The following is a 144,179-nucleotide window of genomic DNA, read 5'->3' as shown; positions in this document are numbered from 1 at the left end:
AGGTTGGTGAAAACGTGTAATGGAACAAGAACAGAAAAACAATGTGTACAGGGGTACTTCCTCTATAACAAACACTTCCTGTGTGGCAAAGTGGATGGCAATGATGCAACTTCTGTCCATCTACATACTATACAACATACATCTACAGGGATGCAGTGTACAACAGATACATGGTAACTTATCTGGTCAGTGCAGTTAGCTTTGGACATCATCCAGCTGCATCCTGGCCGAATTGTCTTACAATTAACTTCAAGCAAGAAGGACTTTCTCTTCGTGCTTGAAGTTCATTTGCAGCTCGATCACAGAATGAGAAACCCATTTGCACTTTTATCAGTCTCTCTCAGGGTACAAACTGGGTCTGGAGCAGAGCTACTCTTAGGGGGATATTCAATTGTTTGAAAAGTCAATTGGGTGTCCGTTTTGACCTATCTAATAGACAGGAAAAAACAGACACCCAACCGACTTTTCAAACATTTGAATTCCCCCTTAGAGTAGTCAGTATGTGACAAGCTGCAAACAAGAAAAATGGAGTAAAAGACTTAGCCGGCGCTGTCAGAATGTAGATCTCATCTGGATGCAATCATCAAACTTCCATTTGTATGACCTACAAATGGAAGTTTGATGATTGCATCCAGATGAGATCTACATTCTGACAGCGCCGGCTAAGTCTTTTACTCTATTTTTCTTGTTTGCACTATATTACTTTGGTGAGGGGTTGAGGATACCTCATAAGAGTTTATGCAAGCTGGCAGCAGTCGTTTGCGCATAGAGCCTTTGATTACCTACCACTTTGTGATACAGTATGTGACAAGCTGGCTGGGACTCTTAGATCTGCAGAATACAGTCTCAGTTTACTAGTTAGCTGGGAAGTATTGTACGATAAGCAGGCTCTTCTTACTCTCTCTCCCTGCAGTACAGGGATTCTTCCACACACTTTCTGCAACTATTCAATGGTAGATGATTACCAACACTGCAACTTGACACGAACACTGAAAGCACTCCGGAAATCATTTACTTGCTCTGGTAGCAGGCCCGTCCATGACCACACACACCGGTAAGCATGAACCCTGCAGGAGTCAGTCATTATAATGGCATATACAAAAATATATCTAAATTGAGAGCCAGCTCCCCTGGAGTCATCCCTAGATCCTCCAAATGGCACTACAGGAACCAGCATACCCTTCAAATGCTAGTCCCATCTGTGCCTCTCTGAACTTCAATAGAGAATGGTAGCTGGTCAATCAACCTAGTAATACCCCTTAGGTTAGTCTAGATCAGGGTTTTGTTTCCTTCTATCTTCCCTCAATCTCTCTCTCTCTCTCTCTCTCCTGCAGCCTTGTCCCATCACTCTCACTCCACCCTACCCGCCATCTCTCACTATCCCCCTCCCTCTAATCTCTGTCTCACCCCTCTATCCTTTCTCACCCATTCTTTTCCTTGTCTATTTATCTCCCTATCTGTCTTCCTCTCACTCTCTACAGATCTTTTCTGATTCCCAATGTCTTCTTGTGTCTTTGTAATTACTGTAATACTTTTTAATTACTTATTTCATTATTTAAGTAAATATTTTGTTTGGCTCATGTTGTGATGACTAAATGAGTCAGGTGGAAGCGTAACCCTATACAATAGTCCAGTTATGTTCCCTGCTGAAGCTACATAAACAGAATTATCAATTGGAGTCCGGATCAAATGAGTAAGGGGAGTAAGGGGGAGGCAAGTAACTTCAAACACAGTCCATGTTAAAATATGTTGGTGGAGAACAGAGGTTTTCCCTACTGTGTCGCTGCATTGGGCTGCATTTGAAAAGTGACCAAGTAAATACACCTAAAAGTTCATTTGCAGGCCACCATTCTAGTAATTAAAAGAAATACACTTGTGCACTGATAATGGCCAAGCTGTTTAATGGTTGTTACTCAAGGTTAGATGCCAAGTAGTTATTAAATTGCCATTATGTATGTTGTATGCAGTTGTTTCGCATTTAATGGTATGGTCTTTGTTTATTGGATTTGATTACTCCTGCCAACTATTTCCTCCCACTCCTACCTCCAAGATTTTGGTCGTGGTGCTCCCTGCTTTTAGAATTCTCTACCTCTCCCTATCAGACTCTCCACCTCTCTACAAAACTTTTTTTTTGTATAATCTGTTTTTATTTAGGAAAATATAAATATTACATCTCATTAGACAAAAAAGCTTCAAGACACATAATTAAAGTCAATTGCAGTCTAGCCATAAGGAGCGTGATAGCTTAACACTCTAGACACTGGAAGTAGATGCGAATGCAGACAATGATAGGGTGTTCTATGGAATCATCGCAATATCTACTCGCTATTTGTCTAAACAGAGAATGTGATCATAATAACATAAGTAACACAGTAGAGAAACTATAGAAAAGAGCAAGATGTGATATGGAGGAAAGGATAGAAGAAAAACATAGTGTGACCAAGCCTGGGGGGCCTTCGGACTGAGGGGAAGGGTAATGCAATCTCTTTAATCGATCAACTGCGAAACTCAAATCATTTAGTGGCACAAATGTAGTCTTTGTATTCTTTGGAGGACGGATATTCTTTCCAAGGTAACCAAGTGGCCATGAATTCTGGGAGATTATCTCTGGAGACCAGGAGGATGTTCTCCATGTTCATGTAATAGTTGATTCTAGTTAACCATATTTTCCTTGTGGGTGGAGATGGAGACCTCCATAGAGTGGGAATAACTGCCCGTGCTGCATTAGACAGGTGGCGGAGTAATGATGTTTTATGCTGAGCCAGTGATATAGAAGAGTGGGAAAGCAACCAAAAGGCCGGGTCAGAAGGGACAGGGGTATGAAGTATGTCTTGGGAAATAGAGATGACATCAACCCAGTATAACCGGAGTAGGGGGCAATTCCACCAGATGTGCAGTAGGGAACCAGTGGCATTAAGACATCTCCAGCACCTATCAGTCACTCCGGGGTACATGAAGTGAAGGAGGGAGAGGTGTCTGTACCATCTCATTAAGAGTTTATATTGGGTTTCCCTAACTTGTATACAGACTGAACTATTGTGGGATTTGAGAAATATCATCCGCCAGTCTTTGTCTGATAGTTGAATCCCGAGATCTCTCTCCCAAGCTAACTGGCAGGGTGGGGGTGCCTGAGCACCGGGGCTCTGTAATAATTTGTAAAGTGTGGAAACAGTGTGCTGGGGGTTGCACGTAGAGACACACAATCTCTCAAACTGTGTTAGTTCCCTAGAGGCTAGAAGATATCTGTGTTTGGAATGCAGAAAATGTCTAAGCTGTAAATATTTCCAGAAGTCGTGTTGTGGAATTTCCCATTTAGATTGCACTTCCGAGAACTGTCTAACTCCTGAGGATATCGCCAGCTGGCCTACCCTGAAGAGCCCCTCAAGGGCCCAGTCGCGAAAGTGGGAGAGTGTTAAGCCGGGTAGGAAGTCGGGTTTGGCTAGAAAAGAGGTCAACGGGCCGAAATCGGAAGAGAGGAAGGGCCAGCGGCGCGCTTTTTTCCAAAAGGAGAGGGTCGCGGTAACAGTTGGGTGAGGGGAGGGAGGCTTGGGGAGGGAAGGGAGCCAGGGGAAGATCTCGGGGAATTGTTGCATATAGAGCCCCTCCAGAGCCACCCACTGCTTTGTGTCTCGACTCCTCGTCCAATCCAAGACCCTATTGAGCAGAATTGCCCAATAATAGCCTCTGATATCAGGCAGCTGGAAACCACCGCATCGGGTAGAGCGAATCATAGTGGACCGGCTAATTCTAGGCCGTTTCCAGGACCAGATAAATTGTTGTATCAAGAGTTGGATGGACTTGAACCAGGAGTCTGGGATCCGTATGTTATAACATCTATCTCAAGATTACAATCATCAAAGAAAGGAAACAGCAGTAAACTAAGTGAAAATAAGTAACCAGACAATGGACTCAGCTGTTGCAGCTTTGTAGCAATTAAGTGAAACACTGGGACTCATTGAAACTATTGTATCTTTTTCTGCACTAAGAGGGCTAGCTAAACCAATTTGTGGAGCAGAGCATTTTCTTATATATTATTAATTGATGTCAATGTGGTTTTAGTCTTTTTTTTATATGTAAATTTGTTGTCAAGGCAAGGGAAAGATTTTTTATTAATTTATATCCTTGGTACTATAATAGTACTAGTGGAGAATTATCATCGAGATAAAAGATAATTAATAAATTTATTGTAATAAGAAATCTGCAAGCGCTGTCTGTATTTTTTTGTTTTAGTTTTCTTGTCCGTATGGGAAGAGCCTGAAGTTTATAGAGTAGCTTAGGGAGAGTATTCATCTTCACAACATTCACCCTCCCCAGCCAGGAAAGTGGTTTGAGGTACCATCTACTGTAGTCAGCCCTGAGAGTTCGGAGAAGGGGCATAAAGTTCAATGAAACCAAACGGGAAAGATCACTCGGTAATTGTATTCCCAAGTAGGACAGGTGGGAGGTATTCCAAGTAAAGGGGAAGGATTGTTTAAGTTTAGCCACTGTGTCGGGAGGGGTGGAGATGTTCAAGGTGCAGGATTTGGACATATTAATCTTGAAATTGGAAAGTGACCTGAAATTGGACAACTCCTTCATAAGATGGGGGAGGGAGGAAACCGGGTGCGTTATTGTAGCTAATAAATCATCTGCAAACAGGGAAAGTTTGTGCTCTGTATCACCGACTCTCAGACCAGTAATGCAATCATTGGCCCTGATAGCTCTAGCAAGAGCTTCGATACAAAGGACAAAGAGTAAGGGGGACAGTGGGCAACCCTGTCGCATCCCGTTACCTATGGAAAAGGGATCGGATAAGGATCCGTTAACTCGAACCCAAGCTGTGGGTGATCTATAAAGTCCCATAATCCTACCAAGTGCTAGTGGACCCAATCCGATGTGCCCCAGTACAGACCTCATAAAACCCCAACTGACTCTATCAAAGGCCTTTTCGGCATCAGTGGATAGCAGCACAGTGGGGGGGAGTTACCTTGGGATGCTATGTGGATTAGGCTCAATATCTTGGTGGTATTATCCTTAGCCTCGTAGTTCTGGACAGAGCCCACCTGGTCGTTATGAATTAGAGAAGGCAGGAATACATTCAGTCTGTTCACCATTAGTTTTGCGAAAAGTTTGACATCGACATTTAGAAGTGATATGGGCCTATAACTGGGGCACACCGAGGGGTCTTTACCGGGTTTAGGAAGAACGGAAATGTGGGCTTCTAAGGATTGACCTGAAAAATGGGTATTTGCGGAGATAGAGTTAAAGGCCTGGAGGAGATAAGAGGAAAGGAGACCCTTAACTTGTTTATAGTAAGTAAGCGTGAAGCCGTCCGGCCCTGGACTCTTACCAGAGGGTGTCGAGGTCATAGCGATTTCCAGCTCTTGCAGGGTAAAAGGTAATTCCAGAGCTTCCCTATCTGAAGGAGATAGGACGGGGTAAGATACCTTTTCTAAATACGCCTTCGCCTTTAGAAAGTCAAAAAGAGGGGTAGCGCCATCGGATCGGTTCTCTAGATTATATAAAAGGGAATAATACTGTTTGAAGCATGCAGCTATTTCAGGGGTTTTAAACGGAGAGCGCCCCCAGGATCCTTCACGCTATTTATAAACAAAGATGAGCGTTGGGCCTTAAGTGCCTGGGCCAGGAGGCGACTAGGTTTATTACCCCACTGGTAGTACTTGGAGTTGCATTTACGGACTGAAAGCTGGATACTATCAGTGAGGGTTTTCTTTAGTTGAGCCCTCGTGTCAAGTAATTCTAGGTAATCAGTCTCCGACAGGGATGTTTTGTGCGAGGACTCAAGAAGGTGGAGTCGTTGTAATAGTTTGGTGATTAGTGCTAACCTCTGTTTTTTCATAAATGTACCCAACTGTATAAGTTTACCTCTTATGGTGCATTTATGCGCTTCCCACAGGATAATCTTAGAAACATCGTCGGTATCATTTATGGAGAAAAATTCAGTCAAGGCCTTCTCTATTTCTCCCCTGCAATATTGGTCCTGTAATAATGATTCATTGAGACGCCAGGTCCATTGACCTGGGGTAGCTTGGGGGGTTGAAAGAGTCATAGACACCGGGGCGTGGTCAGACCAGGTTATCAAGCCAATGGAGGAATCTATCAGTAAGGGGAGATGTCTGTGACTAAGGAATAGGTAATCGAGACGAGAGTAAGCTTTGTGCAGGGGTGAATAGAAGGAGTAGTCTCTATCGGAGGGGTGAAGGACCCTCCAGGAGTCTGCCAGCTGGAGATCGTGGAACATTCTTCTAACTTGTCGGTATTGACGTTGGGAGGTCCGGAGGGCATTAGAGGATGAGTCTAAGGATGGATCCATTATCCAATTCAGATCACCCCCCAGAACAACAACGCCTGAAAGGAGAGATTCCGTTTGGGAGAGGGCGGAGCGAAAAAATGGAACCTGGTCCCTATTTGGGGCATAAAGTGCAACAAATGTGTATGGGCACATGCATATTTTACACCGCACTATCAGGAGACGACCCGGGATCAGCTTATGAACTGATATGTCAGACAGCTGAAGGGTCCTAGAGAATAATATCGCTACACCTTTTGATTTAGAGTCTGAGTTGTTATTATAAAAGGCCTGAGGGAAACGATAGTTAGTCAAGGAGGGGCTACTAGCTGAGATTTTAAAATGCGTCTCTTGGACCAGTGCAACATCTACTCTATCGGCCCAGAGAGACCGTAGAAGGGAGGCTCTTTTCTCCGGTACATTAAGGCCCTTTGCGTTGATCGATGTTATTTTGACTTTACCAGGGGATGTCATGGGAGGCATAAGTCATAGTTGAAGGCGGTGGGCCCGGAGTGGTCAACAAGAGGGAAGAGGAAGGAACAGGGAGGAAAGAGAAAGAAACAGAGCAAGTAGAAAAAACAACAATGACAGTCAAAAAACCCGCAATGGGGTAGCTGATCCATCTAAGGATCAGAAACCCAAGAGGCCAAACAGCCAGGAGCGGGTAAGGGGCGAGTGAGGGAGCCACCGCCAGAGGCATATTGAAAGATGTGAAAAAGTAATGCAATAATCAGAACACGTACTTAGTTTTAATTAACTGTAAACTGTAAACCTTGTTAACATGAAGAAATCTTCAAATGGTAGGATGGAAGAAATCTCATAGTCAGGAAATAGGAGCCGACAATCAACGGCCCAATATATAATGGGAGGGGCATAGCCCCAGTGACAGCAAAATATTGGATGAAGGCTAATCAGTGGTGAGAAATGGTATTACGCTGTAACCTAGAGAGATAGTTTAAGGAGAACAAGAACAAACAAAAGATCACGGGTTATCAATCAGGTAGCATTTGAGTCATTGTCAGAGGGGGATTCATTGGTACTTTTCCTCCCTGCCCTCCGTACCTCCTGCCAGGGGATTCCTGTGCTCGGGGATTGGAGAGATGGCAATGCTGGAGTAGGGAAGTCCCAGTCGCGTAAGTCAAGTTTCGGTAGGCCAAGACCTTTACAGAACATAGGGAGATCAGAGTAGGAGTTGAGGATGTGGGTTTTCCTCGAGGAGGAGACTTGGAGACTGAAGGGGAAGCCCCAACCGTATTTCAGTTGGCGTTTACGGAGCTCGTCCGTTAGGGGCTTGAGGGCTTTCTGTTGTTGGAGGGTGTGCCAGGACAAGTCTTGATAGATATGGATCATTGAGCCGTTGAAATCAACTCCATCGAGTTGGCGTACCTTGCGCATGATGTCGTCCTTCTGAGAAAAAGAATGCAATCTGCAGATGACATCACGTGGTCTGTCTGCGGAGAGACCTCTTGGTTTCAGAGCACGATGGGCCCTATCGAAGGTGATCGTATCGTTGGGATCGTTACCTAATATCTCGTTAAAGATTTTCGTAAGAGCATCAATCAGGCCTGTTTGAGGAACGTCTTCCGGCAATCCCCGCACACAGATGTTGTTTCTCCTCCCTCTGTTATCCAAATCTGTTAACCGTGTTTAAAGAGAGCGAATCTCTGTCGACTAAGCTTCAATGACATTCGTCAATGACTTCAGGGACGTGTCGGAAGAGACATAGAAACATAGAATTTGTCGGCAGATAAGAACCACTTGGCCCATCTAGTCTGCCCCTTTCTTTTTTTTTTAATATCTACCTTAATTGATCCTTATTTCTTTGTAAGGATATCCTTATGTTTATCCCATGCATGTTTAAATTGCTCTACTGTCTTAGCCTCTACCACCTCCGATGGGAGGCTATTCCACTTGTCCACTACCCTTTCTGTGAAGTAATTTTTCCGCAAATTTCCCCTGAACCTCCCCCCCTCCAGTTTCAGTGCATGTCCTCGTATCCTATTGCTTCTCTTCATTTGGAGAATGTTTCCCTCCTGGACTTTGTTAAAACCCTTGATATATTTGAAAGTTTCCATCATGTCCCCCCTTTCCCTTCTCTGCTCCAAACTATACATATTGAGATTTCTTAGTCTTTCTGGGTATGTTTTGTGATGTAGGCCATGCACCATTTTAGTTGCCCTTCTTTGTACAGTTTCTAATGTATTAATATCCTTTTGAAGATATGGCCTCCAGAATTGAACACAGTATTCTAGATGAGGCCGTACCAATGACCTATACAGTGGCACTATTACTTCTTTCTTTCTGCTGCTGATTCCTCTCCCAATGCAGCCAAGCATCTGACTAGCCTTCCTCATTGCTTTGTTACATTGCTTACCTGCCTTTGACCTGGTGATCCTCCAAACTCGACACCCGGTCAGAGATGTGGGAAATGCCCTGTCTCATGGTAGCCAGTTCACGTCTCACTGTATCTTGTAGATCCTGTTTTAGTGGGTAGATTTTTCATATAGGCTAAGTGTCACAATCCTGACTGTAGGTTTCATATTTGGTGACTTACCCCTGCCATCTGTCCCGGATCCTGTGTCTTTTACTCACTGAGTTAAACAGCTTGTCAGCACTATGAGTTTTCCTGAGTTCCCTGAAAGGTAATAGTTAATTAGCTCCACCTGTGGTGATCTCCTGTGTGAGGCTGAATTCAGTAATCTGAAGTTCAGGCTTGAGTGTTCTCTCGGCCTACTAGGCCTCATTCTACATCACAGCCTAGTCTAGAGTAGTCACATGACAGTGACTGTTCACCTGAACCAGAGTTGTCCAATCCTCTGCCAGTCTGAGACTCTCTGCATCACCTAATCCTGCTCTCCAATCACCAAGGACCAGAAAGTAAAAGTTGGGAGACTGAGTTAGAAACTGGGCCAGTTCCTTGTGTCACACACAGCTATGTGTGAGCCTTAAAGCTGAGCTCCCTAAAGTTGTGATCTCCAGAGCTCCCGTATCCCTGTGATCCCCGTGCCTCTGCACCCCCGTGCCTCTGCACCTCCATGCCTCAGCATTCCCGTGCCTCTGCATCCCCGTGCCTCTGCACCTCAGTGCCTCAGCATTCCCGTGCCTCTGCACCTCGTGCCTCCAACACCTCGTGCCTCCAGCATCTCCGTGCCTCCAGCACCTCGTGCCTCAGCACCTCGTGCTTCCAGCACCTCGTGCTTCCAGCATCTCCGTGACTCAGCACCTCGTGCCTCCAGTACCTCTGTGCCTCAGCACCTCCGTGCTTCCAGCATCTCCGTGACTCAGCACCTCATGCCTCCAGTACCTCCGTGCTTTCAGCACCCTGTGCCTCAGCACCTCCGTGCTTCCAGCATCTCCGTGACTCAGCACCTCGTGCCTCCAGTACCTCCGTGCTTTCAGCACCCCGTGCCTCAGCACCTCCGTGCTTCCAGCATATCTGTGCCTCCAGCATCTCCGTGCTTCCAGCATCTCGTGCCTCCAGTACCTCCGTGCCTCAGCACCTCCGTGCTTCCAGCACCTCGTGCCTCAGCACCTCGTGCCTCCAGCATCTCCGTGCCTCAGCACCTCCGTGCTTCCAGCATCTCCGTGCTTCAAGCATCTCTGTGCTTCCAGCATCCCAGTGTCTCTACGCACCCCAGTGTCTCTACGCACCCCAGTGTCTCTACGCACCCCAGTGTCTCCAAGCACTTCCAGAGAAGAATATTCAAGCCATTTAGAGTCACAGAGGAGTCCGTGTCTTTAGCGCAAGGAGGGGCATCCGTGTCTTCAGCCCAAGGAGGGGCGTCCGTGTCTTCAGCCCAAAGAGGGGCGTCCGTGTCTTCAGCCCAAAGAGGGGCGTCCGTGTCTTCAGCCCAAAGAGGGGCGTCCGTGTCTTCAGCCCAAAGAGGGGCGTCCGTGTCTTCAGCCCAAGGAGGGTCGTCCGTGTCTTCAGCCCAAGGAGGGGCGTCCGTGTCTTCAGCCCAAGGAGGGGCGTCCGTGTCTTCAGCCCCAGTGAGGGGTTCAGAGAGTCTTCAGAGCGCTGCCCAGCCAGAGAGACTACAGAGCGCTGCCCAGCCAGAGAGACTTCAGAGCGCTGCCCAGCCAGAGAGTCTACAGAGTGCTGCCCAGCCAGAGAGTCTACAGAGTGCTGCCCAGCCAGAGAGTCTACAGAGTGCTGCCCAGCCAGAGAGTCTACAGAGTGCTGCCCAGCCAGAGAGTCTACAGAGTGCTGCCCAGCCAGAGAGTCTACAGAGTGCTGCCCAGCCAGAGAGTCTACAGAGTGCTGCCCAGCCAGAGAGTCTACAGAGTGCAGCCCAGCCCCGTGAAGTGGGGGCTCTTGTTTCAGCCCAGCCCCGTGAAGTGGGGGCTCTTGTTTCAGCCCAGCCCCGTGAAGTGGGGGCTCTTGCCTCAGCCCAGCCCCGTGAAGTGGGGGTTCTTGCCTCAGCCCAGCCCCGTGAAGTGGGGGCTCTTGCCTCAGCCCAGTCCCGTGAAGAGGGGGCTCTTGCCTCAGCCCAGCCCCGTGAAGAGGGGGTTCTTGCCTCAGCCCAGCCCAGTGAAGAGGGGGCTCCTGCCGGTCCAGCAATAGTCCAGGCTCCACCTGGTCAGTCCGTCCCGGTTCCAGCCGGTCCAGCGATACCCCAGGTCCTGCCTGGTCAGTCCGTCCCGGTTCCATCCGGTCCAGCGATACTCCAGGACCAGCCTGGTCAGTCTCCTTGGCTCCAGCCAATTCAAGTATCCTCGGATCCAATCCAGTACTACTCGTCCAGCCAAAGATTTCTCCAGTTCCAGCCTCTAAGTTTTCGTCTGATGGTTTACCACCTATTTACTTTGATGGAGATTTATTGCAATATGCCGCTCTGGTTGAACAGTTTCTCTCTCTGATGGAGTCTGATCCTTCAGGTGCAGTAACTCCTTCCAACGTTACTCGATATCTGTTCCTGGCATTCAGAGGAAGAGCTTTGGAGTGGGCCAACATGCTTTTTGAGAGGAATGATCCTGTGTTCCATGATTTACAGACTTTTAGTAATGCAGTCTTTAAAGAATTTACTCCAAAGTCCTCGGAATCTGACTCAGTTAAAAGATCATGCTCCAAAAAGAATCTCAGTTCGTCTTCATTCAAACTACAACAGTCTGATACAAAAGTAAGTTTGTGCAGTCCTGCCAAAGATAATCCAAGTATCTCCTTCCGTAAGAATCCGACCATTCAGGTTGGTCATGTAGGAGTCTCTCCTAGCTCAATACTAAGTTCTCCGCCAAAGAATTCAAAGTTACAGTGCACTTCTTGGTCATTTTCAAACTGTGTATCTAAAGGAGATTCGTATTTTCCGTTAGACTTGGACTCAGACTCTGAATTTGATCCAGTTTATGATGCTACTCCTTTCCTGGGAGGTGCTGTTCCTTCCTGTTATGCTTCCACGCATGAAGAGGTTCCAGAATCACCAAAAAGCTCTACAGGTCTCTGTATGAAAAGTCCTCGTTATAGAACAAGATTTAATTTAAGCCTCAGTGGAGTGCTAGCTTCGAAAGCACAATCTTCTCGCACTACAAAACGAGGAGAGGAAACTTCTACAGTTTATTCCTCAGTCCTTTCTGATTAAGGAAATTCCAGTCTTGTCTATGATGGATGGTCTACCTGTTCTGAAGATGAAGATCAGGAAGACTTCTAAAGAATCCAGCTTAAAGTTTTGTTTCTGGACCCTCTGGTTTCCACTTTTTAGAAGCTTACAAGTTATTCATCATGTTCCCCTAGGATTCAAGATGGGTGTCCGGAGTCCACCCTTGAAGAGGGGGATACTGTCACAATCCTGACTGTAGGTTTCATATTTGGTGACTTACCCCTGCCATCTGTCCCGGATCCTGTGTCTTTTACTCACTGAGTTAAACAGCTTGTCAGCACTATGAGTTTTCCTGAGTTCCCTGAAAGGTAATAGTTAATTAGCTCCACCTGTGGTGATCTCCTGTGTGAGGCTGAATTCAGTAATCTGAAGTTCAGGCTTGAGTGTTCTCTCGGCCTACTAGGCCTCATTCTACATCACAGCCTAGTCTAGAGTAGTCACATGACAGTGACTGTTCACCTGAACCAGAGTTGTCCAATCCTCTGCCAGTCTGAGACTCTCTGCATCACCTAATCCTGCTCTCCAATCACCAAGGACCAGGAAGTATAAGTTGGGAGACTGAGTTAGAAACTGGGCCAGTTCCTTGTGTCACACACAGCTATGTGTGAGCCTTAAAGCTGAGCTCCCTAAAGTTGTGATCTCCAGAGCTCCCGTATCCCTGTGATCCCCGTGCCTCTGCACCCCCGTGCCTCTGCACCTCCGTGCCTCAGCATTCCCGTGCCTCTGCACCTCCGTGCCTCTGCCCCCCTGTGCCTCTGCACCTCCGTGTCTCAGCATTCCCGTGCCTCTGCACCTCCGTGCCTCAGCACCTCGTGCCTCCAACACCTCGTGCCTCCAGCATCTCCGTGCCTCCAGCACCTCGTGCCTCCAGTACCTCTGTGCCTCAGCACCTCCGTGCTTCCAGCATCTCTGTGACTCAGCACCTCGTGCCTCCAGTACCTCCGTGCTTTCAGTACCCTGTGCCTCAGCACCTCCGTGCTTCCAGCATTTCCGTGACTCAGCACCTCGTGCCTCCAGTACCTCCGTGCTTTCAGCACCCCGTGCCTCAGCACCTCCGTGCTTCCAGCATATCCGTGCCTCCAGCATCTTCATGCTTCCAGCATCTCGTGCCTCCAGTACCTCCGTGCCTCAGCACCTCCGTGCTTACAGCACCTCGTGCCTCAGGACCCCAGTGCCTCAGCACCTCGTGCCTCCAGCATCTCCGTGCCTCAGCACCTCCGTGCTTCCAGCATCTCCGTGCTTCAAGCATCTCCGTGCTTCCAGCATCCCAGTGTCTATGCGCACCCCAGTGTCTCTACGCACCCCAGTGTCTCTACGCACCCCAGTGTCTCCAAGCACTTCCGTGCCTCCTAGCACCTCAGTGTCTCCGAGCATCCAGTGCACTTTAGCGCAGTTGTACCTGGTATTCTTCACTGATTCATCAGCGCCTTTCCAGTTCTGTCTTTCAGGAGACCTTCAGCGTTCACACGTGCCTCCTGTCTGCCGACCTAATCCTGCATGAGGAGAACCTAGATTCGGCCATCTCTGCTGCGGTTCCTCTTCCCAGTCACCGGAAGAAACCCCGAGTCCACAACACTCCCAAACCAGGCCAGTGGTAGTATTCATATAATTCTCCAGTCGCCCGCACAGACTTCACTAACACCGGGTTCACAAAACCTCAGTCATGACACTAAGATATCTTGTAGATCCCTACCTCCTGGAGGGCAGGCATGCGGTACGTCCGCACTTTGAGGGGACGGGTGAGGGGCAGGCGGGGAGAGGAGGGAGTTTGAAGCAGAAGGGTTTTCTGTTGATGCGGGCGATGTGGATTGTAAGAATGATCTCATAGCGGACTGCGATATGTTCCCCCGCGGAGTTGATGTGCTGGTCTTTTGAGAACATTTCTTGTTCCTGGGCATCACTCAATCAGCATCGAGAAGCTTAGATTCATTAAGGTCAAGATAACGAGGTGTAATAAGGTTGCATAACTCACATAAGAATGCCTTCAGCGGTGTAGCTCCCTGTGGGTTGGCATCAGTAGTTCATTACGGTATCAATGGCAATGGCAGCCTAGCATAGCACACATCTATAGCACTAGACTGCTGGGGCGTCTCAGCGGGTTGGAAAAGCATTCAATCGGTTTCTTATATTTGAACAGAGATGCACATCTCAGGTGGATATTCCTAGGGTAGCCACTAGAGGGAGTTTTCTGTAGAAGCTACAGCTCAGGGTCTGTAATAGGGTCTGTCCTGCTTAATGGGTGCTGGGAGACAGCAGGAGTGCGACCTACTGTATCAGGCAAAGGTGTACAAGGTGCAGGCTGTGTCAACACCACTCCATAGAATCCCCCCTTAGGGCTATAGCCAGAAGGCAGTCCACAGTGAAAAGGGAGTCAAGCGAGATGGCCGTCGCGGCGGGGAGCCGGGGCACCTGGAGGGTATGTACTTGTAGTTTCCTGTGTGTACGGACAGCGGGAGGAGAGACTGGCTGGCGGCAGGGCCGGTGCTGCGAATGGTCCCCCGGCGATTGCAGGCAGTGGATCACAGCGGAGGGGTCGCACGGGGGGTCCAGGGCATTGTGACTGTGCCCCAATATGATGAGGGAGAGCGGCAGGGAATCCAGGGTGCTGCAGTATGGAGCGCAGCACATTTACAGTCCCCCAGCTTCGGGATGTATAGCCAGCCCCTGTCCCGTCTTAACAGTAAGTCACCGCAAGGGCTCCGACAACTGGAGGCCGCGAGGGAGAGGGCACCGGCTTTGGGCGTTGCGAGCCGCTGGCAGGCGCTCCGGGCCGCTCCTCTGAGGCCTCAGGGAAAGCCGCGGCAAGATGGCGGCCGCACTCTTCGTGGAACCCCGCTGCTCGGGGCTCCGGGGGTCGGCGTCCCGGGCCGCCGGGTGTGCTAAAGGGCAGCCTGAAGGTGGTGAGGGCCTCACTAACCCTGCGCAGGGCTCCGAAAGCTTTAACAAGCGGATCCGAGTGTCGGCGCGGCTCCGGGAGTTCAGACCGGGATCCGTAGTCACTCTAGGCCCCGGCTTCAATCTGGGGAGAGGGCCGCAACCCGCAGGAGCGCTGAAAAGCACTCCCCGATTCCGCGGCGCCTCCCCAGGGTGATCCAAGCCAGCTGAATAGCAGTAGGGGAGATAATAAGATGTGGGTGGGTAACCCCGAGTGTCTTATAAGGGGTTGTTTGTAGGGTATTGTATAGAGATGAGCGGGTTCGGTTTCTCTGAATCCGAACCCGCACGAACTTCATGTTTTTTTTCACGGGTCCGAGCGACTCGGATCTTCCCGCCTTGCTCGGTTAACCCGAGCGCGCCCGAACGTCATCATGACGCTGTCGGATTCTCGCGAGGCTCGGATTCTATCGCGAGACTCGGATTCTATATAAGGAGCCGCGCGTCGCCGCCATTTTCACACGTGCATTGAGATTGATAGGGAGAGGACGTGGCTGGCGTCCTCTCCATTTAGATTAGGGTTGAGAGAGAGAGAGAGAGATTGACCTGAGGCTGTGATACTGTAGAAGAGAGTGCAGAGTTTAGTGACTGACGACCACAGTGACCACCAGACAGTGCAGTTGTTTGTTTTATTTAATATATCCGTTCTCTGCCTGAAAAAAACGATACACACAGTGACTCAGTCACATACCATATCTGTGTGCACTGCTCAGCCCAGTGTGCTGCATCAATGTATATATATATCTGACTGTGCTCAGCTCACACAGCTTATAATTGTGGGGGAGACTGGGGAGCACTGCAGTGCCAGTTATAGGTTATAGCAGGAGCCAGGAGTACATAATATTATATTAAAATTAAACAGTGCACACTTTTGCTGCAGGAGTGCCACTGCCAGTGTGACTAGTGACCAGTGACCTGACCACCAGTATATATAATATTAGTAGTATACTATCTCTTTATCAACCAGTCTATATTAGCAGCAGACACAGTACAGTGCGGTAGTTCACGGCTGTGGCTACCTCTGTGTCGGCACTCGGCAGCCCGTCCATAATTGTATATACCACCTAACCGTGGTTTTTTTTTCTTTCTTTATAGTCATACTAGTTACGAGTATACTATCTCTTTATCAACCAGTCTATATTAGCAGCAGACACAGTACAGTGCGGTAGTTCACGGCTGTGGCTACCTCTGTGTCGGCACTCGGCAGCCCGTCCATAATTGTATATACCACCTAACCGTGGTTTTTTTTTCTTTCTTTATACATACATACTAGTTACGAGTATACTATCTCTTTATCAACCAGTCTATATATTAGCAGCAGACACAGTACAGTGCGGTAGTTCACGGCTGTGGCTACCTCTGTGTCGGCACTCGGCAGCCCGTCCATAATTGTATATACCACCTAACTGTGGTTTTTTTTTCTTTCTTTATACATACATACTAGTTACGAGTATACTATCTCTTTATCAACCAGTCTATATATTAGCAGCAGACACAGTACAGTGCGGTAGTTCACGGCTGTGGCTACCTCTGTGTCGGCACTCGGCAGCCCGTCCATAATTGTATATACCACCTAACCGTGGTTTTTTTTTTCTTTCTTTATATATACATACATACTAGTTACGAGTATACTATCTCTTTATCAACCAGTCTATATTAGCAGCAGACACAGTACAGTGCGGTAGTTCACGGCTGTGGCTACCTCTGTGTCGGCACTCGGCAGCCCGTCCATAATTGTATATACCACCTAACCGTGGTTTTTTTTTTCTTTCTTTATACATACATACTAGTTACGAGTATACTATCTCTTTATCAACCAGTCTATATATTAGCAGCAGACACAGTACAGTGCGGTAGTTCACGGCTGTGGCTACCTCTGTGTCGGCACTCGGCAGCCCGTCCATAATTGTATATACCACCTAACCGTGGTTTTTTTTTCTTTCTTTATACATACATTCTAGTTACGAGTATACTATCTCTTTATCAACCAGTCTATATATTAGCAGCAGACACAGTACAGTGCGGTAGTTCACGGCTGTGGCTACCTCTGTGTCGGCACTCGGCAGCCCATCCATAATTGTATACTAGTATCCAATCCATCCATCTCCATTGTTTACCTGAGGTGCCTTTTAGTTGTGCCTATTAAAATATGGAGAACAAAAATGTTGAGGTTCCAAAATTAGGGAAAGATCAAGATCCACTTCCACCTCGTGCTGAAGCTGCTGCCACTAGTCATGGCCGAGACGATGAAATGCCAGCAACGTCGTCTGCCAAGGCCGATGCCCAATGTCATAGTACAGAGCATGTCAAATCCAAAACACCAAATATCAGTAAAAAAAGGACTCCAAAACCTAAAATAAAATTGTCGGAGGAGAAGCGTAAACTTGCCAATATGCCATTTACCACACGGAGTGGCAAGGAACGGCTGAGGCCCTGGCCTATGTTCATGGCTAGTGGTTCAGCTTCACATGAGGATGGAAGCACTCAGCCTCTCGCTAGAAAACTGAAAAGACTCAAGCTGGCAAAAGCACCGCAAAGAACTGTGCGTTCTTTGAAATCCCAAATCCACAAGGAGAGTCCAATTGTGTCGGTTGCGATGCCTGACCTTCCCAACACTGGACGTGAAGAGCATGCGCCTTCCACCATTTGCACGCCCCCTGCAAGTGATGGAAGGAGCACCCGCAGTCCAGTTCCTGATAGTCAGATTGAAGATGTCAGTGTTAAAGTACACCAGGATGAGGAGGATATGGGTGTTGCTGGCGCTGGGGAGGAAATTGACCAGGAGGATTCTGATGGTGAGGTGGTTTGTTTAAGTCAGGCACCCGGGGAGACACCTGTTGTCCGTGGTAGGAATATGGCCGTTGACATGCCTGGTGAAAATACCAAAAAAATCAGCTCTTCGGTGTGGAAGTATTTCACCAGAAATGCGGACAACAGGTGTCAAGCCGTGTGTTCCCTTTGTCAAGCTGTAATAAGTAGGGGTAAGGACGTTAACCACCTCGGAACATCCTCCCTTATACGTCACCTGCAGCGCATTCATAATAAGTCAGTGACAAGTTCAAAAACTTTGGGTGACAGCGGAAGCAGTCCACTGACCAGTAAATCCCTTCCTCTTGTAACCAAGCTCACGCAAACCACCCCACCAACTCCCTCAGTGTCAATTTCCTCCTTCCCCAGGAATGCCAATAGTCCTGCAGGCAATGTCACTGGCAATTCTGACGAGTCCTCTCCTGCCTGGGATTTCTCCGATGCATCCTTGCGTGTAACGCCTACTGCTGCTGGCGCTGCTGTTGTTGCTGCTGGGAGTCGATGGTCATCCCAGAGGGGAAGTCGTAAGCCCACTTGTACTACTTCCAGTAAGCAATTGACTGTTCAACAGTCCTTTGCGAGGAAGATGAAATATCACAGCAGTCATCCTGCTGCAAAGCGGATAACTGAGGCCTTGACAACTATGTTGGTGTTAGACGTGCGTCCGGTATCCGCCGTTAGTTCACAGGGAACTAGACAATTTATTGAGGCAGTGTGCCCCCGTTACCAAATACCATCTAGGTTCCACTTCTCTAGGCAGGCGATACCGAGAATGTACACGGACGTCAGAAAAAGACTCACCAGTGTCCTAAAAAATGCAGTTGTACCCAATGTCCACTTAACCACGGACATGTGGACAAGTGGAGCAGGGCAGGGTCAGGACTATATGACTGTGACAGCCCACTGGGTAGATGTATGGACTCCCGCCGCAAGAACAGCAGCGGCGGCACCAGTAGCAGCATCTCGCAAACGCCAACTCTTTCCTAGGCAGGCTACGCTTTGTATCACCGGTTTCCAGAATACGCACACAGCTGAAAACCTCTTACGGCAACTGAGGAAGATCATCGCGGAATGGCTTACCCCAATTGGACTCTCCTGTGGATTTGTGGCATCGGACAACGCCAGCAATATTGTGTGTGCATTAAATATGGGCAAATTCCAGCACGTCCCATGTTTTGCACATACCTTGAATTTGGTGGTGCAGAATTTTTAAAAAAACGACAGGGGCGTGCAAGAGATGCTGTCGGTGGCCAGAAGAATTGCGGGACACTTTCGGCGTACAGGCACCACGTACAGAAGACTGGAGCACCACCAAAAACTACTGAACCTGCCCTGCCATCATCTGAAGCAAGAAGTGGTAACGAGGTGGAATTCAACCCTCTATATGCTTCAGAGGTTGGAGGAGCAGCAAAAGGCCATTCAAGCCTATACAATTGAGCACGATATAGTAGGTGGAATGCACCTGTCTCAAGCGCAGTGGAGAATGATTTCAACGTTTTGCAAGGTTCTGATGCCCTTTGAACTTGCCACACGTGAAGTCAGTTCAGACACTGCCAGCCTGAGTCAGGTCATTCCCCTCATCAGGCTTTTGCAGAAGAAGCTGGAGACATTGAAGGAGGAGCTAACACGGAGCGATTCCGCTAGGCATGTGGGACTTGTGGATGGAGCCCTTAATTCGCTTAACAAGGATTCACGGGTGGTCAATCTGTTGAAATCAGAGCACTACATTTTGGCCACCGTGCTCGATCCTAGATTTAAAGCCTACCTTGGATCTCTCTTTCCGGCAGACACAAGTCTGCTGGGGTTGAAAGACCTGCTGGTGACAAAATTGTCAAGTCAAGCGGAACGCGACCTGTCAACATCTCCTCCTTCACATTCTCCCGCAACTGGGGGTGCGAGGAAAAGGCTCAGAATTCCGAGCCCACCCGCTGGCGGTGATGCAGGGCAGTCTGGATCGACTGCTGATGCTGACATCTGGTCCGGACTGAAGGACCTGACAACGATTACGGACATGTCGTCTACTGTCACTGCATATGATTCTCTCAACATTGATAGAATGGTGGAGGATTATATGAGTGACCGCATCCAAGTAGGCACGTCACACAGTCCGTACTTATACTGGCAGGAAAAAGAGGCAATTTGGAGGCCCTTGCACAAACTGGCTTTATTCTACCTAAGTTGCCCTCCCACAAGTGTGTACTCCGAAAGAGTGTTTAGTGCCGCCGCTCACCTTGTCAGCAATCAGCGTACGAGGTTACATCCAGAAAATGTGGAGAAGATGATGTTCATTAAAATGAATTATAATCAATTCCTCCGCGGAGACATTGACCAGCAGCAATTGCCTCCACAAAGTACACAGGGAGCTGAGATGGTGGATTCCAGTGGGGACGAATTGATAATCTGTGAGGAGGGGGATGTACACGGTGATATATCGGAGGGTGATGATGAGGTGGACATCTTGCCTCTGTAGAGCCAGTTTGTGCAAGGAGAGATTAATTGCTTCTTTTTTGGGGGGGGTCCAAACCAACCCGTCATATCAGTCACAGTCGTGTGGCAGACCCTGTCACTGAAATGATGGGTTGGTTAAAGTGTGCATGTCCTGTTTTGTTTATACAACATAAGGGTGGGTGGGAGGGCCCAAGGACAATTCCATCTTGCACCTCTTTTTTCTTTTCTTTTTCTTTGCGTCATGTGCTGTTTGGGGAGGGTTTTTTGGAAGGGACATCCTGCGTGACACTGCAGTGCCACTCCTAGATGGGCCCGGTGTTTGTGTCGGCCACTAGGGTCGCTTATCTTACTCACACAGCTACCTCATTGCGCCTCTTTTTTTTCTTTGCGTCATGTGCTGTTTGGGGAGGGTTTTTTGGAAGGGACATCCTGCGTGACACTGCAGTGCCACTCCTAGATGGGCCCGGTGTTTGTGTCGGCCACTAGGGTCGCTAATCTTACTCACACAGCTACCTCATTGCGCCTCTTTTTTTCTTTGCGTCATGTGCTGTTTGGGGAGGGTTTTTTGGAAGGGACATCCTGCGTGACACTGCAGTGCCACTCCTAGATGGGCCCGGTGTTTGTGTCGGCCACTAGGGTCGCTAATCTTACTCACACAGCTACCTCATTGCGCCTCTTTTTTTCTTTGCGTCATGTGCTGTTTGGGGAGGGTTTTTTGGAAGGGCCATCCTGCGTGACACTGCAGTGCCACTCCTAGATGGGCCCGGTGTTTGTGTTGGCCACTAGGGTCGCTTATCTTACTCACACAGCGACCTCGGTGCAAATTTTAGGACTAAAAATAATATTGTGAGGTGTGAGGTATTCAGAATAGACTGAAAATGAGTGGAAATTATGGTTTTTGAGGTTAATAATACTTTGGGATCAAAATGACCGCCAAATTCTATGATTTAAGCTGTTTTTTAGGTTTTTTGGAAAAAAACACCCGAATCCAAAACACACCCGAATCCGACAAAAAAAATTCGGTGAGGTTTTGCCAAAACGCGGTCGAACCCAAAACACGGCCGCGGAACCGAACCCAAAACCAAAACACAAAACCCGAAATATTTCCGGCGCTCATCTCTAGTATTGTACAGGCTGCACGTCTGTCTCCTTCAGTAGCCAAGCCACGCCCCATCTCTACAAAACTTTTAACGGGTTCTCAAGACCCACTTCTTCACCAAACCCAGACTTCTCTCATTCTAACTCTTTGTTCCATGCTCACTGTCTACCCCATCTCTGTCACCCCTGTCTGTCTGCCCCTCCCCTTCAGATTATAAACTCTCAAGAGCAGGGACCCCTACCCTTGTGTGTTTCCTCTTTCTTAAGGTGCATACACACGGAGCGATATAACTGAGCGATTTTGACTATATAGTCAAAATCGCTCAGAAAGTTAGTGCAGATCGCTCCGTGTGTACACAGCCAGCGATAGCGATGCGCGTCCCCGCTAGGTCGCTATCGCTGGGAAAAATAGTCAGTGCAGGCAAGTCAATTTTGGCTATGTCGCTGCAAAAGTTAGTCAAAATCGCTAACACTTTAAGAGGCCAGCGATTTTTCCCAGCGATAGCGATGTGCAGGCGGCGGTGGTGCGGGCGGCGGCGGGTTGCGGTGGCGGTGTGGGCGACGGCGTGTTGCGGTGGCGGTGTGGGCGGCGGTGGGTTGCGGCGGCGGTGCGGGCGGCGGCGGGTTGCGGCAGAGGTGCGGGCGGGGGAAATTTTCCTTTCTATTGCAGAGTTTGGCAGCGGAGCGGTACCAGTTTCAAAAATGGCGCCTCAGCGTCATTTTTGAAATTCAAGATGGCCGCCGCGAGCCAATCACGGCTCGCCGCGTCATCACCCCGCCCCCTCCCGCTGACTTATATAAGTCAGCGCGAGGCAGCGGCTGTCAGTCCGACTGCGGAGGAGGAGCGGAGAAGAGCTCCTGAAGACGCCGTGGAAGTCCTGGATGGGCGGCGGCTATGCAAAAGAGCTTAGCAGCCGCCGCCCACCAGGTGAAGATGCTGGAAGTCCTGGGAAGGCGGCGGCCATGCAAAAGAGCTTAAAGGCCGCCGCCTCCCAGGTGAAGACGTCGTGGAAGTCCTGGATGGGCGGCGGCTATGCAAAAGAGCTTAGCAGCCGCCGCCCACCAGGTGAAGACGCCGGAGCAAGACCCCAGAAGCCCTGGGGAGGTGGCGCCCCCCCAGGTGAAGACGCCGGAAGCCCTGGGAAGGCGGCGGCCATGCAAAAGAGCTTAAAGGCCGCCGCCCCCAGGTGAAGACCCAGTTTAATAAAGGATTTTTAAAAGAATGTGTTGTGTTTTTTTTTTTTATATTTTCTTTACAGGTGGACTACAGGTGCCAGCGGGCCCTTTATGTCCGGGCATGCTGGCACTTGTGGTTCTCCAAGTGCCAACATGCTGGGGCAGGCTTGCTGGGACCTGTAGGCCTCCTGTAAAGAACAATATTACTATTGAAAGGCTATCAGCCTCCCATCCACCGGGCCACGGATGGGGGGGACAGCCTCGGGCTTCACCCCTGGCCCTTGGGTGGCTGGAGGGGGGGACTCCTTGATTTAAGGGGTCCTCACTCCTCCAGTGTACCCCGGCCAGGGGTGACTAGTTGGGGGGGTAATGGCACGGCCGCAGGGACCAATATAAAAGTGTCCCCCGGCTGTGGCATTATCTCCCTGGCTAGTGGAGCCCGGTGCTGGTTTGGAAAATACGGGGGACCCCTATGTCTTTTGTCCCCCGTATTTTTTAAACCAGGACCGGACGCAGAGCCCGGTGCTGGTTGTCTAAATATGGGGGAACCCTACTAATTTTTTCCTCTGTATTTTAACAACCAGGACTGGCTCAAAGAGCCCGAGGCTGGTTTTACATAGGAGGGGGGACCCCACGCAAATTTTTTTTTTTAACTTTCAGCTATTTAAATACCAGCCACCCTGTAAAATCGTCCTATATATGACACTCATCCCCTTATTTAAATGATAGTCAAAATCTCCCATAGCCAAAATCTCCCATAGCCAAAATCTCTTGCATAGTTAGACAAAATCTCTGGTAAAGTTAGTCAAAATCTCCTACTGCCAGTTCAAGGGAAAAGTTAGTCAAAATCTCTCATAGCCAAAATCTCTCCGTGTGTATGCACCTTTAGACTACTTTCTACTCCATACTGCCTACAACGGCACCTAAGCCTCAGTTTCTGCCACCCTGATTATTATTTCAGTATCCAGTTCCCTGATGCAGAAATGTACTTGTCTTAGATTGTCTTGTACTTTGTCATTGTTTTCTTGTCTTACCTATTTGTTTATGTACTTTTCTAGGTGCTGTGGAACCCTTATGGTGCCGGATAAATAATAATAATAATAATAATAATAAAAAGTAGTCATATGCCTAAGGTAGACATATAAGTGTTTAAAAAACAGTCCTGGGAGCATGGGGGGTATCCAATGAAAGCCAATCCATTTTCCGTGGGTGAAAATGGCCATATATCGAGATTAATGACCAGTGGTCATTATAATGGTATCCTATTACAGGCAATTTTCATTAATCCCTGATCCCATGTGTTATCATGGCTCCAGTAGCCCACTTATCGCAAATTAGGCACCTGAAGCATAATCCGCAATAAGTGCCTGCATTGGGGAGGGGGGAGCGAGACGCATCGGGGCTAATAGGATAGTCCCTGGTGATACAATTATCCACAGTCATTGACCGCGGGTAATTGGATGTCCCCCATAATGTGCAATCCCTACAACAAGAGTTTATAATCCTTCAATTGTTATGTGGACCTAAGTCAAAGGTCAGGTGTAGATGCACATGTATATTGTGAGGCTTAACGATGCCCCCAGGTAGGTGATGGGCCATCATCTGGTCCTCTTGTCAAAAGGTCAGTTGTCTGTAGCCCAAAATGCTATGTGCTCCCCTTGCTGCTTGAGCTGGAGTTGCTATAAAATGCAGATGTGATAGCCAAGGCCTCTGCACAGAGTAAAGCACTTTGCACGAAGCTCAGTCATTTTTAAGTCAGCCCCATTTTTCCACAGCTCTAACGTTTTGGCCTAGGAAAGGGCAATTTTTATATTCTCTGCCAAAAGGCTGGGGCCTTAAGGCAAAATGTATTTAATTTAGTATACACTTTCTTGCCCTTACTATTCATGTTTTGTATGTGTGTGTCTTCGGAAGCACCCTCCTTAAGCTTCAGGTGACACTGAGGACAAAGGGGCTCTTCTGATTCTAAATATGGAGATGGACCTGAAGACTTGCCCCCTAAGGGTCCTTATGGCTGCAGCAGATGGGGAAAATGGGGCTTTTCTATTTTGGAGGAGAACCAAAAGACCCACAGCTTAATAGTGTCTTATGTGGATGATACGCTAGGTTTACAGGGAGATGGCCTATTTCATGGATAATGTAATCACATTGTCAGGTTGTGGGTTTTTTATTAAGTATTGCACATCACAATCCTTTTTATTTAATTAAATGTCTTTATACGGTCATGTTTGATCAGGAGATCACGCTATTAATATGCCTGACCAACTGAATGGATGTTTGTTTCAGGTATCTAGATACTGTATGTCACTGTTTGAGTTTGCTTATTATTGTGTTTGTTATTGTTGATAGCATTGCTATGGCCACGCGGCTGGATGCCGCAATGTCTCTTCCGCATCAGGTGGGTGCACAAGGAGGTCCCGGGCCGGAAGTCAGGACAGCGTGGCAGCGGTGAACGCCAGTGGGGGGAATCAATTTGGGTGGAAGTAAGTCTATTTATTTGATTTTTTATACACTTGCACGGTGTCCTGAAGACAGGGAGGCGGTCCACGAAACGTTGACTGCACTAATACACTATGTGGTGTGATTTCAAGTCTATGGGGGAGAGTCAAATGTTTGAAAAGTCAAGTGGGAGTCTGGTTTTTCCTATCTAGCAGACAGGAAAAAACAGACACCCAACTGACTTTTCAAACATTTGAATCTCCCCCTATGAGTGCCGCCTCATCTTTTATATATATATATATATATATATATATATATATATATATATGCACGCACGCACGCACACACACACACACACACACACACACACACACACACACGCACACGCACACACACACATTAGGCTTATTAATATATTAACAAAGAAAATTCAATCCTTTACTCAATTCTGATGTTTTGGGACTTAACCCATCATCAGGGGAATACATGCAGTGTTCAAAAAAGTACAGATATGCGACTTCCTGTCCCAATGCGCTCCCCGCAGCAGCTGTTGACAGTGTTGTCCAGGTGAGTAGCATTGTGTGATTATTGGGGTAATACTTGTGGGTATAAATGTCTGTACTTTTTTTTAACACTGTATGTACAGATGGGTCCTCCGTTATCTTGGCTGTTTCTGCACCTAGACGGAGGTTAGTCACGCCTAGGCGATAGCTTAGGTTGCGGAGTTTAATCACAAACAGGTGTGTTGAGGCGCGACTAGATACTCAGCATGCAATACACATCACCACTGGGTGACTAATGCTCCACTAATCCAGTACTTTAGATCAAATAGTGGCAGATTGATCTAAAGTACAAGCTCTGGCAAATGGTCAGTGACGACTGTAATGTTAATATACAGTCCTGTACTGCATACTGTACACACAGATGGTGACCAATGGTCAGATGGAGAGAGTTAAATAAATAAATAGTTTATACACACACAAACGAACATGTTAAAACACTTGTGTATGCAGACGCAACTAATGTGTGAAAGGAATAATGTAGCTCATTGACTTTAAAGTATGTACAGTGTACTAAATACCATGCTTTTGTAATATGAGCGTCCGAGTCCCCTAGCGGCATAAACGAACACCAATGGGAAGGAATCGCTGCTTGCAGTACTTTTACACATGAACTTGTGAATCTTCCATGCAGCGACGTGGGCAAGCAATGAAGGCTCCCGCCTCCCATGCTGAGAGTCCCAGGTTCGATTCCCAAAGTGCCAATCTTTTTTTTTTTTTTGTTCCCCTGACATTCACTTTATAATTTTTTTTTCTTTGCTAATCCATTGTAATACATTCAATGGAATGGTGCACACAGGTTTCACATAAATCATGGTACATCTGTATGAACGTCTGATTCCGCTATCTCAAATACACAGTGGTAATGAGCACCTGTAAGTAAGCAGTGATCCCTTGCCATTGGTTTTAGATTATGCCCTAATAGCTAGGGGACTTGGCCGCTCACTTACTGTACTGTACTGTACTGTACTGTATCCCTGACTTCAGTAGACCGTACTGTTGCTTAAACACCTTGTTTTGCATCTGTATACACTATATTTATTAATTGATCATTCTATGGGACCTCATTGCCCCTATGTATTTAAGCTAGGGGATTGTGACGCTCCTTCACCATTGCCCTGTAGCTTGCAAAACCTATGCCATCGCTCACTCCATACCCGAGCGCTGCCACGAGGCGGGGGTGGGGGGAGTTGGGTGGCGGCCATTTTGTCAACTTGTGAGGCGATCGAGTCCGGTGTATTGTTATGTGCATAGAGCTCGCTTATCCCTATTGCCCGTTTTTTAGCTAGGGGATTGTGATGCTCCTTCAGCATTGGTACATAGCCTGCAAAACCTATGCCATTGCTCGCTCCATACCCGAGCGCTGCCACGAGGTGGAGGGGGAATTCGGTGGTGGCCATTTTGTCAACTTGCTAGGCCAGGGGTGGCCAATCAGTCAGAGTCACAGAGCCAGAAAAGATCCGTAGTAAAGGGCAAGAGCCACTATCATGTGCGCGCCGTAGGCACGCGTTCAAAAATGAGGGCGTGGCCTAGTTTTCACAAAGCCACACCCCATTTTTGTGCACGCACCTTTCGGTATGACATTTGTAGGAGTATGACCTTGTGTCATAACCCCGTTTTTAGTCATGTTGTATAGTGCCACATACATATAATGCCCCAGTACAGTGCCACATACATATAAAAATGCCAAACAATGGGTCCCTCCACAGTGCCAGATACATATACCCCACTCCACAGTGCCAAATACACATATGTCCACACAGTGCCAGATAAATATATGACCCCAGTGCCAGATACACATGCCCCCACAGTGCCAGCTATGCCCCCAGTGCCAGATACACATGCCACCACAGTGCCAGATATGCCCCCAGTGCAGATACACATGTCTCCACAGTGCCAGCTATGCATGTCCTTATAGTGCCAGCTATGCCCCCAGTGCCAGATACACATGTCCACACAGTGCCAAATATGCCCCCAGTGCCAGATACACATGTCCTTACAGTGCCAGATATGCCCCCAGTGCAGATACACATGCCCCCACAGTGCCAGATATGCCCCCAGTGCAGATACACATGTACTTACAGTGCCAGATATGCCCCCAGTGCCAGCTACACATGTCCTTACAGTGCCAGATATATCCCCAGTGCAGATACACATGCCCCCACAGTGCCAGATATGCCCCCAGTGCAGATCCACATGCCCCCACAGTGCCAGCTATGCCCACAGTGCAGATCCACATGCCCCCACAGTGCCAGCTATGCCCCCAGTGCAAATTCACATGCCCCCACAGTGCCAGCTATGCCCCCAGTCCCGATCCACATGCCCCCACAGTGCCAGCTATGCCCCCAGTGCAGATACACATGCCCCCAAAGTGCCAACTATGCCCCCAGTCCAGATAAGCATGCCCCCAGTGCCAGCTATGCCCCCAGTGCAGATCCACATGCCCCCCCAGTGCAGATCCACATGCCCCCACAGTGCCAGCTATGCCCCCAGTGCAGATCCACATGCCCCCACAGTGCCAGTTATGCCCCCGGTGCAGATCCACATGCCCCCACAGTGCCAGCTATGCCCCCAGTGCAGATCCACATGCCCCCACAGTGCTGCTGTGAGGGGAGGGGAGGAGAACACAGCGTGCGCCTCTCCTGTTCCTCTGACTCCGGTGGCGGTGTCTATCTTCAATTCAGCGCCAGCCCGTGAGCCAATCAGAGCTTAGCTGCCGGACCGCGAGCTCTGATTGGCTCATGGGCCGGCACCAAATTGAAGATAGACACCGCCGCAGGAGTCAGAGGGGCAGGAGAGGCGCAGGCTGCGCTCTCCTCCTCTCTCCTCACATGCCGGACAGACCTTAGATTAAGACACAGCAACTTCTAAGCCTAAATTTCTGTGTGTCGGGCAGCGGTGGCCGGGAGCGATCGAGCCGCATGCGGAGGATGAAAGAGTCGCATGCGGCTCGAGAGCCGCGGGTTGGCCACCGCTGTGCTAGGGGATCAAGTCAGGTGTATTGTTACGTGCATAGAGCTCACTTATCCCTATTGCCCCTGTGTATTTTACCTAGGGGACTCCTTCAGCATTGGCCCATAGCCTGCAAAACCTTTGCCATTGCTCGCTCCATGGGGGTGATTCCGAGTTGTTCGCTCGCTAGCTGCTTTTAGCAGCATTGCACACGCTAGGCCGCCGCCCTCTGGGAGTGTATCTTAGCTTAGCAGAATAGCGAACGAAAGATTAGCAGAATTGCGAAAATAAATTTCTTAGCAGTTTGAGTAGCTCGAGACCTACTCACAAATAGCGATCAGTTCAGTCAGTTTTGTTCCTGGTTGGACGTCACACACACGCCCAGCGTTCGGCCAGCCACTCCCCCGCTTCTCCAGACACTCCCGTGTTTTTCCCTGAAACGCCTGCGTTTTTCCGCACACTCCCAGAAAACGGCCAGTTTCCGCCCAGAATCACCCACTTCCTGTCAATCACACTCCGATCACTTCAACAATGAAAAATCTTTGTTCGGACGTGAGTAAATCTACTAAGTTTTGTGATAAAATATTAACCGCATGCGCACTGCGAACCATGCGCATGCGCATTTTTGCCTTAATCGCTCCGTTGCGAAAATCGGCAACGAGCGAACAACTCGGAATGACCCCCCAGACCCGAGTGCTGTCACAAGGCGGGATGGGGGGAGTCGGGTGGCGGCTATTTTGTCAGTTTGCTATGTGATCGAGTCCGGTGTATTGCCCATGTGTATTTTAGCTAGAGGATTCTGACGCTCCTTCAGCATTCCCCCGTAGCCTGCAAAACCTGTGCTGTCACTCGCTCCATAGCTGAGGGCCTCCACGGGGCAAGGAGTCACAGGTGGTAGCCATTTCAATCGAGTCTGCCCTGCTACAGAATTGTATGTGTACCATATGCAGCATAGAACCTTAACGGTAGATACGCTCCTGCAGCTTTGCCCTGCTTTATGTAAAACTTGTGTGCACACTTCTATTGAATGTGAAAGTATAGTACAGTATGATAGATACAAAATTAAAAAAAATAATAAAGTGTCTGGAAGAAACTAACATACATTTGTACTTTAAGAATCGAACCCGGGACTCTAAGCATGGGAAGCAGAACACTTCACTCGGACACTTCGCCGCCGACAGATGAATAAGCCCATTGGTTTTGATTATGCCGTAATGGCTACGGGATTAGGATGCTAACATACAATATCCCTAACATCAATAGGCAACAATGTACTTGTAACAAATCTGTTTGCGTCTGTGTACACAAGTGATTTTATGTTGATTTGTCTGCAGTACTTGGATGCTCACATATTCCTAAAGTACTGTAAATGGACTATACTGTGGCTTTATCACGTTCGTTTGCATCTGTATATGCTGTACTTTTTGTGTCTGTACTGTATATACTGTTATATACTGTATGACATACTGTAGCATATTGTAGCGTAATGAGAGGCACCAGTAAAGTAGTTCTTACTATGTATTTCAGTATTGTATTTTACTGGAGACCACACGCATGTGCAGTGGTGATTGTAAAAAGCGACATCTGGTGGATGATCGCAGGTGTTACACTTAAAGGTAACGACAAACGCTCTGTGCTCCTCCCTATGACTAGGCGCGCCTCCCTACGACTAGGCGCACCTCCCTGCGCCCAGGCACGCAGCGTATGCCCGAACGCAACTAACGCCTCAGCCAGCCAAGATAACGGAGGACCCATCTGGATATCCCTGATGATAGGTTAAGTAACAAAACATCAGAAATGAATAAAGGATTTAATTTTCTTATATATAATGTGTGTGTGTGTGTATGTGTGTGTGTGTGTGTGTGTGTGTGTGTGTGTAAAAATGGAAATTGATGGTAGACTTAGCATAGTTAAATCTCTTTCTGCGAGGTACACTGGGTTCCACAGGGAATACATCGGGGTGTACAGTTGGATCTTGATCCAGAGGCACCAGCAGGCTAGAACTGCCCAGTCACGGTGAAAAATCAGAACGGGCGGACGACAGGACAAACCTCCTAAGTCCGACACCCTCCTAGCAGAAGCAATAGCCAGCAGAAAAACAACCTTAAGCGTAAGATATTTAAGGTCCACAGACTCAAGAGGTTCAAATGGAGACTCTTGTAGAGCATTCAAGACAAGTTCACTACGATCTGCCGGCGGCCGGCCTCCCGGCGACCAGCATACCGGCGCCGGGAGGCCGGCCGCCGGCTTACCGACAGTGTGGCGAGCGCAAATGAGCCCCTTGCGGGCTCGCTGCGCTCACCACGCTACGGGCACGGTGGCACGCTACGTGCGCCACACTATTTTATTCTCCCTCCAGGGGGGTCGTGGACCCCCACGAGGGAGAATAAGTGTTGGTATGCCAACTGTCGGGCTCCCAGCGCCGGTATGCTGGTCGCCGGGAGCCCGACCGCCGGCATACTGAAGACCACCCTTCAAGACAACAGACAAATCCCATGGAGCCACAGGAGGGACATTGGGAAGCTGAATCCGTAAAACGCCTTGAATGAAAGTATGAACGTCAGGAATAGATGCAATCTTCCTCTGAAACGACACCGACAAAGCAGAAATATGAACCTTGAGGGAGGCCAGACGAAGGCCCAAATCCAGGCCTTGTTGCAGAAAAGCCAAAAGTCTGGAAGTTCTGAAATTGTATGCATCATAATTCTTAGCAGCACACCAGGTGAAGTAAGAATTCCAGATCCTGTAATAAATCCGTGCAGAAGCCGGTTTGTGGTTAGTTAGTTTGGATAACCGCCTCGGGGAATCCTTTGGCCCCCAGGAGTGAAGCTTCAAGAGCCACGCTATCAAAGCCAATCTGGTCAGGTCCGGTAAACACAAGGGCCATGAACGAGGTGGTCTGGGTGTTGAGGAAGTAGAAGAGGACACTCGATAGATAGACCCTGCAGGTCTGAGAACCAATGCCATCTGGGCCACGGTGGAGCGACTAGAAGTAGTATTCCTCCTTTTTGCTTGAACTTCCATAATACCCTGGGCAGGAGTGACACATACGGCAGCCAAAAGTTCCATGGAATTGCTAGTGCGACCACGAACGCTGCTTGAGGGTCCCTTGTCCTTGATCCGACGACTGGAACCTTGTGATTGTGTCAATATGCCATCAGGTCTATGTCTGGTAGGCCCCACTTGTCCACTAGGAGTTGAAAGACTTCCGGATGAAGACTCCACTCTCCGGCGTGCACATCCTGATGACTGAGGAAATCCACTTCCCAGTTAAGGACTCCGGGAATGAACACAGCCGATATTGCTGGCAGATAGCGTTCCGCCCAACAAAGGATTTATGATACTTCTGTCATTGCCATGCGGCTTCGAGTGCTACCCTGATGATTTATGTATGCCACCATGGTGGCAATGTCTGTACTTGAACAGGCCTGTTCTGTTTCAGAGGCAGGGCAAGCGTCAATGCTTTGAACACTGCCCGCAGTTCTAGAATGTTTATCGGGAGGAGAGATTCCTCTTTGGTCCACCGACCCTGGAGTGAGTGTTGCTCTAACAACGCGCCCCAACCCCGCAGACTGGTGTCCGTTGTCAGTAGGACCTAGTTGGAGATCCAGAAGGGACGGTACCTGCTCAACTGCTGTTCTTTAGCCACCAGTTCAGTGACAGACAAACCTCCGGAATCAAGGAGATCATTTGAGACCTGATCCAATGGGGCATGCCATCCCATTTGGCAAGAATTAACCTCTGCAAAGGGCGGAAATGAAATTGAGCATACTCTACCATGCTTAAAGCCGACACCATGAGGCCTAGTACTTGCATAGCCAAGTGTATCGACATTCTTGATCGAGAAAGGAAGTATCTGATCCTGTCCTAAAGTTTCAGGACTTTCTCTGGGGACAGAAGCAGTCTTTGGCTGTGTGTGCCCAGCAGTGCCCCCAGGTGCACCACCATGCCACGAGCAGGGACCAGCGAGAACTTCTTTCAGTTGATGAGCCACCTGTGGGCTTATAGGAATTGGACCGTCAGGTCCAGATGACTGAGGAAAACATCTCGGGAGTTCGCCAGGATCAGCAGGTCATCAAGATACGGTAGGATTCTGATTCCCTGATGGTGGAGAAGGGCCGTCATCGTGGCCATGACCTTGGTGAAGATCCGGGGGGTTGGGGCCAGTCCAACTGGCAGAGCCTGGAATTGATAATGTAGGTTGCCAATAGCAAACCGCAGATATTGCTGATTGCTATATGGCAATAGGTATATGCAGGTAAGCATCCTGTATATCCAGGGACACCATATAGTCTTCGGGTTCCATGGCCAGTACATTAGAGCGCAGCGTTTCCATACGGAATTTGGACACTCTCACAAATTTGTTCAATGATTTGAGGTTGAGTAAAGCCCGGAAGGACCCGTTGGGTTTCGGGACTAGAAACAGGGTCCAATAATATCCCCTTCCTCTCTGGGACAGAGGTACCGGCACTACCACTCCGGAGTCCAGGAGGGATCGCACAACCAGGAGTAGAGCTTGCGCTTTCAATGGATCCGAAGGAATAACCATCGTGCAGAACTGGTGAGGGGGACGTCTCTTGAAAAAGATGGTGTACCCATGAGTGACAACTTCCCGCACCCAGGCTGAAGTGGTCCTTAACCAGATCTAGGCGAATTGCAGAAGTTGGCTTCCCACCCTGGGATCCCCCAGGGGGAGCCCTGCCCATCATGCCGCAGGCTTGTCTTGTTTGGAAGCAGGCTGACGGGCAGCCCAGGATTGTTTAGGTTTGGGCTTAGTGGTTTTGGAAGTACGAGCCTGTCTCAGGTACGCCTGGCCCTTTGCTTTCCCTGGAGGTCAAAAGGAACGAAAAGTGGTACTCTTAGCCTTCGGTGCAGAAACATTAGTACTTGGGAGAAACGCAGTCTTAGCAGTCGCCAAGTCAGTCACAATCCTGTTCAGATTCTCCCCAAATAGGATGTCTCACTTAAAAGGGACTTTTTGGAGTCCAGGTTCACCTTCCAGGACCTCAATCACAGAATTCGGCGAGCCAGTATAGACGTAGTAGACGCCTTGGCCACCATTACACCTGCCTCAGAGGACGCCTCCTGAATATAGTGGGTTTCGGTGGTAATATGAAACAGATATTGTCTGGCAGTGTTAGAAAAGTCCTGAGGTAGCGCTTCCTCTAATAGAAGGTCAAAAGAAAACAAGAAGATTCCCTGTATTGGGCACACTCGGGCTATAATGCTTTCATCAAGTCAAATATCTGTCATGATAGATGACCACAAATTCTAAAATATAACTTTTATTAGGATCTTTTAAAACTTAAGCGAAATATGGTGCATGTGAATAAAGTTGTGAAAAATAATAATAAAGTGAATTAAAAAGCTTAGCCACTGTGATTATTGTGTTTCTTCACTGTCTCCAGTATCTATACAATGTTGCAATATCTGTAGCAATGCTAGCTGCCTTATGTCTGGTAATGATACCTTTGTATCTACAAGTAGATGGCTCCTGTTACGATTTCATTCCGCCACCATTATTTAAAGTTCTATTCCATGTCTGCAGTGTGCGCATCACTGACTAATCATGCATAAGTGGTGACCCATCCTTATGAGTGTCTACTTTTATTTACTAGGGACTTATTATTCTTAGGAGAATTATTATCCTTGTGCTGCTGCTCTCTATATATGAGACATGTAATGTTCAGGGTGCTCTGTTCCATATGGCAGTATACCTTATTTTATGGTTCATGTATCGACACCTGCTATACACACATGTGACGTATTCGCAGAGGCGTCACTAGGGTTGGTGTCACCCGGTATGGTAACTCATGGTGTCACCCCCATGGACCTCCTTCTGTATCACACCACACAGAACCCTTAGTAATGTTTTTGTACTAGTTTTACTTGTAAATCATAATTCCCGTGTATATATTCCGTGCTCTAACTGGCGCAACATTTATAACGTGCTCTACCTGGCGCAATGTGTATAACGTGCTCTACCTGGCGCAACATTTATAACGTGCTCTACCTGGCGCAATGTGTATAACGTGCTCTACCTGGCGCATTGTGTATAACGTGCTCTACCTGGCGCATTGTGTATAACGTGCTCTACCTGGCGCATTGTGTATAACGTGCTCTACCTGGTGCAATGTGTATAACATGCTCTACTTGGCTCAATGTGTTTAATGGGCTCTACCTGGCGCATTGTGTATAACGTGCTCTATCTGGCGCAATGTGTATAACGTGCTCTACCTGGTGCAATGTGTATAACATGCTCTACTTGGCTCAATGTGTTTAATGTGCTCTACCTGGCGCATTGTGTATAACGTGCTCTATCTGGCGCAATGTGTATAACGTGCTCTACCTGGTGCAATGTGTATAACATGCTCTACTTGGCTCAATGTGTTTAATGGGCTCTACCTGGCGCATTGTGTATAACGTGCTCTATCTGGCGCAATGTGTATAACGTGCTCTACCTGGTGCAATGTGTATAACATGCTCTACTTGGCTCAATGTGTTTAATGGGCTCTACCTGGCGCATTGTGTATAACGTGCTCTATCTGGCGCAATGTGTATAACGTGCTCTACCTGGTGCAATGTGTATAACATGCTCTACTTGGCTCAATGTGTTTAATGTGCTCTACCTGGCGCATTGTGTATAACGTGCTCTATCTGGCGCAATGTGTATAACGTGCTCTACCTGGTGCAATGTGTATAACATGCTCTACTTGGCTCAATGTGTTTAATGGGCTCTACCTGGCGCATTGTGTATAACGTGCTCTATCTGGCGCAATGTGTATAACGTGCTCTACCTGGTGCAATGTGTATAACATGCTCTACTTGGCTCAATGTGTTTAATGTGCTCTACCTGGCGCATTGTGTATAACGTGCTCTATCTGGCGCAATGTGTATAACGTGCTCTACCTGGTGCAATGTGTATAACATGCTCTACTTGGCTCAATGTGTTTAATGGGCTCTACCTGGCGCATTGTGTATAACGTGCTCTATCTGGCGCAATGTGTATAACGTGCTCTACCTGGTGCAATGTGTATAACATGCTCTACTTGGCTCAATGTGTTTAATGTGCTCTACCTGGCGCATTGTGTATAACGTGCTCTATCTGGCGCAATGTGTATAACGTGCTCTACCTGGTGCAATGTGTATAACATGCTCTACTTGGCTCAATGTGTTTAATGTGCTCTACCTGGCGCATTGTGTATAACGTGCTCTATCTGGCGCAATGTGTATAACGTGCTCTACCTGGTGCAATGTGTATAACATGCTCTACTTGGCTCAATGTGTTTAATGGGCTCTACCTGGCGCATTGTGTATAACGTGCTCTATCTGGCGCAATGTGTATAACGTGCTCTACCTGGTGCAATGTGTATAACATGCTCTACTTGGCTCAATGTGTATAACATGCTCTACTTAGCTCAATGTGTTTAATGTGCTCTACCTGGCGCATTGTGTATAACGTGCTCTATCTGGCGCAATGTGTATAACGTGCTCTACCTGGTGCAATGTGTATAACATGCTCTACTTGGCTCAATGTGTTTAATGGGCTCTACCTGGCGCATTGTGTATAACGTGCTCTATCTGGCGCAATGTGTATAACGTGCTCTACCTGGTGCAATGTGTATAACATGCTCTACTTGGCTCAATGTGTTTAATGTGCTCTACCTGGTGCATTGTGTATAACATGCTCTACCTGCTGCATTGTATATAATGTGCTCTACCTGGCGCATTGTGTATAACGTGCTCTACCTGGTGCAATGTGTATAATGTGCTCTACCTGGTGCAATGTGTATAATGTGCTCTACCTGGTGCAATGTGTATAACGTGCTCTATCTGGCGCAATGTGTATAACGTGCTCTACCTGGTGCAATGTGTATAATGTGCTCTACCTGGTGCATTGTGTATAACATGCTCTACCTGCTGCATTGTATATAATGTGCTCTATCTGGCGCAGTGTGTATAACGTGATCTACCTGTCGCATGTGTAAAAAATAATAATGTGTAATATTATATATATATATATATATATATATACATACACACACTTTAAAAAAAATAATAATACAGGATTATATTGAAATTAACCATTTGTTTGTACAAACAAATGGTACTAATTTCAATAAAATCCATGTTTACTTCAGGAAAAAAATTTAATTAATTGACTATATAATATTTTTTTTTACTGTAAATACTAACTTATTATTGAAGTTTCCACAAACGAATTGCAGCCAGCCAAGGAGTGACAGCAGGAGGTTGAGAATGAGCCTGAGGTGCGCAACCAACTTCAAGGCAGACCCTACGACCCTAGGCTCCCTGTAGTAAATGCAGCACTGAGATGAGCAGCACTAACCTCCTCCCACTTCTCCCTCCCAGCAGTGCAAGCGGGCGAGCGGCGGCGTGATGACGTCACGGGACTTGCATGATGAAGACGTGATCATGTGTATGGACCCGGCCACGGCGGAGTCTCCCAGCCGGGAGGAAGGTATGCAATCATAATTGTGCTGTAGTGGAGTCTTCTTGTTGCAGGCGGGGATGTAGGATTTTGAGTTGATGGGGGCGCGATCGTAACTGTTGTGCTTGGTGCCAGACGGCAAACAGAGCACTACAGTTACGATCGTACCCCCGTCGACTCAAAATCCTACACCCCCGCCTGCAACAAGAAGACTCCACTACGGCACAGTTTTAATCGCATACCATCCACCCCCTCCCGGCTGGAAGACTCCGCAGCGGCACAGTTACAATTGCTCCCCCAATGCCTCCCCCGCCCCGCTGACTGAAAGTCACACACCCCGCCTGGAAGACTCCGCCGGGTCCGTGCTGTGTGACAGTGTCATGAAGCAGGGGATGCAGCAGGTGTGAGTGTGCAGCTTAATTTGGTGTCACCCCATTGAAGGGTGACACCCGGGTGCGGGCCGCACCCCCCGCACCCGCCTCATGACGCCACTGCGTATTCGGAAGATGTATCACATTCCAAGTAAATTTTTCAGTGCACTTATTGACATTAGAGCAGTTGTTTTATTGTTAGAATTACAATGCTCTTATTCAATGTGGTTTTGATCCACATTTATTCATTTATATGTCCACACCAATCACATGCACATGTGTGAGATGTATTATGGGGTTTTATGACACATAAACCGACTGGTACACCCACGCTGTCACTAGAGCGTCCACAGCTATCGCCTGAGGGTCCCTTGACCTGGCGCAATATCTTTTTAGCTTTTTGTTGAGGCGGGACGCCATCATGTCCACCTGTGGCCTTTCCCAACGATTTACAATCAGCTGGAAGACTTCTGGATGAAGTCCCCACTCTCCCGGGTGAAGATCGTGTCTGCTGAGGAAGTCTGCTTCCCAGTTGTCCACTCCCGGAATGAACACTGCTGACAGTGCTATAACGTGATTTTCCGCCCATCGGAGAATCCTTGTGGCTTCTGCCATCGCCACCCTGCTTCTTGTGCCGCCCTGTCGGTTTACATGGGCGACCGCCGTGATGTTGTCTGACTGAATCAGCACCGGCTGGTTTTGAAGCAGGGGTTTTGCCTGACTTTGTAAATGACCCTTAGTTCCAGAATATTTATGTGTAGGGAAGCTTCCTGACTCGACCATTGTCCTTGGAAGTTTCTTCCCTGAGTGACTGCCCCCCAACCTCGGAGGCTTGCATCCGTGGTCACCAGGACTCAGTCCTGTATGCTGAATCTGCGGCCCTCGAGAAGATGAGCACTCTGCAGCCACCACAGCAGAGACACTCTGGCCCTCGGGGACAGGGTGATCAGCCGATGCATCTGAAGATGCGATCCGGACCACTTGTCTAACAGATCCCACTGAAAGATCCGTGCATGGAACCTGCCGAATGGAATTGCCTCGTAAGAAGCTACCATCTTTCCCAGGACTCGCGTGCAGTGATGCACCGACACCTGTTTTGGTTTTAGGAGGTCTCTGACCAGAGATGACAACTCCTTGGCCTTCTCCTCTGGGAGAAACACCTTCTTCTGTTCTGTGTCCAGAATCATACCCAGGAACAGCAGACGCGTCGTAGGAACCAGCTGCGACTTCGGGATATATTTAGAATCCAGCCGTGCTGTTGTAGCACTTCCTGAGATAGTGCTACTCCGACCAACAACTGCTCCCTGGACCTCACCTTTATAAGGAGATCGTCCAAGTACGGGATAATTATAACTCCCTTTTTTCGAAGGAGTATCATCATTTCGGCCATTACTTTGGTAAATACCTCGGTGCCGTGGACAGACCAAACGGCAAAGTCTGGAATTGGTAATGGCAGTCCTGTACCACAAAATGGAGGTACACCTGGTGAGGTGGGTAAATGGGGACATGTAGGTAAGCATCCTTGATGTCCAGTGATACCATGTAATCCCCCTCTTCCAGGCTTGCAATAACCGCCCTGAGCGATTCCATTTTGAACTTGAACTTCCTTATATAAGTGTTCAAGGATTTCAAATTTAGAATGGGTCTCACCGAACCGTCTGGTTTCGGTAATACAAACATTGTGGAATAGTAACCCCGTCCCTGTTGAAGGAGGGGAACTTTGATTATCACCTGCTGGAGGTACAGCTTGTGAATTGCCGCCAGTACTACCTCCTTGTCCTGGGGAGTAGCTGGCAAGGCTGATTTGAGGTAACGGCGAGGGGGAGACGTCTCGAACTCCAGCTTGTATCCCTGAGATACCACATGTAGAACCCAGAGATCCACCTGTGAGCGAACCCACTGGTCGCTGAAGTTCCGGAGACGGGCCCCCACCGCACCTGGCTCCACATGTGGAGCCCCAGTGTCATGCGGTGGACTTAGTGGAAGCAGGGGAGGATTTTTGTTCTTGGGAACTGGCTGTATGGTGCAGCTTTTTCCCTCTACCCCTGCCTCTGGGCAGAAAGGACGCGCCTCTAACCCGCTTGCCTTTCTGAGGCCGAAAGGACTGTACTTGATAATACGGTGCTTTCTTAGGCTGTGAGGGAACCTGAGGTAAAAAAGTCGACTTCCCAGCTGTTGCTGTGGATACGAGGTCCGAAAGACCGTCCCCAAACAATTCCTCACCCTTATAAGGCAAAATTTCCATGTGCCTTTTAGAATCAGCATCACCTGTCCACTGCCGAGTCCATAATACTCTCCTGGCAGAAATGGACATCGCATTAATTCTAGATGCCAGCCGGCAAATGTCCCTCTGTGCATCTCTCATATACGTCTTTAATATGCTCTATGGTTAGCAATATAGTGTCCCTGTCAAGGGAATCAATGTTATCAGACAGGGAATCAGACCACGCTGCTGCAGCACTACACATCCATGCTGAAGCAATAGCAGGTCTCAGTATAGTACCTGAGTGTGTATACACAGACTTCAGGATAGCCTCCTGCTTTCTATCTGCAGGTTCCTTTAAGGCGGCCGTATCCTGAGACGGCAGTGCCACCTTTTTTGATAAGCGTGTGAGCGCCTTGTCCACCTTAGGGGATGTCTCCCAGCGTAACCTATCCGTTGGCGGGAAAGGGTACGCCATTAGTAACCGCTTAGAAATCACTAGTTTCTTATCTGGGGAACACCACGCTTCTTCACACAATTAATTTAACTCATCAGATGGGGGAAAAGTCACTGGCTGCTTTTTCTCTCCAAACATAATACCCTTTTCTTTGTGGTAACCGGGTTAATGTCAGAAATGTGCAACACATTTTTCATTGCCGTAATCATGCATCGGATGGCCCTAGTGGATTGTATATTTGTCTCATCCTCGTCGACACTGGAGTCAGACTCCGTGTCGACATCTGTGTCTGCCATCTGAGGTAGCGGGCGTTTTTGAGCCCCTGACGGCCTCTGAGATGCCTGGGCAGGCGCGGGCTGAGATGCCGGCTGTCCCAAAGCTGCGTCATCGAACCTTTTATGCAAGGAGTTGACACTGTCAGTTAATACCTTCCACATATCCATCCACTCAGGTGTCGGCCCCGCAGGGGGCGACATCACACTTATCGGCACCTGCTCCGCCTCCACGTAAGCGTCCTCATCAAACATGTCGACACAGCCATACCGACACACCGCACGCACACACACACACACACACACACACACACACACACACACACACACACACACACAGGGAATGCTCTGACTGAGGACAGGACTCCACAAAGTCCTTTGGGGAGACAGAGAGAGAGTATGCCAGCACACACCAGAGCGCTATATAACAGAGGTATAGACACTATACACAAAGTGAATTTTCCCCCTATAGCTGCTTATATCACAATTTGCGCCTAAATTTATGTGCCCCCCTCTCTTTTTTACCCTTTCTGTAGTGTATACTGCAGGGGAGAGCCTGGGGAGCGTCCTTCCAGCGGAGCTGTGAAGAGAAAATGGCGCTGGCTGTGCTGAGGGAGATAGCCCCGCCCCTTCAACGGCGGGCTTCTCCCGCTTTTTATATCATTAATGGCGGGGGTTTCTGCACATATACAGTGTTAAACACTGTATTATGTGCTTTTTATTGCCAAAAGGTATATTAATTGCTGCCCAGGGCGCCCCCCCCCCCCCCCCCAGCGCCCTGCACCCAGAGCGTGTGGTGTGCTGTGGGAGCAATGGCGCACAGCTGCTGTGCTGTGCGCTACCTTATTGAAGACCGAAGTCTTCAGCCGCCGATTTCCTCCGGTTTCTTCCGTCTTCTGGCTCTGCAAGGGGGGCGGCGGCGCGGCTCCGGGAACGGACGATCGAGGTCGGGCCCTGTGTTCGATCCCTCTGGAGCTAATGGTGTCCAGTAGCCTAGAAGCACAAGCTAGCTGCGAGCAGGTAGGTTTGCTTCTCTCCCCTAAGTCCCACGTAGCAGTGAGTCTGTTGCCAGCAGATCTCACTGAAAATAAAAAACCTAACAAATACTTTTCTTTTTAGTGAACTCAGGAGAGCCCACTAAGTGCATCCAGCTCAGGCCGGGCACAGATTCTAACTGAGGTCTGGAGGAGGGGCATAGAGGGAGGAGCCAGTGCACACCAGATGTAGTACCTAATCTTTTCTTTAAAGAAGTGCCCAGTCTCCTGCGGAGCCCGTCTATTCCCCATGGTCCTTACGGAGTACCCAGCATCCGCTAGGACGTCAGAGAAACTACATATATATTTATATGTATATATAGATATAACAATGCACAATAGATACTGGATGTATATCTCAGAATACTTACACTAAATGGAGGTCATTCCGAGTCGTTCGCTCGGAAAATTTCTTCGCATCGCAGCGTTTTTCCGCTTAGTGCGCATGCGCAATGTCCGCACTGCGACTGCGCCAAGTAAATTTGCTATGAAGTTTGGATTTTTACTCACGGCTTTTTCTTCGCTCAGGCGATCGTAGTGTGATTGACAGGAAATGGGTGTTACTGGGCGGAAACAGGCCGTTTTATGGGCGTGTGGGAAAAACGCTACCGTTTCCGGAAAAAACGCGGGAGTGGCTGGAGAAACGGAGGAGTGTCTGGGCGAACGCTGGGTGTGTTTGTGACGTCAAACCAGGAACGATAAGCACTGAACTGATCGCAGATGCCGAGTAAGTCTGAAGCTACTCTGAAACTGCTACGAGATGTGTAATCGCAATATTGCGAATCTTTCGTTCGCAATTTTAAGAAGCTAAGATTCACTCCCAGTAGGCGGCGGCTTAGCGTGTGCAATACTGCTAAAATCGCCTTGCGAGCGAACAACTCGGAATGAGGGCCAATATTCAGCTAAAAGTACACTTGTTCTTAACTAACACTGTCTAAAATGACATATAGAATACTTAAGTGACTGTGTGTGAATGCACAGCGCTGATGAGGCAGGCGGATTTACAGAGGAGACATTGCCCTGCAGTCCCGGAGATCAGCCGCAGCTACTTGTGTAAAGATGGCACCCAAATCTCTGTCAGGGAGTGAGGGAGAGTGTGAAGCAGCTCCAGGGGGCGGGAACACCAGCAGTAGATAGCACCCGGAGCTGGGGGAGGGGCTACAGTCAAGTGCCATATCCCCTATGCTGGTCCTCACCACGGGGTACTGTGGAGCCTTGTTAAAAGGATTTTTGTGAAATCCGACCTGTGCTCCCTGTCCTGGTGGATATAGTGGGGTCCACGCCAGCGTCGCAGTCCGTCTCCTAAGGCCACGACCGGAACGCGATTTCAGTGGGTCCCACCTGGGGGACTCTCTTACCTCCTCCCAAAGAAGCATTCACGGGATCCTGAAGAGCGCCGGGTACTCAGCCAGCGAGAGTATGCGGCATTGCTGGGGAGGTGTTGGAGCCGCAGCACAGTATGTCACTTGTACATAAAAGTGCAGCCCCCCCTGTTAAGTGACCTGCTCTGCAGGCAACAACTTACAAAGTGAGCTCCAGTGTCTGGAGGCGGGGTTCTCGAGGAGGCCATGAAATGCATCCCGGGAACAGCTTTAGCCTGTTGGTGCCTCTGGATCAAGATCCAACTCTACACCCCGATGTATTCCCTGTGGAACACAGTGTACCCCGCTGCAGAAATATATATATATATATATATATATATATATATATATATGACACACATGGGGCCTAATTCAAACTGGATCGCTGCAACGGCAGTGATCGCAGTTTGAAGCCATTTGTGGATTGCGTTCGTGGAGCGGGCGCACCCCTGGAGCCCAGTGAGGTGCTAACAGCATCTCAGGGTTGCGATCACCTCTGACTGATTGACAGGCAGAGGTGGTTGCGAAGCGGGAGGGGGTGTGCCAAGGGCGTTAGAATGCCGTTGGCGGGGCGCAGTACGAACAATGCAGGCATGACATTACACGCATCCGCTGAGATCCGGGACGCAGCGGATAACCACCTGCCAGCGCACAGGAGATGCGCTGGCAGAGAGCTATTTAACGGGTGCAAAAGTGCAATGCTTTTGCACCCTTGCAGGGGGTGGAGGGCCTGACATGCAGGGGCGGACTAGTCCTGTGCTGGGCGTCCCCCCATATGTCAGAGAAACTGATCGTAGATGTGCTCAATTTAGCACATTTACGATCAGATCTGAATTACCCTCATAACACCCCACACTCACAACACACACACTGTACATACATATAAACAAACACACATATACCCCGGGCTGGGACAAGGAGACTGGTGGCCTGGGTCACTGTAGATTCGAATGTCAGCATTCATTATAGAGGGAGCTGTTGTCACTGAACATGCGCAACAGCTCCCATGCTCCTTTGGGTATATTCCGTGTAGAGAGCTCTGACGTCCAGAGCTCCCTGCTGCATCAGCTGTGATCGTGATTTTGATCGCGGTTTGTATTGAGATGGAGACAGAGCTGTCCCCGTTTCTGCAAACCAGAAATCGGGTGATCGGGTGGGGGGGGGGGGGGGGGGGGTTCTGGGCACACAGAAACCCCCCTGCGTGCCCCACTGCAGCAATGGGAAAAATTAACGGTGGTGCAAGATGGAATTGTCCTTGGGCCCTTCCCACCCACCTTATGTTTGATATAAAAAAGGACATGCAAAGTTTAACAAACCAAGCCCTTCATCGACAGGGAAACTGCATGAATCACAGGGTTAGATGCACGTGAAGAAATCGCACTAGGGTACAGCGCACCAAATAGTACACAAATAATAGAAATGAACAATATATTTTTTAATGTAACTTGCAGCTCCTTTCAAACTGTCTAAATTACAGGGTTAGGTGCATGTGAAGAAAGCACTTTAGGGTACAGCAAAACAAACAGTACAAGCAATAGAACTTTACTATATTTCTTTTATAACTTGCAGCTCCTTTCAAACTGCATGAATCACAGGGTTTATAGATGCACGTGAAGAAAGCGCAATAGAGTACAGCGCACCAAATAGTACAATAGAACTTTACTATAGTCTTATATTTTTTAGCTTGCAGTTCGCAGATCCACTGATGGAATCTCAGGGCTTACAGATACATACGTGAACACAGTGCAATAGGATAAAGCACTGCAGTGCAAACAGTACAAACAAATAAACAATAGCTATATATATATATATATATGTGCAATAGGTAAACTCCGGCACTCCAGTCCTCCACCTCAGGGTGTACCTTGCTCAGGTGCCTTCCCCCAGGGAACCAGTCCCTGACCAAAACATTTTTATGTAGGTGTTAGGATGGGGGTAAGGTGAACACATGTAGGAGAGTTTAGTTAAATGCTGCTCATATTTATTTCCACAGGTTTTAAGAATGTATTTATTGTATTGTAGTTTATTGTGTTTATGATATATTTTTAAGTGTGTGAAATAGATGTGGGCTTTGTAATATCATGGAACACGGAAATTCATGTGTGCACTTGTTTCTCCCCCCCCCCCAGCGTTGCCATGGTCACGCGGCCAGCAAGGTACCGTGACGTCACTTCCGGCCACGGGATGCACACAGAATGCCGGAAAGGAAGTGCGGCTGGCGTGGCTGCGGCCGGCGCTGGCGGGGAGACCGAAAGGAGGAGGGGGGTAAGTGTGTATTTAAGTTTCACTGTTGCACTGTGTGTTTGTCCTGAAGACGGGGAGGTGGTCCCCGAAACGTTGACCTCACGAATAGAAGTTTTTCACTGATTTCAAAGCCTCTGAGTGCCGCCTCTTATTTTTTCAAGTTGTACATGTCAGGGACTGGTTCCCTGGGGAAGGCACCTGAGAAAGGTACACCCTGAAGGGGAGGACTGGAGTGCCGGAGTTTACCTATTGCATACGTATAGTCCTTGCACGCCGTGCAGGCGTAAAGGACTACTCAAGGCACCCAGTACACATTTTTTTCAACAACAGACCACCCTGCTTCATCAGGTCTTTTTTTTCCTATTAGCACCAGCACTTTGTTTGCACGGTTTTGCACATCAATACTGCACAAGCACGGAGGCACTTTGATAACTGATAAAGATGGCTACGACTGCACAAGAAAGTGGAGATTTTACCTCATTCCTACTCCATTGCAATACATATGATACATTAAGTATGTGGAAGCAGAGAGAATCTTGCATAAAGAACCGGCATTCACAGAGTCCGTTACACCCTCTGGTGAGGACGTCCAGCGAGAGTTGTTCCGCCTGAAAAAACGCGAATTAGATTATCTATATCACAGCCGGACTTTATCTGATTATTACCGAGCGATACAGTTACAGAGAGGCTTCAGGGTCCACAATGTTCCTACGATTGGGCGACACAGTATAGAATTTTGCAGGAAATGGATCGCTGTTTTAAATAAATGTTCCATGGACTTGGTTTTACTAGTGGTGGAGGAATTCACTAAGGAGTTGGAGAAAACCAGGGATAATATACATAAATTTGAGATGGAACATGCATCGGTTCTAGCCCTGGAACAGTCTAAAACCTGGATGGTAAAGCTTGAGGAGCAGGTGGAGCAATATAAAAACAACCTCATAAAATTTAAGAAAGAAAAACTACGAAAGGTACAGATGGATTATACCCAACATCGAGTGTACTCCTGGTTGGGTAATACCAATATGGAAAACATCAGGAGGAAACCCACCCGCAATGTGAGGTTCAGAAGCAGGAGCAGAGAATATAACACCTCGGCAAGTAATTCAGAGGAAGCCAATACATCCTCAGCTACGTCCGTAAGTGAGAGAACCCCTTTAGGGGTAAACACCCGGGCGGTGGTGGCAGCTTGGGGAGGAAAAGGAGGCAAACGCGACGGGGAGGACAAAATCAAAGACAAAGGCAAGACCAAAACCACCAAGGGGAAGACACGCTAATCTTTAATTTGTCCTCGACCCCCCTCACCCCCGAAGAGGTGAGTGTACTCAATAAGGGGTTATCATATGTCCCTACTAATTTTGGTGATGAATTTGGATGGACTGTTGATACATTTAAATTACATCGTACCTTAAAAATTAAAGAACATTTCATCAAGATTCCACCTGTTAAAGATAAAATTGCATTACCACCGAGAATACAGAGGCTGGGGCCCAAGTCACGTTTTGATTCTATAACTCAAAATGCATCCCTGAAAACCTTTCATAGGATGCTGGAAACAGCAGGAAGGAAACAGGGTCTCGGAGATACCACAATTTACAGAGAGAAGAACGTGCGGCTTTGAAGGGACTTGGTAACCGTAAAGATATTGTTATTCGCAATGCGGATAAGGGAGGGGCGGTAGTGGTGCAGGATGTTGCAGAGTACAAGGCTGAGTGTCACAGACTCTTGAGTGACCAGGACACTTACTGTAGATTCAGTTCTGATCCATCACAAAAGTACAGAATGCAATTGGTGAATTTGTTACAGGAGGCGCAGGATGCGGGGGTTATAACAGCAGATATAGCTAAAAGGTTGTGCCCAGAATACCCGATTACACCTATTTTTTACACGATCCCCAAGATACACAAGGACGCACAGAGGCCTCCGGGTAGACCGATAATATCGGCTCGGGGTCTCTGTGCGAACTAGTGGCAGTGTACTTGGATACTTACCTGCAGCCGTGTATTCAGAGCACAGCCTCCCATCTTAAGGATTCCAGTATGTTACTTAGAAAGTTTTTGTCCATCAAGGAAGTACCAGGTGATGTAATACTGGCAACACTAGACGTCACAAGCCTGTATACTTGCATACCACTTGCACAGGGGTTACAGGCGGTGAGACGGTTGATTACAGGTAATGTGCATTACGGGGGACCAGATGTAGATTTTTCATGTCTCTGTTAGAATTTACCTTAACCCATAACTTTTTCATCTTTGACGGAGGTTATTACAGGCAGAAAACGGGGTGTGCCATGGGATCTTCGGTGGCACCCTCGTTTGCAAACTCCTATATGTGGGAGGTAGAGAGAGAGCTGTTTTTTGCGGAGAAGGAAGTGGCAGATTGTCTATTTATTTATTATCGTTATATAGACGATCTATTGCTGTTTTGGAAGGGTACAGAACAGGCATTGGATAGTTTGGTGAAGACACATAATGCCACAACCAGCCCTATTAAATTTACCAGTACATGCAGTAAAACAGAAATCTGTTTTTTGGATATCTGTATCAGAATCCAAGATCAGCAGATTGTTACGGGGCTGTACAAAAAACCTACAGACCGCAACACCATGCTGAGACACGATGGCTTTCATCCCCCAGCAACAGTTAAAGGCCTCCCTTATTCGCAGTTCCTACGCGTATGTAGAGTATATAGCGATAGGAACGAGATGTTAATACAATTGGATGAGATAGAACAGAGATTCCTCCAGAGAGGATATCCTCTGAGATTGTTGAGAGCAGCCAGATCGAAAGCTGTAGACAAAAACAGAGAGGATTTACTACAACCATCTACGGTAAAGGAGATGTCCAAAGTTATTCCATGGGTCAATGAGTTTTCAACAAAAAGTGAGGGCATTAAACAGAAGGTGAGAAAATTATGGCCGATGGTCACTTCTGACCCGGATTTAAAAATCTTTCAGGATAAAAGATTAATGCCTAGTTACAGGAGGGGCAGAAGTATTAGGGATATCGTGGTCAAAACAGACATGTCTAAATTAAAAATAACCCCGACAAATTTCCTGACACGTAAAAACGGATGCCACAAGTGCACTGGCTGTACTACATGTTCACAAATGTCACCTGGAGATAATATTGCCCATCCATACACAGGGAAGAAATTCCCAATCAGATGGCCGTTAACATGTAGTACGAAATTTGTTGTGTAGGCCATTATATGCCCATGCGGGTGCTATTATATTGGCAAAACTGAGTGCCAGTTCAAGACGAGGATGGCCCAACATAGGCAGGCAATCCGTAATGCATTAGCCACAGGCAGTGGAGATCAGCCAGTGGCCAGGCACTTTTTGGAAAATAGGCATGGGATGGCAACATTCAAGCACAGGATCATAGATCACGTGCCGGAACTACCTAGGGGTGGAAACAGAGGACAACAGTTACAACAGGTGGATTCACAGGTTAAGCACCATGAAACCGGGTGGTTTAAATGACTGCTTGGGACTTATCAATTTCTTGTAAGGAACAAGCAGCAACATGCACTTTAAAAGAGCCCCTACACTCACAGAATGCCATACATATAGTAAAAAATAGATGATATAAATGGAGTGGTTTGAGTGGGATGAGGAGAGGTAGTAAGGCAGTTCAATAGCCTGAGATAGATATGTATTATTGAGAGAAAGGGTATTCATCACAAGGAATTATATATAATGCACAGTTTTAGTATTCACAGCAGTTTAGATGTGGGTTAGTGCACAAATACACTACGTATCATACATCCTGGCATTAATTAATTAATGTGATGCACAGGTCTTAATTACAAAAACGTTTTTATGTAGGTGTTAGGATGGGGGTAAGGTGAACACATGTAGGAGAGTTTAGTTAAATGCTGCTCATAGTTATTTCCACAGGTTTTAAGGATGTATTTATTGTATTGTAGTTTATTGTGTTTATGATATATTTTTAAGTGTGTGAAATAGATGCGGGCTTTGTAATATCATGGAACACGGAATTTCATGTGTGCACTTGTTTCTCCCCCCCCCCAGCGCTGCCATGGTCACGCGGCCAGCAAGGTACCGTGACGTCACTTCCGGCCACGGGATGCACACAGAATGCCGGACAGGAAGTGCGGCTGGCGTGGCTGCGGCGGGCGCTGGCGGGGAGACCGAAAGGAGGAGGGGGGTAAGTGTGTATTTAAGTTTCACTGTTGCACTGTGTGTTTGTCCTGAAGACGGGGAGGTGGTCCCCGAAACGTTGACCTCACGAATAGAAGTTTTTCACTGATTTCAAAGCCTCTGAGTGCCGCCTCTTATTTTTTCAAGTTGTGTGTATGTGTATATATATATATATACACATATATATATATATAATTTTTTTATTTTTTCTATTTTCAACTTGCAGTTCGCAGATCACTGAGTGGACTCAGAGGGCTTCTAGATGCGCATGAACACAGCACACCAAATAGTTCAGATTACTATGAAATTGCAGCTCAATTGCAATTTCACAGTGATCACATCGCTGGGCGGGAGTTTGCATGCTGCGCTGCCTTGCCCTGCGATGGGCGGCCCCCAGCATGCGAGCAAAAGGATTGCGAGCAAAAGGATTGTAAATTCTGCTGTTTTGCTGAATTTACAATATGTACTGAGTAATGTCCCAAGTGCAGTATGACGTCATATTATTTACAAATAATATATTGATGGGAACAAAGTAGAACACTGTAACTAGATTATGCTGTGTATATTTTGAAAATAAGTATGTTTAATAGGAAAATTATAACTGAAGTTTCGAATGATTTTATTTTTTTTCAAACACAATGGACTATATTGTTTTATGAAGCAGTACCTTTTTTAAGCCGTCGATTCCCAGTGGGTTGGAGGTGAAAACTGAGAATGGTTCTCTCAGTCAGTCTGAAGCCCTGCATGCTGTATACTGACTTTGAGAGACGGTTTCAATTTTCCCCTCCAACCCTCCGGTAAGATCTCATTTACAAAATAACACCCGTTGTCTTCTATTCCACTATATGAATTCCTAATCCTGGAATCTAATGCTTTGTGCAGGTTTGGAGTGGTCATACACTAGAGACATCAATTTATCTGCCAGACTGCTCAAAAACAATTATGAAAAAGCAAATAATGACAGGCTTTATTCCACAAATGTCTGCATTTTTTTAACCCTTTTTTTTTGCTTAAATCCAGGCAGATAAATTATTTGTGTCCACAAACATATTACAGTTTAAATGCTAATGACAATTCCCTGTAAACACATCTTTAGCTCAGTGTCACTGGTTGTATGCAGTATTAATCATCAGTCCTAATTCAGTTGCTGGCTACTGTCACTGTCACTCTCAGAAGAACTGGATCTGTGATACTGAGGGCGGGGACGTCTACCACCATGCTTCACAGTCCGTTGTCTTTGCTTGCTGATAAATTTGACATTTCTTCCAGTGCTGTATTTTTTCAAAGGTTCTTTCCCATTCACTTTAGACTTGTCAGGTTTCTTATTTCCTTTATCCTTACTTCTTGAAACAGTTTTTGTTGGTTTTGCCCTGCCTTTTGCGCTGACAGTAGGGTTTACTGTGTTTTGCTCTATCGTTGCATTTCCAACAGTAGCAGGGATGCTCATTGTGGAATACAAAAAGTCTTTATTTGTTGTATGTTGTGTCACAAGATCATCTATGTATTTGGATGCGTTTCCACACAGTCCATCAGTGCATCCAAGGGTTCTATTGAATTCATCATTATTAGAGGGAAAATATACATTTGGGACTTGTAAGCCTGAATCACTGTCATTGTACGCTAGAATGTCAGTAAGCGTGCTTCCGTCTGCACTATAATAGCCATTATCAGAATGCTCATTGGTCTTACGCACCTCTCTGTTGTGTGTTGTTTCAGCTTGGCTTCCTCCTGTGAGTATATATCCTAGAGCACTGTCTCCATACATTTCAGAATCATCCTGTGCAACAGTTACCTGCCCATTAATTGGATCAAAATCCAAATCAGGCATATAAATGCTGCTCTGAGTACTTCTCAAAGGCTTTTCTGAAGATATTGAAAAAGTACTTTTCTCTGTGTCCACTACCTCTGTGGTTTCATTGATGAAATCACTCTGTATGTCAGACATCCGAATCTTCTCAAATGTATTTGCAGGTGTATTGGCTTCAGGAATTGTGTCTTCATATTGTTCTCCATCACCTATGTGTAGATTTTTCATAGTTGTGTATTCAGCATTTTCATCTTTCATCTACATTATATGGAAAAAAAAGTTTTGTCAAGATACAAATGCTTTCATACAGTAATCTCAGGTAATAAAATTGATAGGCTAACACACAAAGGGCCAAATTCAAATAAGGGGACTTTGCCTCAATCAGCTTACTTTGAGTCAAAAACTTGCACTTGTGAGTTTTTGATATTCACTTAGCAATCTGTGTCAGTTTAACACAGTTGTTAAAGGGAATTAAAGTGGACTTTTGGTACGCACCTTGTGACCAGGTGATAATGTGGGAAAAAACATCTAATATTTCCCACTCTTCTCACTCTTCCATCTCTGATGTCATATTTTTCTACACTCCACCCTTCCTCTTCGTTCTGCTAATGCATGCCGCCTCTCCTGCCAACTGATTACTTCCTTCCATTCCTACCTACATGATTTTGCACACGCTGCTCCCTATCTCTGGAATTCTTTACCTCTCCCCATCCGACCCTCCACCTCTCTACAAAACTTTAAACGGGCTCTCAAGACCCACTTCTTCACCAAACCCAGCCAACAGTCCTCCTAACCCTCTTGTCCATGCTCACAGTCTACTCCCCCTGTATCACCCCGGTCTGTTAGTCCTTCATCTTTTAGATTGTAAGCTCACAAGAGCAGGGCACTCTCCCCTCATGTGAGAAAGAAAGAAAGAAAGAAAGCCCTTGCGAGTTGGAGTCCGCCAGGTGAGGATGCCGGAAGCCCCGGTGGGTTGGCGCAGAGCCGGCCCTAACCAATATGATGCCCTAGGCAAGATTTTGGCTGGTGCCCCCTAGCACCACCGCTAGTTCCGCCTCTGACCTTGCACCTCTTTCCCAGCACCATCACCCCTCATCCATAGCAGTCCTTATTTTGGGGTTTGTACTCCCTATATTTTAAATAGGAACAGTTTGCACATTTGGCGCACACAGCCCAAAAAGGGGTGTGTTTCTGCTGGCAAGGGGCAAGGCCACACAATAGTAACCCCAATTTCAATTACGCCACACAGAACTGCAACTTTATCCACATTTGATCATGCGATAGTGTTCCTAATTCATATTACATCCCTCAGCAGTATCACTTTATCTTATAAACGTTACTCCTCACAGTAGAGCCCCTTACTCACATTACATCAAACTGAATTGCTCCTTATTCACATTACACCACACACTATTGCTCTTTATTCACATTAGACGACACAGTAGTGCCCTTTCTATATGCAACGCCACATAGTAGAGCACCTTATACACATAATGCCCCTTACACATATGATACACATTATTAATGTCCTTAATATAAACATAATGCGCCTTACACATTATGACAACCTTTATTAATGTCCTTTTACATGTAATGTCCCTTACACATTTGCTGCACATTATTAATGCCCTTATACACATAATGACACACATAGTGCCCCCTACACATTTGCTGCACATTATTAGTGCCCCTATACACATAATGACACACATACAGTAGTACCCTGTTACACATATGCCGCACATTATTAATGCCCTTATACACATAATGACACACATAGTGCCCCTTACACATATGTTGCACATTATTAATTCATTTTTACATTACACACATAATGCTCCTTACACATATTCCGAATACTACTGCACAACCAACCTACTCACATGCACACAACACTCACACTGCCACTAACACTGTGACCTCTGCCTCTGCTTGAATACAGATGTGTCCTCATAAATCATGCCTCAATGCTAACATCGGGCACTTTTTTTTATGAAAATGCATCTTATTTGCATTGCTATGTGGCTAGGATGCACAAGCAGCTTCTGCTGATGAAAGTGATATGCAGCATGCCTATATACTGTGTGAGACTGTGGCTGTATCTGCATACGTATGAAATGCTACAGAAAGAATATAGGCATGCCGCATATCATTTTAATCAGCAGAAGCTGCTGATGCCCCTAGGCATATCAAATGCCCTAGGCAATTGCCTAGTTTGCCTATGCCTATGGCCGGCTCTGGGTTGGCGCTTGCCAGGCGAAGACGCCAGGAGACCTGGTGAGAAAGAAAGAAAACATCCAACATGCAAAGAAATGAATTACACATAAGTTTTAAATATTTATATTGATATTAGTATTTCTTTTTTTTTCACAGCCTGATTGTGGTTTCTTCAGGTAGTGGAGTGGGAAAGATATTTCTAAAGAGTCAAATAAAATAGTAAAATGTTCATGCTTAATCACCCATTCATAATCATAAGTGTAACTATAAAACTAGTTGCTGCTCTGAAAAGAAGATAGAATGGGAAGTCCAATATTTTTAAGGAACCACTTAAATAGGAATTGGTTTAATGTTCTAACATGCATTTTTCATACTGCACCAGTTAGTGTTTTAGGTTTAGTGCCCTTTAATATACATTCAATAGAAGCATGTTATTTAATTTGTGATTTCAAATAGTATTTTTGGATTCTGTATTTTGCTGGCAGACAAATCTAGAGTGGAATCCAAACATGACAAAAGAAAATAAATTCTGAAATTGGTCAATGCTCTAAGAAACTCTATAATGGTCATGCTGAAACAAATAATGCAAGTAAACAATTAAAATAAAATTGGAGGGGAAAAAAAAGGACAGCATATTTTATATTTAAAAGGGAAAAAAACAACAATTTTCTTAAATGAGATCAAAATGTAATGACTAGCACATTTCCAGGTAGATAGTAGCGGAATAACAGCTGGTGGGGAAAGTGGCTACTGTCAGGCAACAGCATTACAGGTTGAGTATCCCATATCCAAATATTCCGAAATACGGAATATTCCGAAATATGGACTTTTTTGAGTGAGAGTGAGATAGTGAAACCTTTGTTTTTGATGGCTCAATGTACACAAACTTTGTTTAATACTAAAAGTTATTAAAATATTGTATTAAATGACCTTCAGGCTGTGTGTATAAGGTGTATATGAAACATAACTTAATTGTGTGAATGTAGACACACTTTGTTTAATGCACAAAGTTACAAAATATATTGGCTAAAATGACCTTCAGGCTGTGTGTATAAGGTGTATATGTAACATAAATGTATTCTGTGCTTAGACTTGGGTCCCATCACCATGATACCTCATTATGGTATGCAATTATTCCAAAATACGGAAAAATCCGATATCCAAAATACCTCTGGTCCCAAGCGTTTTGGATAAGGGATACTCAACCTGTATCAGACTCCAATAATAAATAAAGCAGTTATTGGCAAATAGTATTTCTGTACAGATACATGCAGAACCTTAACATGACATCTAGGAGTCCTGGGCAAGAGCGAGAACCCCCATAACACCCACACACAGTGGTGACCACCATACAACACATAAAGCAATGCAGTAACCTGTATACCTTGTACTTGTCCTATATTGAGAGTTTGAGACAATATAGGAAATAACTTTTTTTTTCTTGTTATGCTCATTTGTTTATGTACTCTGTAATGGGCGCTGCAGATCCCTTGTGGCACCATATAAATAAAAGATGATAATAATAATAATAATAATAATAATAATAATAAAAAAGGTGAAAGTGTTGGAACATGTTAAAAAAAAAAAAGCTCTGGTACTGTCAGGAGCGTTTTAACAGGGGAGGGGGCCTTTGTGCCTGGGACCTCTGTACGTCGCAGTGGTCTCTGGAATTATACCAGAATCTACTGCGCATGCCCAGGTCTCTGGAAACATGGTACCCGCCATGTTCCGGAGACCAATTTGGCAACTGGGCATGTGCAGCGGCCATTTTGGTGGTGATTTTAGCTGCAACAGTAGCGCCCGACACTGGACTCCAGAAAGCCCTTTTTGTGCTCGCAGCGGCTGCATTTGATGTCATGCAGCTGCCCCAATCACCCCCCCCGTCACGCCCACGGTTTGAGTGCCGCCGCCGCCATTTTCATTGTGCCACCCCGGTTGGATTGCTTTTTGCGTTACAACCTGAATTAGCCCACATGTGCAATATGCAAGTTCAATTACCCTGCATTAACTGTTATGCATCAGCTGGCGGCTGATTGAATTTGTGCCAAAGACAGTCAAGTTGTGGCGGATATTTACTAACGTGTGGTTTTGTTAAACTGCCTGTGTGTTGGTGGTTTAATGTGCTGTTTGTAAATTGTGAGATCTAAAGGCAACCCACAGTATTTCAAAGCACCAGTTCTGAAATTGTCATCCTGATTTTTACACATGGAAAAAATACAAATCCTGCAATGTGTTAAGCTTCTGTGTAGTAAGTTGCAAATTTGTTCTTTATTTTAGCTTGTATTGCTTTAATTAAAAAAAAAAAACTTTTTTTTTTTTTTTTTAAAAAGAAAAAGAAATAAGGCAGCTTATTTAGACATGGTTTTGAGTATGACAGGTGAGATACTGTATCTGCTTGTGGTATCTGACCATTCCGAATAGAATAAAATAAAAAAGTATTTATTAAAGTATTTATTAGGAAGGCAACATTAATTTACTATTGATGAGTGTGATAATAATTATAATAATTAATGTATTAATTAGTTATTATTATTAGATAAGCTGAAGGCTGCATAAGCCTGAGGCCATATAAGAGATCAACTTTTTGTGATTGGTTGTTTAATGACTAAGCAGTTACTAGGCAGATCAGTTTTCCCTGTTGGTTTTTTCCTATTGGATTAGAAGGTTGTACATCAAGCTTTAATAGGAGGGTCTTAGGATAGCATATAGGTCAGGGCCAGTTTCCTAGACTTCCTCTTGCCATTCATTGTATGCCCGCCCGCCCTCCCGGATTTTAGCTACGGTTTTTGTTCTTGCAGTTGGCTATTGAAAGCCAGATTGGCGGGAAGTCGCTACCAACCAGCTGTCACACAGGCATAAGTGGTCATTGTGGGGCTCCCTCTTTAGAAGGACGGCAGGTGTGTCCTTCTCTTGCGGTTGGACATTTAGACGTTGCCCTGCGGGAACCGAACGTTTGCCAGAGAAAGAGGGGTGAGGCCAGCACAATGCGGGTTATGCGGGAAGGAGGCGGGGTCTGGGTACTCCCCTCCTTGGTTTGGTGGTTTTCATCTAGGTGACTGGTGCTGGTGTTTGGTAGCGACTTTCTGTTTGCCATCCTCCAAGCTAAATTGAAATCTATATTCAAAATCAATTCTAATTCGATCACAATTATAGTTTAAAGAGTTGGTCAGCGATCAATAAACATCGTTTGACTTTTAACTCCAGCTACCGTGTCCGTGTCTTTATTTCAGTGTGTGGTGTTGTTTATTTTAGTGATAAGCTAGCTTAAAGAAAAGGTTTATGTAATCGCAATAAAGTTATGAGCGCCTTATTATGGCAATATTATTTAATTACTGGGCAAAACAAGTTTTTACAGTGGGAGTAGCAAGAATTACTTGTTCATGATGGAAACATAATTTATAATGCATACTTGTGGCACTACAAGTGCAAGAGGCAAATTACTGTACTCCCTACTCAACGTTATGTATGTAATATGAGTGGGCAGCACCTATGTACTATCTGTATATATTACCTCTCTAAATGCTGCACACCCATACATTCTGTACCTTTTGGTCTTATGTCTTTCTGGTGTACACATATAGCAGGGCTGTACATATAGGGGGTCATTCTGACCCGTTCGCTCACTGCGTTTTCACGCAGCAGAGCGAACAGGTCCCTGCTGCGCATGCGCCGACGCCTTTGTGCACCTGCACATGTGGCACGGCCGTGGCAGGATAGAGATCGCCTCTGCCTGATTGACAAGCAAAGGCGATCGATGGGCAGGAGTGGGCGAAACGGTGGCGTTTGGCCACCGTTTCGTAGGCGCGGTCTGGCCAATGCAGGCATGGCCGGACCGAATGGGGACAGGCCGCAGCGGCTGCTTGATGTCACACGCAGCCGCTGCGGGCCGGGGAGCGAGTTACTCCTGAAGTGCAAAGGCATTGCCGCTGTGCGATGCCTTTGCACTTCTGCGAGGGGAGCCGGACTGACATGCGGGGGGGGGGGGGGGAGGGGTTAGCCCCGTGCTGCGCGTCCCACCGCATGTCAGAAAGGTTGATCCTTTGCAAAACTACGATCAACTCGGAATGACCCCCCATAGTTGTCATGATAAACAAGAAATGTTGTCTTGTCATGTCTTTCTATGATTACTTCATTCTACTTCCTTTGCTGTGCCAGTATAGTGTCATTTCACTGTAATACACTTCTGTCCGCAATAATAGCGCAAGCATGTCATGATGCTTATCTTTTGGAGCTGCTATAGTTGGGTACCTAGTAATTGGTCTTGGAAGATATATAGCAGAAAAGGAAGAATGTCATGGAGGTACTGGCATGTAAAGTAATGTGGACACAGGCAGATGTGGATTTAGACCTCGTGGGGCCCTAAGCAAGACACCAATTTCAAGCCCCCTTCCTCAAACAATCCATATCACCACTGGCGGATATTGCAGCGGGGCAGCTGGTGCATTGCGAGGCCCGCTGTTATGAAGGGGCCCACTGCCGGCTGCGGCATTATAAGAAGTCAGCCTGACTAATTTAACGCTGCCCAGAGCTGCACTGCATGCAGCAACAAAGGTGATGGAGGTATGGAGGGGAACGCCAGCAGGGAAACCCCTGCTGCGGTGTCATCCAATCAATGAAGGGTGATGAGCCCAAGCATCTCCCTGCACGTCAACGCCTCAGCAGTTTCCCTTGACTCTGGCGGCTGGCTGTGAAGCAGTCTGCATGTGCACTGCATGCTAGGGAGGAGGGAGGAAGCAGCAAGGAAGAGGGACAGGACAGAATGCGGGGAGCTGCGCTGCCTTAGGGTGTGCAATCAATGTGCAGGAGCTGGTGTGAGCACCTCTGAGTAAGGACTAAGGAAACTTACCGCTGCAACAAGAAAAGTATGTTATAAAACTAAAAATATAAATCCTGGCCATGTCTCTCTCTTTTTCACTCTCTACATAGAGACATTTAGTGCTGCCCCATATACTCTGCAACACCTTTGTACAGAGATGTCTCTAGCTTAAAAAAACAGCATGTGTCATCAGGGCCGTAACTCGCACCATACCTGCAGTGTCTTGCACACAGCACATATGCGCAGCATATGTGATGTGGGCGTAGAACCGCAGGAAGCACCGGCACGGCCGTGCCGCCACGGCTGCTTAGTATCTGCAGCGCCTGGCTACTTCTCAGTAGCTGGGCAGTGCTGCAGTGTCCCTCGGTAAGCGTCTTCCCTCCTGGTTTCACTTTCTGTGTCCAGACTCTGCAGCATCTGAAGAGCTGCAGTGTTTGGGCAGGAGGAAGCAGGTTCTCTGGAAAACCGTAAGTATAACCTAGCAAACACACACACACACACACACACACACACACACACACACACACACACACACACACACACACACACAAACACACACCACCCCACCACCTGGCATATTGTGTAATATGGGCTCTACCTGGCGCAATGTGTATTTATTTCTTTATTTATTAACAGTTTCTTATATAGCGCAGCAAATTCGGTTGCGCTTTACAATTTGAAATAACAAACTGGGTGATAACAGTCATAGAGGTAGGAAGACCCTGCTCGCAAGCTTACACTCTATAGGGAAATAGCACCTTTCCTTGTGTACATATGCCTATCTATTGCATAGAATGAGAAGACATGTGAGAATATGTGTGGACTGTACAGAGTGGATGCAATTTGATAGGAAGGTTTAGGAAAGTTATCTGGGCGGTTCTGGAATTTGATACACTTGCCTAAAGAGGTGAGTTTTCAGGGAACGCTTGAAGGTTTGGAGACTAGAGGAGAGTCTTATTGTGCGTGGTAAGGCATTCCACAGAGTGGGTGCAGCCCGATGAAAGTCCTGCAGTCGTGAGTGGGAGCGAGTAATGAGTGTGGATGAGAGACGCAGGTCTTGTGAAGAGCGAAGAGGTCGGGTTGGGAGATATTTTGTGATAAGCGAAGTGATGTACGTTGGTGTAGTTTGGTTTATGGCCTTGTGTGTGAGTAAAAGTATTTTATATTGAATGCGGTAGAGTACAGGTAACCAATGGAGGGACTGACAGAGTGGATCTGCAGATGATGAACGTCTAGCGAGGAAGATAAGCCTCGCCGCTGCATTCAGAATGGATTGTAGTGGTGAGAGTCTTGTTTTGGGAAGACCAGTTAGGAGACTATTGCAATAATCAATGCGGGAGATAATGAGAGCGTGGATTAGAGTTTTAGCAGTGTCTTGTGTAAGGTATGGTCGTATTTTGGATATGTTTTTTAGATGCATGTAACATGGGGGGTCATTCCGAGTTGTTCGCTCGCAAGCTGCTTTTAGCAGCTTTGCACACGCTAAGCCGCCGCCTACTGGGAGTGAATCTTAGCTTATCATAATTGCGAACTAAAGATTAGCAGAATTGCGAATAGACACTTCTTAGCAGTTTCTGAGTAGCTCCAGACTTACTCGGCATCTGCGATCAGTTCAGTCAGTTTCGTTCCTGGTTTGACGTCACAAACACACCCAGCGTTCGCCCAGACACTCCTCCGTTTCTCTAGCCACTCCCGCGTTTTTCCCAGAAACGGTAGCGTTTTTTCACACACACCCATAAAACGGCCAGTTTCCGCCCAGAAACACCCACTTCCTGTCAATCACATTATGATCACCAGAACGAAGAAAAAACCTTGTAATGCCGTGAGTAAAATACCTAACTGCATAGCAAATTTACTTGGCGCAGTCGCACTGCGGACATTGCGCATGCGCATTAGCGACTAATCGCTCCGTTGCAAGAAAAAAATACAGAGCGAACAACTCGGAATGACCCCCATGATCTTGAGACAGATTGAATGTGGGGAACAAAGGACAGATCAGAGTCAAGGATGACACCTAGGCAGCGAGCTTGTGGGGTAGGCTAGATAGTCGAGTTTTCAACAGTGATAGAGATATCAGGTTGGTACCTACTAGTGTCCGGTGGAAATATAATTAACTCTGTCTTTGAAATATTCAGTTTGAGGTGGCGAGATGTCATCCAGGATGAAATGGCAGAAAGGCATTCAGTGACACGGTCCAGTACAGATAGGAACAAGTCAGGGGAGGATAGGTAGATTTGAGTATCATCTCCGTACAGATGATACTGAAAACCAAAAGAGCTGATTAGTTTACCAAGAGATGAGGTATAGATAGAGAAAAGCAGAGGAACCAAGACTGAGCCACACATTATTATTAAGATCTAAATTGTATTTATAATTATACCAATATCAATATGGGAAGTGCAATATACAGTACTTAGACTTATCTGAATAGTTTTTAGCATAAGAGGCAGTCATTCTAAGCCTATTTTACAGCAGTTCACAACGACACATAGAGCCGTATCTAGAGATTTTGGTGCCCTGTGCCAGAGCGAGAATTGCTTCTCCTCTACCCCCACACACCCACTTACAATAGGGGTGTGGCTTCATGTGGAAGGGGCGTGGTGCCACTTATACACATTACACCAGGTAGAGCCCCCATTACACAGTGCGCCAGGTAGAGCCCACTTTTACACATTGTGCTAGGTAAATCCCACTTTTACACATTGCACCAGGTATAGACCACTTTTACATATTACACCAGGTAGAGCCCACTTTTACACATTGCACTAGGTAGAGCCCTATTTACACATTGCTTTAGGTAGAGCCCCCATTTACACATTGTGCCAGATAGAGCCCACTTTTGCACATTGCGCCAGGTAGAGCTCACTTTTACACACTGCGCCATGTAGAACACACTAATACTCTCTCCCAATGGACTGACTCCTCTACTCATCAGGCGGGCCACTGCCTTGATCTAGTATTCACCAGACTATGCTCCATCTCTGAACTCACTAACACTCCTTTCTCCCTTTCAGATCACAACCTTATCACCTGCATGCTCTCCTCTGTTAATTCAAACCCTGTGTTGCTGAAGTCCTTCAATCTTCCTCAAACCCTCAGAAATATTAACACAATTAATTTTAAAGAACTTTCCACTTCACTCCAACAACTGCTTTCACCTATTTCTGCATTCACCTCTCCTGAGATGGCTGTATCACACCTTAATGAGACTCTAGAACTAGCCCTTGATGAAGTGGCTCCAGCTACCCATCACACTCCATGTAGGCCTAGATGTCAACCATGGCACTCCAAATTAACAAGACAACTACAAAAACTCACACGAAAACTTGAACGTCAGTGGCGTAAATCTCGGATTTCAAGTGACTTCCTCACATATAAGACTGTGTTTTGAACACTGATGTAAAGGCCCTAAGCAGTCTTGAAACATCTGCTTACAGTACTTCTGCAAAAACTGCTGTTTTAATCAAAACCATGGAGTGCCACCTATTCGTTTCCATGGGGGCTATTATGCTCTATACTGGAGGGGTCTAATCGAATACTTAATCGAAGGAGGGCATGCCAATACTTACCATTCACCCTGAGTGCCGAATTTATATATGTGTGTGTGTGTGTGTGTGTGTGTGTATATATATATATATATATATATATGTGTGTGAACAGTGGTGCAAATAGCGCTGCTACCAATAAAACAAGACTATTGTAGGTAAGTTTAATGATAAATCCTGTTTAAAGTTCAAAAACACATCCCCTAATTCTGGGGGGCTGCTAGGCAGGTTCTCTTGTGTGGACTCTATTTCCAAAGTCCGGTTGAGTTAAAATGTGAAAGAGTGGTAGAACCCGGCGCCTTCTGTGTTGTGTGGTTTCCAAGTGAAGCTAGAATAATACTAAGCGTACCGCATCTCAAGTGTGTTCAAGCCTGTAGAATGGATGTAACTTCTCCTGGTCGCGATCTTCTAACTTCCCCGGTTACTCCGTGGGTGGACCGTGAGGAGATTTAAAAACCACAATAGTGTAATATTGCAAAACAACAATAACAGGTGTGCTGGTATAGAAAACGTTTTTCAAATGTGATGAATAGTGAAAGAATAATTCACCCAGTGTCAATTCATAAACACAGTGGTGTATCCGCAACCTAAGGTAGTTTAAAAATAAGTACCATCAGGACTTGTAGATCTTGCATATAGTATGTTCCTTTATAGTGTTCCTCTCCCGTGGTGTGGAGTTCAGGGCTCCTTATGTGTGATCACTTGCAAAGATCGATAGAACAATGCTTGGGGTCCTTCTTTCGTTTTGCCTACTGCAGGCGAGCCAGCGACCGATCGCCAAGAGCACTTTGACAACTGGGAGGAGAGTGTATATGTACAGAGACAGCCCTAACCAATATGATGCCCTAGGCAAGATTTTGGCCCCCTAGCACCGCCGCTAGTTGCACCTCTGATCCTGCACCCTTTCCCAGCACCATCAACCGTCACCCATAGCAGTCCTCAGTTTTGGTGCTCCTACACCCTACATTTTAAACAGGAACAGGAACAGTGCACACATTCGGTGCACAGCCCAAAAAGGGGCGTGTTCTTGATGGGAAGGGGCATGGCCACACAATAGTGCCCCCAATTCAATTCACTCCACAGTAGTGCAACTTTATTCATATTTTATCATGCGATATTGTACCTTATTCACGTTAATTCACACAGTAGTACCAATTTACCTTATATACGTTACTCCTCACAGTAGTGCCCCTTATTCACATTACATCACACCACACGGTATTGCTCCTTATTTACATTATACCACACCATATTGCTCTTTATTCATATTAGACCACACAGTAGTGCCCTTTCTATACGTTACACCACACACCTTAAACCTATAATACAACACATTAGTAATGCATTAATACACATAATCCCACACAGTAATGCCCCTTACACATATGACACACATTATTAATGTCCTTATAAACATACATTGTGGCTGTATTTGCATACGAAATGCTACGTTACAGTGATTTACATTAATAAACCTGTAACGTAACATTTTGTATGCAGATACAGCCACAGTCACACACAGAATATAGGCATACCACATATCATTTTAATCAGCAGAATCTGCTTGTGCCCCTAGGCATGCCAAATGCCCTAGGCATTTGGCTAGTTTGCCTATGCATAGGGCCAGCTCTGTATGTATGTGTGCGTGTGTGTGTATCTATCTGTGTATCTATCTATCTATCTATCTATCTATCTATCTATCTATCTATCTATCTACTGTGTATATATATATATATATATATATATATATATATATAATTAGGAGTTTATTGATGTATGTAGTTTATGGTGGTCACCGATGCTGTCTGTAGTATTTAGGGTCACCCCGGTGCTATCTGTGGTATATGGGATCACCAACGCTGTCTGTAGTATATGGGGGTCACTGATGCTGTCTGTAGTATATGGTGATCATAAAGGTAAAGGGCGACTGCTATCCACTGGGACAGAAGTCACAATGATAACACCTTGCCAGAAAGGCTATTTTCACCCCTGAGTAGGAGGAGCCCCCTCCCTTCATTAGTCCCTGGCTCTTCCTCTCTTTCCCTCTCAGGTTGTCATGCACTTACACCAGCGTCAGGGTTCTGATGTAGCAATCTTGTCACTGTCCCTGTGCAAAAACAGAGGAGGGAGGAGAGGAGGAGCCGCACTCTACATGCTGCAGTTCTGGCATGGGTGAAGAGTAGTAAAGATTAGTTAAGATTTCCTTCGGAAATTCTGCCCACTCCATGCATGTGCCATCTGACCCATTTGCTAAATACACAGCACTCACTCCACACAGGGTATAAGTATTAGTCATGTATAATGTAAAATAGTCTCATTCTGATTTGATTGATGACAATTTTGCACTGTACATGAATAATACTGATACCCTATATGCAGTGAGGCCACGCACCCTTCCCATTTCGAAAAATAGTTCCTAACTTGGGGTTTGGCGGTTGGGACCGGGACGGTGGAGGCCCAAAGCAAATTGTAGCACCTGGGCCCACCACTCACTAGTTCCGCCACTGCATAGCACTCTATCCTGTCATCACTGCCCTCTGGCTGTGCCTGCTGTCTTTGTGCCTCCTTCTCTCACATGTCCATGAGGTGGCGGCAGCGCAGGTAATAACTGTACTCCTGCAGTGGGGGCAGATTCTGGGGCCTCATTTCGGGGAGCATGGGGACCACTTCTACTCGTCTCCAGCCTCCGCAACCACCAGCAGCTCTCCCAATAGCCCTGCTGCTGCTGGCGGTGGAGGCTGGAGACAAGCAGGATCATCCCTGAACAGCAGCACCAGCAGGGACGGATCTATACTTTTCTTTTAAGGGGAGCTGGTAGTGGACATCCCCCCGCTGTGAGTAGTTAGTGTTGCAGTTTCAGAGAGGGAAGGAAGTAAAAAAGGGACAAAAACAAAGTGGAGAGAGAGATAGTGGACAGGTGCAAGAAGCGAGATGGGAGCTGGCGGTAGATGTTTTAAGTGTTTATGAAGAGAGAGAGCAAGAGGCAAGGAGAGAGCGGGTCAGACAGAGGAGAGAGAAAGGAGAGAGGACGGGGCAGCAAGAGCAGAGGACAGAAGAGAGGTGCAGAGAGGAGAGAGAGGCACAAGGAGGAGAGAGAAAAGGGGCGCAGAGAGCAGTGAGAAGCAGAGAGAGAGAGGCCGAGAGGTGAGAAAAATTCGGGATACACAGAGAGGAGAGAGAGAGGCACAGATAGGAGAAAGGGGCATAGAGAATAGAGAGAGAGAGAGAGTGCCAGAAAGAATCAGCTTTATTGGCCAGGAATACTTGCGTATACTAGGAATTTGTCTTCAGTTTGCTATACAACAGCCAAGTAGGTAACAGATAAGCAGGTGGCGGGTGGCGGCGGCAAGTAAAGTCACACAGATAGGCATACCGTAGGGACACAAGTTAGTTACATGTACTGTACGTCTAGTCAGTCAATGTTCAGGAGTTCAGCAGGCGGACCGCTTGGGGAAAGAAAATTTTGAGGCTTCTGGTAGACCTGGCGGGGATGTCCCTGGAACGCCTGCCTGAAGGAAGCAAGTTAAACATGCTGTGGCTGGGTTGTAGCTGGTCTTTTAGTATCTTTGTTGCTCGCTTTCTAGCTCTGGACAGGTACAGGTCCTGGGCTGAGGGAAGGTCGGCCCTGATGATCTTCTCTGCGGTTCTGACCACCTTTTGGAGCCTGCATCTATCCCTCGCACTGGCGGAGCTGTACCATACCAGTATCGACGAGCACAGCACCGACTCCACAATCGCGGAATAGAGGAGGAGCAGAAGCTTCTGTGGGATGTTGAACTTCCTTAGTTGTCTGAGGAAGAACAACCTCTGCTGCGCTTTCCCGACAGTGGCGTCAGCGTTGGACCCCCATTTAAGGTCCCGGGAGATTGTGGTCCCTAGGAACTTGAAGGAGTCCACTAGCAATACCACACTGTCAGCAATCGTTAGCGGAAGTGCACTAGCTGACTTCTTCCTGAAGTCCACTATCATCTCGACAGTTTTGAGGGGCTTGAGCGCAAGGTTGTTGTGGGTGCACCACTGGGCCAACCGGTCTACTTCCTGTCTATAGACCGATTCGTCCCTGTCCTTGATGAGGCCGATGACGGTGGTGTCATTGATGAATTTGATGATCTTTACTGATTGCGCCTCTGAGGTGCAGTCATTTGTGTACAGGGAGAAGAGCAGGGGTGAGAGGACACAGACCTGAGGGGCCCCTGTACTAATGGGCCGTGCTTGAGAGGTGAATTCCGCTGCTTTCACCACCTGTGTTCTATCTGTCAGGATACCCACTGGGCCCTAAACATCCACTTGAGTTGCTTTACGGTAAATCCACTACTGGACACAGGTCAGCTACAATATGTGTATTAATGGACACAGTGTAACAGAATGTGTGCTATATGTAGAGCAAGGGGTTAGCGTTCCACATAGAACATGGAGTATAATTTGTTTGTCGTGTCTAATAGTAGGATCCTCAGGTAGACTAATACCATTTTTATGCTGGTGCAAAATTAAGATCAGAATCACCAGTATAAAAGCATTAATTCATAAGAATTGTTTTATATTGCCATAATCAATAACAAATACTTGCCAACATTTACCTTAGTTTCTTTGTTTAGTGGTGGAAACTCAAACACGTAGACATTTATACCATGCTTGGGATCACGGCCTTGGTAAATTAGCTGGAGAAGGCAGGATGAAAGGAAATAATTGTTTGTTAAAACAATAAAAAAATATAATAAAAAAGATCAGCCAAAAATGCTAATATGTAATTTATATTATTATTTTATTGTCTTCCTAAACTGAAAGTTAAGGGTCAAATAAACAAACAAACAAACAAACAAACAAACAAACTGCTGTATAAAGCTATTGCACATTGGCCCTCATTCCGAGTGGTTCGCTCGCTAGCTGCTTTTAGCAGCATTGCACACGCTAGGCCGCCGCCCTCTGGGAGTATATCTTAGCTTAGCAGAATTGCGAACGAAAGAGTAGCAGAATTGCTACTAATTTTTTTCTTGCAGTTTCTGAGTAGCTCCGGACCTACTCCTAGATTGCGATCAGCTCAGTCCGTTTAGTTCCTGGTTTGACGTCACAAACACGCCCTGCGTTCGGCAAGCCACTCCCCAGTTTCTCCAGACACTCCCGCGTTTTTCCCTGACACGCCTGCGTTTTTTAGCACACTCCCGGAAAACGCTCAGTTACCACCCAGAAACGCCCCTTTCCTGTCAATTATTCTCCGATCAGCAGTGCGACTGAAAATAGTCGCTCGAACACCAGCAAATCTACTAAGTTTTGTGTTAAATAACGTAGCGTATGCGCTCTGTGTACCATGCGCAGTTAGCAACAAATGGCAGCATAGCGAAAATCGGCAACGAGCGAACAACTCGGAATGACCACCATAGTTTTATATTACAGATGATTTTGTCTTGATTCCATAAGGTAGGAGAATAATTGTGAGTGAAAATAAGAATTTACTCACCGGTAATTCTATTTCTCGTAGTCCGTAGTGGATGCTGGGTACTCCGTAAGGACCATGGGGAATAGACGAGCTCCGCAGGAGACTGGGCACTCTAAAGAAAGATTAGGTACTACATCTGGTGTGCACTGGCTCCTCCCTCTATGCCCCTCCTCCAGACCTCAGTTAGGGAAACTGTGCCCGGAAGAGCTGACATTACTAGGAAAGGATTTGGAATCCAGGGTAAGACTCATACCAGCCACACCAATCACACCGTAAAACTTGTGATAAGTATACCCAGTTAACCGTATGAACAATAGCTGAGCCTCATTTAACAGATGGCTCAGAACAATAACCCTATAGTTAAGCAATAACTATATACAAGTATTGCAGAAGTCCGCACTTGGGACGGGCTCCCAGCATCCACTACGGACTACGAGAAATAGAATTACCGGTGAGTAAATTCTTATTTTCTCTGACTTCCTAGTGGATGCTGGGTACTCCGTAAGGACCATGGGGATTATACCAAAGCTCCCAAACGGGCGGGAGAGTGCGGATGACTCTGCAGCACCGAATGAGCAAACTCAAGGTCCTCCTCAGCCAGGGTATCAAACTTGTAGAATTTTGCAAACGTGTTTGACCCCGACCAGGTAGCAGCTCGGCAAAGTTGTAAAGCCGAGACCCCTCGGGCAGCCGCCCAAGAAGAGCCCCCTTCCTCGTGGAATGGGCTTTTACTGATTTAGGATGCGGCAGTTCAGCCGCAGAATGTGCAAGTTGAATCGTGCTACAGATCCAGCTAGCAACAGTCTGCTTAGTAGCAGGAACACCCAGCTTGTTGGGTGCATGCAGGATAAACAGCGAGTCAGTATTTCTGACTCTAGCCGTCCTGGAAACATAGATTTTCAGGGCCCCGACTACGTCCAGCAACTTGGAATCCTCCAAGTCCCGAGTAGCCGCAGGCACCACAATAGGTTGGTTCAAATGAAACGCTGATACCACCTTAGGGAGAAATTGGGGACGAATCCTCAATTCTGCCCTGTCCATATGGAAGATCAGATAAGGGCTTTTACATGACAAAGCCGCCAATTCTGACACACGCCTAGCCGAAGCCAAGGCCAAAAACATCACCACTTTCCACGTGAGATACTTCAACTCCACGGTCTGAAGTGGTTCAAAACAATGTGATTTTAGGAAATCCAACACTACGTTGAGATCGCAAGGTGCCACTGGAGGCACAAAAGGGGGCTGAATATACAGCACTCCCTTAACAACGTCTGAACTTCAGGCAGCGTCTTTCCTAGCCTTTAACAGCGTAGGAATCACTTCATCTGGAACGCCCTTTTCCGTTAGGATCCGGCGTTCACCCGCCAAGCCTTCAAACGCAGCCGCGGTAAGTCTTGGAACAGACAGGGCCCCTGCAGTAACAGGTCCTGTCTGAGAGACAGAGGCCATGGGTCCTCCGAGATCATTTCTTGTAGTTCTGGGTACCAAGTTCTTCTTGGCCAATCCGGAACTACGAGTATAGTTCTTTCTCCTCTCTTACTTACAATCCTCAGTACTGACAATGCTAAATTCCTTTGTCGTATAAACAACCCTTTATGAAGTCTAAGAACACTGTACGCTGTTTACTTAAGAAGTACCGTACGGGTACGCTGGTTGCGTAACGATCGCTCAGCCGTAGGCGAGACGCTCAAGCGTCACGTTCGCTCACGGCCCAGCGATCACAGGACAGCACGTTAAATGGCTTTTGACTAACGTAATGATTCGCTATGGCGTAGCAGACGCTCGAGACCACGAGGAGATCACCAGCGGCGCAGACGCTCACAACGCTATACCTTTATGTCTAAACCTTATACCAATGAAATACACAGAATACCTTAATGTGAATACAGGGTGTAAGTGCAACCTTGTGTAACCTGACTAACTACAAAGCTGCTTGAGCGTCACCGACGCTCAAGTGAACACTTAAAACTATAGACAATACACAGATACTGGTTTAGGGTCCAAAGCCTATTAACTGTATTATATCTAATATACTTGTAAAAGGGAATAACAGTACAAATGATACACTACAATATAACAGATACTTCCTAACCAAAATACAATACTATCTAATACAATACAATACTAGTCTAGGGGAGATACGAGAGAAAGAGAAGGGAAAGAGAGAGAGAGACGGAGAGAGATGAGAGAAATTGGCTCACAGAAAGACAATGATTACGGAGAGAAACTTACGCACAAGGGTAAACGATCGCATGCGCCTGGACATCCAGCACCCGATTTTCAGCAATGAGAACCGTTGAAGAGTGAGAGCTGGATGTGGTCGGCCTGCCTATTTATGCCCCACACACAATGCAATCTCATAGTCCCTACAATCCCATTGTCCATTGGATGAAGGAATTCGACCCTGTATCACAACAAAAGGTCATAGGTTGATTCATACAGGTGGGCTGTGACGATTTCCAACAGCTCAGGTGGGTGGGAAACTAGGTTTCCCGCCGCATACCTGAGTATGAGTAAATAATAGAAATGGACATAAACTTCTTATGTCCATAACTATTCGCACGAGCGATTAATACGCTCCAAACCAACACCGGAATATTGCTAATTAAATACTCTTCCGATGGGTACCAAACACTGCTGTATGATTCCTGTTAGACCCTTCGTACAATACAAAGAGGGATTACTTTAAATAGGGACCTTCTATATTAACCAAACTTTCAGAAACTATCAAAGGGATCATGATCTATAAACTACATTAATTGTGAAAATATGTAATGAATGAGTCGCACGCTACGACTACATAAACTCTACCGTAAATACGCATACCGCGCCTGCGAGTGCACGCTATTGCGGGTATGCGCCTTCACGGGAGAGCGTACGCATGCGCAGCACGGACCAGTGTGCGGTGCAAATATGGCAACGTGCATGGGGATATTTTTTCTGACTTTGACAGTCCACCCTTTGGCAGTCAATAATAACTGCCACCTTCTAAAACATTTCAAAAGGAGAAAAATATATGTCAGGGGTTAATTCATTTCCATGGTTGGGTGAGGGAGGAGAGAGGAATAGGTGTGAAGAGGGTATGACCTAGTGTGATAGCAGAAGCATGTGTGTATGAGTCCATGTTTGGAGGGTCATGTATCATCGTGCCGTACGTGTTGTAAATCAAGCTTCGAGGTATTGCGAAGTATACATTTGAATTCCTTCTTATCCTGTGGTACAGGTCTGTGGATGGGCTGTCAAACTTTACCGAGCTCTTTTCGGATTTTGAACAAAATGGGGAGCACATTTTAGTTGATGATACATGAATGGGGGAGGTATGTGGTTGCTGATATCTGTGCCTGTATTCCCTATCGTCTATGTGTGTCATTACCTGAGGGTTGTAGAGATGAAGATAAAGAACACTTATGGAAAATGCAATGATATTCTATGTCAGGGAAATGTACATCTGTCGTCGAAGTTGTGTTCGGTATCTGTTGAGAGTCGTCTTCTTTGCGCTGTATTGCTCCTTGGGCATGAGCAAATAGCTTTGTCAGAGCCATCGGATTTACAAAAAAATGTTGGGCTAGCGTGAGTTTAAAAGTACTAGGGAAACTGGGGATCCATGGCAAAGTTCATCAAATGTCCATTTCTCAAGTGGTCAAAACTTCATCTTTGGTGCTTGTCTGTTGTCTGTATAGCGTCTCGTCAACTTCCTCGTCCAAGGGGGTCTTTGTATCTTGGAGAAAAGCAGAAAAACAGGTGAAAGAAACGGACCGTATAATCGCATTTTCATCACATTCTGGTTTCTATTATTGGGTCATAAATCAAATCCAGGTTAATTACAGTTTCCTCACTCCTCACGCTCATCACTTTTGTACTTTGTTTGCACCTCATTAAAGCCTGCCCGCATCTAAATATCAATCCAATCGATATAACGACACCCAAGATACATAGTAGAAACTTTCCAACATCCATTATGACTCCTTGAGCCCAGTCTCCTAAACCGGAGAACCAATTTCGCGGGTTCAACCATGACACCCAACCAGTCAGCTCATTACCTACAGCAGCAAGGGTGAGATTGTGTTTTCGACGAAATTCCCACTTTAATTGCAGAATATCGTCCATCTTTTGGTCTATGACCTCTACCGGATCCTCGGTGCTATTCGTGATATAAGTGCAACACTTTATGCCGTACTGTGTTGCCAATGTAACACAATATCCGCCTGTTACTGCTGTAAGATAATTAAGAACCATCCTATGCTGAACTAGTTCCGTTTTGTAAGCTTGAAGTTCTCTTCCAGTGTATCTAAACGTGTCATCATACATTTCAGTGATATTATCTAACAAATTGGCGAGTGCGGAAATGTATCTATAATTCATCACTCCTCGAGCGGTGCGAGTGAAATCTAACGCTACCAGGACCTGAATCCCGGTGGATTCATGGATAAGATCAGAGGCCGGATGCTCTAACCTTTCTGACAGTTGTCTTTTAACTCGGTGCTCGTAATGAGTGTGAGTATAAGGAGCTTGGGCACCACGGTGTATGTCCTTCATTTTGTCATGTGTAACAGTCATCACTTCAGGCAATACTTTTCCAATATAACACAATCCTTCAGAGTTTGGGGCAAGCCACTTGTACGCCTTTCTCCCGCATATGAAATATGCGTCATCGGGGAGAACATATGGGACGGAGAAGGACATGACCATGTTACAAACCTTCCAGGTGAAATCTCCTGACCCTAATTCTTCCATCTGCTTAATGCACGTATCAGTTTGTACGATATGTGCACAGTATCCTGGTGATACCTCTCCAACTCTAGTAATCCTATTTCCTAAGGTATATCGATACCGGAAAGATTTTCCTCTACTGGCTATGTGGCGTACAAGCTCGGTATCTGTAGGCATTCTATCTGCTCTGTGTGAAAAGGTCATGGTAAGGTTGCTCCATGACACTTCCCAATTTCCCGGCTTACGGGGGTTGGAGATATTAAAACATAAGAGGGACCTATCCACATGGTATTGGTGGAGCTTCAAACTAGGAGGGCTGGAGATGTTAAATCTCCGGTCCACCGGTCTCCCACCACTTAGCTCAAGTACCTCCCCTAACGTTAAAGGAAATGGTACTAGCCCTGATTTGCTATGACCCTGAGGTACTTGAGAGCATACCCAACAATCTGTTTTGTTTAACACATTACCCACTAAAGAGTGATAGTCACTCAATGGATGCCGGTCCATATGGATATTAAAACTGGATTGGCATTTCTTTATGCATCCATCTTCAACCAGATTATCACAGAGCCTACAGATACAATTTTCTTCAGCTAACAATCCATCACAATTTCTTCTATCGGATCGTTTTCTGATACTCGCCTTTGCTTGTTGGTTTGGTTGATCTTGGAAAACTACGCCTCCATCATCATAATCGGAACCCATTCCAGATCCTCTCTCGACCTCTATGGTACTCTCGCCGGAACAGACTGCTCTGGTCAACATCACGGTTAACATCAAAATCCGGATCACAGTCTCTTGGGGCAAGTCCATCTTTGAGGAGGAAATAGAGAAGAATGAGAAGGGGGAAAAAAGAAATTTCAAGGAAGAGGGGATGGGAAGTGGAGAAAAACAATAAAAGGAAGAGGGGAGTCGACAACTGCTTTCGGTCTTCAAGGCTCAGGTGCCGCCTCAGTCCTCCTGGAACAGACACTCCAGTGATACAACCTCTACCGTCTGTTCCTTATCACGGGACTTCTCTGGATCAGCAACCTTTTTGCAGTGGGATGAATGGACCCAAGTCTCTCTCTCAGCCACCTTCAATGCTGTGGTGCTAGTCAATAAGACCTGGTATGGTCCTTCCCATCTATCAATAAGACAACCTGAGCGTAGAAAATTTCGTATCATTACATAATCCCCAGGTTCAATGTCATGACAATTACTATCTGGTAAATCAGGAATCACCAACTTCAGATTATCATTTTGATTCCTCAACTGCTTACTCATGTTAATCAAGTACTTTACAGTTACTTCATTGTTACATTTCAAATCATCCTGAGGGTTAATCATGACATGCGGTTGTCGACCAAACAAGATTTCAAAAGGAGACAGATTAAGAGGGGACCTGGGAGTGGTTCTGATGCTATACAAAACAATGGGTAAAGCTTCTGGCCACGTCAATCCTGTCTCTGCCATTACTTTACTCAATTTATTTTTAATAGTGCTGTTCACTCTTTCGACCTTCGCGCTCGCCTGTGGACGGTACGGAGTGTGCAGCTTGCTATCAATTCCCATCAACTTACACATTCCTTGAAAGACATCACCTGTAAAATGGGTACCCCTATCACTTTCAATGATTCTAGGGATACCATATCTACATACAAATTCCTGCACAATTTTCTTAGCTGTAAACATAGCGGTATTTGTAGCTGCTGGGAAAGCTTCGACCCAATTCGAGAAAACATCTATACAAACAAGTACATATTTCAAATTTCGACATGGGGGTAATTGAATGAAGTCGATTTGTATTACCTGGAAAGGGCCGCCGGCAGGTGGGATATGGGATGGTTCTGTAGGTATTGCCTTTCCAATATTCTTTCTCAGACAGGTAAGGCATGACATTGCTCTTTTACTCGCATGAGAGGAGAATCCTGGGGCGCACCAGTATGCTCTTACCAATTTGCACATCCCCTCCTTGCCTAGATGAGTCAGCCCGTGAGCTGCTTCAGCCAGACATGGAAGGTATGCCCTGGGGGCCACTGGTTTACCATGTCCATCCGTCCAGAGCCCTGAGGACTCCTGGCCATATCCCTTTGCCTTCCAGACTGCTCTTTCCTGTGTGGAACACAAATTCTGCATCTCACACAACTTTTGTGTGTTGATGGTATTAAATACCATCAGTTGTGTGGTGTCTGTCTGTATGGGGGTAGCAGCTGCAAGCTTTGCGGCTTCGTCTGCTCGGCTGTTACCAAGGGATACTGGGTCTTGGCTATATGTATGTGCTTTACATTTGATAACAGCCACTCTGTCGGGTTCCTGTATCGCTGTTAGAAGCCTTTTTATATATGCTGCATGCGCTATCGGTGTACCAGCTGCCGTCATGAAATTTCTGAGGCGCCATAGGGCTCCGAAATCATGTACTACCCCGAAGGCGTATCTAGAGTCGGTGTAGATATTGGCTGACTTACCCTTAGCCAATTCACATGCTCTGGTTAGGGCGACCAGTTCAGCAACCTGGGCTGAGTGAGGTGGGCCTAGCGGTTCCGCTTCTATGGTGTCTTGGTCATCTACGACTGCGTATCCAGTACACAAGTCTCCCGAGTCTGACTGTCTATGACAACTACCGTCAGTGTAGAACGTGAGTTCTGCATCTTCCAGTGGATTGTCACTGATGTCAGGCCTTGCGGTAAAATTTTGGGTCAAATATTCCATACAATCATGTGTATCTTCCTTTGCATTAAATCCTCCTTCCCCATCACTCTCACCTTCCACCCTTTGTGTCTGACCAGGCACACCTGGGAGAAATGTTGCAGGATTTAGTGCACTGCATCTCCTTATAGTGATGTTTACTGGGGCCATTAATGCCAATTCCCATCTTGTAAACCTTGCTGATGAGACGTGTCTGGTTTGGGCAGAATTCAATAAGGCAGATACCGCATGTGGCGTATGGATTGTGAGGTTGTGGCCTAGCACGACATCTTCGCTTTTTGTCACTAGCAATGCTATCGCCGCAACGCTACGCAAGCATGTGGGGAGGGATCGCGCTACCGTGTCTAGCTGGGCGCTGTAGTATGCGACTGGCCTGCTGGCGTCACCGTGTTTTTGGGTTAGTACACCTGCTGCGCACCCAGCACTTTCTGTTCCGTATAGTTCAAAGGGTTTCCCATAGTCTGGCATACCTAGTGCTGGTGCCTGCGTTAGGCACTGTTTGAGTCTCTCAAATGCTGTTTCGGATTCGTCTGTATGCGAAATCCGATCAGGTTTGTTTGAAGAGACCATTTCCTGCAAAGGTAACGCCAATATGGAAAACCCTGGGATCCAATTACGGCAATACCCACACATTCCTAAAAACGTCCTGATCTGTTGCTGGGTTTGTGGCAGTGTCATGTCTCTAATGGCTTGGATTCTATCAGCGGTCAGGTGTCTCAGTCCTTGTGTTAGACAGTGTCCCAAATATTTTACCTTAGTTTGGCATAATTGTAACTTGTCTTTGGAAACCTTGTGACCTGTGTCTGAAAGATGAAACAGGAGCTGTTTCGTATCCTTCAGAGATGCTTCCAGTGAATCTGAACACAGTAATAAATCGTCCACATACTGTATCAATACTGATCCACTGTCTGGTTGGAAAGACTGTAAACAATCATGCAAAGCCTGAGAAAATATACTTGGACTATCTATGAAACCTTGGGGTAACCGAGTCCACGTGTATTGGACTCCTCTGTATGTGAATGCAAACAAATATTGGCTGTCAGGGTGCAGAGGTACCGAAAAGAATGCGGAGCAGAGGTCAATAACAGTGAAAAATTTGGCAGTGGGAGGAATTTGCATTAGGATGACAGCTGGATTAGGCACTACGGGGAACTGACTCTCAACTATTTTGTTAATCCCCCTTAAATCCTGCACTAGTCTGTAACCCCTCCCCCCACTCTTTTTAACAGGGAAGATGGGACTATTTGCTGTGCTGGACGTTCTTACTAGAATGCCCTGTTGTAGCAAGCGCTCTATTACGGGAAAAACTCCTAACTCCACCTCTGGCTTCAGAGGATACTGTGGGATTTTTGGAGCTATCCTACCATCTTTTACTTGTACAATTACTGGAGCTACGTTTGCCATTAATCCAGTGTCCTGTCCATCTTTTGTCCAAAGTGACTCTGGTATCTGAGATATCATCTCTTCTACTTGGGATGGATTCCTATTTGTCATAATGGAATGTGACATTAATTTTGATGGGGAGTCTAACATGTCTCGTACCTCCTGAGCGTGATTCTCAGGAATGTCCAAGAATACACCTTCAGGAGTACAATAAATGACGCAACCCATTTTACATAGTAAGTCTCTACCCAGGAGATTAGTTGGTGCTGATGCAGCCAGCAAAAAGGAATGCTTGGTATGCAAAGGCCCTATTGTAATCTCGGCTGGTTTGCTAACAGGGTAGTGCTGGACTACTCCTGTTACTCCCATGGCTGGAATTGTCCTACCAGTGGTTCTCATGCCCACTGTCGAATTTATCACTGACTTGGCCGCCCCTGTGTCTACAAGAAAGTTTAAAGTTTTACCAGCTACATTGATTGCAATCTCTGGTTCACTTCCAAGACTGGCAATCAACTTAACTGGCTGCAGATTACAGGTATGGCCACACCCCTAGTGGGTATGCTGACCTCCCTGAATCCCGCTGGCAGCGACTACTTGTGAGGGGGTTAGCTGGGAACTACCAGAGGCATGCCAATCTCTGTTCGGGGGATATCTTTTTGTTTCTCCTGTATGTGGCTCAAAACTCCGCCTCTGTGGACCCTGCTCCCAATGTCGTGTGTCGTGTCGTTGTCTAGGGGGTTGAAAAGATCTTTGTACACTCTTTGTTCTACATTCTCGTGCATAGTGTCCCGGTCTGTTACAAGAAAAACATGTCATTACACTTGCCTTACCCACAGGATTCGGTGGTACATACGCAGGCTGCCTTGTGGTCAGCGCCTGTATACTTACGGACATCAACTTATCACTTTGCGACTCCCTGTGCCTAGTGATGTTTCTGTCGTGATCAATAGCAGCCTCTCTCAATGTGGACACTGACAGACCTCGCCAACATGGTTGTGTGGTCTGTACCCTAGCTTTTAATGTTTCTTTCAAACCATCCATCAGTACAGATACTGCTACTTCTCGATGGTTTGGGTTGGTCTTAATGTCTTCTATACCAGTGTACTTTGCCATTTCTAATAGTGCCCGGTGAAAATATTCTGTTGCCGTTTCGGACTCCTTTTGCTTAATGGAGAATATCTTGTTCCATTTAACAACGGCTGGGAAATACTCCTTTAGCTGTAAATTTATCCTTTTTACATTATCCTTGTTGTACACGTCTGTAAGCGGTACATCTTTATCCAAGGCGCAGTCAACTAAGAATTGAGTTGCGTCGACATTGGAAGGTAAACAAGCTCTTAGCAGTATCTGCCAATCCTTGTTGTTGGGTTCTACAGTGTTACCTAGATCCCTGATGTATTTTTGGCTAGCAACTAAGTCTTTCCTGGGGTCAGGAAATTCGGACACTATTGTTCTTAATTCCATTCGGGAAAATGGAGTGTACATGGCAATGTTCCTTATGGGAGTGGCTCCAGACACATCTGTTTTTCCATTGGGAACTGCTATTACCCTTACAGGAGCAATTCTAACAGCCTCATTCTGCGTAGATTCTACAACTTGTGGTACAATTGTTTCAGTGTAGTGCATGGTGCCGTACTTACCCGTTGACACGACCTCACCTATCCCTCCGCTAGGGGCTTTCACTAATCTCGTGGGTGTCGCTGTGCCTACTGTGGTCTCTGCTATGGTGGCCGCAAGAGAGAGAGCTGAAATTGTTGCCGAATCTTCTTCTTGATCACACTCCTGAGGAAGGTTCAAAACAGGGTACAACTTGCACGGGTTAATAATAGCATGAGTTACTTGGTTAACATCATTTACATTTACAGGGTTACTAAGTGTTTGTGTTTTACAACCCAGTGCGTTTCTCTCCGCAATCAACTTCTCTCCTGCAATGTATGGTGGAGGAGGAGCTGTGGCTATCAGCTTCCTGACTGCCCCAGATCCTGCCGCCAGAGCCAAACCTCTCTGTATCTCACCTTCCTGGTGCCATAACTGTAAATAATCATGATGTTGAATTCGTCTCTTTGTTGATTTTACGAGACATATCCTCCTCCTTAAATTTTGTAACACGTCTGGACTGAAGCTACCTATTCTTGGGAATTTGTCCCTGTCTTGTACAGTCATTCTCTCCCATTCATCACATAAAACCTCTGTGTGACTTCCGTATTTTTCACACATGATGTACCTTGCCGACCCAACGGGTCGGTTCTCTGAATCAACCCGAACCGAGGTTGATCGCCCCCTACCTGAACAACTGGCCCCCATAATCTGCAGGTGTTGCTTATTCCTCCTTGGATCTTTATATCAAGGTTTTCAGCGAACCCTTACAGCAAACCAAATTATTCAAAAATAGGCCGGCGGTGGCGGTTTACCGAGTACCCCACTCACTCGCCCACCTCGACCAATACGACCTGATCACACCGACGTGGTGCTGGCGTACTCGATACAGGGCCCTACCAAAAGAACCTTCGGTTTACTGGAACATATGAGGGTTACCCGCAGGACACTTACTCTTTCCAGTAAAGGTGGGGTTGTTAGATAGTTCCTGAGTGACCAGCGAACTTCCCTTTAAAAATAAAAAATTACACAAATCACGTCAGAATGTACAGATAGCGTTTGTGACCACTTTACTCTAATGGTATTAGGTCAGATTACTAACTACTGCACACAATTACGTGCGGTCCAATCGTTCAGTACATAAGCACTACTTGTCATGTACTGAAAGATCAATGGAATCGATGTTTCCGGCCGCGATTCCTTCAGCAAGAGCTTATGGCCTATATGGGTTCTGCACCAACACCCCAGGCGTTGTGCCTCTTGTACCTTTATAGCGGACCTCTTTGTCTATTTTACCTGTTACCTTATGACCTCCTGGTCTGTTACCGTCGGTTAATGACCTCCTGGTCTGTTACCTTATGACCTCCTGGTCTGTTACCTTATGGTCCGCTATACTCTAATGCTCAAATATTATTTAACCAGGGATGCCTCCCTAGCCACCGTATATGTCACTTACACGTGTGTCCCTTGACGAGTACCCGACTTTCCTTTTGGTTCAACCTCTAAGTTATATAAACTTATGTGATAAAAACACACTCACTCAACACATGTACACTTTGTTTCTATATCTATTTCTGCGCAGAAATTGTCTTCAGTCCAACTGTGTTACCAATTAGGAGCAGGATCTGTTAAACTAAATTTCAGATTTTTCCAAAAATAGATTTGCGTTATTTACCGCGTCGCGTTATTTACCGCTGTGCGTTACTTATCGCCTTTGCGCTAATTATCGCTTTTCGTGACTTGAGCTACGTTGCGTAACCAGACGCTACGTTGCGTAATGTACGCTGCGTGCGTCTGCCGTTTGGATTGCGTACGCAAGTCTTTTGTTAGGGACACGTGTACGCAAAACAAAGATCCACCGTAACACAATTTCTACCTTTATCAATGTAGATGATCCCTGATCATCTACCGCACACCACACTGACTGCCTTATCTCCCAGACAAGCCGTGTGTTGGTCTATACTTTAACTATTACCTCTACTATGAAATAACAGCAAATCTCTTTTAGCACTTTCTATCAACTATAAAACTTGGCAAACAGGAATAGTGATATACGAAATTTGAAAAAGAAATGCAGATAAATGTATGCGTGCGTGTATACGCAAGACAGAAGAGAAATAAAACAGTTTTTTTTTTTAAAAGACACAAGCGTTTTGTTCTTACTTCCGGTTCCCGGATTCCTTCAGCACTCTTTATCTAAGCGAAGCAGACGCTTATCCCGTCAGCACAGCGAGACAACCTCCCACCCTTTGCTGGGGGGATAATGTCTGCTGATCTACCTAGTGCAGATATGAGAAGGATAGGACGAGTCCCCAATTGACAATGCTAAATTCCTTTGTCGTATAAACAACCCTTTATGAAGTCTAAGAACACTGTACGCTGTTTACTTAAGAAGTACCGTACGGGTACGCTGGTTGCGTAACGATCGCTCAGCCGTAGGCGAGACGCTCAAGCGTCACGTTCGCTCACGGCCCAGCGATCACAGGACAGCACGTTAAATGGCTTTTGACTAACGTAATGATTCGCTATGGCGTAGCAGACGCTCGAGACCACGAGGAGATCACCAGCGGCGCAGACGCTCACAACGCTATACCTTTATGTCTAAACCTTATACCAATGAAATACACAGAATACCTTAATGTGAATACAGGGTGTAAGTGCAACCTTGTGTAACCTGACTAACTACAAAGCTGCTTGAGCGTCACCGACGCTCAAGTGAACACTTAAAACTATAGACAATACACAGATACTGGTTTAGGGTCCAAAGCCTATTAACTGTATTATATCTAATATACTTGTAAAAGGGAATAACAGTACAAATGATACACTACAATATAACAGATACTTCCTAACCAAAATACAATACTATCTAATACAATACAATACTAGTCTAGGGGAGATACGAGAGAAAGAGAAGGGAAAGAGAGAGAGAGACGGAGAGAGATGAGAGAAATTGGCTCACAGAAAGACAATGATTACGGAGAGAAACTTACGCACAAGGGTAAACGATCGCATGCGCCTGGACATCCAGCACCCGATTTTCAGCAATGAGAACCGTTGAAGAGTGAGAGCTGGATGTGGTCGGCCTGCCTATTTATGCCCCACACACAATGCAATCTCATAGTCCCTACAATCCCATTGTCCATTGGATGAAGGAATTCGACCCTGTATCACAACAAAAGGTCATAGGTTGATTCATACAGGTGGGCTGTGACGATTTCCAACAGCTCAGGTGGGTGGGAAACTAGGTTTCCCGCCGCATACCTGAGTATGAGTAAATAATAGAAATGGACATAAACTTCTTATGTCCATAACTATTCGCACGAGCGATTAATACGCTCCAAACCAACACCGGAATATTGCTAATTAAATACTCTTCCGATGGGTACCAAACACTGCTGTATGATTCCTGTTAGACCCTTCGTACAATACAAAGAGGGATTACTTTAAATAGGGACCTTCTATATTAACCAAACTTTCAGAAACTATCAAAGGGATCATGATCTATAAACTACATTAATTGTGAAAATATGTAATGAATGAGTCGCACGCTACGACTACATAAACTCTACCGTAAATACGCATACCGCGCCTGCGAGTGCACGCTATTGCGGGTATGCGCCTTCACGGGAGAGCGTACGCATGCGCAGCACGGACCAGTGTGCGGTGCAAATATGGCAACGTGCATGGGGATATTTTTTCTGACTTTGACAGTACCTTGGGTATGAGAGGAAGAGGAGAGAACACATACACCGACTGGTACACCCACGGTGTCACTAGTGCGTCCACAGCTATCGCCTGAGGGTCTCTTGACCTGGCGCAATACTTTTTAAGCTTTTTGTTGAGGCGGGACGCCATCATGTCCACCTGTGGCCATTCCCAACTGTTCACAATCTGCGTGAAGACTTCTGGATGAAGTCCCCACTCTCCCGGGTGGAGGTCGTGCCTGCTGAGGAAGTCTGCTTCCTAGTTTTCCACACCCGGAATTAACACTGCTGACAGTGTTAGCACGTGATACTCCGCCCATCAGAGAATCCTTGTGGCTACTGCCAACGCCATCCTGCTTCTTGTGCCGCCTTGTCGGTTTACATGGGCGACAGCCGTGATGTTGTCTGACTGAATCAGCACCGGCTGGTTTTGAAGCAGGGGTTCTGCTTGACTTAGGGCATTGTAAATGGCCCTTAGGTCCAGAATATTTATGTGTAGGGAAGTCTCCTGACTCGACCATTGTCCTTGGAAGTTTCTTCCCTGAGTGACTGCTCCCCAACCTCGGAGGCTTGCATCCGTGGTCACCAGGACCCAGTCCTGAATGCCGAATCTGCGGCCCTCGAGAAGATGAGCACTCTGCAGCCACCACAGCAGAGACACCCTGGCCCTCTGGGACAGGGTGATCAGCCGATGCATCTGAAGATGCGATTCTCACTTGTCTAACAGGTCCCACTGAAAGTTCCTTGCATGGACCCTGCCGAAGGGAATTGCTTCGTAAGAAGCTACCATCTTTTCCAGGACTCGCGTGCAATGATGCACCGACACCTGTTTTGGTTTTAGGAGGTCTCTGACCAGAGATGACAACTCCTTGGCCTTCTCCTCCGGGAGAAACACCTTCTTCTGTTCTGTGTCCAGAAACATGCCCAATATCAGCAGACGCGTCGTAGGAACCCGCTGCGACTTTGGGATATTCAGAATCCAGCCGTGCTGTTGTAGCACTTCCTGAGATAGTGCTACTCCGATCAACGACTGCTCCTTGGACCTCGCTTTTATAAGGAGATCGTCCAAGTACGGGATAATTATAACTCCCTTCTTTCGAAGGAGTATCATCATTTTGGCCATTACCTTGGAACACACCCTCGGTGCCGTGGACAGACCAAACGGCAACGTCTGGAATTGGTAATGGCAGTTCTGTACCACAACCTTGAGGTACTCCTGGTGAGGTGGGTAAATGGGGACATGTAGGTAAGCATCCTTGATGTCCAGTGATACCATAAAATCTCCCTCTTCCAGGCTTGCAATAACCGCCCTGAGCGATTCCATTTTGAACTTGAACTTCCTTATATAAATGTTCAAGGATTTCAAATTTAGAATGGGTCTCACCGAACCGTCTGGTTTCGGTATCACAAACATTGTGGAATAGTAACCTCGTCCCTGTTGAAGGAGAGGAACTTTGATTATCACCTGCTGGAGGTACAGCTTGTGAATTGCCGCCAGTACTACCTCCCTTTCCCTGGGAGTAGCAGGCAAGGCTGATTTGAGGTAACGGCGAGGGGGAGACGTCTCGAACTGCAGCTTGTATCCCTGAGATACCTGTAGAGCCCAGAGATCCACCTGTGAGCGAACCCACTGGTCGCTGAAGTTCCGGAGACGGGCCCCCACCGCACCTGGCTCCACCTGTGGAGCCCCAGCGTCATGCGGTGGACTTAGTGGAAGCAGGGCAGGATATTTGTTCCTGGGAACTGGCTGTCTGGTGCAGCTTTTTCCCTCTACCCCTGCCTCTGGGCAGAAAGGACGCGCCTCTGACCCGCTTGCCTTTCTGAGGCCGAAAGGACTGTACTTGATAATACGGTGCTTTCTTAGGCTGTGAGGGGACCTGAGGTAAAAAAGTCGACTTCCCAGCTGTTGCTGTGGACACGAGGTCCGAGAGACCGTCCCCAAACAATTCCTCACCCTTATAAGGCAAAACTTCCATGTGCCTTTGAGAATCAGCATCACCTGTCCACTGCCGAGTCCATAATACTCTCCTGGCAGAAATGGACATTGCATTAATTCTAGATGCCAGCCGGCAAATGTCCCTCTGTGCATCTCTCATATATAAGACTACGTCTTTAATATGCTCTATAGTTAGCAAAATAGTATCTCTGTCAAGGGAATCAATGTTATCTGACAGGGAATCAGACCATGCTGCTGCAGCACTACACATCCATGCTGAAGCAATAGCAGGTCTCAGTATAGTACCTGAGTCTGTATACACAGACTTCAGGATAGCCTCCTGCTTTCTATCTGCAGGCTCCTTTAAGGCGGCCGTATCCTGAGATGGCAGTGCCACCTTTTTTGATAAGCGTGTGAGTGCCTTGTCCACCCTAGGGGATGTCTCTCAGCGTAACCTATCCGTTGGCGGGAAAGGGTACGCCATTAGTAACCGCTTAGAAATCACTAGTTTCTTATCTGGGGAACACCACGCTTCTTCACACAATTCATTTAACTCATCAGATGGGGGAAAAGTCACTGGCTGCTTTTTCTCCCCAAACATAATACCCTTTTTTGTGGTAACCGGGTTAATGTCAGAAATGTGCAACACATTTTTCATTGCCGTAATCATACATCGGATGGCCCTTGTGGATTGTACATTTGTCTCATCCTCGTCGACACTGGAGTCAGACTCCGTGTCGACATCTGTGTCTGCCATCTGAGGTAGCGGGCGTTTTTGAGCCCCTGATGGCCTCTGAGATGCCTGGGCAGGCGCGGGCTGAGATGCCGGCTATCCCAAAGCTGCGTCATTGAACCTTTTATGCAAGGAGTTGACACTGTCGGTTAATACCTTCCACATATCCATCCACTCAGGTGTCGGCCCCGCAGGGGGCGACATCACACTTATCGGCACCTGCTCCGCCTCCCCGTAAGCGTCCTCATCAAACATGTCGACACAGCCGTACCGACACACCGCACACACACACAGGGAATGCTCTGACTGAGGACAGGACCCCACAAAGTCCTTTGGGGAGACAGAGAGAGAGAGTATGCCAGCACACACCAGAGCGCTATATAACAGAGGGATATACACTATACACAAAGTGAATTTTCCCCCTATAGCTGCTTATATCACAATTTGCGCCTAAATTTATGTGCCCCCCCTCTCTTTTTTACCCTTTCTGTAGTGTATACTGCAGGGGAGAGCCTGGGGAGTGTCCTTCCAGCGGAGCTGTGAAGAGAAAATGGCGCTGGCTATGCTGAGGAAGATAGCCCCGCCCCTTCAGCGGCGGGCTTCTCACGCTTTTTATAATGTTAATGGCGGGGTTTTTTGCACATATACAGTGTTATACACTGTATTCAGTGCCGTAACTACGTGTGTGCGAAGGGGGCTTCGCACACAGCGCAGTTAGGCTGTGGGCGCAACATCCGCTCCACACTCATTTCTCCTCATCAGCTACAGCACTGCCCGCTATAGTGTAATGTAATATTAGTAGCGCTGTGCCCGGCACCTTCCCTACCGGAGGCAGCGCTGCTAATATACATTACATTAGTCACAGCAGGCAGCGGCGCAGCTCTCTCCCCACACTCAGTCCCCCTCTGCTGGTCCGCCCCCCTCCTCCTGCTCTAGCACTGTGCAAACACTGCCGGGTACTGGAGATGACTCATCTCATAGACGGCTGCTGCTGGCTTCACAGGAGTGAAGTCTCTTTCCTCCTCTCCGTCCCTCGTGCAGAGTCTTATCATGTAGGTATTATTTACTGTCCATTATGTGTTTATTACTGTTTCGGGCAGTAAACTAAATAACATTAACCACAAGGCCAGTCTCTCTTACTCATCCTGGAATGTGTCTCAGTGATTTTTAAAACAAATCACGGTGTACAATACAGTGGAAAGATTTGTAAAACAAAACCCAAAACACTCCAAAAACTGCACATACATTAATCTAATGTGTTTGTATGTTTGTGTGTGTGTGTGTGTGTGTGTGTGTGTATACACACACACATTGAGTACTGCTGTCTGTGACTATCGGATGCTGCTGGCTGTGTAATGTGACTGATGGATGCTACCGTGCTGTGTAATGTGGCCGACGGATGCTGCCGTGCTGTGTAATGTGGCCGACGGATGCTGCCGTGCTGTGTAATGTGGCCGACGGATGCTGCCGTGCTGTGTAATGTGGCCGACGGATGCTGCCGTGCTGTGTAATGTGGCCGACGGATGCTGCCGTGCTGTGTAATGTGGCCGACGGATGCTGCCGTGCTGTGTAATGTGGCCGACGGATGCTGCCGTGCTGTGTAATGTAGCCGACGGATGCTGCCGTGCTGTGTAATGTGGCAGACGGATGCTACCGCGCTGTATAATGTGGCCGATGAACGCTACTGTACTGTATAATGTGGCGACGGACACTGCCGTGCTGTGTAATGTGGCCGACGGACGTTACAGTGCTGTGTAATGAAATTGACCGAAGCTATCGCACTGTGTATTGCCCCTAATGGACGCCACCACTCTGCGTAACGTGACTAATGGACACTACCATGCTGCGTAACGTGACTAATGGACTCTACCATGTGGTGTAATGTGACTAATGGGTGCTACCATGCAGAGTGATGTGAGTAACAGACGCTACTGTGCAGTGTAGTGTGAGTAACGGGCGCTACCATGCAGAGTTATGTGACTAATGGATGCTCCATGAAGATGAAGCCCCACCCCTATTTTTTATGTCCGTAACTAACATGGGGGGGGCGCGCAAATGCTGTTTCTTGCACACAGCGCTAAAATGTCTAGTTACGGCACTGACTGTATTATGTGCTTTTTGTGCCAAAAGGTATATTAATTGCAGCCCAGGGCGCCCCCCCCCCCTCCCCAGCGCCCTGCACCCACCAGTGACCGGAGCGTGTGGTGTGCTGTGGGAGCAATGGCGCACAGCTGCAGTGCTGTGCGCTACTTTATTGAAGACCGGAGTCTTCAGCCGCCGATTTTCTCCCGGAATCTTCCGTCTTCTGGCTCTGCAAGGGGGACGGCGGCGCGGCTCCGGGAACGGACGATCGAGGTCGGGCCCTGTGTTCGATCCCTCTGGAGCTAATGGTGTCCAGTAGCCTTAGAAGCACAAGCTAGCTGCAAGCAGGTAGGTTTGCTTCTCTCCCCTAAGTCCCTCGTAGCAGTGAGTCTGTTGCCAGCAGATCTCACTGAAAATAAAAAACCTAACAAAAACTTTCTTTATAGTGAACTCAGGAGAGCCCACTAAGTGCATCCAGCTCAGGCCGGGCACAGATTCTAACTGAGATCTGGAGGAGGGGCATAGAGGGAGGAGCCAGTGCACACCAGATGTAGTACCTAATCTTTCTTTAAAGAGTGCCCAGTCTCCTGCGGAGCCCGTCTATTCCCCATGGTCCTTACGGAGTACCCAGCATCCACTAGGACGTCAGAGAAAACTGACAAAGGAGATTAATGTTTTTATAGCACCTACTTGTTTACTGAACATTCTGTAGCTTGCTAGAAACATAAGAATGTATCTAACCAATGATAACAGCTAGAAAGGAACGTTTAGATAAATTATAGCATTTCAGGTAGAAAATAATTGTATGGGATGAAAAACGCTTTGCTTAGTCTAACCTGTCCATGCCACTTTGTTAAAATTAAATAATTAAATATTTCTTTCCAGTCCATCATACAATACTACACCCTTGGTATATAACCAGAGACTGAACAACTTCAAGACCACATAAAGACACCCTAGGCTAGATACTAGTTGGGGTCTCCTTACTATTTTGTAATCATCTTAATAGGGACATACTCATACGCGCATGCAGGGGGGGTTTCCGAGTACCTGGAAACCCCCCCTGCCCGTCGATACCTTAACGCAGCTGACCTATATTTTTTTCTTTCCCTAGATGGAGGAACTGAGGCTGCAGGTAGTATCTGCAACGCTGCCGCAGCCTCATTATATTTCTACTTTGAGGATGGGGTGCTTAAATGTAGGGGGAGCTGCAGTGCATGGTAACTGCGGCAGCTCCCAATGGGGCTTTAATACAGAGCAGGCATCATGAGGCACTGACTGTAGCAGGTCAGGAGGACAGTGTGCGTCAGAATTGCATGCCGGGGGAGCGAGTGGGCGCGCGAGCGCGCAGGGGATTCTTCTGGCGGGGGGAGAGCCTGGTGAGAACTCACTTTCCCCCATCTGTGATGTCCCGATAGCCGCTGCAACTGTGGGGAGGTTCGGAGAGGGGTGCATCTCTAATACATGGCCTATATATACTCGCACAGTGTAAATATAAAGTGCGTATATGTATGTATATATATATATATATGTATATGTATGTATATATATATATATATATATATATATGTGTATATATATATATATATATATATATAGTGTGTGTGTATGTATATATATATATATATATATATATATGTATATATATATATATATATATATATATATATACACACACTGCTCCAAAAAATAAAGGGAACACTTAAACACCACAATGTAACTCCAAGTCAATCACACTTCTGTGAAATCAAACTGTCCACTTAGGAAGCAACACTGATTGACAATCAATTTCACATGATGTTGTGCAAATGGAATAGACAACAGGTGGAAATTATAGGCAATTAGCAAGACACCCCCAATAAAGGAGTTGTTCTGCAGGTGGTGACCACAGACCACTTCTCAGCTCCTATGCTTTCTGGCTGATGTTTTGGTCACTTTTGAAAGCATGAGACGGAGTCTACAACCCACACAAGTGGCTCAGGTAGTGCAGTTTATCCAGGATGGCACATCAATGCGAGCTGTGGCAAGAAGGTTTGCTGTGTCTGTCAGCGTAGTGTCCAGAGTATGGATGCGCTACCAGGAGTCAGGCCAGTACATCAGGAGACGTGGAGGAGGCCGTAGGAGGGCAACAACCCAGCACCAGGACAGCTACCTCCGCCTTTGTGCAAGGAGGAACAGGAGGAGCACTGCCAGAGCCCTGCAAAATGACCTCCAGCAAGCCACAAATGTGCATGTGTCTACTCAAACGATCAGAAACAGACTCCATGAGGGTGGTATGAGGGCCCGACGTCCACAGGTGGTGGTTGTGCTTACAGCCCAACACCGTGCAGGACGTTTGGCATTTGCCAGAGAACACCAAGATTGGCAAATTCGCCACTGGCGCCCTGTGCTCTTCACAGATGAAAGCAGGTTCTCACTGAGCACATGTGACAGACGTGACAGAGTCTGGAGACGCCAAGGAGAACGTTCTGCTGCCTGCAACATCCTCCAGCATGACCGGTTTGGCAGTGGGTCAGTAATGGTGTGGGGTGGCATTTCTTTGAGATCCTCAGACCCCTTGTGAGACCATATGCTGGTGCGATTGGCCCTGGGTTCCTCCTAATGCAAGACAATACTAGACCACATGTGGCTGGAGTTTGTCAGCAGTTGCTGCCAGATGAAGGCATTGATGCTATGGACTGGCCCACCCGTTTCCCAGACCTGAATCCATTTGAGCACATCTGGGACATCATGTCTCGCTCCATCCACCAACGCCACGTTGCACCACAGACTGTCCAGGAGTTGGCGGATGCTTTAGTCCAGGTCTGGGAGGAGATCCCTCAGGAGACCATCCGCCACCTCATCAGGAGCATGCCCAGGCGTTGTAGGGAGGTCATACAGGCATGTGGAGGCCACACACACTACTGAGCCTCATTTTGACTTGTTTTAAGGACATTACATCAAAGTTGGATCATCCTGTAGTGTGTTTTTTCACTTTAATTTTGAGTGTGACTCCAAATCCAGACCTCCATGGGCTAATAAATTTGATTTCCATTGATAATTTTTGTGTGATTTTGTTGTCAGCACATTCAACTATGTAAAGAACAAAGTATTTAATAAGAATATTTAATTCATTCAGATTTAGGATGTGTCTATCTATCTATCTATCTATCTATCTATCTATCTATCTATCTATCTATCTATCTATCTATCTATCTATCAGTAATCACAATATATCAATCAGCATAAACATATATACAGTGTGTGTATATATGTATAGAGAGAGGCTCAACATGTATATACATTGTATATATATACAGTGCGTGTATATATATTACCCATTTATTAAAATCCCCCCATCTGAACCCCCCACCCGCACATCACTTAGTCACACAGCTCATATATATATTAGAGATGTGCACTTGAAATTTTTCGGGTTTTGTGTTTTGGTTTTGGGTTCGGTTCCGCGGCCGTGTTTTGGGTTCGACCGCGTTTTGGCAAAACCTCACCGAATTTTTTTTGTCGGATTCGGGTGTTTTTTTCAAAAAACACTAAAAAACAGCTTAAATCATAGAATTTGGGGGTCATTTTGATCCCAAAGTATTATTAACCTCAAAAACCATAATTTCCACTCATTTTCAGTCTATTCTGAATACCTCACACCTCACAATATTATTTTTAGTCCTAAAATTTGCACCGAGGTCGCTGGATGACTAAGCTAAGCGACCCTAGTGGCCGACACAAACACCGGGCCCATCTAGGAGTGGCACTGCAGTGTCACGCAGGATGGCCCTTCCAAAAAACACTCCCCAAACAGCACATGATGCAAAGAAAAAAAGAGGCGCAATGAGGTAGCTGTGTGAGTAAGATAAGCGACCCTAGTGGCCGACACAAACACCGGGCCCATCTAGGAGTGGCACTGCAGTGTCACGCAGGATGGCCCTTCCAAAAAACACTCCCCAAACAGCACATGACGCAAAGAAAAAAAGAGGCGCAATGAGGTAGCTGTGTGAGTAAGCTAAGCGACCCTAGTGGCCGACACAAACACCTGGCCCATCTAGGAGTGGCACTGCAGTGTCACGCAGGATGGCCCTTCCAAAAAACACTCCCCAAACAGCACATGACGCAAAGAAAAATTAAAGAAAAAAGAGGTGCAAGATGGAATTGTCCTTGGGCCCTCCCACCCACCCTTATGTTGTATAAACAGGACATGCACACTTTAACCAACCCATCATTTCAGTGACAGGGTCTGCCACACGACTGTGACTGAAATGACGGGTTGGTTTGGACCCCCACCAAAAAAGAAGCAATTAATCTCTCCTTGCACAAACTGGCTCTACAGAGGCAAGATGTCCACCTCATCATCATCCTCCGATATATCACCGTGTACATCCCCCTCCTCACAGATTATCAATTCGTCCCCACTGGAATCCACCATCTCAGCTCCCTGTGTACTTTGTGGAGGCAATTGCTGCTGGTCAATGTCTCCACGGAGGAATTGATTATAATTCATTTTAATGAACATCATCTTCTCCACATTTTCTGGAAGTAACCTCGTACGCCGATTGCTGACAAGGTGAGCGGCGGCACTAAACACTCTTTCGGAGTACACACTTGTGGGAGGGCAACTTAGGTAGAATAAAGCCAGTTTGTGCAAGGGCCTCCAAATTGCCTCTTTTTCCTGCCAGTATAAGTACGGACTGTGTGACGTGCCTACTTGGATGCGGTCACTCATATAATCCTCCACCATTCTTTCAATGGGGAGAGAATCATATGCAGTGACAGTAGACGACATGTCCGTAATCGTTGACAGGTCCTTCAGTCCGGACCAGATGTCAGCATCAGCAGTCGCTCCAGACTGCCCTGCATCACCGCCAGCGGGTGGGCTCGGAATTCTGAGCCTTTTCCTCGCACCCCCAGTTGCGGGAGAATGTGAAGGAGGAGATGTTGACAGGTCTTGACAATTTTCTCACCAGCAGGTCTTTGAACCCCAGCAGACTTGTGTCTGCCGGAAAGAGAGATCCAAGGTAGGTTTTAAATCTAGGATCGAGCACGGTGGCCAAAATGTAGTGCTCTGATTTCAACAGATTGACCACCCGTGAATCCTTGTTAAGCGAATTAAGGGCTCCATCCACAAGTCCCACATGCCTAGCGGAATCGCTCCGTGTTAGCTCCTCCTTCAATGTCTCCAGCTTCTTCTGCAAAAGCCTGATGAGGGGAATGACCTGACTCAGGCTGGCAGTGTCTGAACTGACTTCACGTGTGGCAAGTTCAAAGGGCAGCAGAACCTTGCACAGCGTTGAAATCATTCTCCACTGCGCTTGAGACAGGTGCATTCCACCTCCTATATCGTGCTGAATTGTATAGGCTTGAATGGCCTTTTGCTGCTCCTCCAACCTCTGAAGCATATATAGGGTTGAATTCCACCTCGTTACCACTTCTTGCTTCAGATGATGGCAGGGCAGGTTCAGGCGTTTTTGGTGTTGCTCCAGTCTTCTGTACGTGGTGCCTGTACGCCGAAAGTGTCCCGCAATTCTTCTGGCCACCGACAGCATCTCTTGCACGCCCCTGTCGTTTTTTAAAAAATTCTGCACCACCAAATTCAAGGTATGTGCAAAACATGGGACGTGCTGGAATTTGCCCAGATTTAATGCACACACAATATTGCTGGCGTTGTCCGATGCCACAAATCCACAGGAGAGTCCAATTGGGATAAGCCATTCCGCGATGATCTTCCTCAGTTGCCGTAAGAGGTTTTCAGCTGTGTGCGTATTCTGGAAACCGGTGATACAAAGCGTAGCCTGCCTAGGAAAGAGTAGGCGTTTGCGAGATGCTGCTACTGGTGCCGCCGCTGCTGTTCTTGCGGCGGGAGTCCATACATCTACCCAGTGGGCTGTCACAGTCATATAGTCCTGAGCCTGCCCTGCTCCACTTGTCCACATGTCCGTGGTTAAGTGGACATTGGGTACAGCTGCATTTTTTAGGACACTGGTGACTCTTTTTCTGAGGTCTGTGTACATTTTCGGTATCGCCTGCCTAGAGAAATGGAACCTAGATGGTATTTGGTACCGGGGACACAGTACCTCCAACAAGTCTCTAGTTGGCTCTGCAGTAATGATGGATACCGGAACCACGTTTCTCACCGCCCAGGATGCCAAGGCCTCAGTTATCCGCTTTGCAGCAGGATGACTGCTGTGATATTTCATCTTCCTCGCAAAGGACTGTTGGACAGTCAATTGCTTGGTGGAAGTAGTAAAAGTGGTCTTACGATTTCCCCTCTGGGATGACCATCGACTCCCAGCAGCAACAACAGCAGCGCCAGCAGCAGTAGGCGTTACACGCAAGGATGCATCGGAGGAATCCCAGGCAGGAGAGGAATCGTCAGAATTGCCAGTGACATGGCCTGCAGGACTATTGGCATTCCTGGGGAAGGAGGAAATTGACACTGAGGGAGTTGGTGGGGTGGTTTGCGTGAGCTTGGTTACAAGAGGAAGGGATTTACTGGTCAGTGGACTGCTTCCGCTGTCGCCCAAAGTTTTTGAACTTGTCACTGACTTATTATGAATGCGCTGCAGGTGACGTATAAGGGAGGATGTTCCGAGGTGGTTAACGTCCTTACCCCTACTTATTACAGCTTGACAAAGGCAACACACGGCTTGACAAATGTTGTCCGCATTTCTGTTGAAATACTTCCACACCAAAGAGCTGATTTTTTTGGTATTTTCACCAGGCATGTCAACGGCCATATTCCTCCCACGGACAACAGGTGTCTCCCCGGGTGCCTGACTTAAACAAACCACCTCACCATCAGAATCCTCCTTGTCAATTTCCTCCCCAGCGCCAGCAACACCCATATCCTCCTCATCCTGGTGTACTTCAACACTGACATCTTCAATCTGACTATCAGGAACTGGACTGCGGGTGCTCCTTCCAGCACTTGCAGGGGGCGTGCAAATGGTGGAAGGCGCATGCTCTTCACGTCCAGTGTTGGGAAGGTCAGGCATCGCAACCGACACAATTGGACTCTCCTTGTGGATTTGGGATTTCGAAGAACGCACAGTTCTTTGCGGTGCTTTTGCCAGCTTGAGTCTTTTCATTTTTCTAGCGAGAGGCTGAGTGCTTCCATCCTCATGTGAAGCTGAACCACTAGCCATGAACATAGGCCAGGGCCTCAGCCGTTCCTTGCCACTCCGTGTGGTAAATGGCATATTGGCAAGTTTACGCTTCTCCTCCGACAATTTTATTTTAGATTTTGGAGTCCTTTTTTTACTGATATTTGGTCTTTTGGATTTTACATGCTCTGTACTATGACATTGGGCATCGGCCTTGGCAGACGACGTTGCTGGCATTTCATCCTCTCGGCCATGACTAGTGGCAGCAGCTTCAGCACGAGGTGGAAGTGGATCTTGATCTTTCCCTAATTTTGGAACCTCAACATTTTTGTTCTCCATATTTTAATAGGCACAACTAAAAGGCACCTCAGGTAAACAATGGAGATGGATGGATACTAGTATACTTATGGATGGACGAGCGACTGCCGACACAGAGGTAGCTACAGCCGTGGACTACCGTACTGTGTCTGCTGCTAATATAGACTGGATGATAATGAGATGAAATCAATATATATATATATAATATCACTAGTACTGCAGCCGGACAGGTATATATATTTATTATGTAATGACTGATGACGGACCTGCTGGACACTGTCAGCTCAGCAGCACCGCAGACTGCTACAGTAAGCTACTATAGTAGTATGTATAAAGAAGAAAGAAAAAAAAAAACCACGGGTAGGTGGTATACAATTATGGATGGACGAGCGACTGCCGACACAGAGGTAGCTACAGCCGTGGACTACCGTACTGTGTCTGCTGCTAATATAGACTGGATGATAATGAGATGAAATCAATATATATATATATAATATCACACTAGTACTGCAGCCGGACAGGTAGATATATTTATTATGTAATGACTGATGACGGACCTGCTGGACACTGTCAGCTCAGCAGCACCGCAGACTGCTACAGTAAGCTACTATAGTAGTATGTATAAAGAAGAAAGAAAAAAAAAAAAACCACGGGTAGGTGGTATACAATTATGGATGGACGAGCGACTGCCGACACAGAGTGGGAGACGATAGTGGGAGACTAGTGGGAGACGATAGATAGAAAACGCGTTGGGTTTTATGAGATATATATAGCATACACTGTTTCTGCATAAATGTGTATTGTGCTTATGGAACAACGTGTATGACAAATTTTAACGTGTATTAAAAATAATCTTTCTGTCATTCCGGTTATGCTGGTTGGATTTTACTTTGAGTATTCATTTCAATTTTAATTATGCCATTGTATTTGTGCGCACTCTGAATATTTGTGTTATACCTTATCTATCGTCTCCCACTAGCAGGGAGACTTTTCAAGAGGTGCTGCCCTATCCTTGGTACAGCGCGAATTAAGGGTATTGTTGTATATTGTTTGAGTTTTTTGCTAGTCACCCTAGATTTGCTGCAGTACATTATGCCTGTTTTTAAGAATAGACTCAATAGATCACAGAGGATCAAACAAATGTTTACAGAGGATGAGGATTTAGTCCTTATGGAGGAGAATGAGGAGGATTATTATGAGCATTTGAATCTAATGGAAAGACTCTCCACTAAGGAGATCAAGGGGTGGTTTGATGTAATCACACTCGAGAAATATGTTGAAGTAGAGAGAGTCCCAAGAGGTCTGAGACTATCAAAAACACCTACCCTAGGAATTAATAACGAGAATTTCATGTCAGAGTGGAATGCGGTCCTCACAGACTGCTCCATGAAATTAATGGGTCTAATTATCAAAGAACGAAAAAGGGAACTGATAAAATTAGATGAAGAGATCACTAAAGTAGAATCCCTTATGGTGAAATTTGAAACAAGTGACGAATATAAAAAAGATGTAGAGGATTTATTATCAAAGCTAGACAAACTAGAAAATGAAATTGTAACCAGGAAACAAAGAAAATATGTGAGAGATAAAAATGACTATAAAAATGGGAATATATATAATTGGTCTAAAATAGATACTCAGCCAGCAAGAGGTAGACAGCAAGAGTATATAAGAAAGGACTGGCAAGAGACAAATTACAAACAAAGAGGAAGACAAACTAGAAATGACTGGCAAGAAGTGAGTTATAAACAACAAAGGAGACAAATTTATCGATCTCCATATGGGAATAAAAGATTTCCCAATCACTATCAAAACTACAGGGAAAGAATACCTTCACACCCTCGTAGACAACAGGATAGATACCAATCCAATGATGAAAGATATTACGATAATATACCATTACATTTGAACAGATTCGATAGGCTAAGATCACCCCTTCCCCCTACCCACAGGACCGTTCGGGATTACTCGCCCCGATGGTCCGAACAGAATCGTTATTTTTTGGGGGAACGTACCAATCCACACCATCGATTAAAACAGAAGTCAGTAGAGCTAGCCAAGAGCGAGGCCCCACAGGGTACAAAAAGAGGATTGCGAGAGGAAGAAGAGGAAGAAGAGGTAATAGAGGAAGTAGAAAACACCCCGAAAAAGTTAAAAGCGTACCTACCACTTCAGAAACAGGAATCATCAACTTATCAACGAAGGAACTTTCTATTGCCGAAAAATCGGTACTAGCAAAGGGCCTAAAATTTGCTCCGAATGAGAAAACGGACAAATTTAACCTGTTTATTGATTTAAATCGATATGTTAGGAACTTAACGGTACAAAGACATTTTTTAAAAAATCCCGTCCCCAAATTATCCTACGAGCCCAAAGAAAAACCTCTCGTCTCTCTTCCCTCAAAATTCTATCCCGTGGAGTCCCGCGGGAGCCATGTGGATATCTTTTATGAGTCCGTCAGAGATGACTTTAGGAAAATGAAAACCTATAACTCTAAATATAATAACAATATTACCCCACTAGAAAGAAATGCTATTAAGAATCTAGCAAAAGATTCAAGCATAATTATTAAATCGGCCGATAAAGGGGGTGCGGTAGTGTTACAAGATAGAACCTTGTATCTAAAAGAATCATATAATATACTGGATGATGAAACAACATATGTCAAATTAGATAAAGATCCGACTGCTGAATTTCAAAACTCATTGTATGAACTTTTGAATAATGCCAAAAGGAACAACTTAATCTGCAAAGAAGAGTTTGACTACCTTTATAAAAAATCCCCCACTATGCCCCTATTCTATCAATTACCGAAAGTTCACAAAAATAGAGAATTACCACCAGGACGTCCTATTATTGCAGGAGTAAACTCCCTGACATCAAATCTTTCGCATTATATAGACTTGAAGTTGCAACCTTACGTCCTGTTGAATAAATCTCATATTAAAGATTCTACAAGTCTTCTGAGACTTGTTGAGGATTACGATTGGTCTATCGATAATAGATGGCTAACAGTGGATGTAAAAGCGCTCTACTCCTCTATCCCACACGATAAGGGGATAGAAGCAGTTAGACATGTCTTGGAACAAGATCCCTATAATACCCCTTTGGAGATTGCATTTATTGTGGACTGTATTAGGTTCATCTTGGATCACACCTTTTTTGAATTTGATGGTACTTACCTATTGCAGAAACAAGGCACAGCGATGGGGACTAAATTCGCCCCATCGTATGCTAACTTATTAATGGGCAAGTGGGAAAGCGAATATGTGTATGACACAGAGTTTGAAAACACTTATATAAGGCTGTATAGAAGATATATAGATGATCTGATCTTCATCTGGCAGGGAGATGTGAAAAGTATCGAGAATTTTATGGATCATCTAAATAAGAACGATTATAACCTTAAGTTCACATTTAAAACAGACCCCATAACAATAGATTATCTTGACTTAGAACTGAAAGGATGCAGCATAGGAGGGGTGACCACTAAGACTTTTTTTAAGTCAGTGGACGCCAATAGTTATATACCTCAAGACAGCTGTCACCACTCTATTTGGAAGAATGGGGTACCTTATTCCCAATTTGTCAGACTGAGAAAAAATTGTAGTAACATCTCGGACTATTGGGAACAATCTACTATCATATTTAATAGATTCTTAGAACGAGGTTATAATAGGAATCGCCTGAACGAAGCAAGATTAAAGGCATCGAAAAGATCTAGGACTGAACTTATTAGTGTCAAACAACCCACTTCCTCCATTAGTGTTGACAAATCTAGATCTTTTGTCACTCAATTTAGTAAAGATGCTATCAAAGTTAAAAAGATTATGACCAAACATTGGAATATATTACAGAAGGATCCGATTTTAGGACCCACACTGCCAGACAAACCCGTGTTAATTTTCAAAAAAGCGCGGAACCTCAAAAGCATAATAGCACCGAGCTCTTTAAAAATGGAAAAATCTCAGAACCCATTACCTGATCAATTTTTAAGTAATAAAGGGGGATGTTTTCCATGCAATCAGTGTATTTGTTGTAAATATATGCAAAAGGCCTCCGTCAAATTGAGAATGGACAATGGTAGATTCCACGTTTTGAAAGATCGGGTCACATGCATTACGGAATACGTAATATATAAAATAACTTGTCCATGCGGCCTCTCATATATAGGGAAGACTAAACGAAAAATAAAAATTAGGATCCAGGAACATCTACGAAACATTAAAAACAAAATGATGTCGCATAGTTTACCCCGGCATTTCGCCGAGGTCCATAATTCATCAGTAACAGGTCTAACCTTCACCGTCTTAGAACACATCAAAATTGACAGACGAGGAGGTGATAGAGACTTAACACTAGCAAAGCAAGAATCCTATTGGATTTATACACTGAACACTCTTCATCCGTTAGGTCTCAATGAAAACATTGATATTGTCTCTTTTTTAGGTTGTTAGAGATCAACAGTTATTTTGCTATGTAAACATCGTGGTATGAAAGGTCCTGATCTTATATTGACCTAGAACATACCTAGGTGTCCTATTTGAGAGATGAAAACGTTCACCTGGGGTATATACTGTTATCATTATAAAGTCTCCCTATCGTATACTAGATTATCTATCTAATAATTTTTAAAACATATTTTTGACCATGCTGATATGTAATATTACACAATTATGGCATATCTTTATCACATTATTATACCTATTGTAGAGGGTCTGTCTATTCGACTGTTTATTACAACTTATGTCTGATCATATACTATCATTCTCTTTATAAAGTCATATGTAGTATTGGTGGTATCCATAATATTGCACTGTATTGTATGGATGTCATATTGTGTGTAAACTGTGAACCCTTGTAAAGGTATTGAGGAAATAGGGTTCTATTCGTAAAAAAACAATTATAAATTACATAATTCTTCCATCTGCAGTGCGTTTGACTTGTCCGATATTGGAATACACCATTGAGCCCAGCATTAACGTACAAACTGAGTAGGTAGATATGCGTTCCATTATCGCTTATGGGTGGAACGCATGACAACATCCGGTAATGACGCGGTGCGCTCCACAGGTGATGCGGTTGGAACGCAAAGCGGGGAGATCCGCGGCAGACGTGCCGAATGGGATCTTAAAGTTTCCCAGCCCCAATACGTCTCTTCCTGGGCTTAACATACAATCCCCCTCTTTGGGCTTAATTAATCCCACTAGGTTAACTGATGATGTTATGTTCTATACATTCATCTCAGTTACAGGAAGTACGCACTAGGCGGAAGTCCATGCGTTCCACCATGATCTAGGTGGAACGCAGGACGGAAGCCTGCTATTCAAGTTGTTATACGAACATTAAGGTCACTTTTTAAGACCTATATTGATGACAATTTCATGCTGTACAGAGCATAGGGTAGATTTCTCATGCTACACCTTGGATATACACTCATTTAGTTCTATCCGATCAACCAATCATTAGAGTATAGGAAGTGAGGTAATTCACTCCTAGGTATAAATAGGCCAGATATAGCCTCTCCTGTTCACTTACCATCCAGGAGAGGAGGCTGACACACATCCAGAACCTTTTTAGTGTAAGTACTACTTTACGACCTTAAATTAAATTGATCAACCTCTCACCTAATTGATTGTGAGGTAATGATCTGATTATTTCTACTTATTACAGCTGCTTTCCTCACTGGACATTTTGTTTGGTGTTATTGGCTTGATTTTAAAGTAAGTAGATTCACTATCCCAGTCCACTGTCCGATTATAATATTACTATTAGAAATTACCATGAATATTATTTAATTTATTTAGATTCCTTGTGAACTTTCATTAATCTTGGAGGACACAATCTAATTGGTTACTTGCCCCATAATTAAATGTAAGTATCTGAATATACCTTAAATACAAATTGGGCTGCAATGGGTTAAATCCTTATCAGTAGCAAAAAATCTGTGTGTTCCATAGAAAGTACCTACAAGGAACCACGATTAAGGAGCAGCTGATTAGAAGCTCACGAGAGTTTTTAGTATCATTATGTAAGTAATAATTAACCCTTTAGCTGGTATATAGTTAGCTTGATTAAATCTAATTAACACTCTCTCTCCATTAGAGATATATATCACGTTTTAACACTCTTCACAGTGAGATCATCTTGTAGGAAATTTGCTAAAGCATTATTCCAGTAAGTATGATATTATCAGAATTATATACCTAAGAATAGATTTGAGAATATCCCTCTTTCCTCAACATCTAGTTTTCTTGATTGTAGAGATATGTTTATCAACTTTAATGTCACACCATGAGGTATTTCCCATATCCCTCTCGTTTTTTGATATATTGTGAAATGAATCTATGAAATGAACTGGTTGATGAAGATATGATACTGTTTTGATATATCTCATTTGCTCTTTTTTCTCCTCTTCTCTCCTCTACTTACCCTACCAGCTGTGACTTGTACCCCTGATGAAGTCCATAATGGACGAAACGCGTTGGGTTTTATGAGATATATATAGCATACACTGTTTCTGCATAAATGTGTATTGTGCTTATGGAACAACGTGTATGACAAATTTTAACGTGTATTAAAAATAATCTTTCTGTCATTCCGGTTATGCTGGTTGGATTTTACTTTGAGTATTCATTTCAATTTTAATTATGCCATTGTATTTGTGCGCACTCTGAATATTTGTGTTATATATATATATATATATATATATATATATTAAACTGGTGGTGATTATTAAACTGGTGGTCAGGTCACTGGTCACACTATCAGCAACTTGCAAGTAGTACTCCTAAGCAGACAATCACAATATATATTATACTGGTGGTCAGTGTGGTCACAATGGCAGTGTGGCACTCTGGCAGCAAAAGTGTGCACTGTACGTTATATGTACTCCTGAGTCCTGCTCTCAGACTCTAACTGCTCCCCACTGTCAGTGTCTCCCCCACAAGTCAGATATACATTATACAGTCACACTATCTATCTATCACTTCAGCAAGTAGTAGTACTCCTCCTAATGCTCCCCAAAATTACTACTGTGTCTCTCTCTACTCTAGTCTCACTCTCTTCTCTATAAACGGAGAGGACGCCAGCCACGTCCTCTCCCTATGAATCTCAATGCACGTGTGAAAATGGCGGCGACGCGCGGCTCCTTATATAGAATCCGAGTCTCGCGATAGAATCCGAGCCTCGCGAGAATCCGACAGCGGGATGATGACGTTCGGGCGCGCTCGGGTTAACCGAGCAAGGCGGGAAGATCCGAGTCGCTCGGCCCCGTGTAAAAAAAAATGAAGTTCGGGCGGGTTCGGATTCCGAGGAACCGAACCCGCTCATCTCTAATATATATATATATATATATATATATATATATATATATAAAATTATATATATATATTTAAAAGAACCATCAGGCAAATGTGCTCCTCCCTTCCTTCATACCGACCGCCATCGGCTCCCGCCTACCCCTGCACAGCAACTTGAGTCTTCCAGGACTGACGGGAGCCCGCTACAGCTGCTGCACATTCTAGGGAGCCTGGCCGGAAACATGATGCGGCCTCCTCCAGTGCCCTCCAGCCTCCTTGTAAGTGCTCTCCGATGCACCTCTCTGAGTGCAAGCTCTTCTGCCCAGTCTCATTCTGCTGCTGACATCTCTCTCTCTCGCTCCCCTTACCTGTATCTCTCTCTCTCCACTTTTCTCTCCATGCCCCTCCCTATCCCCATTACCCCTCACTCTCTCTCTCCCCATGCCTGTATCTCTCTCTCTCCACTTCTCTCTCCATGCCCCTCCCTATCCCCATTACTCCTCACTCTCTCTCTCCCCATGCCGCCTCTCTCCCTGCCCATGCCCCTCTCACTCCCCATGCCTCTCGCTTTCTCCCCATGCCCCTTATCTCTCTATCCATGCCTAGTTCTCTCAAAATATATATAAATATTTAAATATGTGTACATGTACATATTTACTGCGGGTTGGGAGTTTCCATATATGTGAAATCATATATGGAATATATATATGCTCAATAGGAAATCCCCACTTGAAAATTCTGCGTTTTACCCTGATACTGTACATGCTAATACCGGCCAAAAGTTAAACCTTTACCTGCAAGTTTGCTTGCCGTGACATTACAGGCCCTATTTGAGGGCATAAATACATACTCTAAAGTGTGTACAAAGCCTGCCTGTTACTAGAAAAAATAATGCTTTCTGTGGGGGAGATTCAAATGTTTGAAAAGTCGGTTGGGTGTTTTTTCCTGTCTATTAGATAAAAACAGACTCCCAACTGACTTTTCAAACATTTGAATCTCCCCCTGTATGTATTAAGTAAAATTTTACCGGGGTATGATATATATGCAGGCTGAAGGCATCCAATATCGTCATAATCTCACAGTGATTTTGTCGGCTTGTCTGATAATTGGTCTGTCAACCTGACAGACACTTTAAACTGAAAGTGTATGTCCAGTATTAGATTATGTAAAAGTTTTAATTCTATTTAGTATGAGAGAGTACATACCTGTGGTTGTCCGTCACAACAAGGCTTTTTATTTTCAACACTGGGAGGAGGCTCTGTCTATAAGTAAGAATAGAAATCATGATATTATTACTGCTAGACTTTGGCACCTTCCTGCAGCATAGCAGTGTAACAATATGTTGACTTTCATTACAGACAAGCCCTCTCCAGACAGGTTTTCGGGATAGGGAAAATAAGCTAATACTATTAGCATTAGCTAACTTAGGGGTTGATGTAGCAAGCAGGGAAAAGAGTGGAGAAGTTGCCCATAGCAACCAATTAGCTTTGAGCAGGGCTGTTTCTAGCCAATTTGGCTCCCAGTGCGAGATTTAAAAATGCGCCCCCCCATGACATTAAAAAATGTGCCCCCCCACACACACACACACACACACCTAGATAAAAAAAACGTGCACGCACACCCGGCAAGGGGGCGTGGCCTCATCTAAATGGGTGTGGCCTCATTTAAATGGGCATGGCCTCGTCTGAAAATACTACCTCACAATCCAGTTTTTGACCCTGCTCCAACAGATCATAACCACCACAGGAAAAAAAAATTCTACCATATTAAGCCCCACACAGTAATGCCCCCTGCACCATATTATGCCACACACCGCAGTGCCCTTGATACATTAAATCCCCACACTACGGCAGGCAAGAGTCCCCATTTCACACATTCCGGCAGGTGTCCCCATTTTACACATTGAGAGAGAGAGAATACTTACAGAGGCGATTACCGCTCTTCGGCACACCTCACCAGTCGCTCCTCGCGCCGGCCTTTCCCTCTTCCTAACTTGGATCCCCCTCTGTACTCCGCTCGGGGGGGGGGAGTTTCGTGTCGTGACGGGGTTGCGTCGTGACGTAACGACGCAACCGCGTCATTCCGTGAAACTCCGCCCCCCGAGCGGGTTACTCGGGGAGAAATAGGAGGGGAAGTAAGGAGCCACAGTTAGTGCCGCGGCGGGCGCCCAGTGCGGTTGCACTGCTCGCCTGCCCCAAGAAACGGCCCTGGCTTTGAGGTCTTTTTATCAAGTACATTCTATAAAATAATAGGTACAGTAGAAGCTAACTGGTTTTCACCATCCTCTTATAGGGCCTGAGGTGCACGTAATGCCGATGTCCATGGAGTGCATTGATACATAAAGTATCAGAAATGTTGAGGAAAAATTCTTGGCTTTCCTGGGTGGCTTTGGATTGGGCACAGTGCAACCAATGGTGGTGTCTAAGAAGCACTGACGGTATGCATACACGCTCAAAGTAGGCATCTCTGTCCCTCTGACATTCAGACGGACGCACAGATATACTAGTGTTATACATGAAATTAATCAGCACAGCCTCCATGTGTGTTCTAATAGCATCCTTTAGATGCTCTAGACATGCACCCTGCAGCCTGTACAGCCAATCGACGCATGGTCAGCGCTAGACTTACTGGTGTTGCCAGCTCTGCTCCCCTTTTGCAATGTTATGATGTCATGCATGTGATGTGATGACATTGGGCTCTCAGGGCAGTGCCGGATTAAAACCTGTGTAGGTCCCTTGGCAGTCGAAATCTCGGGACCCCACTCGCAAATTATTAGTTGTTAATGGGTACAATACATTAATACAGGCTTTAATTACCCCTTTTCATGACCGTATCCCTTTCCATCTGTTACAAATGAGTACTCCTACATTGTTGCTGCTGTCATGTTATACAGCCTTACTAGTCGCGCCTAGACATGAGCGTGTTTACTAACAGTGAGCATCTTTTTGTGCATTTTTCCCCCAAAAATGCATCTTATTCGCACAAACAGACTACGCTGATTAAAATGATATGCGGCATGCCTGTATGCTGTGTGTGACTGCTATGTTATAGTGTCAGTAGTTGTTTTCCTGGAAATCACTGTAACGTAGCATTTCATTTGCAGATACAGCCGCAGTCGCACACAGCATATAGGCATGTCGCATATCAGTCTCACTATTTGAACACTGTCCCGCTGTTCCACCCATGAGCAGAGACGTAGCATGGAGACATGACACCCGGAGCAGGGACATGTCACGGCGCCCCAACCCACCACCACACATACATACATACATACATACATACATAGATTCACACACATTTAGGCACAGATAAACATAAACACATAAATATATACACACACACACACACACACACACACACACACACACACACACACACATACACAGACATACACACAGACATACATAAACACACATATACTCACACATACTGTAAACAAGGATATATATATATATACACACACATAAACACACACATACATGTATACACATTAGTACACAGACATATACACACACATTTGCACACAAACACAGTCATATACACATAAAACACACAGTATACACACAGTAATTCTCAACAAGAGGGTAGCAGCAGAGCAGCTACTTGTTCCAGCCTGGAGGGGCGGAGCTTCTATGTGATTGACAGGCTGGACCTCGTGGGTAGAAGGAAAGGACTGAGGAAAGGGAAAGGGTGGCCACCACAATGCCTGCATGTTCCAGATCACTGAATGCAGATCCCTGACAGCCAGGAAAGTTCTTCTGACAAGCCTCCAACCTCCCCTCTTCCCTAACAACACACCACACTGCACTGCACTGGACTCTCTGCACTGTGCAATCAGTGATATGCAACATGCAGGCAGTGTGGCGGTGTGGTGGCCACCCCTTCCCTCTCTTCTAGTTATCTCCTCCTACCCCTACCCAAGATCCCGGCTCTCAGCAGGGTTGGTTCTATATCGGAGTGGCTGAAGGGACCTTGTGACGTATTGAGGGGAGGAGGTACGTCACCAGGGGGAGGAGCTACGAGCGAACAGGGTACCCGAAAAGTACCTCGCTTCGCTCGCCACGCTTCGGGCACGGTGGCTCGCTCCGCTCCGCTTCGCTCACCACCTAATTACTAAAGGTAACAGTTGGTGGCGTGGATAGTAGAGGAACTATCCCGCTGGCCTAGCTCCTCCCCCTTGTGTCGTAACTCCTCCCCTTACGGAAAAGGTCCCTTAGCCCACTTGATTCTAGCATCTACCCTCTCAGCAGTACAGTGAGCCGGTGCTTTCTGTCCCCAGCGGCGCCTGGAGCTCGAGCTTTACTTGTTCCACCCTCCCTACGCCCCTTCCCATGAGCCGCAGTGTCCTATGGGCGGGTCAAAGGGTGTATGTGTATGAGGGGGGGGGGGGATGGAGGGATCACTTCACCACTGCTGTTCTGCATTGCAAAGCAGCGGGTGATCCCTGAATAGATGCTATGCGCATGTGCACATAATCTTAATAGTAAAGGGAGGTGAGCTGGGAGAGCTGGACATGCCCCCAATAATGACTAAAACAGGTTTGATCCAAACGTCCCTCCCACATGAAGTGACATCCCTTCCACATGAAGCCACACCCGCTTTTCAAACTAGCTTGCAAGGCTCCCAGTTTACCCGGCAAATGTTGTGAGGTATGCCACTTGTACTGACGGAATAGCAATCAAGCATTTCTACAAATACAATTTTTAACATGTATTTTCACCCTAAAAGGTCACATATACATGTAGGCATGAATAACATACCTACAGTAGCTGAAGTTTAGATAGTAAGGTATAACATTGGACAACAATGTCTAGTCCCTTTATTTAAAAATATTGATGTTGAAAATATAACTGGGGATTCTAAACATACTGTATATAAAACATGTTTATTAACATGTTTCTGTGAGCAGTTTAAGGGGCCTATTTATCACTTTCCGCATCCATGATGCGGATGACAGGTGATTTAATCGCCCAGACTCGCACTGTGATAACTGATTACATTGCAGGAATGTATCAATTATCGAATGCAGGAACAGAGCATGCGGTCAAGCTCTGTCCCTGCGATGCCTCTTCGCAGCTTCATCTGGGTATTTTTCGTAAAAAATACCCCAATGTCTTGCTGCACATGTGCCGCCCCCGCCAACATCGCCGCCGCCTATCGTGACTACCCACGCGCGCCGCGGACCCCCACAGAAGATCAATATACTCAGCTGTCCAGGGAGCCGGTCCGCGCTGCTTCAGGAGGCTGCCGGGCGCCGGGTCCTTCTCCTGCGCTGTGACCCCCGGTGCTGTAAAGTGTGCTGCCGTTTTGCAGCGTCACTTTACTACACCGGGGTCACAGTGCAGCATATGGGGGACCTGACGCATGGCCGTGCTCACCGGAGCAGAGAAACTGGGTAAAATGGTACACATCGCAGTGCGCCCTGTGAACTCGCCAGCCTGAGCTGGCGAGATTATCGCAGGGCACACTGCGGTATTTTTTCACATTTTTTTTTTAGTTAATTTGGCCACATCACATTTCCCATTATAAGTATGGGGAATGCGATGTGGGTTACTAAAAAAAGGTGAATTAAAGGGTTTGGAGCAGTTTTTCATGAAAACTGTTCAAAATGCCCTTTAATACATTCAGGTGATACTAAAATAATGTTAATAAATAGACCCCTAAATTTGATATTATCAGACTAATTAAAGATAATAAGTTGCTACGTGTTACAGCCACGGCTTGAGCTACCATTAGACAGTTTTAGGCAGTTGACAGCGGGACTCCAGTCTCCACTGCTCAGTGCTCACTCTATGATCCATGACCATCCGGTGTCTGTCAGCCACACCTGTGTCCAGCCGACCCAGTGACACTCCTCCCATATCCCCCTACTACCAGGAAGTCAAAAGCTGGGCAGCTGCATGCTGGTAAAACAAAAATAGATATATTTTTAAATGGTGCAGTGGAATTGCATGCTGGGCATTAAGGGCCCCCAAGTGCCCAGGCACCATAGCAGCTGCATCCCCTGCACCCTCTATAGTTACGTTACTGCTGTAGACAATTGAACACAGGTTGAACCATATTGATGCATGGGCGTGACTATAGTGGGTATAAAGGGTGCCATTGCTATGGGGCCCAGCGGTATAGGACAGCCTGTCCCAGGTTATAAAGTTACATACCAATTTCCCAGATTTGCCTGCTTAGCATTTGGGTCTGAGCCATTGCCCAGTCTGAATTGTGTGACATTACATTTTCAGTGAGGTGAGTGTGCAGTGGATGTTTTAATGGGTTAGGGGCACTGTAATGTGGCACACTATGAACTGGAGGGCACTGTAATGTGTCCTAATCTGATCTGCTCATTGCAATGAGTACATTATAATGTTACATACTAAGAACTGGAGTACTTTAATGTGGCACAGTATGAAGTGGAGGCACTAAAATGTGGCTCAGCATGAAAAAGGGGCACTGTAATGTGGCGTTATATGAACTGGGGACACTGTGGGGCAGATTTATTAAGCCTGGAGAAGTGATAAAGTGAAAGGTGATAAAGCACCAGCCAATTAGCTCCTAACTGTCATTTTTCAAACCCAGCCTGTGACATGGAAGTTAGGAGCTGATTGGATGGTCATTTATCACCTTCCACTTTATCACTTCACCAGGCTTAATGAATCTGCCCCTGTATGTCATAATGTGAATTGGGGATATTGTGTGGCATAATGTGTACTGTCAGCCCTACAATGTGAATAAACTAGGACACTACTATGTGGTGTAATATTAACAAGGGCACTACTATGGTTCAGAAAAGGTAGGTCATGGGACATAAAATTAATAACTGCTGTGGAGACGTGTCTCTTAAGAAACATAAGGCTTCTTCAATAGGTTGCTATGGGGCCTACAAGTTCTGGTTATTCCTCTGTAGTGATGTTAATGTTTATGACCATTTTTCCAACAATTATCAGTTTGCATTTGATTAGTACCTCACAAAATATTGTTATATGACACAATACATAATGTAGTTAGCATACTTACTGGAAATGCAAAAGTCTCAGAAATGACACAGAGCCAGACAAGAATAAGCTTCATTTTATATGTTACTGTGGAGAAAACACAATAATTACAGGTTGTCTACCAGTTAAGAATTTATATTATTTTACAGTTGTTGCTTTAGGAGCATTATGAGCCTAGGACACATAAGGGACCGAATGTAATGACGCCCGGGGTCACCGGAGGCGCAAGAGGCTTGCCGATCACTGACATTTTTTGTAAAGGGGCAATCATTAACAGGCATGGTTTTGCCTTGTAATTGATTGCCCCTTTAGAAAAACGGGTCCGGTATCTCGCAACTCCAGCGATTTCGGGCGTCATTATATCCTGCCCAATACGTTTTTGCAGTGTATGAGCAATAAGGGACGGGATGTAGTTATGTGACCGGCGGGCAGGAGACCGCCGGTCACAATACTGACGGCTGCATCCCGCCCCCTTGTAAATTCCGAAAGTCGACACCCATAGAGTGGGAATAAAACCCGTGGAGAGCGCAGCTCGCCACCGAGCCCGCAGCTCGCCTGACAGCACTCGCCCCCCCTTGCCGGCAATCTGCTGTCGGGATACCGCGGTCGGTATGCTGACTGCCAGGATCCCCTGCGTTGCTAATCCTTACCCAACCCATAAAAGGCCTATTTCTCATATCTTCCCAAAAAGACACGTTTTTCAATGCCAATTTAAAAAAAAAAAAAATTGCCAGAGAAGCTGACTGTTGCACAGATAACCAGTGATACTGGCTGAGGGCAGTAAGTGGATACCGCATGTGCCATCCCTTCTGTGCAAGTATGACAATTACACACTGCACTAGAAGCTCAAACTTGGTCTTCAAATGTAGATTAGAATTAAAAAAAAAAAGAAGTTTTATTTAGCAGTGGAAAAAATGGCGGTATGTGCTCAGAGGACAGCGGCTTTACTTGTTTCTCTGCATCTGGAAGCTATCACAGGAAAGGGCTACCACTGGCAATACTCGGTAATAGCTGACAATGATGAATACCAAAAAGTCCAATGTGTCTGTTTTCAATGGAATTAAGGGCGGGATGTATTAAGCTTGTCTGCAGCTCTAAATGCCCTCTTACCGCTCCGGTACTTCTCCGCGCTTACCTCCCTCCCCTGCCGCCCAACGCTGCCTTTTTCTTCCGATGTTTTCTCTGCAAATCACTGGTTTGAACTAACAGTAGCCTCGCCGCTCCTCCAATGCGGCCACTCCAGGCTCGGCACATACGTAGCCATAGAAGGACCAATAGGCGGGCAATGGGGGCAGGTAACGTGATGGAAAGGACACGTGATGTGGAAACAACTGAGGATAAATGCAGCGCCAGGCGGCAGGGGAGGGAGGTAAATGTGGAGAAGTGCCCGGAGCGGTAAGAGGGAATTTAGCTTAGTACATCCCGCTCTAAGGGGAGTCATTCCTGACCCGTTCACACGCAGCGGTTTATCGCCGCGGTGCGAATGGGTGCGGAATGCACATGCGCGGCGAGCGCAGTGCGCGTGCACGACGTTGCCCGGCGACCTGTTACGATGCGTCTTGAGAAGGAAGCGGTCGCAGGACGGGCCGCAAAGAAGATTGACAGGAAGAGGGCGGTGCAGGGCGGATCCGGACCGTTTGGAGCCGTTTTCGGGGAGTGGTGATTGAAACGCAGACGTGCCCATGAGAACGGAGGGTGACGTCAAAGCCGAGCCCATCATCGCTGGATCCATCGCACAGGGTAAGTAGGTCTAGGGCTGGTCTTGTTTTGTGTGAATTTTTTTTAGCTTTTTGGGGGTCATTCCGAGTTGTTTTTTTAAGCTAAAGGGGGTCATTCCGAGTTGTTCGCTCGCAAGCTGCTTTTATCAGCTTTGCACACGCTAAGCCGCCGCCTACCGGGAGTGAATCTTAGCTTCTTAAAATTGCGAACGAAAGATTCGCAATATTGCGATAAGACATCTCTGTGCAGTTTCTGAGTAGCTCGAGACTTACTCGGCATCTGCGATCAGTTCAGTGCTTGTCGTTCCTGGTTTGACGTCACAAACACACCCAGCGTTCGCCCAGACACTCCTCCGTTTCTCCAGCCACTCCCGCGTTTTTCCCAGAAACGGTAGCGTTTTTTCACACACACCCATAAAACGTCCAGTTTCCGCCCAGAAACACCCACTTCCTGTCAATCACATTACGATCACCAGAACGAAGAAAAAACCGTGAGTAAAATTCCTAACTGCATAGCAAATTTACTTGGCGCAGTCGCAGTGCGAACATTGCGCATGCGCACTAAGCGGAAAATCGCTGCGATGCGAAGAAATTTACAGAGCGAACAACTCGGAATGACCCCCAAAATACACTCCCCCATAGGCGTGGACTACTTGATCACAGCAGCAGCAAAAAGTTACCGGCTGCGATCAACTCGGAATGACCACCTAAGACTTTTCATGGTTTAGTAAATACAGTAGACCCTTAAGGCCTCTGGTGATCAAAATTGTGGGTTGAAAAATATGAGTTATTGCTGCTATTTATCTAAACAATATCGACAATTGCGGGGGCAAATGAGCGAGTGTGGCCAGCCCAACAAAGGCCATGATTAGCACTTAACAAGCTACAGTCTTCCTCCTTCAAGGTGCAGTGTATGTTCATTGTATGTAATACTTCAGACATATACATGGTCAATGATCATGGTAGCATAATGAGGGACTCCATGAGCAAATGAGGGACTCCTAAAAAGGGGATACAGTCTATGAAAAAGGGGGTGTGACTTAGTGGGAATGCCGTGATCGGCAAGCCGCACCTCCCACTTTCATCACTGTGGGGGCATGGCCATCGCCCTGTGAGCTGCTGGCATGACCCCAGTCCCTCTGTCTCCGGTGAATAGAAGGTGTGCACATGCATGTAGTGTCTATCCAAAGCTGTGAGTGACAGGAGCCTCCAGAGCCGGGTTATAACCCCGGGGCCCCCCCTGCTTCTAGTTACCTCACAGTTCAGTGTGCAGCTGCAGTGCAAAATACACCGCAAGCTGTATATATTACAAAGAAAGAAGGAGGTGGAATCCGAGCTGTGTAGCGGGGCTACACGGCACTGCATTCAGTTTCAGGCAGCATGGCATGTGAGAGGTCAGTGTGTGACAGTGTAAGGTAAGAGGGAGGAGAGGGGCCCACCATATATATAATATGTGTATAAGTGTGTGATTGATTGTGGTAGGTGTATATGTTCATGACTGTGTATAACAAATGTATATATGTATAAAGTGTGTAACTGTATGTTTGTTAATGTATGTGTATAAGTGTGTGACTATCTGTGTATGTAACAGTATATATGCATGTGTATATGTGTGAGACTGTGTGTGTGTGTGTGTGTGTGTGTGTGTGTGTGTGTGTATATATACAAAAAAAATAAAGGGAAAACTTAAACAATACAATGTAACTCCAAGTCAATCACACTTCTGTGAAATCAAACTGTCCACTTAGGAAGCAACACTGATTGACAATCAATTTTACATGCTGTTGTGCAAATGGAATAGACAACAGATGGAAATTATAGGCAATTAGCAAGCCACCCCCAATAAAGGAGTTGTTCTGCAGGTGGTGACCACAGACCACTTCTCAGCTCCTATGCTTTCTGGCTGATGTTTTAGTCACTTTTGAAAGCTGGCGGTGCTTTCACTCTAGTGGTAGTATGAGACGGAGTCTACAACCCACACAAGTGGCTCAGGTAGTGCAGCTCATCCAGGATGTCACATCAATGCGAACTGTGGCAAGAAGGTTTGCTGTGTCTGTCAGCGTAGTGTCCAGAGCATGGAGGCGCTACCAGGAGAAAGGCCAGTACATCAGGAGACGTGAAGGAGGCCGTAGGAGGGCAACAACCCAGCAGCAGGACCGCTACCTCCGCCTTTGTGCAAGGAGGAACAGGAGGAGCACTGCCAGAGCCCTGCAAAATGACCTCCAGCAAGCCACAAATGTGCATGTGTCTACTCAAACGATCAGAAACAGACTCCATGAGGGTGGTATGAGGCCCGACGTCCACAGGTGGGGGTTGTGCTTACTGCCCAACACCGTGCAGGACGTTTGGCATTTGCCAGAGAACACCAAGATTGGCAAATTCGCCACTGGCGCCCTGTGCTCTTCACAGATGAAAGCAGGTTCTCACTGAGCACATGTGATAGACGTGACAGAGTCTGGAGACGCCAAGGAGAACGTTCTGCTGCCTGCAACATCCTCCAGCATGACCGGTTTGGCAGTGGTCAGTAATGGTGTGGGGTGGCATTTCTTTGGGGGGCCGCACAGCCCTCCATGTGCTCACCAGAGGTAGCCTGACTGCCATTAGATACCAAGATGAGATCCTCAGACCCCTTGTGAGACCATATGCTGGTGCGGTTGGCCCTGGGTTCCTCCTAATGCAAGACAATGCTAGACACCTCATGTGGCTGGAGTGTGTCAGCAGTTCCTGCAAGACGAAGGCATTGATGCTATGGACTGGCCCACCCGTTCCCCAGACCTGTATCCAATTGAGCACATCTGGGACATCATGTCTCGCTCCATCCACCTACGCCACGTTGCACCACAGACTGTCTAGGAGTTGGCGGATACTTTAGTCCAGGTCTGGGAGGAGATCCCTCAGGAGACCATCCGCCACCTCATCAGGAGCATGCCCAGGCGTTGTAGGGAGGTCATACAGGCACGTGGAGGCCACACACACTACTGAGCCTCATTTTGACTTGTTTTAAGGACATTACATCAAAGTTGGATCAGCCTGTAGTGTGTTTTTCCACTTTAATTTTTGGTGTGACTCCAAATCCAGACCTCCATGGGTTAATAAATTTGATTTCCATTGATAATTTTTGTGTGATTTTAGTTGTCAGCACATTCAACTATGTAAAGAACAAAGTATTTAATAAGAATATTTCATTCATTCAGATCTAGGATGTGTTGTTTAAGTGTCCCCTTTATTTTTTTGAGCAGTATACATATATATATATATATATATAAAAATATATATATAAGTAGTGGAGAGAATAAGCGCTTGGGAGTGCAATAACAAAATTTTAAAAGGGGGAACAAAATCAGATGGGTATAGTTGAAACCAAGAACACTTATCTGGTTTTACAAGAATTTCCAACGATTGTTGATCAATTGAGATTCACATGTAAAGAAAAAACATAACAAAGCATAGTGTGTACCGTTTTCACAAAGAAGTGTCATTAAGCAATAAAGGGCAATAAATTAGGGAACGTGCTTATTCCCAATTGTATATATTTGACAGCCCAGACATTTTGAAGGTAAACAAATTAGCAATTTAATACAAAAGACATACAAATGGCTTCACTAAAAACGTACAAGATAAAAAGGTATATTGAGGCTTATCTGTCCATCTAAAAAGGACTCAGCAGCAGACTGTCCCGATACATATAAAATAGCCAAAATACATGCGTACAGGAATTTAAAAGTTCAATCGCTTATCTGTCCATTAGAGGAATTTCAGCAGCAGAATGGTCCCAACGCGTTTCGTCCGTTCAAAAGCCTGGACTTCTCCAAGGGGATATGACCAGTGTGTCCATAATGCTCCATTTATACCAAACAAGTGGAAGTAGCACATGGTTAGTCTCTGACATCACTTCCTGTTGTGATGTGTATAGTGGTCACAGTGTTTGAGACAAAAAGATGTATTTGTTGAGTAGCTACAAACTTTATTAATCATAGAGAGAGAGGTAAGGTGTAAAATAGTGCAGAGTGACGTGTAAATGATTAAAAATGAGTTGCAGACTGTGTCTGAGTGGTCCGGCGGCGGTGGAACGCAATTTGGAACGCACCGCCGTCTAAATGACGTGTGGAACGCATCGCCATCTTTAATGCATCACTTCCGCCGCTAGAGTTAATGGGTGGAACGCACCGCCATTTTGTGTGCGGAAGTGTCCGGATGTGTCCGCTGATCGAAGTATCGCCAGCGGGGAGAATCATTATTAATTAAAGGGGGTGAATACTAAGAGCATGATTAGGTGTTAGAATGTGAAGATGTGAAAAAAAGTTAATTCCAGTGGAACGCATCGCCAAATTAAGGTCCCGGAGGTGTGACGCACCACCATTTTGAAAGAGGGAAAATGGACTAAGGTTAAGGGAAAAAGGATTAATAGTGACCCGATAGATAATTAATAAAGGAGTAAGAAAATAAATAAATATATGAATGAATATAGTATAAAGGTGACAAGGGTGAGGCAGCAGTTAGAAGGTGCTGACAAAAATTAATAATAGACTAGCTATGTCTATAAGATCATAGATAATATAAAGAGGAAGATTTTAGATACAAAGATATTTTATATTTAAATCCAAAAATTCAGATGTCTTAAGAAATAGTTACTCATTTGTAGATTTCGATATACATGGAGCAACTGAAAAAAGAGAGAGGGGGGGGGGAGGGAAAAAACAGGACACTATATATTAATCCAATGATAACGGCATAGTACATATATAAACATATATATGAATGTGAAAAAGTGATTAAGTGATTGTACTTTCTAGTGTGTGTTTAAAGTCAAGAAACAGAGCAAGCATTAAAGGAATGGAGCGATTTCAAAAGCTTCATTAAGTCCCTGTGGTGACAATGTTTGCAGTTCATAAATCCAAAACATCTCTCTTTTGGAGAGCTTATTAAGTATATCTCCACCTCTGTCGTTGAGTTTGACGCATTCGATCGCTTTAAAATTGATTTCTTCAGGATTTGATTTGTGTTTTTCTGTGAAATGTCTGGATATTGTATGGTTGTCAACTTTGTTTTTGATATTTCTGATATGTTCCTGTATTCGTAACTTAAGGATCCGCTTCGTTTTGCCTACATATTTCAAACCACAGGTGCATTCAAGTAAATAGATGATCATAGTGGAGTTGCAATTCAAAAAATCTTTTATTAAATATTCCTTTGTGTTATTATGATTAAAGAACTTTTTCCTATTCGGATGAAGGAATTTACAGATGTTGCAGTTACCACATTTGTAGCATCCCTTATAACTTCCAATGGTATTTCTGGTATGTAATGTTTTGGTTGGCAGATGGCTAGGAGCCAAAATGTCCTTCAGGTTATTGGTTTTGCGGAACACTATATCTGGTTTTGGAGGAAGAATTTCTTTGAGAATTGGATCAAGTAGCAGAATGTCCCAATGTTTCCTGACTGATTGTTTGATTTTTTGTTCTTGATTGCAGAAAGTGGTAATAAAGGGAATGAAATTTTGGTCTTTTTCTTTGCTCTTTTTGGTGAAAAGTTCTTGTCGTGTTGTAGTTGCTGTTTTTACCAGTGCTTTTTCTATTACAGCTTCAGGGTAGCTGTAATAGAAAAAGCACTGGTAAAAACAGCTCAAAATTCTCAAAGAAATTCTTCCTCCAAAACCAGATATCCAGACATTTCACAGAAACACACAAATCAAATCCTGAAGAAATCAATTTTAAAGCGATCGAATGCGTCAAACTCAACGACAGAGGTGGAGATATACTTAATAAGCTCTCCAAAAGAGAGATGTTTTGGATTTATGAACTGCAAACATTGTCACCACAGGGACTTAATGAAGCTTTTGAAATCGCTCCATTACTTTAATGCTTGCTCTGTTTCTTGACTTTATACACACACTAGAAAGTACAATCACTTAATCACTTTTTCACATTCATATATATGTTTATATATGTACTATGCCGTTATCATTGGATTAATATATAGTGTCCTGTTTTTTCCCTCCCCCCCCCCTCTCTCTTTTTTCAGTTGCTCCATGTATATCGAAATCTACAAATGAGTAACTATTTCTTAAGACATCTGAATTTTTGGATTTAAATATAAAATACCTTTGTATCTAAAATCTTCCTCTTTATATTATCTATGATCTTATAGACATAGCTAGTCTATTATTAATTTTTGGCAGCACCTTCTAACTGCTGCCTCACCCTTGTCACCTTTATACTATATTCATTCATATATTTATTTATTTTCTTACTCCTTTATTAATTATCTATCGGGTCACTATTAATCCTTTTTCCCTTAACCTTAGTCCATTTTCCCTCTTTCAAAATGGTGGTGCGTCACACCTCCGGGACCTTAATTTGGCGATGCGTTCCACTGGAATTAACTTTTTTTCACATCTTCACATTCTAACACCTAATCATGCTCTTAGTATTCACCCCCTTTAATTAATAATGATTCTCCCCGCTGGCGATACTTCGATCAGCGGACACATCCGGACACTTCCGCACACAAAATGGCGGTGTGTTCCACCCATTAACTCTAGCGGCGGAAGTGATGCATTAAAGATGGCGATGCGTTCCACACGTCATCTAGACGGCGGTGCGTTCCAAATTGCGTTCCACCGCCGCCGGACCACTCAGATACAGTCTGCAACTCATTTTTAATCATTTACACGTCACTCTGCACTATTTTACACCTTACCTCTCTCTCTATGATTAATAAAGTTTGTAGCTACTCAACAAATACATCTTTTTGTCTCAAACACTGTGACCACTATACACATCACAACAGGAAGTGATGTCAGAGACTAACCATGTGCTACTTCCACTTGTTTGGTATAAATGGAGCATTATGGACACACTGGTCATATCCCCTTGAAGAAGTCCAGGCTTTTGAACGGACGAAACGCGTTGGGACCATTCTGCTGCTGAAATTCCTCTAATGGACAGATAAGCGATTGAACTTTTAAATTCCTGTACGCATGTATTTTGGCTATTTTATATGTATCGGGACAGTCTGCTGCTGAGTCCTTTTTAGATGGACAGATAAGCCTCAATATACCTTTTTATCTTGTACGTTTTTAGTGTAGCCATTTGTATGTCTTTTGTATTAAATTGCTAATTTGTTTACCTTCAAAATGTCTGGGCTGTCAAATATATACAATTGGGAATAAGCACGTTCCCTAATTTATTGCCCTTTATTGCTTAATGACACTTCTTTGTGAAAACGGTACACACTATGCTTTGTTATGTTTTTTCTTTACATGTGAATCTCAATTGATCAACAATCGTTGGAAATTCTTGTAAAACCAGATAAGTGTTCTTGCTTTCAACTATACCCATCTGATTTTGTTCCCCCTTTTAAAATTTTGTTATTGCACTCCCAAGCGCTTATTCTCTCCACTACTTATCTTTGTTTCTAAGTGTACACCTTACACTTATTCTGTATTATGAGCAGCTACTCTTAAAACAGCTGAGGAGTGTCACTTACAACAACTAACACTGCACATCTGTACTGAAGCGCCTAGGTCTCTGCTATTCTATATATATATATATATATATATATATATATATATATACGTATGAATGTATGCATTCCCTGCCAACCATCACGTTTTGGCGGGACAGTCCTGTCTTTCGGGTACTGTAGAAAAGGTAGGGAGGGTACGTTCCCACTTGCTGTGTGCGTGATGCTGGGGGCAGCTCAGCAGCAGGGCAAGTGATGTGCATGCCCCAGGTGTGGTATGGAAGGTAGATAGTAACTAGGTCTATAGTGTCTAGGTCGACCACTATTGGGCGACAGTAACTAGGTCCATAGGGTTTCTAGGGTGACAGGGTCTTTAGGTCGACATGGTTTAGGTCGACAGGTTAAAAGATCGACATGAGTTTTTTAGGGGGGGTTTTGTGTTGTTTTCGTTGTAGAGTGACCGGAAACCCCAATTAGTGCCCCGTGTCCCCTCGCATGGCTTGCTTCGCTCGCCATGCTTCGGGCAAGCTGCCTTGCTCCACTGCCATTGCGCTCGGCACAGGTTACCGTTCCCAATTTTAGTCCACGTGGATCGTTAAGTATGAAAAGGTTCAAATAAAGAAAAAAATTGTGAAAAACTCATGTTGACCTTTTGAACTGTCGACCTAGAACATGTCGACCTGGAGACCCTGTCGACTTAGTTACTGTCAACCAATAGTGGTTGACCTAGATAGTGTCGACCTAGTTACTGTCAACCTAGAGACTGGATCCCGCATGCCCCAGCGTGAACTGAAATTTTGCGTGACATGCGTCCATGCTCCCTGCTTATGTGCACGCAGAAGACTTGCGCACTATGGCTCTCATTCAGATGTGGATGAGTAGCGGCTCATGCAGCAAAGTACTGATGTTCAGTACTTTGTGCATGGACCAGACCCGTACTGCATGTGCACTGTACGGGTCTATTTTGCTGGACATAAGGTGGCATCATACTGTCAGTGATTGACAGTATGATGCCAATTGGGGGCAGCAACGGCCTCCATTTCTCCAAACAGAGGCGTGTCTCCGGGGAGAAAATAGTCCAGGATCTCTGACAGAGGATGGAGATTTCTTGGCCTCTTGGTAGGTATTGAGGCGGCCGTCCTGCACAACTCCATGGGTCAAGCAGCCAAACGATGGTTCCAGGTAAGATCCTGGGACACAGTTCGATCAGTAAAGCAGCAGGAGGCATGACACCCTCTACTGCTGCATTACCATATTAGTGCTATCGCTGCTGCTTTTATATAAGCAGCAGCGATAGCTACTCTGTCCACATCTGAATGAGGGCCCCCCAGTCTCAAGAGCCCCGGGCCTCCCACAGCCTTGATCCAGCTCTGAGAGCATCCCAACCACCCAACCCCCCCCCCCCCCCACACACACACACATGTACACACCATGGCAAGCTGCGGCCCACGGGTGGGACAGCAAGACAGCTAAAAAAAAATTGGACTGACAAGCGGAAAGTTGGGAGGTAGGACTTTTTCAGAAAGTAGGATTCATTTCACAATCCATGTCCCCTGCTCTGGAGAGCATTGGGGCAAGTCCAGGATTCATGAAGAGCAGCACAAGAACCTAGCACCTGCCCTGGATCTATATGTATTGATTTTGGTTAACTTTTTAAACTTGATAGTGTATGTAGTACAGAAGCATTCAATATATGGCCTTCCAGCTGCTGTGGAACTACATGTCCCAATCAGAGCCGGTTCTACACCTTGTGGTGCCCAGTGCGAAAGTTTCCACTGGCTCCCCCCCCCCCACCCGCGGTAAAACAGTTAGTGCGCGCCGTATTCACGCATCAAAAAATAGGGGTGTGGTTTCATAGGGGAGGGGCATGGCCACAGTTATGCCCCCAGTAGCTGTGCCCCCAGATTTGCCCCAAGTAGTTGTGCCTCCCAGTTGATTTGCCCCCAGATTTGCCCCAAGTAGTTGTGCCCCCCAGTTGATTTGCCCCCAGTAGAATTGCCCCCTGTAGCTGTGCCCGCAGTAGCTGTGCCCCCTGTAGCTATGCCCCCAGTAGATTTGCCCCAGTAGTTGTGCCACCTATAGGGGATGCGGTCAACATCCCGCTGGACGGGATCCCGGCGGTCGAAATACCTACGCCGGAATCCCGACCGCCACAATCCCGACATATTCTCCCTCCGTGGGTGTCCACGACACCCATAGAGGGAGAATATAATAGTGTGTCGAGCGTAGCGAGGCACCGTGCCGCAGCGCGGCGAGCTAAGCGAGCCGCAAGGGGCTGCGTTCCACTCGCCACCCCTGTCGGGATTGTGTGGTCGGGATTCCGGCGTCGGGATTTCGACCGCCGGGATCCCGTCCAGCGGGATTACGTACTGATCCCCCCTATAGCTATGCCCCCAGTAGATTTGGCCCAGTAGTATTGCCCCGTCACTGTGCCCCCTGTTGCTTTGCCCCCAGTAGTTGTGCCCCCTGTCACTGTGCCCCCAGTAGTTGTGTCCCCTGTAGCTATGCCCCCCATTGGGTAGTGTAGTCCCAGAGCAGGTGGAGGTCCCACCTCTGCTATAGTTGGCTAGGTGATGGTGGTGGATTTCTGGGCAACCGGAACCCACCCTGCATTTGCCTATGAGTTCAGTCATACAAATCTTGCCCTTCAATACTGGCTAGAAGAGGTTAAAATAACACACTACTCTCCAATATCTGATGCAGTTCCCCTTTTCTTCCTTTTCTGCAGTCTGGGAATACATTTCAAATCGCCGCGATATGTGGTACAAAGGAATGTAACTTTTCAGGGCCTAAACACAAAAAAATCTAAATAGGCACCATTCATAGCTGAGGTTGTCCCAATGTTAACAAACTCTTGTGATCAATGCTTATATGTTCAATTTAATTATACTTACTGCTATGTTACGCTTTTATGGAGCACACTATGGAAGCAATGACGCCTGCAGCGTGTGCACTTTGTAAGCCAAATGTATTAAATTCAGAGCAATTAATTAGAAATATATTTTTCTAACAAAGTTTTCAGCTGCAGCATATAAAGAAAGAGTTTATTTAGACTCCATGGCCAATATTTACTAAGAATTCGAGTTTGTCCGATTTGGTTTTTTTTTTCTAAGTCCCAATCCGGGAATTCACTAAGCACCAATCTCGGCAGTGTTTGGACTATTCGTAATGGTTTGATTTGCAAAGTTCCGAAATACGAATGAATAGACCATCGGTCAAACGCGGCTGTTATTTCATACAATACGGGCATTCACTATTCATTCGTATTTGGGTGTTAGTTTCTGAGTGCTCAAGTGCGGGTCTGTTTTTTTTCGAATCGTTAAAAAAAGCAGCAAAAAAATAGACCTGCTTTTTACAGTCGAGTTTGGATAACCATGCACGGATCAATGAGATCTGTGCATGGTTAAAGGGTCTGTTTAGTGTAAAAACTGAAAAAAAATTGCGTGGGGTCCCCCCTCCTAAGCATAACCAGCCTCGGGCTCTTTGAGCCGGTCCTGGTTGAAAAAATATGGGGGAAAAAATGACAGGGGTTCCCCCATATTTAATCAACCAGCACCGGGCTCTGCGCCTGGTCCTGGTTCCAAAAATACGGGGGACAAAAAGCGTAGGGGTCCCCCGTATTTTGAAACCAGCACCGGGCTCCACTAGCCAGGTACATAATGCCACAGCCGGGGGACACTTTTATACTGGTCCCTGCGGCCCTGGCATTACATACCCAACTACTCACCCCTGGCCGGGGTACCCTGGAGGAGTGGGAACCCCTTAAATCAAGGGGTCCCCCCCTCCAGCCACCCAAGGGCCAGGGGTGAAGCCTGAAGCTGTCCTCCCCATCCAAGGGCGGCGGATGGGGGGCTGATAGCGGATGGAGGGCTGAGACCCCTTTCCCCGACTGCCAGGACCCCCCTGACTCCTGTCAAAGAGGGTCCCTTCAGCCAATCAGGGAGCGCCACGTCGTGGCACTCTCCTGATTGGCTGTGTGCTCCTGTAGTGTCTGTCAGGCTGCACACGGCAGAGATACAATGTAGCGCCTATGCGCTCCATTGTATCCAATGGTGGGAACTTTGCGGTCAGCGGTTGACCGAAAGTAACCTCACTGCTGACCGCAAAGTTCCCCCCATTGGCTACAATGGAGCGCAAAGGCGCTACATTGTATCTGTGCCGTTTGCTGTCTCACAGACACTACAGGAGCACACAGCCAATCAGGAGAGTGCCACGACGTGGCGCTCCCTGATTGGCTGAAGGGACCCTCTTTGACAGGAGTCAGGGGGGGTCCTGGCAGTCGGGGAAAGGGGTCCCATGTGTAAACATGGGACCCCTTTCAGTGCGTGGTCGAGTTTCCGTTTTATTATTTTGCCAAGTACGTGGATTATACAAAGGTCTGATTCTACACTGGATTATGTGAGTATAATTTTTTTCACAGGAACCCCAAGGATTCTACATGGAGAAGAGGACCGAGCCTCGTGGGAACATAGGTAAGTATGTATGTATGGAGGTGTGCATGTATGTAATAAACTTATACTTTCACGGTGTGTGTGTCCTGTTTTTTTGGGGGTATTTTTTTTAGTAGTAGTACTACAGGTACCAGCGGGCCCGGTTTTCCACTGCATGCTGGTACTTGTGGTTCTCCAAGTACCAGCTTGCGGGGGAGGCTTGCTGGGACTTGTAGTACTGCTAGTAAAAACAATATTCACATTTTTTAGAAAGGCTCCCGTAAAACACTGCCTGATATTACGAATCACATCGACATCGGAAAAAACGATTGTGCAAAACTCGGCAGCTTAGTGAATGATCGTATCAGGATTCAAAAAGTTGCAGTAAAATGCACCTGATACCATTCAAGTTCAAACACCCTTCAAAACAGCAAAAACACGAATCTTTGTAAATATACCCCCATATTCCAAAACCACATAATTCACCATGGCAATCACTGGGGGCATTTATGAATACTGTGGCTAAGAACATATGAGGTATTGGACAATGCTACCAATCAGATGTTTGTTTTCAGTTTATAACCTGCATTAGGAAAATGACAGAATCTTGGCTCTTGTAATTTTTAACAGACTTTTCCCTTATTCCCCTTAATAACAATAAAATAATGTGATAAAACCTAACCAGACTAAAACAATAAAAAATAAAAAAATGGCTATGTCTACAGTGAATAAAACAAACAAACAACCAATCATAGGCGATAACAGGCTAGGGCTGGCCCACAGAGGCCAAGGGGAAGCCCCCGGTGGGCCGTAATGCCCGTGGGACCCCATCTCCTCCTCTAAGGATCAGGTTCCAGACTGTGCACTTGAATTATACAGTACATTATACATATGTTACTGCACAGGATTGTAGTGCATTTCTGATATTAATCTGGAACATTATCATGCATGCACTAGCAGTATTTACTATATATATTTATCAAGGGGCCCAGCCCATGCGACCCAACTAGAGACTGGCCACACTCCTAAACATGGGCCCCTACCACTACACTCCCCTGATGGCCCTTTCATGCCACAATGCGATACTGGTTAATAAAGTTAATTCACAATATAATGTGTGCCTCTAGTAATATCCTCATTTTGTGAGTGTTTTTTTCTTTTCACAGAATTTCAATAAAGAATGAAATTATTACCACCTAATAAATACATAAATACACAAATGCATTATTTAAAAAGAATCAAAGAAAACAAACCTAAGAAACAACAATAATGCATAATAAATAATCTTTACCTGTCATCTATAATCCTTTCGACCCCAGCAGAATTTGAAGACTGAAAGTTCTTTATTTCTGAAATTTAAACTTAGTGCTAGCCAATCAGAGGTGTGTGCTCCAGAATCCCGTGACATCACCAGCAACCAGAAATTGTGATGGGATTATCGTAAACTGAAATAATTCTGCGGTGAAAACAATTAAAAACATGTAATACCATATTGCTAAGCAGGGCATTTGCAGCCACAGTCTGAAAAATGAATGGAATATTTTTAGATGTTAAATTCTGTGTTCTGTTAATAACAAATTGGAAGTTTTTTCCTTTACGCAAGAAATTTGGAGACAGTGCAAAACAAGATGAGCCAAAGAGTGCAAGAGCTGCTAACCACAGTTATACATAGGGGAGTGCTTGTGGCTTACTCAAGGATACCACAGGAAACTGTGAAGTGCAATCAATAATTTACTATCTGTTCTTAGGGCGGAAATTCAAATATAATTTTAGATCAATCAATAGTGTGATTTCTGGTTATTTGAAGCATATTTTAGTCATTAAAACTCTCTGAAACATAATATGAATTTCTTCATTAAAACAAATTCTCGGATAGACAGTTCATTTCCTGAAAATCTTAATTATAGTCTGGTATTTTAGTACACACAGTGCTGTAACAAACATGTGATATGATTACAAGTGGGAATTTTTAATTTTCCCGGCACAGTTTTGTCATAACAAGTGCATGAGGTGCCAATTATCAACACATATTTAAATAACCAGTTTCACATCCTCAGGCCAGATGGAGTTACCTCTATCAGTTATGAAAAATTACGTAACAATTTATATAAAGAGAGATACTTTGCCAACAGAACTATGGTTTTTGGAATCCTCTAAATCTAATATACTTGCTTCAGTACAGCTTGGTCCCTCATATTTTAACAGCACTGATTATACCTCATTATGCACATTTTCAGAGGCGTAACTAGGGTTTTCGGAGCCCAGGGCAAGATGAAGAGTGGCGCCCCCCCCCCAAAAAAAAACCCACAAAAGAAGTATGTGCGCTTGCCTTAGACGCGCGCCGAAAAATGGTCGTGGCCACACTCCAGAAAGGGTGTGGCCACGCATAAAAAGGGGCGTGGCCACTGAAAATGGGCCGTGACAATATGACTATCACCTACCCACAGTGCATGTTACAATGCCCCACAGTGCCAGTTACAATGCCCCACAGTACCAGATACATGCTCCACAGTGCCAGTTACATGCCCCACAGTGCCAGTTACATGCGCCACAGTGCCATACACGCCACACAGTGCCAGATACATGCGCCACAGTGCCAGTTACATTGCCCCACAGTGCCAGTTACATTGCCCCACAGTGCCAGTTACATGCCCCACAGTGCCAGTTAGATGCCCCACAGTGCCAAGTACATGCCCCACAGTGCCATACATGCCCCACAGTGCCAGTTACATGCCCCACAGTGCCAGTTACATTGCCCCACAGTGCCATACATGCCACACAGTGCCAGTTACAATGCCCCACAGTGCCATACATGCCCCACAGTGCCAGGTACAATGTCCCACAGTGCCAGATACATGCCCCACAGTGCCAGATACATGCTCCACAGTGCCATACATGCCCCACAGTGCCAGAAACATGCCCCACAGTGCCAGTTACATTGCCCCACAGTGCCAATTACAATGCCACACAGTGCCAGATACATGCCCTACAGTGCCAGTTACATGCCCCACAGTGCCAGTTACAATGCCCCACAGTGCCAGATACATGCCCCACAGAGCCAGTTACATGCCCCACAGTGTCAGTTACATGCCCCACAGTGCCATACATGCCCCACAGTGCCAGATACATGCCCCACAGTGCCAGTTATATTGCCCCACATTGCCAGATACATGCCCCACAGTGCCAGTTACATGCCCCACAGTGCCATACACGCCACACAGTGCCAGATACATGCGCCACAGTGCCAGTTACATTGCCCCACAGTGCCAGTTACATTGCCCCACAGTGCCAGTTACATGCCCCACAGTGCCAGTTACATGCCCCACAGTGCCAAGTACATGCCCCACAGTGCCATACATGCCCCACAGTGCCAGTTACATGCCCCACAGTGCCAGTTACATTGCCCCACAGTGCCATACATGCCACACAGTGCCAGTTACAATGCCCCACAGTGCCATACATGCCCCACAGTGCCAGGTACAATGTCCCACAGTGCCAGATACATGCCCCACAGTGCCAGATACATGCTCCACAGTGCCATACATGCCCCACAGTGCCAGAAACATGCCCCACAGTGCCAGTTACATTGCCCCACAGTGCCAATTACAATGCCACACAGTGCCAGATACATGCCCTACAGTGCCAGTTACATGCCCCACAGTGCCAGTTACAATGCCCCACAGTGCCAGATACATGCCCCACAGAGCCAGTTACATGCCCCACAGTGTCAGTTACATGCCCCACAGTGCCATACATGCCCCACAGTGCCAGATACATGCCCCACAGTGCCAGTTATATTGCCCCACATTGCCAGATACATGCCCCACAGTGCCAGTTACATGCCCCACAGTGCCATACATGCCCCACAGTGCCAGATACATGCCCCACAGTGCCAGTTACACTGCCCCACAGTGCCAGTTACAATGCCCCACAGTGCCAGATACATACCCCACAGTGCCAGTTACATGCCCCACAGTGCCAGTTACATGCCCAACAGTGCCATACATGCCCCACAGTGCCAGATACATGCCCCACAGTGCCAGTTACATGCCCCACAGTGCCAGTCACATGCCTCACAGTGCCAGTTACATTGCCCTACAGTGCCAGTTACAATGACCCACAGTGTCAGATACATGCCTTACAGTGCCAGTTACATGCCCCACAGTGCCAGTTACATGCACCACAGTGCCAGTTACATTGCCCCACAGTGCCAGTTACAATGCCCCACAGTGCCAGATACATGCCCCACAGTGTCAGTTACATGCCCCACAGTGCCAGTTACAATGCCCCACAGTGCCAGTTACAATGCCCCCAGTGCCATACATACCCCACAGTGCCAGATACATGCCTCACAGTGCCAGTTACATTGCCCCACTATGCCAGTTACAATGCCCCACAGTGCCAGATATATGCCCCACAGTGCCAGTTACACTGCCCCACAGTGCCAGTTACACTGCCCCACAGTGCCAGATACATGCCCCACAGTGCCAGTTACATGTCCCACAGTGCCAGTTACATGCCCAACAGTGCCATACATGCCCCACAGTGCCAGATACATGCCCCACAGTGCCAGTTACATGCCCCACAGTGCCAGATACATGCCTCACAGTGCCAGTTACATTGCCCCACGGTGCCAGATACATGCCTTACAGTGCCAGTTACATGCCCCACAGTGCCAGTTACATGCGCCACAGTGCCAGTTACATTTCCCCACAGTGCCAGTTACAATGCCCCACAGTGCCAGATGCATGCCCCACAGTGCCAGTTACATGCCCCACAATGCCAGTTACAATGCCCCACAGTGCCAGTTACATTGCCCCACAGTGCCATACATGCCACACAGTGCCAGTTACAATGCCCCACAGTGCTATACATGCCCCACAGTGCCAGGTACAATGTCCCACAGTGCCAGATACATGCCCCACAGTGCCAGATACATGCTCCACAGTGCCATACATGCCCCACAGTGCCAGAAACATGCCCCACAGTGCCAGTTACATTGCCTCACAGTGCCAATTACAATGCCACACAGTGCCAGATACATGCCCTATAGTGCCAGTTACATGCCCCACAGTGCCAGTTACAATGCCCCACAGTGCCAGATACATGCCCCACAGAGCCAGTTACATGCCCCACAGTGTCAGTTACATGCCCCACAGTGCCAGTTACAATGCCCCACAGTGCCAGATACATGCCCCACAGTGCCAGTTACATGCCCCACAGTGCCAGTTACATGCCCAACAGTGCCATATATGCCCCACAGTGCCAGATACATGCCCCACAGTGCCAGTTACATGCCCCACAGTGCCAGTCACATGCCTCACAGTGCCAGTTACATTGCCCTACAGTGCCAGTTACAATGACCCACAGTGTCAGATACATGCCTTACAGTGCCAGTTACATGCCCCACAGTGCCAGTTACATGCACCACAGTGCCAGTTACATTGCCCCACAGTGCCAGTTACAATGCCCCACAGTGCCAGATACATGGCCCACAGTGTCAGTTACATGCCCTACAGTGCCAGTTACAATGCCCCACAGTGCCAGTTACAATGCCCCCAGTGCCATACATACCCCACAGTGCCAGATACATGCCTCACAGTGCCAGTTACATTGCCCCACTATGCCAGTTACAATGCCCCACAGTGCCAGATATATGCCCCACAGTGCCAGTTACACTGCCCCACAGTGCCAGTTACACTGCCCCACAGTGCCAGATACATGCCCCACAGTGCCAGTTACATGCCCAACAGTGCCATACATGCCCCACAGTGCCAGATACATTGCCCCACAGTGCCAGTTACATGCCCCACAGTGCCAGATACATGCCTCACAGTGCCAGTTACATTGCCCCACGGTGCCAGATACATGCCTTACAGTGCCAGTTACATGCCCCACAGTGCCAGTTACATGCGCCACAGTGCCAGTTACATTTCCCCACAGTGCCAGTTACAATGCCCCACAGTGCCAGATGCATGCCCCACAGTGCCAGTTACATGCCCCACAGTGCCAGTTACAATGCCCCACCGTGCCAGTTACAAAGCCCCCCAGTGCCAGTTACATGCCCCACAGTGCCATACATACCCCACAGTGCCAGATACATACCTCACTGTGCCAGTTACATTGCCCCACAGTGCCAGTTACAATGCCCCACAGTGCCAGATACATGCCCCACAGTGCCTGATACATGCCCCACAGTGCCAGTTACATTGCCCCACAGTGCCAGATACATGCATTACAGTGCCAGTTACATGCCCCACAGTGCCAGTTACATGCCCCACAGTGCCAGTGACATTGCCCCACAGTGCCAGATACATGCCCCACAGTGCCCAGTTACATGCGCCACAGTGCCAGTTACATTGCCCCACAGTGCCAGTTACATGCCCCACAGTGCCAGTTACAATGCCCCACAGTGCCAGATACATGCCCCACAGTGCCCAGTTACATGCCCCACAGTGTCAGTTACATGCCCCACAGTGCCAGATACAGGCCCCACAGTGCCAGTTATATTTCCCCACAGTGCCAGATACATGCCCCACAGTGCCATACATGCCCCACAGTGCCAGATACATGCCCCATAGTGCCAAATACATGCCCCACAGTGCCCGTTACATGCCCCACAGTGCCAGTTACATGCCCAACAGTGCCATACATTCCCCACAGTGCCAGATACATGCCCCACAGTGCCAGTTACATGCCCCAAAGTGCCAGATACATTGCCCCACAGTGCCAGTTATATTGCCCCACAGTGCCAGATACATGCCCCACAGTGCCAGTTACATGCCCCACAGTGCCAGTTACATGCCCCACAGTGCCAGTTACAATGCCCCACAGTGCCAGATACATGCCCCACAGTGCCAGTTACATGCCCCACAGTGCCATACATGCCCCACAGTGCCAGATACATGCCCCACAGTGCCAGTTACATTGCCCCACAGTGCCAATTACAATGCCACACAGTGCCAGATACATGCCCCACAGTGCCAGTTACATGCGCCACAGTGCCAGTTAAATGCCCCACAGTGCCATACATAACCCACAGTGCCAGATACATGCCTCACAGTGCCAGTTAGATTGCCCCACAGTGCCAGTTACAATGCCCCACAGTGCCAGATACATGCCCCACAGTTCCAGTTACATGCCCCACAGTGCCAGATACATGCCCCACAGTGCCATACATGCCCCACAGTGCCAGATACATGCCCCATAGTGCCAAATACATGCCCCACAGTGCCCGTTACATGCCCCACAGTGCCAGTTACATGCCCAACAGTGCCATACATTCCCCACAGTGCTAGATACATGCCCCACAGTGCCAGATACATGCCCCACAGTGCCAGTTACATGCCCCAAAGTGCCAGATACATTGCCCCACAGTGCCAGTTATATTGCCCCACAGTGCCAGATACATGCCCCACAGTGCCAGTTACATGCCCCACAGTGCCAGTTACATGCCCCACAGTGCCAGTTACATGCGCCACAGTGCCAGTTACATTTACCCACAGTGCCAGATACATGCCCCAGAGTGCCAGATACATGCCTCACAGTGCCAGTTACATTGCCCCACAGTGCCAGTTACAATGCCCCACAGTGCCAGATACATGCCCCACAGTTCCAGTTACATGCCCCACAGTGCCAGATACATGCCCCACAGTGCCAGTTACATTGCCCCACAGTGCCAGATACATGCATTACAGTGCCAGTTACATGCCCCACAGTGCCATTTACATGCCCCACAGTGCCAGTTACATTGCCCCACAGTGCCAGTTACATGCCCCACAGTGCCAGTTACAATGCCCCACAGTGCCAGATACATGCCCCACAGTGCCCAGTTACATGCCCCACAGTGTCAGTTACATGCCCCACAGTGCCAGATACATGCCCCACAGTGCCAGTTATATTTCCCCACAGTGCCAGATACATGCCCCACAGTGCCATACATGCCCCACAGTGCCAGATACATGCCCCATAGTGCCAAATACATGCCCCACAGTGCCCGTTACATGCCCCACAGTGCCAGTTACATGCCCAACAGTGCCATACATTCCCCACAGTGCCAGATACATGCCCCACAGTGCCAGATACATGCCCCACAGTGCCAGTTACATGCCCCAAAGTGCCAGATACATTGCCCCACAGTGCCAGTTATATTGCCCCACAGTGCTAGATACATGCCCCACAGTGCCAGTTACATGCCCCTCAGTGCCAGTTACATGCCCCACAGTGCCAGTTACAATGCCCCACAGTGCCAGTTACAATGCCCCACAGTGCCAGATACATGCCCCACAGTGCCAGTTACATGCCCCACAGTGCCATACATGCCCCACAGTGCCAGATACATGCCCCACAGTGCCAGTTACATTGCCCCACAGTGCCAATTACAATGCCACACAGTGCCAGATACATGCCTTACAGTGCCAGTTACATGCCCCACAGTGCCAGTTACATGCGCCACAGTGCCAGTTACAATGCCCCACATTGCCAGATACATGCCCCACAGTGCCAGTTACAATGCCCCACAGTGCCAGTTACAATGCCCCCCAGTGCCAGTTAAATGCCCCACAGTGCCATACATAACCCACAGTGCCAGATACATGCCTCACAGTGCCAGTTACATTGCCCCACAGTGCCAGTTACAATGCCCCACAGTGCCAGATACATGCCCCACAGTTCCAGTTACATGCCCCACAGTGCCAGATACATGCCCCACAGTGCCATACATGCCCCACAGTGCCAGATACATGCCCCATAGTGCCAAATACATGCCCCACAGTGCCCGTTACATGCCCCACAGTGCCAGTTACATGCCCAACAGTGCCATACATTCCCCACAGTGCCAGATACATGCCCCACAGTGCCAGATACATGCCCCACAGTGCCAGTTACATGCCCCAAAGTGCCAGATACATTGCCCCACAGTGCCAGTTATATTGCCCCACAGTGCCAGATACATGCCCAACAGTGCCAGTTACATGCCCCACAGTGCCTGTTACATGCCCCACAGTGCCAGTTACAATGCCCCACAGTGCCAGATACATGCCCCACAGTGCCAGTTACATGCCCCACAGTGCCATACATGCCCTATAGTGCCAGATACATGCCTCACAGTGCCAGTTACATTGCCCCACAGTGCCAGTTACAATGCCCCACAGTGCCAGATACATGCCCCACAGTTCCAGTTACATGCCCCACAGTGCCAGATACATGCCCCACAGTGCCAGTTACATTGCCCCACAGTGCCAGATACATGCATTACAGTGCCAGTTACATGCCCCACAGTGCCATTTACATGCCCCACAGTGCCAGGTACATTGCCCCACAGTGCCAGTTACATGCCCCACAGTGCCAGTTACAATGCCCCACAGTGCCAGATACATGCCCCACAGTGCCCAGTTACATGCCCCACAGTGCCAGTTATATTGCCCCACAGTGCCAGATACATGCCCCACAGTGCCAGTTACATGCCCCACAGTGCCTGTTACATGCCCCACAGTGCCAGTTACAATGCCCCACAGTGCCAGATACATGCCCCACAGTGCCAGTTACATGCCCCACAGTGCCATACATGCCCTATAGTGCCAGATACATGCCTCACAGTGCCAGTTACATTGCCCCACAGTGCCAGTTACAATGCCCCACAGTGCCAGATACATGCCCCACAGTTCCAGTTACATGCCCCACAGTGCCAGATACATGCCCCACAGTGCCATACATGCCCCACAGTGCCAGATACATGCCCCATAGTGCCAAATACATGCCCCACAGTGCCCGTTACATGCCCCACAGTGCCAGTTACATGCCCAACAGTGCCATACATTCCCCACAGTGCCAGATACATGCCCCACAGTGCCAGATACATGCCCCACAGTGCCAGTTACATGCCCCAAAGTGCCAGATACATTGCCCCACAGTGCCAGTTATATTGCCCCACAGTGCCAGATACATGCCCCACAGTGCCAGTTACATGCCCCACAGTGCCTGTTACATGCCCCACAGTGCCAGTTACAATGCCCCACAGTGCCAGATACATGCCCCACAGTGCCAGTTACATGCCCCACAGTGCCATACATGCCCTATAGTGCCAGATACATGCCTCACAGTGCCAGTTACATTGCCCCACAGTGCCAGTTACAATGCCCCACAGTGCCAGATACATGCCCCACAGTTCCAGTTACATGCCCCACAGTGCCAGATACATGCCCCACAGTGCCAGTTACATTGCCCCACAGTGCCAGATACATGCATTACAGTGCCAGTTACATGCCCCACAGTGCCATTTACATGCCCCACAGTGCCAGGTACATTGCCCCACAGTGCCAGTTACATGCCCCACAGTGCCAGTTACAATGCCCCACAGTGCCAGATACATGCCCCACAGTGCCCAGTTACATGCCCCACAGTGTCAGTTACATGCCCCACAGTGCCAGATACATGCCCCACAGTGCCAGTTATATTTCCCCACAGTGCCAGATACATGCCTCACAGTGCCATACATGCCCCACAGTGCCAGATACATGCCCCATAGTGCCAAATACATGCCCCACAATGCCCGTTACATGCCCCACAGTGCCAGTTACATGCCCAACAGTGCCATACATTCCCCACAGTGCCAGATACATGCCCCACAGTGCCAGATACATGCCCCACAGTGCCAGTTACATGCCCCAAAGTGCCAGATACATTGCCCCACAGTGCCAGTTATATTGCCCCACAGTGCCAGATACATGCCCCACAGTGCCAGTTACATGCCCCTCAGTGCCAGTTACATGCCCCACAGTGCCAGATATATGCCCCACAGTGCCAGTTACATGCCCCCACAGTGCCATACATGCCCCACAGTGCCAGATACATGCCCCACAGTGCCAGTTACATTGCCCCACAGTGCCAATTACAATGCCACACAGTGCCAGTTACATGCCTTACAGTGCCAGTTACATGCCCCACAGTGCCAGTTACATGCACCACAGTGCCAGTTACAATACCCCACAGTGCCAGATACATGCCCCACAGTGCCAGTTACAATGCCCCACAGTGCCAGTTACAATGCCCCACAGTGCCAGTTAAATGCCCCACAGTGCCATACATAACCCACAGTGCCAGATACATGCCTCACAGTGCCAGTTACATTGCCCCACAGTGCCAGTTACAATGCCCCACAGTGCCAGATACATGCCCCACAGTTCCAGTTACATGCCCCACAGTGCCCGTTACATGCCCCACAGTGCCAGTTACATGCCCAACAGTGCCATACATTCCCCACAGTGCCAGATACATGCCCCACAGTGCCAGAAACATGCCCCACAGTGCCAGTTACATGCCCCAAAGTGCCAGATACATTGCCCCACAGTGCCAGTTATATTGCCCCACAGTGCCAGATACATGCCCCACAGTGCCAGTTACATGCCCCACAGTGCCAGTTACATGCCCCACAGTGCCAGTTACATTGCCCCACAGTGCCAGTTACATGCCCCACAGTGCCATACATGCCCCACAGTGCCAGATACATGCCCCACAGTGCCAGTTACATTGCCCCACAGTGCCAGTTACATGCCCCACAGTGCCAGTTACAATGCCCCACAGTGCCAGATACATGCCCCACAGTGCCAGATACATGCCCCACAGTGCCCGTTACATGCCCCACAGTGCCAGTTACATGCCCAACAGTGCCATACATTCCCCACAGTGCCAGATACATGCCCCACAGTGCCAGATACATGCCCCACAGTGCCAGTTACATGCCCCAAAGTGCCAGATACATTGCCCCACAGTGCCAGTTATATTGCCCCACAGTGCTAGATACATGCCCCACAGTGCCAGTTACATGCCCCTCAGTGCCAGTTACATGCCCCACAGTGCCAGTTACAATGCCCCACAGTGCCAGTTACAATGCCCCACAGTGCCAGATACATGCCCCACAGTGCCAGTTACATGCCCCACAGTGCCATACATGCCCCACAGTGCCAGATACATGCCCCACAGTGCCAGTTACATTGCCCCACAGTGCCAATTACAATGCCACACAGTGCCAGATACATGCCTTACAGTGCCAGTTACATGCCCCACAGTGCCAGTTACATGCGCCACAGTGAAAGTTACAATGCCCCACATTGCCAGATACATGCCCCACAGTGCCAGTTACAATGCCCCACAGTGCCAGTTACAATGCCCCCCAGTGCCAGTTAAATGCCCCACAGTGCCATACATAACCCACAGTGCCAGATACATGCCTCACAGTGCCAGTTACATTGCCCCACAGTGCCAGTTACAATGCCCCACAGTGCCAGATACATGCCCCACAGTTCCAGTTACATGCCCCACAGTGCCAGATACATGCCCCACAGTGCCATACATGCCCCACAGTGCCAGATACATGCCCCATAGTGCCAAATACATGCCCCACAGTGCCCGTTACATGCCCCACAGTGCCAGTTACATGCCCAACAGTGCCATACATTCCCCACAGTGCCAGATACATGCCCCACAGTGCCAGATACATGCCCCACAGTGCCAGTTACATGCCCCAAAGTGCCAGATACATTGCCCCACAGTGCCAGTTATATTGCCCCACAGTGCCAGATACATGCCCCACAGTGCCAGTTACATGCCCCACAGTGCCTGTTACATGCCCCACAGTGCCAGTTACAATGCCCCACAGTGCCAGATACATGCCCCACAGTGCCAGTTACATGCCCCACAGTGCCATACATGCCCTATAGTGCCAGATACATGCCTCACAGTGCCAGTTACATTGCCCCACAGTGCCAGTTACAATGCCCCACAGTGCCAGATACATGCCCCACAGTTCCAGTTACATGCCCCACAGTGCCAGATACATGCCCCACAGTGCCAGTTACATTGCCCCACAGTGCCAGATACATGCATTACAGTGCCAGTTACATGCCCCACAGTGCCATTTACATGCCCCACAGTGCCAGGTACATTGCCCCACAGTGCCAGTTACATGCCCCACAGTGCCAGTTACAATGCCCCACAGTGCCAGATACATGCCCCACAGTGCCCAGTTACATGCCCCACAGTGTCAGTTACATGCCCCACAGTGCCAGATACATGCCCCACAGTGCCAGTTATATTTCCCCACAGTGCCAGATACATGCCCCACAGTGCCATACATGCCCCACAGTGCCAGATACATGCCCCATAGTGCCAAATACATGCCCCACAATGCCCGTTACATGCCCCACAGTGCCAGTTACATGCCCAACAGTGCCATACATTCCCCACAGTGCCAGATACATGCCCCACAGTGCCAGATACATGCCCCACAGTGCCAGTTACATGCCCCAAAGTGCCAGATACATTGCCCCACAGTGCCAGTTATATTGCCCCACAGTGCCAGATACATGCCCCACAGTGCCAGTTACATGCCCCTCAGTGCCAGTTACATGCCCCACAGTGCCAGTTACAATGCCCCACAGTGCCAGATATATGCCCCACAGTGCCAGTTACATGCCCCCACAGTGCCATACATGCCCCACAGTGCCAGATACATGCCCCACAGTGCCAGTTACATTGCCCCACAGTGCCAATTACAATGCCACACAGTGCCAGTTACATGCCTTACAGTGCCAGTTACATGCCCCACAGTGCCAGTTACATGCGCCACAGTGCCAGTTACAATACCCCACAGTGCCAGATACATGCCCCACAGTGCCAGTTACAATGCCCCACAGTGCCAGTTACAATGCCCCACAGTGCCAGTTAAATGCCCCACAGTGCCATACATAACCCACAGTGCCAGATACATGCCTCACAGTGCCAGTTACATTGCCCCACAGTGCCAGTTACAATGCCCCACAGTGCCAGATACATGCCCCACAGTTCCAGTTACATGCCCCACAGTGCCAGATACATGCCCCACAGTGCCATACATGCCCCACAGTGCCAGATACATGCCCCATAGTGCCAAATACATGCCCCACAGTGCCCGTTACATGCCCCACAGTGCCAGTTACATGCCCAACAGTGCCATACATTCCCCACAGTGCCAGATACATGCCCCACAGTGCCAGAAACATGCCCCACAGTGCCAGTTACATGCCCCAAAGTGCCAGATACATTGCCCCACAGTGCCAGTTATATTGCCCCACAGTGCCAGATACATGCCCCACAGTGCCAGTTACATGCCCCACAGTGCCAGTTACATGCCCCACAGTGCCAGTTACAATGCCCCACAGTGCCAGATACATGTCCCACAGTGCCAGTTACATGCCCCACAGTGCCATACATGCCCCACAGTGCCAGATACATGCCCCACAGTGCCAGTTACATTGCCCCACAGTGCCAGTTACATGCCCCACAGTGCCAGTTACAATGCCCCACAGTGCCAGATACATGCCCCACAGTGCCCAGTTACATGCCCCACAGTGTCAGTTACATGCCCCACAGTGCCAGATACATGCCCCACAGTGCCAGTTATATTTCCCCACAGTGCCAGATGCATGCCCCACAGTGCCATACATGCCCCACAGTGCCAGATACATGCCCCATAGTGCCAAATACATGCCCCACAGTGCCCGTTACATGCCCCACAGTGCCAGTTACATGCCCAACAGTGCCATACATTCCCCACAGTGCCAGATACATGCCCCGCAGTGCCAGATACATGCCCCACAGTGCCAGTTACATGCCCCAAAGTGCCAGATACATTGCCCCACAGTGCCAGTTATATTGCCCCACAGTGCCAGATACATGCCCCACAGTGCCAGTTACATGCCCCACAGTGCCAGTTACATGCTCCACAGTGCCAGTTACAATGCCCCACAGTGCCAGATACATGCCCCACAGTGCCATACATGCCCCACAGTGCCAGATACATGCCCCACAGTGCCAGTTACATTGCCCCACAGTGCCAATTACAATGCCACACAGTGCCAGATACATGCCTTACAGTGCCAGTTACATGCCCCACAGTGCCAGTTACATGCCCCACAGTGCCATACATGCCCCACAGTGCCAGATACATGCCCCACAGTGCCAGTTACATTGCCCCACAGTGCCAATTACAATGCCACACAGTGCCAGATACATGCCTTACAGTGCCAGTTACATGCCCCACAGTGCCAGTTACATGCGCCACAGTGCCAGTTACAATGCCCCACAGTGCCAGATACATGCCCCACAGTGCCAGTTACAATGCCCCACAGTGCCAGTTACAATGCCCCCCAGTGCCAGTTAAATGCCCCACAGTGCCATACATAACCCACAGTGCCAGATACATGCCTCACAGTGCCAGTTACATTGCCCCACAGTGCCAGTTACAATGCCCCACAGTGCCAGATACATGCCCCACAGTTCCAGTTACATGCCCCACAGTGCCAGATACATGCCCCACAGTGCCAGTTACATTGCCCCACAGTGCCAGATACATGCATTACAGTGCCAGTTACATGTCCCACAGTGCCATTTACATGCCCCACAGTGCCATTTACATGCCCCACAGTGCCAGTTACATTGCCCCACAGTGCCAGTAACATGCCCAACAGTGCCAGTTACAATGCCCCACAGTGCCAGATACATGCCCCACAATGCCCAGTTACATGCCCCACAGTGTCAGTTACATGCCCCACAGTGCCAGATACATGCCCCACAGTGCCAGTTATATTTCCCCACAGTGCCAGATACATGCCCCACAGTGCCAGTTACATGCCCCACAGAGCCATACATGCCCCACAGTGCCAGATACATGCCACATAGTGCCAAATACATGCCCCACAGTGCCCGTTACATACCCCCCACAGTGCCAGTTACATGCCCAACAGTGCCATACATGCCCCACAGTGCCAGATACATGCCCCACAGTGCCAGATACATGCCCCACAGTGCCATACATGCCCCAAAGTGCCAGATACATTGCCCCACAGTGCCAGTTATATTGCCCCACAGTGCCAGATACATGCCCCACAGTGCCAGTTACATGCCCCACAGTGCCAGTTACATGCCCCACAGTGCCAGTTACAATGCCCCACAGTGCCAGATACATGCCGCACAGTGCCAGTTACATGCCCTACAGTGCCATACATGCCCCACAGTGCCAGATACATGCCCCACAGTGCCAGTTACATTGCCTCACAGTGCCAATTACAATGCCACACAGTGCCAGATACATGCCCTACAGTGCCAGTCACATGCCCCACAGTCCCAGTTACAATGCCCCACAGTGCCAGATACATGTCCCACAGTGCCAGTTACATGACCCACAGTGTCAGTTACATGCCCCACAGTGCCATACATGTCCCACAGTGCCAGATACATGCACCACAGTGCCAGTTATATTGCCCCACATTGCCAGATACATGCCCCACAGTGCCAGTTTCATGCCCCACAGTGCCAGATACATGCCCCACAGTGCCAGTAACACTGCCCCACAGTGCCATTTACAATGCCCCACAGTGCCAGATACATGCCCCACAGTGCCAGTTACATGCCCAACATACATGCCCCACAGTGCCAGATACATGCCCCACAGTGCCAGATCCATGCCCCACAGTGCCAGTTACACGCCTCACAGTGCCAGTTACATTGCCCCACAGTGCCAGTTACAATGACCCACAGTGCCAGATACATGCCTTACAGTGCCAGTTACATGCCCCACAGTGCCAGTTACATGCGCCACAGTGCCAGTTACATTGCCCCACAGTGCCAGTTACAATGCCCCACAGTGCCAGATACATGCCCCACAGTGCCAGTTACATGCCCCACAGTGCCAGTTACATTGCCCCACAGTGCCAGTTACAATGCCCCCTAGTGCCATACATACCCCACAGTGCCAGATACATGCCTCACAGTGCCAGTTACATTGCCCCACAGTGCCAGTTACAATGCCCCACAGTGCCAGATACATGCCCCACAGTGCCAGATACACTGCCCCACAGTGCCAGTTACAATGCCCCACAGTGCCAGATACATGCCCCACAGTGCGAGTTACATGCCCCACAGTGCCAGTTATATGCCCAACAGTGCCATACATGCCCCACAGTGCCAGATACATGCCCCACAGTGCCAGTTACATGCCCCACAGTGCCAGATACATGCCTCACAGTGCCAGTTACATTGCCCCACAGTGCCAGTTACTATGCCCCACAGTGCCAGATACATGCCTTACAGTGCCAGTTACATGCCCCACAGTACCAGTTACATGTGCCACAGTGCCAGTTACATTGCCCAACAGTGCCAGTTACAATGCCCCACAGTTCCAGATACATGCCCCACAGTGCCAGTTTCATGCCCCACAGTGCCAGTTACAGTGCCCCACAGTGCCAGTTACAATGCCCCACAGTGCCATACATACCCCACAGTGCCAGATACATGCCTCACAGTGCCAGTTACATTGCCCCACAGTGCCAGTTACAATGCCCCACAGTGCCAGATACATGCCGCACAGTGCCAGTTACATGCCCCACAGTGCCAGATACATGCCCCACAGTGCCAGTTACATTGCCCCACAGTGCCAGTTACAATGTCCCACAGTGCCAGATACATGCATTACAGTGCCAGTTACATGCCCCACAGTGCCAGTTACATGCCACACAGTGCCAGTTACATTGCCCCACAGTGCCAGTTACATGCCCCACAGTGCCAGATACAATGCCCCACAGTGCCAGATACATGCCCCACAGTGCCCAGTTACATGCCCCACAGTGTCAGTTACATGCCCCACAGTGCCATACACGCCCCACAGTGCCAGATACATGCCCCACAATGCCAGTTATAATTCCCCACAGTGCCAGATACATGCCCCACAGTGCCAGTTACATGCCCCACAGTGCCATACATGCCCCACAGTGCCAGATACATGCCCCACAGTGCCAGATACATTGCCCCACAGTGCCAGTTACAATGCCCCACAGTGCCAGCTACATGCCCCACAGTGCCCGTTATATGCCCCACAGTGCCAGTTACATGCCCAACAGTGCCATACATGCCCCACAGTGCCAGATACATGCCCCACAGTGCCAGTTACATGCCCCGCAGTGCCAGTTGCATGCCCCGCAGTGCCAGTTACATGCCCCACAGTGCCAGATACATTGCCTCACAGTGCCAGATACATTGCCCCACAGTGCAAGATACATGCCCCACAGTGCCAGTTACATGCCCCACAGTGCCATACAGGCACCACAGTGCCATACAGGCCCCACAGTGCGAGATACATGCCCCACAGTGCCAGTTACACTGCCCCACAGTGCCAGTTACAATGCCCCACGGTGCCAGATACATGCCCCACAGTGCCAGTTACATGCTCCACAGTGCCAGTTACAAACCCAACAGTGCCATACATGCCCCACAGTGCCAGTTACATGCCCCACAGTGCCAGATACATGCCTCACAGTGCCAGTTACATTGCCCCACAGTGCCAGTTACAATGCCCCACAGTGCCAGATACATGCCTTACAGTGCCAGTTACATGCCCCACAGTGCCAGTTACATGCCCCACAGTGCCAGTTACATTGCCCCACAGTGCCAGTTACAATGCCCCACAGTGCCAGATACATGCATTACAGTGCCAGTTACATGCCCCACAGTGCCAGTTACATTGCCCTACAGTGCCAGTTACATTGCCCCACAGTGCCAGTTACATTGCCCCACAGTGCCAGATACATGCCCCACAGTGCCCAGTTACATGCCCCACAGTGTCAGTTACATGCCCCACAGTGCCATACATGCCCCACAGTGCCAGATACATGCCCCACAGTGCCAGTTATATTTCCCAACAGTGCCAGATACATGCCCCACAGTGCCAGTTACATGCCCCACAGTGCCATACATGCCCCACAGTGCCAGATACATGCCCCACAGTGCCAGTTACATTGCCCCACAGTACCAGTTACAATGCACCACAGTGCCAGTTACAATGCCCCACAGTGCCCGTTACATGCCCCACGGTGCCAGTTACATGCCCAACAGTGCCATACATGCCCCACAGTGCCAGATACATGCCCACAGTGCCAGTTACATGCCCCACAGTGCCAGTTACATGCCCCACAGTGCCATACATGCCCCACAGTGCCAGATACATTGCCCCACAGTGCCAGTTATATTGCCCCACAGTGCCAGATACATGCCCCGCAGTGCCAGTTACAATGCCCCACAGTGCCATACAGGCCCCACAGTGCGAGATACATGCCCCACAGTGCCAGTTACAATGCCCCACAGTGCCAGATACATGCCCCACTGTGCCAGTTACATGCCCCACAGTGCCAGTTACAAACCCAACAGTGCCATACATGCCCCACAGTGCCAGTTACATGCCCCACAGTGCCAGTTACATGCCCCACAGTGCCAGATACATGCCTCACAGTGCCAGTTACATTGCCCCACAGTGCCAGTTACAATGCCCCACAGTGCCAGTTACAATGCCCCACAGTGCCAGATACATGCCCCACAGTGCCAGTTACAATGCCCCACAGTGCCAGTTACAATGCCCCACAGTGCCAGTTACAATGCCCCACAGTGCCAGATACATGCCCCACAGTGCCAGTTACATGCCCCACAGTGCCAGTTATATGCCCAACAGTGCCATACATGCCCCACAGTGCCAGATACATGCCCCACAGTGCCAGTTACATGCCCCACAGTGCCAGATACATGCCTCACAGTGCCAGTTACATTGCCCCACAGTGCCAGTTACAATGCCCCACAGTGCCAGATACATGCCCCACAGTGCCAGTTACAATGCCCCACAGTGCCAGTTACAATGCCCCACAGTGCCAGATACATGCCCCACAGTGCCAGTTACATGCCCCACAGTGCCAGTTATATGCCCAACAGTGCCATACATGCCCCACAGTGCCAGATACATGCCACACAGTGCCCAGTTACATGCCCCACAGTGTCAGTTACATGCCCCACAGTGCCAGATACATGCCCCACAGTGCCAGTTATATTTCCCCACAGTGCCAGATACATGCCCCACAGTGCCATACATGCCCCACAGTGCCAGATACATGCCCCATAGTGCCAAATACATGCCCCACAGTGCCCGTTACATGCCCCACAGTGCCAGTTACATGCCCAACAGTGCCATACATTCCCCACAGTGCCAGTTACATTGCCCCACAGTGCCAATTACAATGCCACACAGTGCCAGATACATGCCTTACAGTGCCAGATACATGCCCCACAGTGCCAGTTACATGCCCCACAGTGCCAGTTATATGCCCAACAGTGCCATACATGCCCCACAGTGCCAGATACATGCCCCACAGTGCCAGATACATGCCCCACAGTGCCAGTTACATTGCCCCACAGTGCCAGTTACATGCCCCACAGTGCCAGTTACAATGCCCCACAGTGCCAGATACATGCCCCACAGTGCCCAGTTACATGCCCCACAGTGTCAGTTACATGCCCCACAGTGCCAGATACATGCCCCACAGTGCCAGTTATATTTCCCCACAGTGCCAGATACATGCCCCACAGTGCCATACATGCCCCACAGTGCCAGATACATGCCCCATAGTGCCAAATACATGCCCCACAGTGCCCGTTACATGCCCCACAGTGCCAGTTACATGCCCAACAGTGCCATACATTCCCCACAGTGCCAGATACATGCCCCACAGTGCCAGATACATGCCCCACAGTGCCAGTTACATGCCCCAAAGTGCCAGATACATTGCCCCACAGTGCCAGTTATATTGCCCCACAGTGCCAGATACATGCCCCACAGTGCCAGTTACATGCCCAACAGTGCCATACATTCCCCACAGTGCCAGATACATGCCCCACAGTGCCAGTTACATGCTCCACAGTGCCAGTTACAATGCCCCACAGTGCCAGATACATGCCCCACAGTGCCATACATGCCCAACAGTGCCAGATACATGCCCCACAGTGCCAGTTACATTGCCCCACAGTGCCAATTACAATGCCACACAGTGCCAGATACATGCCTTACAGTGCCAGTTACATGCCCCACAGTGCCAGTTACATGCCCCACAGTGCCATACATGCCCCACAGTGCCAGATACATGCCCCACAGTGCCAGTTACATTGCCCCACAGTGCCAATTACAATGCCACACAGTGCCAGATACATGCCTTACAGTGCCAGTTACATGCCCCACAGTGCCAGTTACATGCGCCACAGTGCCAGTTACAATGCCCCACAGTGCCAGATACATGCCCCACAGTGCCAGTTACAATGCCCCACAGTGCCAGTTACAATGCCCCCCAGTGCCAGTTAAATGCCCCACAGTGCCATACATAACCCACAGTGCCAGATACATGCCTCACAGTGCCAGTTACATTGCCCCACAGTGCCAGTTACAATGCCCCACAGTGCCAGATACATGCCCCACAGTTCCAGTTACATGCCCCACAGTGCCAGATACATGCCCCACAGTGCCAGTTACATTGCCCCACAGTGCCAGATACATGCATTACAGTGCCAGTTACATGTCCCACAGTGCCATTTACATGCCCCACAGTGCCATTTACATGCCCCACAGTGCCAGTTACATTGCCCCACAGTGCCAGTTACATGCCCCACAGTGCCAGTTACATGCCCCACAGTGCCAGATACATGCCCCACAGTGCCAGTTATATTTCCCCACAGTGCCAGATACATGCCCCACAGTGCCAGTTACATGCCCCACAGTGCCATACATGCCCCACAGTGCCAGATACATGCCACATAGTGCCAAATACATGCCCCACAGTGCCCGTTACATACCCCCCACAGTGCCAGTTACATGCCCAACAGTGCCATACATGCCCCACAGTGCCAGATACATGCCCCACAGTGCCAGATACATGCCCCACAGTGCCATACATGCCCCAAAGTGCCAGATACATTGCCCCACAGTGCCAGTTATATTGCCCCACAGTGCCAGATACATGCCCCACAGTGCCAGTTACATGCCCCACAGTGCCAGTTACATGCCCCACAGTGCCAGTTACAATGCCCCACAGTGCCAGTTACATGCCGCACAGTGCCAGTTACATGCCCTACAGTGCCATACATGCCCCACAGTGCCAGATACATGCCCCACAGTGCCAGTTACATTGCCTCACAGTGCCAATTACAATGCCACACAGTGCCAGATACATGCCCTACAGTGCCAGTCACATGCCCCACAGTCCCAGTTACAATGCCCCACAGTGCCAGATACATGTCCCACAGTGCCAGTTACATGACCCACAGTGTCAGTTACATGCCCCACAGTGCCATACATGTCCCACAGTGCCAGATACATGCACCACAGTGCCAGTTATATTGCCCCACAGTGCCAGATACATGCCCCACAGTGCCAGTTTCATGCCCCACAGTGCCAGATACATGCCCCACAGTGTCAGTAACACTGCCCCACAGTGCCATTTACAATGCCCCACAGTGCCAGATACATGCCCCACAGTGCCAGTTACATGCCCAACATACATGCCCCACAGTGCCAGATCCATGCCCCACAGTGCCAGATCCATGCCCCACAGTGCCAGTTACACGCCTCACAGTGCCAGTTACATTGCCCCACAGTGCCAGTTACAATGACCCACAGTGCCAGATACATGCCTTACAGTGCCAGTTACATGCGCCACAGTGCCAGTTACATTGCCCCACAGTGCCAGTTACAATGCCCCACAGTGCCAGATACATGCCCCACAGTGCCAGTTACATGCCCCACAGTGCCAGTTACATTGCCCCACAGTGCCAGTTACAATGCCCCCTAGTGCCATACATACCCCACAGTGCCAGATACATGCCTCACAGTGCCAGTTACATTGCCCCACAGTGCCAGTTACAATGCCCCACAGTGCCAGATACATGCCCCACAGTGCCAGATACATGCCCCACAGTGCGAGTTACATGCCCCACAGTGCCAGTTATATGCCCAACAGTGCCATACATGCCCCACAGTGCCAGATACATGCCCCACAGTGCCAGTTACACGCCTCACAGTGCCAGTTACATTGCCCCACAGTGCCAGTTACAATGACCCACAGTGCCAGATACATGCCTTACAGTGCCAGTTACATGCCCCACAGTGCCAGTTACATGCGCCACAGTGCCAGTTACATTGCCCCACAGTGCCAGTTACAATGCCCCACAGTGCCAGATACATGCCCCACAGTGCCAGTTACATGCCCCACAGTGCCAGTTACATTGCCCCACAGTGCCAGTTACAATGCCCCCTAGTGCCATACATACCCCACAGTGCCAGATACATGCCTCACAGTGCCAGTTACATTGCCCCACAGTGCCAGTTACAATGCCCCACAGTGCCAGATACATGCCCCACAGTGCCAGATACATGCCCCACAGTGCGAGTTACATGCCCCACAGTGCCAGTTATATGCCCAACAGTGCCATACATGCCCCACAGTGCCAGATACATGCCCCACAGT

At 47.2% G+C, this 144,179-nt stretch overlaps 1 protein-coding gene and 1 long non-coding RNA gene across 2 annotated transcripts; one reads left to right on the top strand and one right to left on the bottom strand.

The window, feature by feature from the left end:
* Window positions 1-49,474: 49,474 nt before the first annotated feature.
* On the bottom strand, window positions 49,475-122,137 carry LOC134944016 (uncharacterized). The gene is made up of 5 exons (XM_063932586.1): window positions 122,111-122,137; window positions 107,230-107,294; window positions 101,427-101,483; window positions 65,820-65,900; window positions 49,475-50,922 (listed from the first exon to the last, which is right to left on the bottom strand). The coding sequence occupies exons 1-5, from the start codon at window positions 122,115-122,117 to the stop codon at window positions 49,993-49,995; spliced, it is 1,140 nt and encodes a 379-aa protein (XP_063788656.1). The 5' UTR covers window positions 122,118-122,137; the 3' UTR covers window positions 49,475-49,992.
* Window positions 98,729-99,583, top strand: LOC134943949 (uncharacterized). Its single transcript, XR_010181840.1, has 4 exons — window positions 98,729-98,794; window positions 98,881-98,951; window positions 99,026-99,097; window positions 99,361-99,583. It is a non-coding gene; the product is annotated as an uncharacterized LOC134943949 (long non-coding RNA).
* Window positions 122,138-144,179: the final 22,042 nt, after the last annotated feature.

This window comes from Pseudophryne corroboree, chromosome 1 (assembly GCF_028390025.1).
Source record: "Pseudophryne corroboree isolate aPseCor3 chromosome 1, aPseCor3.hap2, whole genome shotgun sequence".
NCBI classification, from domain to species: domain Eukaryota; kingdom Metazoa; phylum Chordata; class Amphibia; order Anura; family Myobatrachidae; genus Pseudophryne; species Pseudophryne corroboree.
This window is presented reverse-complemented; position numbering and strand designations above follow the sequence as displayed.

What these genes read in the sequence shown, in the direction of transcription:
- LOC134944016 (XM_063932586.1), bottom strand. An exon ending in CTGAGACTTTTGCATTTCCA is followed by an intron (nt 101,484 to 107,229) that starts GTAAGTATGCTA and finishes TCTTACTTATAG; the next exon opens with ACAGAGCCTCCTCCCAGTGT. An exon ending in CACTAAACAAAGAAACTAAG is followed by an intron (nt 50,923 to 65,819) that starts GTAAATGTTGGC and finishes CATATAATGTAG; the next exon opens with ATGAAAGATGAAAATGCTGA.